The sequence below is a fragment of the Cibotium barometz genome, chromosome 58 (genome assembly GCF_041138505.1).
Source record: "Cibotium barometz isolate CiBa-2024 chromosome 58, ASM4113850v1, whole genome shotgun sequence".
In the NCBI taxonomy this organism is placed as follows: domain Eukaryota; kingdom Viridiplantae; phylum Streptophyta; class Polypodiopsida; order Cyatheales; family Cibotiaceae; genus Cibotium; species Cibotium barometz.
In genome coordinates this window covers 9,411,587-9,533,482 of record NC_141103.1, presented here as the reverse complement: position 1 = coordinate 9,533,482, position 121,896 = coordinate 9,411,587, and the positions used below count along the sequence as shown (strand labels likewise).

At 43.1% G+C, this 121,896-nt stretch overlaps 1 protein-coding gene across 1 annotated transcript; it reads left to right on the top strand.

Moving 5' to 3' along the window:
- Positions 1–7,341: 7,341 nt before the first annotated feature.
- Positions 7,342–90,231, top strand: LOC147605875 (calcineurin B-like protein 3). Its single transcript, XM_086792479.1, has 9 exons — positions 7,342–7,566; positions 9,657–9,811; positions 12,937–13,019; positions 33,861–33,920; positions 66,791–66,899; positions 78,885–78,937; positions 88,447–88,527; positions 88,819–88,931; positions 89,044–90,231. Exons 2-9 carry the CDS (start codon positions 9,688–9,690, stop codon positions 89,099–89,101), a joined length of 681 nt encoding a protein of 226 aa, XP_086648605.1. The 5' UTR covers positions 7,342–7,566; positions 9,657–9,687; the 3' UTR covers positions 89,102–90,231.
- The last annotated feature ends 31,665 nt before the right edge of the window (positions 90,232–121,896 follow it).

Genomic DNA, 121,896 nt, shown 5'->3' with positions numbered 1-121,896 from the left:
CCATTTTTTCATCCATGGCTTTCTCCCAACCTACTTTCCCAACAACTTCTTCAAGACATGTGGGTTCAACATCTTGCACAACTTTAGCCATATATGTATAATGATGAGCCACATAACCATCATAAGTCAACTTGTCAACAGGTTTTTTTAATCTCCCTGACTTGTGTTGTCCATGATTACTACCTGTGGCGTTTTTGCAGCTTCTCTTACCTTCCTTGCACCAGGTGTTCTAATAGTTGGAATACCAAGCTCATCATCAAGACTCTCCTCTAAGCCACTAGACTCTCCAATAACAAAGGAATGCCCTATAGAAATGTCAGGCATACCAAGAGGCTCACCAACCTTCTCTTTACCTTTACGTGATGTACCAACTGCATTTCTAGGACTAGTGTTTTTGTGCAACCTACCACTCCATGGTCTATCAAATAGACCCAACACAAGAAGACTCTCCAGGTCTAGTCAATGATTGTGATTGCTAACTTGCATTCTATGCAATCACACTTCCAGTTACATATCAGTCTCCCAACGTGATCTTTTTCAGCAGCATACCAGCTACTCATTTCATTAAACCCAACATCTTTGCTTACTCTCAACTCATGTGTAGTAGGGTTATAGCATCTATATCCCTTTTTCTCAAGGGAATATCCAATAAACACACATTTTTCTAATTTTGGATCTAGCTTCGTATGCAACTCATCTAGCACATGTACATAGGCAATGCATCCAAAACTTTCAAGTGAGGTAAATCAAGTTTCTTACCAGTGAATTTCTCTTCTAGCGTTACATCATGTATGGCTGCATAGTCGGAGTCCTATTCATGATATAAACTGTTGTAGAAACAGCTTCAACCCAATAGCTATGCGACATATTCTTCTATGTCATCAATGCTCGTGCTATCTGTGCAATGTGCTTGTTTTTCTGCTCAAGCAACACCATTTTGCATGCAAAGTGGATCTACATTAAACTGTCTCTGAATGCCATTCTTTCGTAAAAAATAAGAGAACTCATTAGAGAAGTACTCTCGACCTTAGGCCCTTCACATGCTTTCCTATGTACTTTTCAGCCATCACTCTAAAATTCTGAAAATGAGTGAAAATTTCACTCTTCTCCTTCATGAAATACACTCACACTTTCCTTGTGTGGCTTTCAATGAATGTTACATAATACTTACAGCCACCCATGGGTTTAGTTTTTGCAAGACCCCATACATCTGAATGCACAACATTGTGGAAATACATGCTTTGTCTACTTTCCAAATTGACATGCTTCACATACTTTCTGCATACCATAAAACCTTAAACTTAGGCAGCCCTGTCACAATTTCTTTAGTCTACATACACATCATTCTTTGCACATTTAGATGCACAATTCTCTTATGCCAAATGTATGTATCTACAAACAACTTGTGATCCCTGTGCAAGCATTGTAGCTTTCATTTCAGACATATTTACATCTAACTAGTGTAAACATTATGCCCACTCTACTGCCTTTTGCAACCAACCTACACTTATCTTTAAAGTCTTGAACATAATAACCATCAGGGTTAAAGTGCACCTACAAACCCTACAACGGCCATGGCCTCGACCTCTATCTCGTCCTTTACTTGCACTTGTGTAGAAGGCCTGTTGCTCCAAAATGCCTTTGTTTTGTGAAGACTGGTCTTCACCCAAACTCTTTTCTCCAATGATCAGCATTGACACCAAATCTGTAAAGTTGGGAATGTACTCCTGAGTTTGAATAGACGTCTTGAATGCCTTATATTGTGGCCCGAGACCACGTAGACATACTTCCATCTTATCATCATCATCATCCAACGAAAACACCAATAGATGTAAGGGATTCCACAATGCCCTTGATCTTCAAGGCATAATCATTCAGAGACATGTTTTTCTTATGTACAATATAAAGCTCATTCTTTAACTGAATCTTTCATACCTTGGTGTTAGTTTCATACAACTTCACCAAGGTGTCCCATGCCTCCTTGGGTGACTTGGCATCCTGTATATGTCTGATCATGGTGTCCTGTATACTAATAGAAAGCCAATACATGACTTTCCTTGCTCCGTGATTCCAATCCTTATATTCTTTTACATCTGCAACAATTGGATTAATCTCAAGTATCTCTAGTACCTCCTCATGTTCACCTTCAATGTAGTCCCAGTAGCCTTTTCCCATCAGAAAATTTGTTAATCTAAACCTCTAAGCATGGAAGTTATTCTTATCAAGCTTATCTGCAATAATTTGATTAATTCCATCATTTGACATCTTGTATATAACACAAATTCACAAAAAACAACCCTCTTGTTTGACTTACACAAACTGTTGTATTCTCTACTCATTGGTACTATACTACACCCAATTTATCACAACCAATGACCTACACCCAATAACACATGTAAGACCTCTTTGCAATACACACAATGTCTGCACAACCAAATTCCATTCCTGCAGTTCAAAGAATAGAGTTCTACAAAATATTGAAACTTATCTGCAGTGTATGCGAACACCTGCTAACTCATAAAAGAATAGAGTTCTACAAAATGTTGAAACTTATCTGCAGTGTATGCGAACACCTGCTAACTCATAAATGAAGGTCGAGATGCGCTTGAAACGTGATTTTGGCCACAATTGTTTTTTGTATAAAGAACATAACTTTTACCCTGGAGCTTCGCTCCTGTGAAGTCAACTCCTCAATTAGAGTTCATTACCAATGCCTCCCGACGAAGAGCTCACAAGACAAGTGTGTAGTAGCCAACACAAAGGGATAAGAGTAGGTGAAGCTCTTACCCTCGTACCGCTTCATGTGCTTCTCCACTCAACTCCTTAGCATGAACCCCACTCTGGTACCATGAAAAGATGCAGGGGGAAAGAGAGCTTGAGCTCTTGCAAGCACACACACACTCACACAAACCCTAGAAGAGAACACACAAGATGAGAGGCTAAAAATTTGTTCTTCTTCTCAGCAAAAGAGGTCTGCCCAAGAGATAAGGAAAATACAATAGAAGTACTAAAGTACTATGTACATGCGGTCCATAATGTGAACACGCTAAGTGAGTAAGTTGGCAAGATAAGTATACCTTAACTCAGTGGTGGACTAGTAGATGGTATAGTCCAGCTTCACTGGCGAAGATCCATCATGTCAGCAACCTACCACAAACACGCTAGTGATGTAAGTGGTGGAGACAGTCACCCGAGTATATCATAAGTGTCAGCTCGTGTTGAGCTTGACATCTCAACACTATAGGATATACCTTCTCTATCTAAGAGGATAGCTCAATCTGAGATAGTACAAATAGTAGCTCAACGAGAAGATGAAAAGGGGTTGAGAACCAAGAGAACCCAATCTGATACCAATTGTTGGAGTGAAGAGAAAGTTAGCAACGCACACACAGATGTAGCAAGCAAAGATAGAGAGAAGCACAACACTCAAAGTAGATTGACATAATAAGGTCACTAACACACTCTCATAAGAGTGTGTGTACATAATAAGGTCACTTATACACACTAATAAGAGTGTGTGTACACACACTCTCATAAGAGTGTGTGTACATAATAAGGTCACTTATACACACTAATAAGAGTGTGTGTACATACACTCGAGGGAAAAAACCTCTTAAAGAGGGAAAAATGCCCCAGCCTATGTCCACACATCACTACCATATAAATGGCTATACACACTCTTATGAGTGTGTGTAAGCAACCTTATCATGTCACTTCACTTGTACTTCACTCGTTCTCATCAATCTGTTTTGAGTGTTTTGCTTCTCTCTATCTCTTCTTTCTTACATCATTTGTGTGCGTGTGTGTTACTACATCTCCACTTTAGCATCTCTCTCTCTCTCTCTCTCTCTCTCTCTCTCTCTCTCTCTCTCTCATACTTAGCTCTAAATTCTTCTTCCAACTTTCATCAGTAGCATCTCCTTATTTCACAAGAGTATTCTTTAGTTAATCTCCATTGTACCCTTTATGCACTTTCAATACCATTTGCATTGTAACAAGGTTATTCACCATCCAGCTGAGCAACACATGAGTGGATGTTCCATTGAGTGAAAGTATTTTTTTAATGGCTTACATTTTAGTTCAAGATTCATTGATAAATTTAATGTGTTATTTACATTCCTTTAAAGAAGCCTAAGAATAGAATAAGGTATACTAAAGCCGTGTAGCTTCATGATAGGTGAGGTCCTTCAAAGATAATGTCCACATGTGAACATCATGATCAAATGTTACACCATATCAATTCAAACACTTAGTTAAGCTCATTTCAATGGAATCAAACACTTAGTTAAGCTCATTTCAATGGAATCAAACACATGATCAAGCATTCATACATGATATTTTAAAAAATATATATAATTACTTTCGCATATTCTAATGTATCTAGGAGAGTCTCAATCTACACCTATGTGTCTTATTCCTATAAGTAGAGTGTCTATTATGTTATAATGTAATTTATGGTTTTCTTTTCAAGACATTTTTAAGACCCAATAAAATGTTTTGTGTTATGATGGAATTGTGGCTTTCTTTTAACATTTTTAAGAGACTCATACCTTTAAGAGAATTTTCATAGAAGATAAGAAATGGATCCTAGAGACTAATGCTGCATACAATAGAACCCTTTTTTTTGGGGGGGGGGGATGTTTAAGTAGAATATAGAAACATACGGTTTCCTTCATTTATTTGGTCACATCCAAAACCCAAAAATCCCTTACAAACATGTGAGAAAAGATTACGAAAAGAGACATCACCTTTGATAGGGTGATTGCCTTATTCATGGATATCTTGTGAAATTCATAAGGAAAGAGACATTCACCTTTGATAGAGTGCTTGTCTTCTCCACCTACATCTTGTAAAAGTTATAAGAGAATTGATATTAGAAAATCACAAGAAAAGTTTCCTTTCTTAAGAGGATAAGTGCTTCTAGATTATTTGTAAACAATCATCACTGCCCTCTTTAAACTCACCTTACCCTTTTCACTTTAGTATAGAAGCTTACATGAAGGTGGTGGTTTTGCTCACATAAATATAAAATGGTATATCAACAAGTAAACAATCAAATTATAAAAAGGATTATCTTGTAAACTCATCGATAAAATTGATCTTAGCTTTTACACTTAAAATTTGTTTCAATTTAGAGGCAAACTTCTTTTTGTACCCAAAACTACATCGATGTTTTAATCCACTCCCATAATGGTGCAAGTACCCCAACTTAGAGGTAAACTTCTTTTCAAGCCCAAAACTACATCAATGCTTTAATCCTCTCCTATAATAGTGCAAGTACACCAAAATCCTATTTTATTATACTCGAGGTTAGATTAATTAGCCCATTAAAAATGTTATTTTGGTACCTTATCAACCTCTCACCTTAGTTTGAGTCATTTGACCTCTTGAAGCCTCCAGGTATTTGAGTTCTTGAAGCCGCCATTAGAGACCTTATATTACTTGAGTTTTTTAATTCCTTGAAGCCACTACTAGCTACTGCACATTACTGGTGGTAAGATACACGATGTCTTCAATAAATAAATAAAGAAAGCTCATGTGAGACATCGTGTGAAGGCATTCTCCCTCGCCACCAATGCCTAGCTTCTAGTGCAACAATGTAGCCTATATTTTAAGATGTTTCTAAAATAAACCTACAATTTAGAGACTTATGCATATTGACATTGGTCATTGGTGACAAAGGGATTGTCTTGCATTAAAAGAATACTTTTTGTGGAACAATGAGGATTGTCTTGCATTGAAGAATACTTTTTGCTACTTGTGTAATATGAGTGGGGCCAAGTGCAACCTTATGTCTTTAGGTGGGATGCTTTTGTATTGATGAATACTTTTTGCTACTTGTGTAATATGAGTGGGGCCAAGCGGAAACCTTATGTCTTTAGGCGGGATGCTTTTGTATTCAATTGCTACTTGAGAGAAAAAACAAACTCAAGAGAGAAATTTCAAGATCTACTCAAAACTCAAACAATGCAAACTCATTCATCTATGATAGACCCCATGAAGAGGACTCACAAGTATAATATGAGTTGCATTTTCAAGAATCTCTCATGAAAAGCTCCTTGTTGTTACAATGTTGTAAGTTATTTAAATGTCATAAGGACTAGCCTAATACTCGAGATTGATGTCAAAGTAAACAAAATAAATTTATAGCTTGTAAATAGGGAAACATCTTACTCAAAAATGTATTTCGGACAACTATGCATACAGGAGCTTATTCTTCAAAAATCAAGCTTCGTCTATACTTTACATGAGTAATTGTGCAAAGACACCAACATATTGTAAAAGATGTGTAGCTTACTTAGTGAACCAATATATTGTAAAAGATGTGTAGCTTACTAAGTGGACCAATATTTGTATAGCTTACTTAGTGTACCAATAGATGTAAAAGATGTGTAGTTACTTATTGCACCATTTGTTTAAGAGAAATCGCATAGACCACTCAAGTCAAAATCACACACATAAGTATGCTTGGGCTAAAAGATATAAACCAAACTACTTGATGGAAAGTCTTAATGCCACACCCTTTTAGCCAATATAAACTTATGCCAATGGTGAAGTGGAGGAAAGCAATTGAAAGTTGTATGTTTACTTTGAGTGACTAGAACACAACCTTATTGGAGTCTCCCTTGTCCCTTAGCTTGGTTGAGAAACATGGACGAGGCACACCCGTGACCTGGATTGATATGAAAGATTATAAATGGTTGAATGGGAAAAGAATGTTGGCATATACTATGAACTGCTTCATCGATGTGAGGCATTCACTCGAAAAAAAAACCATCGCTATTTCTAGTGAACTTGTCATTTTGAAGGGTGATCCAGCGCCTCAAAAATGATCCTTGCTCGGACCTCTCATGAGGGAGACTTTAGTTAAAAGGATAAGATTTTATTAAATTAATCTAAAGCAAGGGGTTTATTTAATATAAAGTATGTATTAGTGGAAGGCAGGCTTTACATACTTGAGGCGCAATAAATAGGGATGGATGCAACCAAAAGGGTGCACGAGGGAGCATTTAAGTGTTGGGCGGGTGAGGGGGAAGCCCACGTGAAAAAAGTGGGCAAAAAGAGAGGAGGCCATGGCAAGGCGGACGAGGTAGAAAGTATAATTTTGGGCGTAGCCCCCACACCAGAGTACGACGAGTACGACGGTAATGCAAACTTGCCAAGTGTATCTTGTTTAGCCCTCCCGCTCCAACTTTAGCAGTTGCGCCGCTAAAATAGCGGCTCCAGCTTATTTCGCTTGCTCTCCCTCCTCCATTTATCACGTTCCCCCCTCACGCATTTCTTCCCTCTCCTCCTCCCCCCTCCTCCCTCCGAAGATCGCCCCCCCCCCCTCCCCCCTTCCCTTCCCCTCCCCTCCCCTCTCCTCTGTGCTTCCCTTCAACCCTAATTTGAGTTTCCTGTGTTTTTTTAAACCTCCCATACGATCGCCATTTTCGCTCCTGCCGATCGCCGCCCCCTTCCTTCGCCGGAACCCCTTCCCGACCGTTCTCCTTCCGGCACCTCACTAGGTGATTTCCGTCCACCACCCGGCTGCGTACATTTCATGGACGCTGAGTGGGGATAACGGTGAGTCTTCTCCTTCACTCCCAGTAAAGCTGGGATTTACGCATTGATATGCAAAATCACCGCATGTTGTTATTTTGTTTTGGTGAATCCCCTTGTCGGACGTAGTAGAAAGCATACAATAATTACAGCCGTTTTGCCTAATTTATGCCGGACGATAGACATTGCGGCATATTGTGGCAAATTCCGGTGTCGGACGACGTGCCTAGCTGAGATCGTTTTGAGTATATTCAATCAATGGGTCGGATTCACATTGGACATCGGCCACAGAAAGGGATGTTATGAGCTTACATTTTCAGTAGAAGGACTGAAGTAGTGAAAACATAAAGGGCACGTCAGTTTTGATTCGAGGACCGAGCCTCAAAGATGACATGTGCATAGTGCTTGCACAATTTCCGAGACAGATCAGCAGGTTTTCGAGTCATTCTGCATGTAGTTGGGCGACGCAGAACGTCGACAATATTGAGAAGCATCCTGTGTAGACCTCTTTCAGCATAGTTGAGAAGGAGTTGATGTTTCCAATGATAACGGTCTCTTAAAATGACATAGAACCAGCAATGGTGGATGTTCTTCCAATCCCAACGACACACATAGATGCGTTTGTAATTCAAAACTGGCTCTGATTTTTTATTTCCGTGCTACTGTAATGAAAAACATTCAGTTTCTTTACTGTTACTGTCGCTCCAAAAAAATCACCTGCAAACTGTCAAAAAGTTAGAGATGAGCACCGAGCATTTTGTGAGCCCTAGTCTAGAGAAGAGTTGTTAGTCACCGTCAGGATTAGTTCCTAGGACAGTCAGTTGGTTCAGTGTCCCGTACACAGATGTAGCCTACTTGGATTGTAAATTGTACAGGTGTCCAGGCATCATATTTGGCCAAGAGCTGGGTTGGACACTAGGATGTGTGTATCTCAACCCACAGGATGTTTTACAGCCCATAGGCAAACACCAGGCAGCATGGGTGCCATTCCTGGTCGAGGCAGACTGATTTGGTCAGGTCAGGCACGGTGTACAGCAGCCGGATCAGGTTGGGAACAGGCTGTACAGGCCCAGAGGCTGGTCGGACAGCAGGTTGGGCTGGTTGTGCAGCCAACTGCAGGAGGCCATCCAATTAGCAGGTCATTGGGCTGGTTGAGCAGACCAACCCTGATGAGCAGGGGCATCAATTGTGCCTACAAATATGCATAGTGCCCTCCTCATTCCTCATTTCTCAAGTGTTTAAGACCAAGCATATTCAGCAGCATAGATCACCAGCAGAAGTCTCTGATTGGTAAGGAGCAAGCGTCCAGGATCTACACTCAAGGGATCGTCTTGATCCATCTTTGTACTTCGTTTACATATCCAGCAATACAAGCAAATACACCGCAAGGTGGGGGCCCTTAATTGGGACCCAATTGGGTGTGTACTCGTGTTACTCTCTCCTATCTCTCTTCGCATTAAAGTTAATGGCACCAAAGTTCCTAAACAGGCACGCCTTAATCAACACACTTCTGCATCACATGTAACAGTCACATTATTTGATCTCAATGATCTATGCCAACCCCAAACCTAGTGTGTCCAGATTATGTGACAAATACATTTAAATTTTGAGTTGAGTTTTGTTGGTGCACGTGACATGGATGGACTCCTATTGGAGCAGCTGGATCGAGGCAGAGGATGGATATTCAATACAAAGGCCTCAGATCTCAAAGATAGGCTACAAGCTTTGTCCAGGCAAAAGACAAGCAAGAGCTAATCTTTTACTGAAATCGTTTTCACGCATGCCAAATGCTATTGGGTTTTTTTGCGGCCATGTTATTGTGTGTGCAAGGTTGAGTCCAGATATGCAAAGCTTGGAGGTCATGCCTTTACAGGGCACTATAAGTTGTATGCCATTTATAATTGTATTATGGTGGGTTCTTAACTTGCCCAAGGTTTACTGATAAACAATGTTGTGACTAGTCTCACTGTAGTTGTGGATTGCTATCTTTCTGTGGCTAGTCTTACTGCTTATCTTTCTTTGACTAGTCTTATTGTAGTTGTGGATTGCTATCTTTCTTAGTTTATAAGAACATCAAATCTTCTATAAGAACTACGTGATGGAATGGCTTGCAGGGATGGAGTGTTCAAAAAATGAAGTGATAACATGTTGCAGTGCCTGGAGGGCTTCAAGTATTTCTTGGATTGTTTTTTGGGTTGCTTTGATTCCAATGAGACAAGGCATCTCTCTTTTTTAGAGCACCCAGAGACTATTGCAAGAGAGACTATTTGTAAGCAACTCTGCTTTACATGTCTTGAGGAAAATTGTTTTTAAATTATTTTTCCAGTGTAATATTGTAAAGCCTGAAATGAAACAATGATATGTTCTTTTCCTTTTTATTTGATTGTATTGAAAAAAAGATCATTGGTTTCTTTTTAATCCATCCATTTGTTAATATGTGTGTGTGTGTGTGTGTGTTTAAGAAGCTTTTTACAAAAAAAGAAAAGAAGGGTGTGTTTTTAAGAATGTATTTGTTAATGCGTGTATTAGATATAGGCTGTACTCTTTCTAAAAAATGCATGCTGTTCTAGTGGTGAAAGTTCGATTCCTAAAAAAACTGAGCACTATATCTTATTGTTTGATTGCAATGAAAGTGCATTCAACACCTTGAGAACCTGAGCAGGTTGCAACCTTCTTACTTTGACTTAGGGGACTTTTAGTGAGACGGCACTCTATTGTTTGCCCATGAATAGAGTTTGTTGAAGAAGGAGGGCATGCCATAAGGAAGTCTAATTTTTGTGATTGTGAGTTTGCTATAATGGATACTGAACTATTGGTTTTTAAGATGGGGATCAAGATTGTGGATCTTTTGGCTCCATATTGTCAAGGTGGAATGACTGGGTTATTTTGAAGGTTTTTTGTTGTGCTTCTGTGTTGTGTGTGTGTGGGGGGGGGGGGGGTGTCGTGTGGTTTGCAGCCAAGCAAACAGGCAAGGGCCGTACGACATCTAATTCTATGCAAAACAACATTTGGCAGTGCAATAGAAAACCTGATTCTGATGCAAACCATCAGTTTGGACATTGATGCTGAGAAAGCCCTGTGAGATGTTGTAAAGATGCCTTCAGAAGCTTCTCTGCTGCCTATTAATGCTTGGTGGGATCCTCATCCCATAGAATCTGTAGAAAGCGCCCTACTTTGTTTCTGCTGTGTACACTGTACAAGACAAAAAGAGTTTCGTCTGAGCCATGTGACTTTGTTGGGTTCAGGGTTCCCACTATACATGTGGTAGTTGACCTGTATGTGTGGATGGAAAAAGAACAGTGAAACACGGCCTCCCCTAATATTTTCTGGGAGTGGAGTTCTACGTCCACACTGTCATATTGGATCAATATTATGTCTTAGCAAGGTGTATAAACGTCTTAATTGAGTGCACAAACAATTGAAGGTTATAAAGCAACATATATTTTATCAATTTGTAAGCTTTTGCCGAACCTATAATAAGTGGTCCATTACGTTGTTTTTGGCAACTCATGGCCGTTCTTACCCCTCCAGATTACTGATGGTACTACTTTTGCAACAAGAACACAATACGTGGTTCTGCCTGCTTCAAGCGTCTGCCTCGTTTTTCAAGCACTACAATGTGCGTATGGCAAACTTCTATTGCTTCCTTCTTGCCAATTCTCGCAGCTTCATGCTTGCCTGTTGGTTCTTTGATTGTGTACCTGATGCAGCCTTGCAAGTTGTAACATCTTATATTACTGGATTTCCATGAGATGTGCATCTTTGTCATTCGTGGAGTCTATACGTGCATCTAGTTTTTTTCCATATTGTTTCCTGCTTTACTCCTATGGCTAGAGTATGATGCATTGCTAGGTGACATCTCAATCCTGTAATAGACAGTATACGCAGCAAGGGTGACCAATAGGGTATTTGCATAGAGGATGTATGAACAAAGGGTGCAAGATGTAGTAGCTTTGAGACGAAGTGAAGTTACCCGAGTTCAGGGCTAACAGAGCCTGTGGAGGCTAATGAGTTCAGGTCCAAGCCATGGAGACAGCCAAGAGAGAAACAGAGATAAGTAGATGGATCACATTATCATTTTCAGATGTCAAATTCAGCCTATGAGACCCAATCGTGCAAGTATATGTCTGTACAAAGAGTAAATGAAAGAAAAATATCAGCATCTGGCTGTGTAGATGTCTGGTCTATTGAGTGCTTCTTGGTGATGCAACACTTCCCGTGATAAAGGCAGCAATGGCAACGGTCTTTCTCTTTTGTGAAGAAAAGTATGGGTGTGGATACATCCTTTGAGGATGCGAGGAAGCTTATGCAAACAGTAGCAAAAGTTGGGCATTCAATGTATGCTGCTTTGAGTCTGGCAGCCTTGTGGAGCATACCCTACATGTCCTTTCATGCTTAGATCTACTATGAGAGCTGAGTCAAACGGAAGTGACTTTTCAAATTGCATGTTTTGTGCCAGTGGATGTGTCACCCTACAACCCCTTTTTGCAAAGACGGATAGTTTGTGAGTGGCGTTTGTGTGCAAAGTGTAGTGGAGGTAATTACATCAGTGTAGACTCTAGGAAGTCAACTGGGTTGAAAGATCAAAATACATTGAATTTTGCATGTTAGGTGGTTAACACGGAATTGATAAAGTTAGTATGTATAGACATACCATCTATTTTCCTTTAGGGGTATCCATAGCAAACTTTGAGAAAGAGAAGGATTATGAGGATACTAGAATATTGGTCTTTATCGTAAAGATGTAAATCTGTTAGCATCTCTACTTATATTACTGCGGTACTCCTAGATGTAAATCTGTTAGCATCTCTACTTATATTACTGCGGTACTTCTTTAATAACATTGTTTGCTTTCACTAGGAGGTATAGCACAGGTAGATTTCTCCACCACATTAATCTGTTTTGGACAAAAGTACACAAATAGTTATGTTTGTTTGTGCAAAGTAGAGAGCTTTTTCCACTAAATTAAACTACCCATCATAGAATTGCACAAACCAAGCCTCTAGACCTTTTTTCCAGTATGCCATCTCATGCTTGGCTGGAGTATCTCAATTGCTTAGAGGTACCTTTGAAACATCACCCTTGTACCATGCAATATCCATGCCTATAGATGCAACACTGATAGTTCATGGTATTGTTGGGGTTTTTTGATCTCAAAGTACTATCTGCATTAGGACGTCGCTATCAACTCTTGATGTCTTTGATCATTGACATGAAAACAGCTACATAGAATTTCTTTTGTTTTGTGGCAATCCATGGTTGTTTATATTGTAGCTTTTTTGAGAGCACCTTTTTATATTTCAATTATACTGCGAAGGCAAATGTTCATTATCAAGGATGTGAGATTCTTTTCATGATGTTAAGAACCCTTACTAGTTTTTTCATTACTTGCAGTCAGTGTGAGTGAAGTGGAAGCTCTGTATGAGCTCTTCAAAAGGATAAGCAGTGCTGGATCTGATGATGGTGTAATAAATCAGGTGCCTAGCTTTTCTGCCTTTTGTCTTTCTACATTTAATTTTACAGTTGATGCTTGCTTTTTCTGCTCTGTAACAGAATAGATTGATTCACCAAAGAATGAATATCCTTTGGTAACAAAATTTGATAACAAAACTTTCATGCATTTTGCTAAGGACTCTTGGTATATGTCATGATTTGTGACTTAATCCTCTCCCTGGAAAAATGGTCAAGTGGAATGACACTTGTAGATTCTAAAATCCTGAAGAGTATGGTGTGCTGACCAATAGAGATAGAGATGTTATTTTGATGCTTTATCCTTTGCTTTTCTCATTGTTTCGTCTGATAGCAGCCAACTGTTTGGTACTTTTCTTTGTTTGCATTGTCCTGCTATTATATGCAAACCAAAGCCCATGCTTGCATGGTTGAATAGAAGAAAGCGGAGTGAGGATGTTATCTGCCAGACTTCTTAGGATATGTTATGCACGTGTCAGCTAAACAACATCTTGGAGGGCATCGAAAAGAGTAATTGTCTATGATGTGGTTTGAACGTTTAACTTTCTCTCAAAGCCATGCTGGTTATACCATGTGGAACCATGCATCTATGCATGAGGAAAGTTCTCTAGCACAACCCAATATCCAAGAAAGTCTGCAACCTGCACCCAAAGGTACCACATGCCAATTGTAAGATCTCCTCTCGCCAGTAAGTCAGGGACTGAATTGAGACCTTGTTCCTAATCGGTTCAAATGTCAGTAGATCGCTGTCTGGGTCTTTTGCCTGGAAACTCTTCCCCACACTAGAACTTGCCTTGGTAGTTACCATGAGTCTGTTATTTTGATTTAGTGGAGCTTTCCTTGCAAAAATGAAAAAGCAATTAATCTGTGACCCTGGCAGGAAAAATTTCCAGCTAGCTTAGGTATTACCGAGGCTTAACTGCCAGCCTTCTCTCCTGTCTTGATCTCCTTTCTTCCACCGGAATCTGCCCTCACACGGAATTTGTTCCTATGGAGGTCATTAGTGGAGATCCCATGACATGGACATGAAAGCTTACAATAGAAAAGAAGTCCACAGACCCTCTTGAAGGAACTTGTTCGCAAAGAATCAGTATTCTCCCAAGTTATACTCAAATTCCTGGCCCAACAAGGCTTGACTGCTAGAGTAACCTTGCATTTTCAAAGCATTTCATGATCACTTAATAACAAGGTTACCTGATTGGTTCTCTCTGTATGGAAAACTTCCATACAAACCAATAGATCCAACATCCCGAAGATGTGATCACTTAGTAACAAGGTACCTGATTGGTTCTCTGTATGGAAAACTCCCACACACCAATCCATAACCATGGAGGTCACCGAATCTAGTGAAGGATTACCATCCAAAGTTAAATCATTTTGGAAAGTGAGTCCCCAGAACTGTCGGGCTTTTACTAACTCAAACCGACCTTTTTACAAGTGGTTCCTCACTAAGCGAAAAACCCAACTGTTGCATTACAAGGCAACTCTCTGGTTGAACCCATCTATCATGGTCAAACACGTTTTAAGTTATTTTCACCCACCAAATTGGGTGAATTCATGAGGCAAGCTTCTCTTACAAGCTCCCTCATGTCACTGAGTGAGCAGAATCTCGGCGTGAGGAGATTCCCCAAGACAAGACGGGTTCCAAAACTACAAACCCTCTTGTCGGGTAAATTATATCAACCAGTTCTCACTGTTGCTTCCTCAAGGATTCAACTAACCGATTGAAATTCTCCTAATCAAAGCTTGTTACCAAATTAGATCCGAGTCCATTCTTCTCTCTATTAAGGATCTCGTGTGAGATGGGCATGGAAGTCTAAACAACTTCCTAAAACCAGCGAGCTAACTAATTAGTCCAGCTAGAAATGCGCAAAGTGATCAGCGTTATGCCCATATTGTCATTTGTATAGACCAAGTATTCCCCACTTCCTAGGGAATGAAAATGCTTCCACTATTGAAAGCACACTTCCTCTAATTGGGAAGTTCAAATTCCTTGCCTGTTTATGGTCTATGGTTTGCAGCCCAGGAGAAGTAAGCAAAAATCCTCTTTGATTACTAGAATCAAGGGTTTAAACTTTAGATGACTCCGTGGAACCGAGGTCACCTTAGAGCATCTAGTGCTTTTGTGGGACCAAGTCCACACCTTGAGCACCCTCGGGGGGATCACTCACAAAAAAATGTGAATATCACGTGCGTTCAACAGAAGCATAATTTTAATTTATGAAACTTACAAAAATATATTTACGTAAGGGTATGATTTAAATTTTTTCTAAAAAAATTTACAGATTCATAAAGAAAAGGGGATATTATATAGATTAAAAAATTCACAAATAAGGGATTTAAAATATAGGCCTTGAATGCACGCGATAGGGATATTTTACATATAGTGACCCCCCCGAGTGAGCACCTATGACATTTGTGGGCACCTCATACTTACACATCACAAAGTTAATAGATCATTGTTGTCCCTAGAGTCATCTAAGGGCACAACTGAATGGTCTTAGACAATCGGACACAAACCTAGAAGTTCTCAAACTTCTCCTCTCTCTCATGGACAACTAAGGCTGCCTCTTTGTACACGAGATACAAGCTTTTAGGTTGGTTTGGCAGGTACACAAGTCTAAGGTGGAATGGCCAGTTTCCTCGTAAGACTTGATCTTGATGCAACTATTTCTCCAACTGGATGCCATGATCAATCCTCTTGGTCAACCTAGTGCCAGGCCAGTCCAACCCGCACAAATCTTGAAAGATACCACCATACCCTAGACCACATCTACTACGAGCTGTCGAGGTCTTTTGGAGCCTAAGCTTTCAGTCCTGGCCTCAATACCGCCGCCCGTAAGCTATCCAGATTAAAAGTCCCTTGCGACCTTAGCTCCATGGGGCTGTCATGATACTATGGTGAGAGGAGAAGGGTGAGGTCCTGTCCCGTCTCCTCATATGCTAGGGCTAGTGCTATCTTAGAAGCCCAGGCTATCGCCCCTCAGGTGATGGTGGGGGCAGATGCCTGGTCCATGGTGAAGCTGCAACCTGTTGTCCCTAGGGACAATCTCAAAGGCAATGACATTGTGATTCAGGGGGTGTTCACAACTAGAAGAGAGAACTGTTTGACCTCCAACTGCCAGCCAGGTGCCCACTGCCAAGCTCCTATGAGCTATTTGCCAAAGGAAAAGAGTATCTTCCGTGGTCAGAAGCTGTTTCACCCACAGTTTCCAAAAATCACGGAGAACGTAGAGATGCCTTAAGTCTACTAGTCTATTGCTGCCGCTAGCGTCCTGTCAACCTGGGGAGGGGGGGGGGGATCGGCTCAATCTGCCCTGTGGCCCTATAGAAAAAGTTCTGAGGGTGCCTCCATCTGCACCATGGACTGTCATCAAGATATCATGTCTAGTAAACACCCCTACCCACTCAGGGGAGGCGGATCTTCGACTGGTGCGAGCCACTCAGGAGGGATGGAGGAGTTGATGTTGAGGGTGAGCTTGTCTCTTCCTCGGATCCCATCTATGCTCCAATTGTGAGTCTGGGGGGGAGGGGGGGGGGTTGGGGGGGTGCTGCCTGAAGGTGAGCCACTCTCCAAGAGATTGCTGGTCCTTCGCAATTCACCCCAAAAGATGTGAGGACGGGAGCCTAGCATGTGGCCACTAGGAAGGGTAATCAATGGGTTCCAAACCAGTGGTTGACAAAGTCTCTCCTCATCTAGGATTGGGGGAGATTGGTGGAGAGCAGAACGGGTGTGGCTCCAGGCTCGGACGAGGCTGGCCGCAAATTGGTCCTCAAAGGCTGGGCTTAGGCCGCGGGTCCTCATCTTTGGGAAGATCCATCTTGGGCTCGGTGACCAGGGACCACCAAGAATTAGAGATGCGGGCCATGAGAAAGTCCTTCCAGGGTTCACCACCTGGGAGGAGCCTCTGATGATTAGCTTGCCCAGAAGGGCTCTGCTTTGCATAGAAGGATCAATAATGCCCAGGCTGCCTTTGTGGGTGAGGTTGAATGATGACTCTGCATGGTACCTTGGCCCGTGTGTGCATGCATGCATGCATGCCATCGTTGCCTGCCCAAAGGAAGTTGCGGATCAACCACTGTACGTGACCAATACCCATCCTGGAAAGAAGGCTCAGCAAGAGGTGACGTAACACATGGTTGCGAGAAGGACCTGGTTCACTATGACTACTTGTCCAATGAGTGAGAACCTAGTTGTGCTCCAATAAAGAAGCTTCTTCTGAGTGTTCAGAAAGAGGGGGGCAAGCTGCTGCTCTGAGGTGATGTCAATCCCGACACGGCAGCCAAGATTACACACTCGGGTACCCCTCGGAATCCCTTGGAAGGACTCTAGTGGTTGCCAAGCCGGGGTGATGTCAATCCTGACGTGGCAGCCAAGATAACGCACTGGGGTACCCCCTAGTATCCCTTGGAAGGATCCCTTAGAAGGACTCTCCTGGTTTTCAAGCCTTGGTAGGGGGTGAGCTAACCCAAAATCCGCACGACTTGTGCCAGTTGTTGATGTGTGTGCTTGAGGCTCAGCAAAAGAACTTAATTGCATCTGCAAACCTCGTGAGATTCTGCACATCTCCGAAGAGGTAGGCTGTTGTGTCATCTGCAAACTTTGAGTTGCGGGCACCCTTCTGAGGGGGGATCATGACGAGGCATCTGCGGATGAGGCTCTTGGGGTGGGTCCCCCTCCTCTCCAGGGGTTTGGGGCTCCAGTCTGTGCTCCCTCTCGCGCTCTTGTTGGCAGCAGAGCTATGCGCGTCAGTGCTCCCAGTTGTGTTGCTGCGACTGTTCCCAACAGAACTACTAACTAGGGCGCCTGTACACAGGGTCGTCCTCCATCGGCTGGGGGGTGGAGCCATCCACGGGCTCTCTCCTCTGCTGCTGTTGAGGTGGTGGAGGGGCTGGCTGGGGGGGGGGGGGTGGGGGCTGTCAGCACTGAGGATCAGGTGGAGCTCTTGTGGATGGGGGCTGTCGACGTCAAGGCTCAGTTCGCTCCGAGAGCTGCGGACGTCTGGGGGTGAGAAGTCTGGTCTGCCACATCCCTTTGGCGAGGGCACACGCGTGCGAGATGTCCCATCTGGTGGCAGATGTAACACCGACCAGGGAGGCCAGAGTACTCCAACCATTGAGTGAAATGGGACTGGTCCATGTAGGGAATGCTGATCTCGTGAAGGAGGGACTCTGGTGATGTCACGATGATAAGGAGTGTTGGAATACCTGCTGCACAGGTGACGACGGAGGCTGTTCTGGGGGGAGAGAAAATATAGAAAAAAACTTGACCTTTCCTGGCTGAGAAATCTCTGCCCTTGACTTACAGTCCTTCACCCCTTGGCGCTATCAAGCCCCTGGCTGTCCTGGCCCTTTGGTTGCTTGAGCTCTTGGTGAATTATGAGATAACACACTGATTTATGGGCCTTGGTATTTATACTACCAACTAACAGCAGTCGGCCAGCTATAATCCCTGTCAGCTGTCTTTAATTCTGCCCCACGACTGAAATATCAGCATTAAATTCTGAATAAAAGGTATAAACTGCTGTGCATCTCTGATTTGGCTGCCTGGGGCCCTAGGCGCTTGAGTACAAAGGGGCTGGGCACTGTCTTCAGGCTGTTTGGGGACTGGGCAGCCTGTATGGGCTGCCCCATACTTGCCCTTACAGCCATAAACAGGCTGTATAGTCTGTATGCTTCCCCTAACCTGCCCCTAGGGCTGTCCTACAGCCCCTCCATGGTCTATCCATGGTGCGTACAGCCAGGGCCTTCCTGGCCCTCATGGGGGTGGTTTACCCTATCCCCATGCCCACACAAGGACTCGGGGTAGCCCTATGGCCTGGCCCCTTTTCCTAAAAGCAAACCCTAACTATCTACACAATGATTTGGCATCCAGTACCATACCAGATACACAGAATCACTGACATCATTCCAGAGGGAGACTCACAGCGCGGACTGGCACTGTTTCATGTGGAGGATAGTGCACACTTGACCTTGGACTCCTGTGCAGGACAATGCACACGTGACCTTGGACAACTGGGATGGATCCCTGGCTGACTCGTCTGGGCTCACATGGGACCAATTTACCATCCCAGGTCCTGCTTCTTTTGTACAAATATGTCTACGTGGCATCCAAGTGCGGGATGCACGTGACATCGCCTTTTGCTTAACTTGACGGAAGCTGCATAGCCTTTAAATAATCCGTCAACAACGTCGGATAGTCTTCGAAAAACTCTTTGTCAAGCCATACCGCTTCATGGGTCCCTCGGTCGTGAAACTTCGTGAGGAACTGTCTTTGTCTTCGGCCTGAGCCATGCTTCAAACGGTGCAGAAGGATGTGTTCTGGAACCATAACTTCTGCTTCATCAACAATATCTGGTTCCGCCTCGTCTTTAACTTCTGAAGGGATCGGACCTGCATATGGCTTTAACCAACTGACGTGAAATACATCGTGCGTAGGCCAACTCGGAGGTAGCTTTAACTGCATAGACACCTCATTAATCTTCTTCTGGATGGGAAAAGGTCCAAAGCTCCTGAAAGACAACTTTGGGCATCGCTTGCCCACCTGTTTCAACCTTTGCTTCATAATCCGAAGATAAACCCAATCCCCTTCCGAAAACTTTATATCCCTTCTGTCTTTATTGGCCTGTCGAGTGTAGGCCTCTTGCGCTTTAGCCAATCTGTCTTTTACTGACTTATCAAACAATGCTCTCCAAAAATGACTGGTAAACTTGGCATCTGGGTCTGACACTATGGTTCCTAGGAATCCCGCCAATTGGGTACCAATGCCGAATGAACAACTGGGCAACATCCTCGGCGGTCACATTGGCCCTGCAAGGAATAAGCATAACAAATTTACTAAATCTATCAACAATAGTTAAGCACTGAGTATTACGCTTACTCGGACTGGGATGCAGATTCGTGACAAAGTCCATTGGAATATCTTGGAAAGGATCCTCAGGAATTGGCAAGGGCTGTAATAACCCTATCGTCTTTTCGCGAGGAGCTTTCACCTTTTGACAAATATCACAGCGTTGTACATATGTAAACACATCTCGCCTCATCTTTGGCCAATAATATTGCCGTTCTAATTTCTCCACAGTCGAGTTCATGCCCCTATGACCACCAGTAATGGCGTCATGGGCATCATGGAGAAGAGCTGTCCTGAACGACTTCATGACACACAGTCGGCCTTTGTAGAAAAGCCAACCATCGCGTACCAGAAAGTGGCATGGTCCTGTGGCATCCAATGCCTGTTCCCACTGTGTACTGAATTCCTCGGAATTCGTATACGTGTGCTTCATGTCATCTAGTCCTGTACGAACAAGGTCGAGTCTAGTGGTCTGAATCGAAGTCACTTGTCCCTTCCTGCTCAAAGTATCGGCCATTTGATTGGCCTTTCCTGGAAGGTACTCAATCATACCACTGAATTGCTGGAATATTTGGCTCCAGCGGTGTTGTCGGTCACTCCACTGTGCACTTGGCATTGTTTGAATCGAGGTAATGCCTGATGGTCAGTTCGAACCTCGAAGTCACGGCTATACAGAAAATGTTTGCAATGTTTCAAGGCCTGTATAACTGCTAGGAGTTCACGATCGTAGACTGAGTTATTTTTCTCTGCGGGCAGTAACTTACGAGACATGTAAGCTACTGGATGACCATTCTGTTGTAACACACCTCCAATTGCGATGTTACTCGCATCGGTGATCACCTGAAATGGCTCGTCCCACGAGGCAAGTGCTAAACAAGGCACTTCTGATAAAGCCACCTTGAGGTTCTTGAATGCCTCCAACGCTCGTGGAGTGATTCGAATCCATTGCCTTCTTGTCTTCACACCCTTTAGCAGATTGGTGAGATCCGCCGAGAGGTCAAAAAACTTGTCTATGTGGGTGGAGTATGCCTGGCATATACTCACAAAGGATCTGATGTCATAGGCTGTCTGAGGTATTTCCCAATTGACAATCTCGGCCACTTTAGCCGGATCAAGTCGAATGCCTTTGGCACTAATTATGTATCCCAAGTAATGCACCTGGAACGGATAAAATTCCGACTTCTTTTCATTGACGTAGAGCTCATTGCTTTCCAGCAACTTAAGGACTTTCTCCACATCAATGTCATGCTGCTTAACCGTAGCTGAAAATACTAGTATGTCGTCCAGAAATATGAACACACACTTTCCAATCAAATCCCGGAAAATACGTATCATCATGCGGTTGGGGTGTTCGTCAAGCCAAATGGCATTACCACAAATTCATAGTGGGCCCGTTCCGTACGGAAGGCTGTCTTGGGGATGTCTCCCTCCACAATCCTCACCTGGTGGTGGCCACTCTTTAAATCAAGTTTCGAGAACACCTTTGCTCCATTCAACCTCTCGAGAATATAATCTATTCGAGACATCGGGAATCTACTCTTGATAGTCAGCTTATTGAGTGCACGATAATCGACACAATCGAGAAGACCCTTCTTTCTTCTTGACAAATAAGATCGGTGCTGCAAATGGCGACACGTTGGGGTGGATGAAGCCAAATTGCAACAATTCTTGGAGTTGGCGGTCCAACTCCGATTCCATTGCCTTGGATGCCTTGGAAAGGCAATACAGAAACTTGCTCAGGGGTTCCGAGCCTGGGAGGAGGTCGATCTTGTGGTTCTCCGGTTTGGACGGGGGGAGCTAGGGAGGGAGACTGTCCTGAAGAAAAATCCTCTGGAACTTTTCATGGAGAGCCGAGTACTTCTTGGAAGCACTGGCCACCGTCTGGGCTGTCTGGATGTATATCATCACACAATGTGCGCCTTTCCTGACTGCTCGCTTACCCTGTAAGTGTCTTATGAGCGGAAAGTTCAGAATTCCTGGCCCACACTTAATGGTCACTGGGGCGTTTGACACATTCCGATTGATTTGGAACGTGTGCTTGTCCCACTTGATATTGGAAAGAAACTTGTGAAACCACTGAATATCCGAAATTATGTCTGCTCCTACAAGAGGGGCAACCATAAAATCACGCACAAATTCTATGCCATGAACAACTAATTTAGCACCTAGAGCTTCGTACTTGACGCTCGTTGTCATGCCTGTGCTAAAACCCTCAACTTGTTTGTCCACCGAAGTTAGGACGAAACGGGTACGCCTAGCGGCCTGTTCCGTGACCACATCCTTCATGTTGCCGCTGTCAAACAAGACAACGACTCTCTGGCCACCTATGTAGCCAAAGGACTTGAGCAATTCGTTGTGCTCATACTCCTGGTCATGGGCGCTCTCATGCTTATCTTCGAGCTCCTGGCTAATAATGTTGAGATATCGAGCTCGTCTACTGAGGCAGTGGACACTGATGACCCGCCCGGGGGATAGGCCCCACACTTACACCACTGGCATGGTTGGTGAGATCTTGGGTGATATGCGGCCAGTGGGATGACAGGCTGTGTGACAACCATTCTAGAGACTGGCATAGTTATAGCGCTAGCTCATTTTAGTTGGGTTCACACTATAGAGAACCCGTGTATGTATTGGTTGAGTACCTTTCATATTATGTGTACTCTTATCTTGTATATGGTGTGTTGAGTGTTGAGTGAAGAAGAAGAAGATTTTCAGCCTCTCACCTTGTGTGTTCTCTATTAGGGTTTTGTGTGTGTGTGTGCGTGTGCTTGCAAGAGCTCAAGCTCTCTTCTCCCCTGCATCTTTTCATGGTATCAGAGCCTGGTTCATGCTAAGGGCTGAGTTGCAAGCAAGAGAACCACAGGAAGCGGTACGAGGGTAAGAGCTTCAACTACTCTTCCCTATTTGTGTTGGTGACTACACCCTTGTCGGGAGCTCTACGGGAGGCACCGACAAACGATCTCTGATTGAGGAGCTTTCTTCGCGGGAGTAAAGCTATAGGGCAACTATCGGACAACATTTTCTAGGCCGAAAACACGTTTCGGGCCCGTCTGGATCTCCGTTTTTCAAAAAGCAGGCGATTTCGAGCACTGCGGGTAAGTCATCGATTCTCTGCAGAACTCTGTTTTAAGAACTGCAGGAAGACAGATTGACTGTGCAGACACTGTGGGTGCTGCAAAGAGGTCAATAGTTGCCATTGGGTGTATGTATGCACATTGAAGTTACTGGTTGTGACATTTGAGAGTACTACAGTACCGTTGCAGAAAATACAGCAGTTTGTGCAGAAAAACCAGAGTGCAATTTCTGGTAAAATTGTGTGTTTGGCAAGATGTCAAATGATGGGATAACCCAGATTGTGGCTGAGAAGCTTGATAAGAATAACTTCCATGCTTGGAGGTTCAGGTTGATGAATTTCCTGATGGGAAAGGGCTATTGGGACTACATAGAAGGTGAGCATGAAGAGGCACCGGAGATACCGGACATAAATCCGACTGCTGCTGCAGATGTGAAAGAGTTTAAAGACTGGAACCAAGGAGCCAGGAAAGTTATGTATTGGCTTTCCATTAGTATACAGGACACCATGATTGGGCACATTCAGGATGCCAAGTCCCCTAAGGAGGCGTGGGACACCTTGGTAAAGCTCTATGAAACAAATACCAAGGCACGTAAGATACAGTTGAAGAATGAACTTCATACTGTGGAGAAAAAGAGCATGTCTGTGAATGACTATGCGCTGAAGATAAAGGGTATTGTGGAATCCCTTGCATCTATTGGTGTGTCAGTAGATGATGATGACAAGGTGGAAGTCTGTCTACGTGGTCTCGGGCCACAATACAAGGCATTCAAGACGTCTATTCAGACTCGGGAAAACATTCCCAACTTTACAGATTTGGTGTCTATGCTGATTATAGAAGAGAAGAGCTTGGGTGAAGACCAACAGTCTTCACAAACCAAAAACAGTTCAGAGCAACAGGCATTCTACACAGGTTCAGGAAGAGGATGAGGTAGAGGAGGCCGTGGACGCGGTCAAGGAGGTGGCCGAACAGGTAATCAGAATTATGGCCAGCAGCAGCAACAACAACAGTCCCAGAATACACAACAACAACAACAACAACACACAGGTGGAAGAGGCAGATTCAGAGGCAGGGGGAGTCAAAGAGGCCGTGGAAATTGGCAAAGGCAGTATAATGATGCACGTGAATGCTATTACTGTGGTAAGCCTGGACATGTGCAGGCAGAATGTTATAAGAAGCAAGCTGACATGCAAAATGGGAAAGTGCAGCAAAACAACTATGCATCCTCAAGCAGAAATAAATGAGGACAATGAAAGGTTGTTTGTTATGCAGCATGTCGTGAATGCCATGTCTGAAAATGTTGAAGCAGCACAAAAAGATGATGTGTGGTATGTGGATTCAGGTGCTTCGACCCACATGACAAGTCATGGGGAGTGGTTCAAGGAGATGAAAAACCCGGAAAGACCAGGTTTTGTGGAAACAGGGGATGACACTGCTCATCCAATTGCCCATGTTGGAGATGTGCCATTGTCTATGCAGGATGGCAAAGTGAAGTACCTTGCAGATGTACTTCACGTTCCGAACATAACAAAGAATCTGGTTTCAGTTGGTCAGATGATTGAGCAGGGTTTGCAGGTTCGGTTTAACCCTGATGGTTGTTATGTCGAAGACTTCAAAGACAAGTGCAGGTTGGTTGCAAAAGGCAACAGAGTGGGTAGAATGTTTACGTTGAATGTAGACATGCCTGAAATGAGTGCTGCGATGTTTGCAAATGGTTCAGGAATTGTTGCATACATTGACATTTGGCATAAAAGGATTGGACATGTGAATGTGCAGAGATTGAAGTCTATGCAGACTAAGGGAATTGTGACAGGGCTGCCAAAATTTAAAGTGGAAGGTATGCAGAAAATATGTGAAGCATGCCAATTTGGGAAGCAAACAAAGCATGCGTTTCCACGTAAGAGATATGTGAGTAGAAATGCACTAGATGTTGTGCATTCAGATGTATGGGGTCCTACGAAGACCATATCTATGGGAGGCTGCAGGTACTATGTGACTTTTATTGATGACCACACAAGGAAAGTGTGGGTATATTTCATAAAGGAGAAGAGTGAGGTGTTCACTCACTTTCAGAATTTCAGAGTTTTGGTTGAAAAGCAAACAGGGAAATATGTAAAGTGCCTAAGATCAGATGGAGGGGGAGAGTACTTCTCCAATGAGTTCTCTGAATTTTTGAAGAAGAATGGTATTCGGAGACAGTTTACATGCAGATACACTCCGCAGCAAAATGGAGTTGCTGAGCGGAAAAACAGGCACATTGCTGAGATTGCGCGAGCATTGATGGAAGAGAAAAATATGCCGCATAGCTATTGGGCTGAGGTTGTTTCTACAGCAGTATACATCATGAACAGGACTCCAACTGCAGCCATACATGATGTAACTCCAGAGGAGAGGTTTACTGGCAGAAAACCAGATTTGTCTCATCTGAAAGTCTTTGGGTGCATTGCATATGTGCATGTGCCAGATGAGCTGAGAACTAAGCTGGATTCAAAAGCTGAAAAATGTGTGTTTATTGGATATTCCCTTGAGCAAAAGGGATACAGGTGTTATAACCGTGCTACACGTGAGTTGAGGGTAAGCAGGGATGTTGTTTTTGATGAGATGAGCAGCTGGTATGCTCTTGAAAAAGAAGCTGTTGGGGTTGATGTGAGTGGAAGTGTGGTTGCACAGAATGCAGGTCAGCAATCACAGTCTTTGAGTGGACCAGGATAGTCCTCATCTAGTGGGTCTGTTGATAGACCATGGAGTGGCAGGCTGTGTCATAATACCAGTCCTGCAAATGTGATTAGTATATCACGTAAAGGGAAAGAGAAAGTGGTTGAGTCCCTTGGTATGCCTGACATTTCTGTAGGGCATTCTCATGTTGATGGAGAGTCTAGTGGTTCAGATATGAGCCTTGATGAGGAGCTTGGGATCCCAGCTATGAGAACACCTGGTGTAAAGAAGGCTATGGAAGCCATGAATGAAAAGCTGCGAAGATCTGGGAGAGTGAAAAATCATGTGCAGAGATTTACCTATGATGGTTATGTGGCACATCACTATGCATATATGGCAAAGGTTGTGCAGGTTGTTGAGCCCACATGCATTGATGAGGTTGTTGGAAATGTGTGTTGGGAGAAAGCTATGGATGATGAGATGGATGCACTATATGGAAATGAGACTTGGGATTTAGTGCAATTGCCTGAAGGCAAGAAAGCCATTGGATGCAAGTGGGTGTACAAAGTAAAACATAACAGTGATGGAAGCATAAACAGGTACAAGGGTAGATTGGTAGCCAAAGGATATGCGCAGACATATGGCATTGATTATGAGGAAACTTTCAGCCCAGTTGCCAAGATGGCAACAGTGAGAGTTGTGATAGCAGTGGCTGCGTCAAAGCAATGGTCTTTACATCAGATGGATGTAAAGAATGCATTCTTGCATGGGGATTTGCAAGAAGAGGTGTATATGTTGCAGCCACCTGGTTATGAGGATGTGAGTCACCCCGAGCATGTTTGCAGGTTGAAGAAAGCCTTGTATGGCTTAAAGCAAGCACCAAGAGCATGGTCTGACAAGATTTCTGAATATCTTGTCACTATTGGCTTTCATGTAGCCAATGCAGATTTCTCGCTGTATGTGAGACATGGTGATAGAGGGGTTGTGCTTGTTGTCATCTATGTAGATGACTTGATCATTACGGGGGACCATGATGCAGAGATCTTTGATGTAAAGATCTTGCTTAGACAAAAGTTCGAGATGAAGGATCTGGGGGAGCTCAGATATTTCTTGGGCATTGAGGTGATTAGGTCACCACATGGTATTGGATTACTGTAGAGACAGTATGGCTTGGACATGTTGTCCAAGTATGGTATGACAGGCTGTAAGCCTATCTCAGTGTCATTGGATCAGAATGGCAAGTTGAGTGCAGATTCAGGAGAGATCTTGGAGGATCCTACTATGTATAGGCGCATAGTAGGAAGTTTGATCTACATGACGATCACCAGACCAGATTTGAGCTATGCTGTTGGGTTGGTGAGTCAGTTTATGCAGGTTCCACGGAAACCGCATTTGGATGCAGTGAGACGCATACTGAGGTATGTGAGGTCTACTTTACATTGTGGACTATTCTATGAGATTGGCACAGAGATATGTGTACATGGGTACACAGATGCTGATTGGGCTGGTAGTATCTCAGATAGGAGATCTACTAGTGGATTCATGTTTTCTTTGGGGAGTGCTGCTGTGACTTGGAGCAGTAAGAAGCAGCCTACGGTTGCTCTATCCAGTACAGAGGCCGAGTACAGAGGAGCTGCTATGGCAGCATGTGAGGTAGCTTGGTTGAGAAAGCTACTTGCAGATTTGGGTCTATCAGTCGATAGACAAGTTGTCATTTTCTGTGACAACATTAGCAGTATACAGTTGGCCAGGAATCCAGTCTTTCATGCTCGTACGAAGCATATAGAGGTCCACTACCACTTCGTCAGAGAGAAGGTCTTGGCAGGAGACCTTGACCTTGTTTATGTCAGCACAGAGGATCAGGTAGCTGACATCTTCACCAAAGCATTGGGTACAGAGAAGCTCCGCAGATTCAGGGCTTCGCTTGGTGTGCATGAGATGGAGTTCAGCTCGAGGGGGAGTGTTGAGATATCGAGCTCGTTTAGTGAGGCGGTGGACACTGATGACCCGCCTGGGGGATAGGCTCCACACTTACACCACTGGCATGGTTGGTGAGATCTTGGGTGATATGGGGCCAGTGGGATGACAGGCTGTGTGACAGCCATTCTAGAGACTGGCATAGTTATAGCGCCAGCTCATTTTAGTTGGGTTCACACTATAGAGAACCCGTGTATGTATTGGTTGAGTACCTTTCATATTATGTGTACTCTTATCTTGTATATGGTGTGTTGAGTGTTGAGTGAAGAAGAAGAAGATTTTCAGCCTCTCACCTTGTGTGTTCTCTATTAGGGTTTTGTGTGTGTGCGTGCTTGCAAGAGCTCAAGCTCTCTTCCCCCCTGTATGTATTGGTTGAGTACCTTTCATATTATGTGTACTCTTATCTTGTATATGGTGTGTTGAGTGTTGAGTGAAGAAGAAGAAGATTTTCAGCCTCTCACCTTGTGTGTTCTCTATTAGGGTTTTGTGTGTGTGTGTGTGTGTGCTTGCAAGAGCTCAAGCTCTCTTCCCCCCTGCATCTTTTCAAATAATTGCTCCAACTGAAGCACCAGGATTTGAAGAACTAGGGGCAACCACTGGGGTCTGTGTGGGAGCTGAGCTCACCATGGAAGCTGTGGAGGCAGCGGCGGCGGGCTCTGGAGGCTTCTTAGGACACTCTCGAGAAGTATGTCGTTTTGTATGACAAGAAACATCTACCCTCCTTCTTGTACTGAGAAAGCTCCTCAGCACTCAACTTGCCACCTGTCTTGCTTGCCTCCGCTTTCTGGTTTGGAGTAAGCTTAGACGCATTGTTCGAGTTCTTGGAGCCAGAGGCTCCTGGGCTCTGTCCTGGGGAAGACCCTGTCTGGTTCTGGCCTTTTCTCTCCGAGGCGGTAGCCTTGGGAGTAGCTTGCTGGGAAGTCTTGGGCTTGCCACCATTATGCTTCATTTCTGCACTCTTTGCAAGCCAGAGTGCGTCTTCAAAGGTGGCTGGCCTAAACATACGCACCTTCCACTGGATTTGCGTGTCAAGGCCATACAAAAACTGCCCTTTCTTGTCCGAATCAGATAAGCCTAATTGCAAACACAAAGTTGAAATTCTATTGGCAAACTGAAGGACTGGTTGTGCATTTTGACGCGCTCCCCTGAACTCGTTTTCGAGTCGCTCAATATAGTGGGCGGTAGAAACTGCTGCTTAAGGTCGCGGACAAACTCGTCCCACACATAAGCTGCCATACCTAATCTGGTGTGGGCATGAGCCCATTGAGTCCACCAAGGAATGGCCTCACCTTCCAAAAGTACCATTTGGCTAAGATCACTCTATCAGTATCTGTCTTTCTAACTGCGGCAAAGTAAGCTTCAAACTGATGCAACCATGAATAAAGAGTTGTGGGGTCGAGTTTACCATTATACTTACTGAAGTTCATTTTCTCGGGAAAATGATTCGAGGGCGCCGCCGGTGTCAATGTGGCGTCCAAAGCTGCTAGGTAATGCTCGTGTTCCACGCGTCGCATGGCTTCGTCTTCACGTTGGCGGATCTCCAATGCACGCATCTGCAACTCAAGCAAAGAGCTCGGTTGCGGTCGTGACCCTGGAAGAGGGTCCCTGTGTCAAGGATCTGGAATTTGGGATACTACGGAAGGAGAGGGAGGAGGAGATGGAAAACACGACGCTGGAGAACGGGTACGCTCTTCCAGAGCCAAAATCTGCGCCTTCTGCTCTTCCAACTTGAAGGTCTGGTCTGCGATTGCTCGCATCATCTGCTGGAACATATTTGTAACACTCAACCCTGGTGCCGTAGCTGGGCTGCCCGGTGCACTTTGGTCCCAAGGTTCTTGGTCTCTCTTGTCGTCGAAGCTCGCCATAGCAGGAAAATGCACGAACAATCTGACCGTCCACTATGTGTGTGGGAGACGTCCGGAGGCTGAAAACCAACCGTCCTTCGAGGGACAGGAGTCACTCCGAAAGGGGTAGTCCACCGGCATCTGAAAACCAACCACACGAGCGAGAAAAAATTTTGGTTTCTTTGCTGAATCTTTGCACTTGAAGTAGGCTCTGATACCACTGTAACATGCGGAAGCTTCGGGGGAGATCGGTAACTTCAATGCTCAGAAATCAGCACACTTTTCGGGACGGAATTAACGCACAAAACTGAATGAAGATGTGCAGAAAATAGAGAGAGAGAGAGGGAGAGAGGAGAGGACACAGTATTGGGTCCCGAATACCCTCTGTAGGGCCCCCACCACGAATGGTGTATTTGCTTTATTAGAATGATGTAAATCTGAAAGAAAATACAGAAAAAAACTTGACCTTTCTTGGCTGAGAAATCTCTGCCCTTGACCTGCAGTCCTTCACCCCTTTGTGCTATCAAGCCCCTGGCTGTCCTGGCCCTTTGGTTGCTTGAGCTCTTGGTGAATTATGAGATAACACACTGATTTATGGGCCTTGGTATTTATACTACCAACTAACAGCAGTCGGCCAGCTATAATCCCTGTCAGCTGTCTTTAATTCTGCCCCACGACTGAAATATCAGCATTAAATTCTGAATAAAAGGTATATACTACCAACTAACAGCAGTCGGCCAGCTATAATCCCTGTCAGCTGTCTTTAATTCTGCCCCACGACTGAAATATCAGCATTAAATTCTGAATAAAAGGTATAAACTGCTGTGCATCTCTGATTTGGCTGGCTGGCCCTAGGCGCTTGAGTACAAAGGGGCTGGGCACTGTCTTTAGGCTGTTTGGGGACTGGGCAGCCTGTATGGGCTGCCCCATACTTGCCCTTACAGCCATAAACAGGCTGTATAGCCTGTATGCTTCCCCTAACCTGCCCCTAGGGCTGTCCTACAGCCCCTCCATGGTCTATCCATGGCTGGTGCGTACAGCCAGGGCCTTCCTGGCCCTCATGGGGGTGGTTTACCCTATCCCCATGCCCACACAAGGACTCGGGGTAGCCCTATGGCCTGGCCCCTTTTCCTAAAAGCAAACCCTAACTATCTACACAATGATTTGGCATCCAGTACCATACCAGATACACAGAATCACTGACATCATTCCAGAGGGAGACTCATAGCGCGGACTGGCACTGTTTCATGTGGAGGATAGTGCACACCTGACCTTGGACTCCTGTGCAGGACAATGCACACCTGACCTCGGACGATTGGGATGGATCCTTGGTTGACTTGTCCCGGACTGGGCTCACATGGGACCAATTTACCATCCCAGTTCCTGCACCTTCTGTAGAGATATGTCTATGTGGCATCCAAGTGCGGGATGCACGTGACATGTGTGCCCCGGGGGGGGGGGGGGGGGGGGGCGCGTGCGTTATGTTGGTAGGGCAGGGGAAGAAGGCGCAAGGGAGGCCGAGGCTGGGCAGCAGGTGCAGAGGGCAAGAGGGGTGGGCAGCAGGCATAGGGCTCTCTCTCTCTCTCTCTCTCTCTCTCTCTCTCTCTCTCTCTCGCTATCCGGGAGTTCGTGTCCACATATTGACCCCCGAGAAGACTTCTTTTGTAAAGCTTTCTCATTTGACGATTCATATCGTGTACAAACCTTCCGCTCTACATTTTTTTTCCCAAACCTTTCATTGGTAAAAAATCCAGCACCTTCTATGCACAGCCTCAAGAAAGCCTTAGATTTGATATCAATGCTACATGCACTGGAGAAAGATTATATGTTTAAGACTTACAATTATTTTTTGTGATGTGTTAAATCGAACATTAAATAGAAGAGAGGAGAGAGATCGCACCGGACACCAAACACATGATTGGATCTCAATAAGCCATTGAAGGGTCTCCACCTTGCTATGTATTTACTTTTTACTATTTTTGAAATGAGTACAAAGCGTAGGATTTGACTAGCTTTGAATATGTGGAATGACTTCTACTGAACTGAGTGTGTGTAAGCCCAGCGAGGCATGCCATGACATACTCAACCATGTTTCCAAGAGAGAAAGATATATAGAGAGGGGGGGAGAGAGAAGGGATTTGGGAATTTTGCACAGTACACCACACTGAGTGGGGAATAGGCCCCGCCCCCTTTCAAGGAAAATTCAGGAACAGTCCACAGGCATGTTGGCCAATACATCCAATGAATACAAAATCAAACAAATATGTCGGTGTAGAAATCCAAGGAGTCGATGTGGAGGCACGAGATCTCTGATCCCGAGCACACCACGGGGATGATCCACAAGAATCTCTCACTGGGCTAGCACCAGATCCAAGCCCAAGCCCAAGTCCAAAGTCCAAGTCCAAGTCCAAGTGCAAGTGCAAGTGCAAGTGCAAGTGCAAGCCCAAGCCCAAGCCCAAGCCCAAGTCCAAGTCCAAGTCTAGATCCAAGTCCAAATCCAAATCCAAGTCCAAGTCCAAGTTACATCAACCTTCTTTCCACAACAGATCTCTCCGAATTAGCCTGTATTTTTGAAAAGCAACTTAGGACCAGAAAAGCAGTCCTACTTTTTGCAATAGAACTCTCTGAAATAGCTCGAACGGTTGAAAAGAAACCTTGAGCCATGAAAGCAATCTGCTTTTCGTGATAGAACTCTCTGAAATAACATGTGGATATGGAAAACACCCTTGGTCCACAAAAGCAACCTGCTTTCCACGACCACACTGTCCAAAACATCTCTGAATCCACTTGTCCAATAGCGGGCAAGCCCTATATAAGCTCTGGGACGGAAAGCACCATAAAAGCATGCGATAAACCTCGTTGCTTTTCTTATATACCTGCTGTCCAGCCCTGTTTTCCCTGTTTTCAGCACCTGGGCAGCCCATAGAATCAACGATGATTTCTGGAAACTTGTACAAACATGCGACCAGTCTATGTAGGCATGCATGCTGCCGTAGGTGGCTGTTTACAGCTCTTTCCAGTCCTGTGGGTCAGTGCTTCAGTCAAAAACGGCATGTAAGAAGGATGCTTTTCAGCCCAGGAGCCTTAGATATCAACGATCAGCACATGTGTGCTTTCCTTGCAAGCGATCAACCTTGAAAACCCATTAGGAGAAGGCGAAGGTTCTGGTTGAGGCAGGCAATGCGCATAGATGCAGGATGCACAGAAAGAGGGCTTAATGATGGTGATGATAACGATGAAGATGGTCTTCACACACTCCACGATCTCCTTCATGATGCTACAAGAGAGGTTCAAGTGTTTTTATACTTGAAGAGGGCTCTGCTTTTTGCTAAAAGCTTAACCAAGCTTTTGCTTTTGCCTTTTTCCCTTTGCTTTCCACTTTATAATAAAATATTACTCACTGTTGTCAAAGTGCTTTAACTTTGCTTTTCTAACTTCAGGGCCTTGCTTTTCGGCCTTGGAGCTGTTTTTTGAAAAAGCAGCTTTTAGCTTTTTGGTCCAGCTCTGCCTCCTCTTGCCAGCGGTTCCCTTGGCTCGCGGTCCAGTTTTACTTTTTGCCTTTTCCTTCTTTTCGACCAAGACTGTTGCTTTTTCTTGAGCAAACCTTACGGCCCCTATCCCCATGCCTTCTTCCACTTGTCTGGTGTCCGGGCAAGGCTTCTATCATGTGAAATAGAGCTAGGAGGGCCAAATTCCGGGTAGGTTTGGACATTTGTGGATAGGTTGAAGCGCTCGCATTAATCTACATTTTGCCTTAACAGCATTCACATACAGTCTCTTTTGTCCCTTTTTAGATCTCTACGAAATCCCTATCCGTAATGTGACTAGTGGCCTAAACCTTACTAGTCGTCTAGTGTGATTTAGGCTGATGCATGTGACACACAAAGCAAATACAAACAACTAAGATCAGGAGTTGACATGCTACTGGTCTACGACCTACTTTTGATATCAAAGAATTTAGTAGATACTCATGAGTGGGAATAACACAATTTTATGTACTCATGCACAACCCCTGAGTTATTTGTGTGTAATTATGTTCTACGACCTACTTTTGATATGAAACTCATGAGTGGGAATAACACAATTTTATGTACTCATGCACAACCCCTGAGTTATTTGTGTGTAATTATGTTTTCATTCCCTATGCTTGATAGAGTCAAGTGCATGTAGCCATAGTAGCATGCAATAGTGCTGGTAGCTGTATTTTTGAATGCAACCTACTGTCTCATACACCCTCATTGGCCCATCATACCATCCAGGTAGATAGAAGATAGCGGAACGTTCAAAATGACAAGGGAATGGCATTAACTTGATAAGCACTGGCTTCTCCAACCACCACTCTCACCCATAATCACAATGCCAGACAATGGTTTTGAAGGTTGAAACATGTTGTAGAAGCAATCTAATCATTGCATGCATTCTTACTCTTTTTTGTGGGCTCTTCTGTAGGAAAAATTCCAATTAGCTTTGTTCAAAACTGGGAAAAAAGAAAGCTGGTTTGCAGATCGGGTAAGCTTTTTCTTTCTTTTGCTAGGAACTAAACATCCTTTTGCAGGAGTTCTGGGGGATTATTACTTTGGTGGGCCTATTGAAAAAATAACTTTTTTAGGTGGCATCCTTGGCCATTTTCCCAGCCTGTTAGAACTTTTGCAAATCTGTCTGATATATTGATCCGGAAGATAATCTGTGACATACACAAATTCTGATGTACGGTGAGTTGTCCCTTTTCTAGTCTTGGCAAACCTTAGTTTTTATGTAGTTGTGGTGTACCTAAATTCGACTCATATCACCTCAAATGTTGTCACTTAGCTCTCAAATCTCGGGGTTACTATTTTTCAAACTCTCTTCATAAAATTTTGGCTTTTTTGAAACCTCATCTCTTTAGAGTTTCAGGACCTAGGATGGTGCTTTGACGCTACATTATGCATGGATAATATATCTATATAATGTATATGCAATTATAATTCAACATGATACCTTTGTGAGCTTGTTATGTATATTTTCTAGATAGGAGTGTCCAATCTGGCCTGGACAAGTTTTGGCAGCTCTAAGTCATTGCACTTCCAAAGGTTGAATGTGACTATCATGTGCGTCCTGCACTTGGATGCCATATTGAGATGTTGTACATAACCTTAGGCTAGCAATAAGCACTATATAAGTGAGTCTTGGGTGATTATTGATTCATTGTGGTCTGGATATGGACCAAAGGGCTTACTCCTGCCATGGACATGGTGGATCACGGGTAGTCTCGCCAAGGGCCCTTGTGGGCAGGCACTGGTGGTAGGGGACACCAGGGTTGCCTGGCATGGACTTGTGGTAGTGGAACCTTAGCCCCTGGCTCGGGGGAGGTTTGTGGACGCAAACCTACGGTTTGGTGGGAGCTTGCTTGCACCCCTTTTATTTGGTTTCTCTAATCTTGTTTGTGCCTATGTATTAGGTGATCCTTGGGAGGAGTCTCTCACAGTTAGTATTAGACCTAGAAGTGCAGCAGGAGGTGGTAGAAGGGGTTGAGAAAGATTATTTCGAGGAGCAGATGGCACAACTCCAGGTAGAATTCCGGGAAGAGATCCAGCTTTTGCAGGATCAGGTGGTTGTACTTTAGCGGGTTGTGATTGGTGGAGCAGCTCTTGCGGGACCGGCAGCAATTGCTCCTTCTTTCACACTCCAGGCTTTTTTTTGTGGTGGACTCTTGGCTCAACTGTCGGAATGTACACTTTGGAGTTCCACCCATTCTTGGAAGTGCGGAAGATTTAGATGGTTAGTTATCTCCAGTAGGGGAAAGCCCTGACACGGGGAGAGAACTCAAGAATAAGCCGAGTACTTGGGTGGATTTCGAGATCAGTTTCTCAAGGTGGAGGATGAGTTTGATATTGTGTCCAAGTTTACTGACTTGGATATGAAGAACATGTCTTTAGACACGTATTTACAGAGATTCAAAGAGTCGTAGTCCTGAGCGGCACACATGGATGCGACAACATTGTGTGGGTTTTTAATCCGAGGGATGGCATAAAAACACAAGCTTTAGGTAAAGAATAATCATAGCAAGTCAGTAGAGGATGCCATCCGGTATGCTAGGATTTATGAGGAGAGGATGTCCAGCCAGATAAGGAAGAACGTCTCTCAGAAACCTCAAACCACATAAACCTTTCTCTCCTTGTGAAACACAATTTGTTCAGGTTGAAGAACTTCCTCTAGCTCATAACCTTTGTTGGCTCTATGTGAGACAGGCTCTTCTGGCTATGGCCCCACATACTTGCGCAATAGACTCACATGAAAGGCATTGTGAATCCTCCAATGATCAGGCAATGCAAGCCGGAAAGCAAGCTCATTGATCTGCTTGATCACCTTAAAAGGTACGTAATATCTGGTAGAGAGCTTAGGGCATGCTTCCTCCTTTCTTGGCCTCTTATGGAGTCTTGCTTTCTCAAATTTCAGCAATACCCGATCATTCTCTTTGATGTCCACCTCTCGTCTATGCTTGTCGGTAGCCCTCTTATGCTTATCTCGTGAACGAGCAATAGTTGTCCGTACTTGTGCAAAGGCAACATCAAGATCTTTGACATACTCATTAGTTGCAAAGATCTCATCCTTAGTGCGTAGGATGGGTGGCAATATAACTTTGCCATAAACAATTTCAAATGGGGCCTTTCCCATGGAGGCATGCACTGTGCTGTTGTATGCAAACTCTACTAGTAGTAGGTACTTTTCCCAAGCTATTTTTTGATTTGAAACGTAGCATTTGAGAAGATGCAACACAGCTGAATTTGCAGCCTCACTTTGCCCATCCGTTTGGGGGTGAAAAGCCGACAAGAAGTTCAGCTTAGTGTCCATATTGTCAAACAAAGCTCTCCAAAAGAGGCTTGTAGTCTTGGGATCTCTATCCCCCACAATGGATTTAGGCATACCATGGTGTTTGAACACCTGTGCCACAAATATCTTGACCATATGCTCAGGTTTAATGGTCTTCCTGACCGGCAAGAAGTGTGCTTGCTTGCTAAAGCTGTCAACAATGGTCCAAATAGCATCATTGCCTTGCTGAGTACGAGGCAAATCCATGATAAAATCCATTGCAATACTTCCCATGGCTGTTAGGGAATAGGCAAAGGCTGAAGCAAACCAGGAGCCTTTGCCTCTCAAACGTGACTTTCTGGCAAGTGATACATGCATGTACATATGGCTCTATATCTTTGCGCAGTGCTGGCTAAAAGAAGTAACGCTCAATCATGCGCGTGTAGTAGGCATTGTACCTCTTTGTTCTGCATATAGAGGAGCATGGCACTCATCAATGACCTTTTGCCTCATGTTTGACACAACACACAGGCAATTATCCTAGGTGGCATGTGCATGTCCAACCTCTAAATCAGTCCATATATGCCCAAAGTAAGCATGTGTATGGGACAATTCACACATAGTAGACAAGTCCCCATGTGGGGCAATTGACACTGCAGCCACATATGGCTTTCTAGACAATGCATTTGCTACCACATTCTTCTTCCTGGAGTGTGCATAATCTGAAAATGAAACACAGACACGAAATGTTCTATCCTTGTATGCTTCTGCAAAAGCTTTGTTTGCGTTAAGAAGTACCTTAATCTTTGATGATCCTTCTTGACCATAAAATTAGCCCCAAGAAGGTAGTGTCTCCAAACAGTCAAGGCATAAATTACAGCCAACAACTCCTTCTCATAAATGCCCAAAGAAATCTCTGCATCATGCAAACGACGGCTTTCATAAGCTATGGCATGTCCTTGATTTAGGACAGCCCCAATGCAACTTCCGATGCATAGTGTGAACTCTTAAGGTTATAAAATCTTTGCAAATATAAATAAGGTTAGAAATGATACTTACCACCTATTCACATGCCACAAACTCAGTCAGAAGACAAGGCATTCGCACGGTTTATGGGTGGGTGTTCCGTGACCGTGAACTAGATACGTCATAGCAGGTAGTCACACGAAAACAAGTCACGTGAAATCAGTTTCAAGCCAGCAGAGATGTGTGGACTTGCATTATGCAATTGATATATCTCCCATTCATAGAACCTGTAAATACTAGGCATTCCTGAGTCTGGAACTGGCTTAGCGGGAAGTCTAAACTGGGATCCTTGACAGTGGGTTCCACGTCTTGGCCACACTAAGGGCTACATGAGGCTTGGCCTCCCGTAGGTGAGACGAGTCTTGGCCTCAATACGGGCAATGCAAGTCCCTGGCCTCTTGTACCTTAGCACGAAATAGGGGAAGACCACTTGGGCGGCCAAATGATGACAAGGATGCTAGGATTCGTAGCATGGAGTTTTTGGGTGTATCTGTATTTTCTAACCTTGATATGTTCTATCCTTCCGGGGGATAGTTACCCTACGGTAGACAGACTTTACACAAGACTTGACAAGAAAATTGGAAGAGTAGTTTGGATGGGGTTGTTAGGATTGGGAGGGTGAATCTTTCACCTATATTTGTGCTGATTGATATGATTCCTTGAGAGGGCTATGTCGGGCCGATGGGCATTTCATTTGGTATTGGGAGTAGGACCAAGCGGGGAGCTCCATTGATTTAGACTAGATTGGAGGGATCATTCCACTTGTTGTAGTCAATACCATATTTGGAACGAGTTGTTGTTTTGGGATGATAGAGTCTAAGTGCCGGATTGTGCTGGGAATAGGAGAGGAATTCTTTATGATTGTCGCGACTCGCGTGGCTTCGCTGTGTCGAGCTCTCCAGATGTGCCACATAGCAATACGGCTACAAATCTCCCATCTTTGGTTAGAATCTAGGTGGTGCGCGAACTAGCACTGCAGAAATACAAGGTGAGGGACCTTGAGGGGCAGTCCCCCACTCTCCTCCTCGTATGACATGATGACCGCGGCCTTAGAGGCCCAAGCAAGTGTGCCCCACATTACAATGCCAAACCTGCTGAGACTTCAGGCAATCCCAAAGACAATGACGCTGGGACACTTGGGATGGCCACACCTCGGACATAATACTGGCCCACCCTTGATTGCGAACCAAGTGCTAGGCTTTGCTACTGTTGGAGTGCCCTCAACCTTTGGCATCTGAATCCTACAGCCCAACCGTGCAATGTATGCGAAAATGGGGGTACCAGGCGTCTCCTCTTTGTCCCGGGTCCCACTGGAGACGCATGAGAGGCTGGCCATCCCAAATCCACAAAGGTGAGAATCTCTCTCTTGCCACCTTGGCCGGTGGAGGGTCGATGTGCCACTCACGTGCATGGAAACCAATCACTCTCACCCTCTGCAAGGTGCATCCCCTGAAATCCTCCAAGGGGGTCTCTGCTCTCTCCAGTCGTCGTGACGCTCCTATAGCAGGTCATCCGGAGATTCGACGAACTTGTGTTTTTCTCATCATCCTCAGCCTGATGGGTAGATGGAGAGAGCGGAATCAGGTTTTGTAGGTTATGCTTTGTGCATACGGCTCCACGTGACCATTTTATCGGGTACATCCCTATGGTCGAGTTTGCCTATGATACTACTGAGCATATAGTTCTGGCAATTGCTAGAATATGTTTGATAGGAGCTGGGTTCAAATCCAGATTCCATGATACTTTGATAGCTTGAAGGAGACACAGTTGTGGTGCTTGATAGTTAGTCTCTAAGCATTGGGGTCTCATCAAAGGCGGCTTCATTGTTGTTGGGGTAAAGGCATTATGCCCACCCTTATAGTGTGTACTAGCCCATAAGTTTCATAGTACATAGTACACTTAGTACTTTTAATGTACTAAGTGCACTATGTGTACTTGAGCAAATATACATGTGTGATAGGGGAGTCACACACTCATACTTGATGAGTTGACTTATCCCCACATATGTCTCTCTCTCTCTCTCTCTCTCTCTCTCTCTCTCTCTCTCTCTCCCTTCTTCTCTGTGTGTTTGTCTCTCACATGAAACCCTAATTCTCCCATTCAACTGGTATCAGAGCCACAGACTCTCGCAAAGAGGTCGAGACCTTCGTCAGTAATTTGCTTGCAGTCCTTAATCTTCAGCTTGCAGAGGTGGACACAATGGCGACTAACGAGGAAAAGAGCCTTGTCGCTAATGCTGGTGGTCTTTCGGTCCCCACGGAGAGCAAGCTTGGTGATGCGATCGAAGCGGGTGAAGATTGAGGGCAGATAGGAGATGATCTCGGCGTGAGCGAGAAGGGAGAGGCGTTGGCGCCCCTGGGCCTCCACCGAGTGCCAACGCTTGCAAACGAGCGAGCACTGGTTGCGGACAGTGGCCCCCCATCTTCCGTACAGCACACGCAGGCAGGCGGGTGTCCATACTCAGGCGGCCACGACACTTCACAGTCAGTCGCACCTTTTCTTTGGTTTCTCTTCGAACGGAGGCGACAAGTGGCGTGAGCGTTAGTATCAAGCGGAGGGCATACAGACGACGCTGTCAGAGGCACGTGTGTGAAGGTAGCGCCCAGGACGCGTGACTTGGCTTTCTTGGATCCGTCCATCCATTGACAGCACCACCTGCACGAATACAGGCACGCAGAGCAGAGGCATGGACGGAGGACAGCCTGCAGACAGCTTAGCTTCCTAATTCTCCTGCGACTTTCAAAGGCCAAGCAGTTTTTCAGACTGCAGCAGCATCAACACGACCCCCTCTTTTCTGCAAAAACAGAAATCGGCTGATTTCAGAAATTTGTACGAGGTATTTTGCTTCAATTTTTTGGGATTTTGCATGTCCAATCATCAATTGAGCAGGTACAATCATCAATTGAGCAGGTACAAATCCAAATTGCTCAGATTTTGAGCAAAATTGGCAACAATTAGGTGACATTAGTCACATTCCGCGTCAATTTGCAGGAAATTGGATGTCAAAATTTGGGGCTTTTGATGTAATTGTGCCATTGGGCATTCATACATGCTGTATGATGTGAGCAATCTCACATTGGGGCAAAATTGCAGGAAATTGGAGTGCAAATCAAAGGGCTTTTGTGCCAATTGGGTTGATTTGCATGCAAGCACTGGCATTCGATGCTTTGGGCAATGTGTTGATGCCTGTCAAGCACTCAATGTGCCTGTAAATCAAGGGGCTTCTATGTATTGGATGTATATGTGGCCAGGGGGAAGCATTGTGAAGACTCTGGATGCCTTCATGTGCGTTAATGTACCATGTATGATCAAAAATTGATCTTAAATCAAGGGGCTTTTCAAGATTTTATGCTTGTTGAGCTTGGCAAAGAAGCAGGGAATACTTTGATGCCTTGAACCCTCAGAAATCCACTTGCAGTCAAGGGGCTTTTGCTCAATTTCTGTCCAAGACTGTTGTATGCAGTGGTGGGGACTGTCAAAGTCTGATTTTGCCTCATTTGGACAGCCAGGAGAGCATTTATTGCTACTGTACTTGCTGGTACAGATTGGTACAACTTTGTACAAGTTTGGGCATGGCTGCACATTGATTTGAGTGAGGAAAAGGCTCATTTTCAGCTGCTATACTTGTCGGTACAGATTTGGTACATCATTGGTGAGCACTTAGTACTTTTGTACAGTACTTTGGAAGGGGAACAGAGCACATCTAAGGTGCTGTCCTAAATCTGCAGCAACCAGATTTTGGTGATTTTATCACATACAGTGGGAGTAGAGTTGCATTTGTGCTTCCGCAGTAGGAGATAAACTTTGGGAGAACAACCGTGAGCACTTTGTGTGCCTTTTGGTGCAGTGTTTGCACATCTTGCAGGGAGTCAGGCATTGACTGTGTCAAAGGTTGCATATTGCTATGGCAACCACAGGTGAGAGCTCTTCATTGCTTCACATCAAGAAGCTTGAAGGCTCACATAATTATGACATTTGGCAAACCCAGTGCTATAATGTGTTGCTCCAGAAGAAGCAGCACAAGCCCATCAAAGAAAGGGGTGTAATGCCTGCTTCTCTTACTGCTGAAGAATGGGAAGATATGGATGAGCTAGCAAGATCCACTATCATGTTGTCTGTGTCAGACACTTTACTTTTCAGCATACGTGAAGAGAAGACAGCTTGGGGAATGTGGCAAAGATTGTAGGACTTGTATGCCCAGCAAAGTGCCTCAAGCAAAGTGTATTGGTTGAAGAAACTCATAGGTCTTCAAATGAAGGAAGGGGCGTCTATGGCAGCCCATCTAAATGAGTTTAATGGTGTTGTCAGCCAGGTCATCAATCAAAAGTTGGCAATGGACGATGAGTTCAAAGCCACCTTTCTCTTATGCACTTTGCCAGAGAGTTGGGACACATTCAGGATAGCCACTAGCAATTCAAATGCTATGCTGTCATATGGAAATGTAGAGGGTGCTCTCCTTCAAGAGGAGATGAACAGGAAGAACAACTCTGTTGGAAAGTCCAATGCAATGAATGCACGTGGGAGATCCCAGCAAAGGGGTAAAAGCCAAGAACGGGGAAGGAGCAAGTCCCGCTCCAAAAAGGACTTGGAATGCCATTATTGTGGCAAGAAGGGACACTTCAAAAAGCAATGCTACAAATGGAAGAATGATCAAAAGGAAAAGGGCAAAGGCAAAGACAAAGACAAAGATGCAGCCAAAGATGCAAAGCCAAAGGGCAAAAGTGGAGTCAAGATTGAAGAAGTCAATGTGTCATATGCAGGTGACAGTGAGGATGAAGTCCTATTCATGTCTTCACTTGATGCCCATTCACTTCTTGCAGGAGATGGTCATGGTATGCACTCATGGATCATTGATTTAGGTGCCTCCTTTCATGTCACATGTTGCAGAGACTTGTTTGTCAGGTATACTGCTGGCAATGAAGGAGTAGTTAATTTGGGTGACAACCATGCATGCAAGATTCTTGGCAGAGGTGATGTGAGGCTCGTATTTTCAGATGGCTCACAGCTTATGCTCCATGATGTGAGGCATGTGCCTGAGATCAAGAAGAACCTGCTTTCTACTGGACAGCTTGATGATGCTGATTTTGTTACCACATTTGGTTGTGGAAAGTGGAAGATTAGTAAGGGCTCACTGGTTGTTGCCAGAGGCTCTAAGGTGGACACTCTTTACTTCATGCTCCATGTTGGTGTTTGTCACCATGCTAATGTAAATGCAACCGAGCTGCTGGAAATCTCTATGTGGCATAGCCGGTTGGGACACATGAGTGTCAAAGGAATGGAGCAATTGTCTCGTTTTGGTTACTTGCCTTCTCTAAAGTTTTCAAGTTTTCAGTTTTGTGAGCATTGTATATATGGCAGGCAACTCCAGTGCCCCCACAAGAAAGCTCTTGGACAGAAAGATGCTCAGTTAGAGCTTGTGCATACAGATGTATGTGAGATGCCTCAGCTTTCTTTGGGAGGGGCAAAATATTTTGTGTCTTTTATTGATGATGCCACACGCAAGGTGTGGGTTTATCCTCTTCGTTTGAAGAGTGATACATTCTCAGTGTTTGAGAAGTTTGTTGCTCATGTTGAGAATCAAACTGGCAAAACACTGAAGGCTTTGCGTTCCGACAATGGTGGAGAGTATATGTCCAAACAGTTTCAAGACTTTTGTGATGCTAAAGGCATCAAGAGGGAGCTCTCTACTCCTTATGATCCTCCACAAAACGGGACAGCAGAGAGGATGAACAGGACCATTCAGGAGAAGGTCCATTCTATGTTGTCACATGCTGCGTTACCTCATGGTTTTTGGGCTGAAGCTGTTATGACAGCCGTTCATCTTATAAACAGGTCACCACGAGGCTTGGTGGGAAAGTGCCAGAGGAAGTATGGACAGGGAAGCCTCCGTCCTACAAGCACTTGAGAGTGTTTGGTTGCGTTGCGTACGTGCATATACGCAGGGAAATGCGCACCAAACTTGATCCTAAGTCTCACAAATGCATATTCCTAGGATATGGTGACAGAGGTGAAATGGGGTACAGACTTTGGGATCCAGTGAATAGAAAGATTATACGCAGCAATGATGTCATTTTTGATGAAACATGCATGTATAAGGAGCCTGCAAGGCAACAGGAGCCTGGCAGAGTCATCTTTGATGATGATGGACATCATGGACAACAACCAAGGGCTGTAAATCAGCCATTACAGCATCAAAACCAGCCCTTAAATGGTGCTGAAAATGGTCCAAATGGACAGCCAGAGATGGCAGAAGATATCCCTATGGATATCCCACAGTTAGAGGAGATACCGGGCATGTTTTTTCAACCTTATGGCATGGAACAGGAGCTACCAATAGGTGATATGCAGGCTGGACAGCAACCTGCAAATGATGGTCATTGGGTACGGAGGTCCACAAGACCCTCCAGAGCCCCTGACAGGTTTGTTCCAGGGGTTGACTACTTGATGCTAACTGACAGTGGGGAGCCCTCATGTTATAAGGAGGCTTTATAGAGGGCAGACAAGGCTCTTTGGGAGCGTGCTATGAAGTCAGAGATGGATTCTCTGCACAAAAATGGAACATGGAAGTTGGTGCATTTGCCTACAGGCAAGAAGGTTTTGCCATGCAAGTGGGTTTACAGGCTCAAAGTTGCACCAGATGCAAAGCCAAGATACAAAGCCAGGTTAGTGGCTAAGGGCTTCAAGTAGGAATATGGTGTGGACTTTGATGAGATCTTCTCTCCAGTGGTCAAAATGACCACACTTAGAGCTGTATTAGCTTTGGTTGCTCATGATGATCTGGATTTGATTCAGATGGATGTAAAGACTGCTTTTCTTCACGGTGATCTCCATGAGGAGATATATATGCAACAGCCAGAGGGTTATGCAGTGAATGGAAAGGAGAAGCTTGTACGCAAGCTGAAAAAGAGTCTTTATGGGCTCAAACAGGCACCAAGGGAATGGTATCATAAATTTGATACATTCATGAAATCCCAGGATTTCAGGAGCAGTGACATAGATCACTGCTTATACACCAAGAAAGCTTTGGATGGCAGTCTATTGATCCTCATCTTGTATGTTGATGATATGTTGATTGCGGGGAAATCTCGTAAAGAGATGGATGCCTTGAAGAAGAGGCTGCATCAGACCTTTGATATGACGGATTTGGGTGATGCAAATCACATTTTGGGTATGCGGATACTTCGGGACAGAAATCAGCATGTGTTGTATTTGTCTCAGAAGGAATACATTGGCAAAGTTTTGCAGAGGTTCAATATGGACGGGGGGAAGAAGACTAGTACTCCTTTGCCTCCATATGTGAAACTCAGTGCTATGGACAGCCCACAGTCGGATAGTGACAGGGCTGATATGGCCAAGATTCCGTATGCTTCAGCTTGTGGCAGTCTCATGTATGCCATGGTTGCTACTAGGCCGGACATTGCATTTGCAGTGGGAGTGGTTTCTAGATACATGGCCAAACCTGGCAAGAAGCATTGGGAAGCAGTGAAAGGTGTCATGAGATACCTGAAGGGCACACCGGATATGTGCATATGCTTTGGCAAACAGGATGCATTAGTACATGGTTACACGGATTCGGATTATGCCGGTCATCCAGATAACCGGAAGTCTACTACCGGTTATGTGTTTACATTCATAGGAGGTGCTGTGTCATGGATATCCAGGATGCAGAAGTGCACTGCCTTATCTACTACAGAGGCCGAGTATATTGCAGCAGAGGCTTGCAAGGAGGCATTATGCTATCTCATTTAGTGGTTGATTTGGGTTATACAGGGGATATTCCATTGTTGCATTGTGACAGTTAGAGTGCCATCTAGTTGGCAAAGAACCCTGTCTTTCATGCAAAGACGAAGCATGTGGATGTGAAGTATCACTTCATCAGAGAGGTGATAGAGAACAAGCAAATTCAGCTTGTTAAGATTCATACGGATGACAACCCGGCTGATCTGTTGACAAAGAGTTTGCCTCCAGAGCGGTTTGCTCATTGCAGACACTTGATGGGCATTGAATGAGGCCAGTTTCAGCCTTGATATGGCCTTGTATATTATCATGTACATGCTGTTTTTTCTTTTCCTTTACTTAAGTTCACTTCGCCTTTAAGTGGGAGGTTGTTGGGGTAAAGGCATTATGCCCACCCTTATAGTGTGTACTAGTCCATAAGTTTTATAGTACATAGTACACTTAGTACTTTTAATGTACTAAGTGCACTATGTGTACTTGAGCAAATATACATGTGTGATAGGGGAGTCACACACTCATACTTGATGAGTTGACTTATCCCCACATATGTCTCTCTCTCTCTCTCCCTTCTTCTCTGTGTATGTGTCTCCCACATGAAACCCTAACTCTACAGCGGAGCTTCCATAGCTCATTCAATTGTTGCCTTCAATGAGATTATGACCACGAGCTCCATGCTGGAGAGGTTGTCAGAAGGACTTATTCATTTGATTCCCAAGAAGGGTGGTGGTAGATTGGATATTTGGTAGTGGAGACCCATCACGCTCCTAGGGATCGCCTACAAAATCTTAGCCAAAGCCAATAGTTGGAGACTACAACCTTTCCTCCCCGATTTGATTCATGCCACACATACAGGTCTCGTCCAGGATTAGAGCATTGTGGACAAGATCTTCACCTTTTGGGAGGCGACTACTTCGGCTAGGCTGAGGTAGCAGGATCTTATAGTTCTCCTTCTGGATTTTGAGAAAGCCTATGATAAGGTGGACTGGGGCTTTTTGGAGGGGACGCTGTGCCGCATGGGATTTTCTGAGGAGTGGGTTCGAGGTGTTTTTGGGCCATAGCCAGGTGCTCATTGAGGGGGCTAGAGGTGACAAATTTTTGCTTTCTCGCTTGGTCTGGTAGGACTGTCCATTGGCGCCTTATCTCTTCTTGTTTGTTGCCGATGAGCAATTTTCTCTCCGCTCAAGAGATAGGGCTTCAGGGGTTGTGTCTTCCCATCTGTGCACAAGAGGAGCTGCTTGACTCAAGTTTGCCGATGACACACAACAGCATACTTATCCGGAGATGAGGGGAATCCCTAGAGATTCGCTGATGCGATAGAGGTCTTTTGCCGTGCATCCGGTGCACAAATCAATTGGCACAAGTCGTGTGGATTGTGGGTTGGCACATCGCATGCCCCAACTTGTAGACCAGTGGAGGCTTTAAGTGGATCCCGAGTGGCACTCCAGTTCATTATCTTGGATGCCAGGCTGGTATAAATATTTCCTCGGAGCAACAGTTAGCCCCTCTTATTATGAGCATTCGGAAGAAGCTGTTGTATTGGAGTTGAGCCAGGCTTTCCTTAGTTGGCCGGGTTGTAGTGGTGAACTAGGTTCTTCTCGCCACCACTATGTGGTACATCACCGCTTGTTGGGCCTTTTCCCGGGGTTGCATTGGTCAAGTTCAGTGACAACTATCTTTGGGCTGGTAGTGATGGGTGGCCTGCCAAGGCCAAGGTGCTCTGGAGAGTGATCACTCAGTCTGGACTTGGAGAGGGGGGGGGGTGGGCATCATCGACCCCTGTATTCAGAGCCATGCCCTTTTGGGAAAGTTGATAGTTCGTGGACTTCTTCTGGGTGGTGAGCGTTGGAAGGACTTCCTCCTAGTTAGGATCTCCGCCCGCACCGTAGTGTTGGGAGGTCCCTGGCCTCAGACAAGGCGATGGATTTTCACAGAGATGCGGGTGTGTGGCTTTGGCCTCACATTTGAGGATAGATTTGTAGCCAGCCTCTTGTTGGCTTGGGATCACCTCAAGCTGGCCCTTCGGCTGTCCACTCTAGTTGCATCTTAGGAGCGTCTCCATCAGCCTTTGATTTGGAACTCCCTGGTCCGTTTGCTCCGTGGTCATGTTGGGGTCTCGCCGGCATGTCTCATGGGGATCTTTGAGAATGGGTCTTGCTTGGCCACTCGGAGATTGGCTTATTTTCAAATAGCTGCCCTCAGAGGCCGAGGAGAGGAGCCTCACTGGGAACACACACACACACACACAATGGTTGGGAGTGTTCACATACCTTTGGCCGTCCATGGTGTTGATGAGAGCTCCGCCTTACTCACCTTCTCTATCGGACCACATGATAGACTTGAGAGAGTGGAGCCCCCCTTTGAAGGATTTTAGTGGATGCACCTTGCAGAGGGTGAGGGTGATTGGTCTCCATGAGTAGACCCTCCACCGGCCAAGGTGGCCAGAGAAAGATTCTAGTGGTTATGGATTTGGGAGGGTTGCCCTCTCGCGCGACTCCAGTGGGATGCGGGGGAGTGGATATGGCATGATCCCTAAGACAGTGGTAAGGCTCTTGACACCCCTTTCTATGCTTACATTGCACGACTGGGCTGCAAGACTCAAGATGCCTGCGACGATCGAGGGTACTCCCGTAGCAAGGCACTGGCAGTCTCAGGGCCTTCCTCCTTAGTTTCTCTCAGATTTCTGGAAGAGGCTGTGGGATAGTTTTCGGCTGCGAAAGATTACTCTCTTTCTGTGCAGCTGGCACATCAGAGCCTAGCGGTTGGTACTTGGCTGGCCATTGGAGATAGGCCAGGTGTCTGTTTGAGGTGTGGCCATCTCTAAGAGTCCCAGCGTCATTGCCTTTGGGATTGCTCGAAGGCTTAGCAAGTTTGGCAATGGATTCTCCACATTCTGACCATGGACCGGGTCCTCTCCCACATAGTTACTTGGGGCACAGTTGCTTGGGCCATTGAGGGGGCGAGGCCGCCATGGCATATCAGGAGGATGGTGGGGCACTTGCCTTGCAGGCCTTTCATATCTGTATTTCTGCAATACCAATTCCATCTCCTTCCATTGATCATTTTACTTCTGGTTTCAGAGATGGGACATTCACAATAGTATTACTGTGTTGTACATTTGGAGAGCTCGTTGTAGTGAGGCCATCGAGGGCACCCTAACCCCACCAGCAGAGTCCATCTGGAGCATCTGGCTTGATATCATTGATACCCTCCGTGGACAATGGGGGAAGCTTCAGGGTGGCTCCGACCATATGCGGAAGCACCGCGAGGCCTCCCTGAAGACATCTTCCTTATCAACTATTCGTATCTGGTGATAACGAGTACAGAGGTCAATGTTCGAAGGGTAGGTATCACTTTGCAACCTATCTATCAAATCATCTGTCCTATGAAAGGGATAACTATTCTTTATCGTAACATTATTCAATGAATCCATCCCATCGTGGATATTCTGACCACTGTCATGCATTCTCCTCCTCGTCCAATTGGCTCAGCCTGTAAGGTACAATACTCACAGGCTGAAACCTTGGAATTAAATCCTATCTACCGAACTATTGGGCAGAAGACCACAAGACAATCGACAAATAAAACATCGGTGAAATCTGCCTTGATACTTCCTAAATCTTGTGCCTTCCAAACATTTAATTTAACTTCGTTTAAATTACAATCAACATAAGATGAGAGGGGATCAAGAACATAGTGAAACACTTCATACTGAGAAGTTTTGCTGAGTTTACAAGCATAGAGGTTGGGGGCACAAAATCACCCTAAGAAAAAATTGGAGCATCGTCCATCAAAAAGGACAAAGTACGACGCTTCTAGCATACATAGGTTTCATGGCTGTAAAACCATTTCTTCCTGGAATAACATCATCCCTATCGAGATTTATATTAAAAAATATCTTTGTATAATCCTAGATAAATATCGGTAACCTAGACACTCGCGGGCCTTAGATCTGTCCATGTCCCGCCGCTAGATTCACAAAGTACACATCCGGATTAGATTGTTGGGATAAAAAATTGCCATGTTCAAGTTACATTCCATGCAAGCACTATGATCTAAAAATGTAGTATTTACGGAAGTAATGTTAGGGTTACCTAAGACCTTTCACCTCAGTCACATGAGCTACCTTGAGCTTGTTCCTTGCCCACAGACAACTCAACATCTGAAAGTGAGTGAAACTCTGGCCCTCCAGATTTTTGAATGTTTTGGAGGTTCTGTTGGTTCGTCTAGGCCTTCTTTGAATTGGCTTCACCTAAAGTCTGAGTCTAGGTCTGGTTTAGTGAAACTTTCCCAATCTTGAACTTGCGCTTCTATTGGGAAGCCCTCTCGGACGTACTTGTGGTGTGAGGTCTTTGAGAGACATTCTTCTAATTCTAGCGTACCCAATGTCTCTCTGTATATTCTAGTAAACTGAATGGCATGCTCTAGTGTTTTTCTATGATTCTTTCTGACCTTGAGCTTATGATCTTGAGATATCCCACATTTGTGTCGTTCGAGACTACAACTCCGCTTGTGTGTGCTTTTCAACGTGCAATCCCTGCTATAGCCTGGAACACAAATGCACTGTTCTACTTGCAGTCCATGCATGGCCAATACCATGGTGACTACACACACCTACCTGAGTTGGTTCTAGGGTTTGGTTGTGCGTAGGGTTTCTACATGTAAAAATGTCCATGACCCATACCATGAGACTACGCACACCTACGTGAGTCAATTCTATGGTTTGGATGTGCTTAGGGTTTCTACATGCAAAAACGACCATGGACACCACATCTATCTACATACACCCTCTCTTACGCACCCATCTCTCTCTCGCCTAACTTCCGGACCACATGTTTCGATCTTGCGTGATAGAAAATTGAAAAAGCACCATACCTTCTCGGTCGAGATCAAAACCCTAGCCAATACCACAAGAAAAATACATGGGATTCTCGACATACTTGCAACCATGCGTGAGACATGCAAACCTTGCTTCTTTGCCTTTGTGTTTAGGATCGCTCTGATACCATGTGTAAGATTCTCCTAGGAAAGTGATATTTGCTACCATAAATAACCATCCCGTTAGAAATAGCTAGTTCACGTGGATTTATTAATAACGAACCTTAGCCACCCGTATGTGCCTTCTTTTCCTAATCTCACGCCTCCCTAACCTTGCTAGATTAGGCACTAATATCAAGGATCAGTACTGGATGCGTAACAAGGATCCTTTGTGATAGAGCTTGATCTATTTTGCGGGCTAGACGTCCCCGACCCAGAGCATCACGACCCCCCATTGTCAGATGTGGATCTAGGGGGTTCTTTGATGCCATTTTTGTAGGGGGCTATGGCTTTGAAGGCTCGGAGGTGAATAGCTCCATGGCTATGGCATCAAACAAATAGAAGAAGAGAGAGAGCTAGAGAGAGAAAAAGACCAAATCTCAAGAGATTGCATACGACTGAAAGAGACTCTTGCTTGATTGATTTTCATGAAGTACAAGTACCTTTTTATAAGTAGAAAGGATGCTTGTGTGACATCATTGCATCTGTCATAGTACACACAAATATCTAGATATTATTTGTGACTCCTCTAAGAGGTAGTTCACACACACACATGTAGGCATATGCTCACTTATGGTAGTGCTATGTGTGAACAGGGCTTAACCAAGGGCACTTTTTCCCATGTGGTTTTTCCCCTTGGATATCAAGTGTGAAAGGACACTCTACATATAATATTTTGTACTTCTATATTATATGGATATGGCACACATGCAAGGGTTGACTTGCATTTTGTGGATACCACACTTTTGGCTCTCACGAGGATGCAGCTTGAGCATAGGAGAACTTGCATGCCACGAGTCTTACACGCGAGGAGAGAAGGCAAGAAGGCCTTCTATCGAGATGGTCGGGTCATCATTGATGGCCGGCCCATGGATTAGCGGTTTGGGGCCTATGGGACACAGACCAGGCCACTGACAGAGATACACATGGCAGTATGGAACTGTAATGGTTCACTATGGGTGCAGCCTGGACGACTGGAGCATGTTATGGTGGGGAGAGACATCATACTTCTGACAGAGACACATCAGAGCCCAGAGAGAGGGCTACCTCGAGTAGAGGGATTCCAGTGGGAGTCAGCATACAGGAGGACCACACGCCAGGGTACCTTGAGAGGGTCGGGGGGAGTAGCAGTCCTATTCAGACGGGAGCTACAGGGGAGACTGAGAGTGGTAGCACAGGATCCAGAGGCCAGATACATGTGGATCAGCTTACAGCTCTCACAGGACAGGGTTATATACATAGCTCTATGTTACTTTTCTCCATCAGGATCCTCCTATGTCATTACAGAGGACATGCCACAGGAGGAGGAGACAGGAGCCTCGCCATACACTTGTCTGTCAGAGGAGATTATGCATTATTCTACACTAGGGGAAGTATTTCTTACGGGCGACTTCAATGCCCACACACAGAGCAGACAGTGTGAGGTGTATGACTATGATGACATGGAGATCCTCCACCCTGTGGATCGAGAGGAGATAGGGGCTAGTCGGGCATCAGAGGACACTGGACCAGACAGAGGACATTATGGGGACCACTTACTAGAGTTGGGAGCCAGGCATCGTCTCGTTATTTATAACGGGATGCTACAGTGGCCGGGATCAGGAGGGCTGACATGCTTCCCACATGGGGATTATACACGAACTGGAGGCACGGTGGTAGACTACATTATGGGGTCTTTGGAGGCATCACAGCTTGTCACCTCATTCTCCATTCCACCTCGTCCTATTGGGGCAGATCATACATACTTGGCATTTTCACTAGCCGGATCACCAGCATCACCAGCCCCCCACATACCGATGCCACACACTACCATCTACTTCACACATGACATGGCAGACATATACACTGGCAGAGTAGAGGATGGGCTCCTACTCATGGATCCCCTGGCACCTATGGATACCATTACAGCCCAGCTGGCATCACTCTTACACACGGCTGCATTACAGAGCTTCCCACATCGTGTACACTCAGGAGAGCCTGCGAGACCTGGGACTATGCCCCAGAACAGATGGTATGATGACGAGTGCAGAGCCCTATACTCACGGCTCTGCACACAGAGAGCCTTGGGAGCCATCACAGAGCAGGAGTCGAGGAGAGAGATGAGGAGACTTACTCGCCGCAAAAGGCGGGCCTTCGCAGAGATACAGGAGCTAGAGATCTTTCATTTCTTCATGAGTAGAGATAGCCCTGTCTCATGGCGGCACTTCATAGAGCCCCGTACCCCGACACCTATTGCAGACCCACAAACATGGCACACATATGCAGAGGGTCTATACCATGCCCCACAACAGCCACCTATACCTCAGCCACAGGGAGCCTCGACCTACCACAGCTAGCTTCTTTACCCACTCGATGGTACAGGAAGCTATCCGCCGCCTACAGCATGGACGGGCCGCCGACCATACGGGCCTGCAGGGTGAGCATCTCATATATGCAGTAGATTCTTTAGCTCCTTTTCTTGCACACCTGTTTAACAGGGCACTAGCAGAGGGTTTGCCTGCGGAGTGGACGATGCACACCATTGTGCCGATTCACAAAACAGGGGATATGCTCGATCCGAGCAACTACAGGACGGTTATGGTTGGCCACGTGCTGGCAAAACTCTATGGTGCAGTGCTGGAGCAAGAGCTTAGCTTATATGCTGAGCGAGCAGGTTTACGCTCATCAGGGCAGGCAGGCTTCAGGAGAGCTTTCTCTACCACTGACCATGTATTCACTTTGAGATGTATGATTGATCAGGCCAGAGTGAGGAAGAGAAAGCTCTATTGCTGCTTTGTGGATTCCCGCAAGGCATTTGACACAGTACCACGAGAGAGGCTCTTTCAGCGCCTGCAGTCTCTTGGCATACCGGCAGATATGACATGGGGCATCTATGCATTATATGAGCAGGTTTTTGGGCGAGTCAGATGTCCAGGAGGTATGTCCGAGACTATTGCTAGCACCATTGGTGTGAAGCAAGGATGCCCACTTTCCCCCACGCTATTTGGGTTATACATTGATGAGGTGGCTGACTTCATTACACGAGGAGGCGGAGATGGAGTCGATTTAGCAGGTACCTCAGTACATATTATGCTCTATGCTGATGATATTGTATTAGTGTCTGAGTCTCCAGGTGGTCTACAGCAGCATCTACATGCACTCGATGATTTTTGCACACAGAGGGATCTTACTGTGAACCTTGGGAAAACCAAGGTTATGGTCTTTCATACATCGAGACAGGGCAGGAGTCAGCTAACATTCACTCTCGCAGGATGATTTCTGCACACAGAGGGGTCTTACTGTGAACCTTGGGAAAACCAAGGTTATGGTCTTTCATACATCGAGACAGGGCAGGAGTCAGCTGACATTCACTCTCGCAGGATGCCAGGTGGAGGTGGTGACATCATACGTGTACCTAGGGGTTACCTTCTCTGCAGCAGCCACACGCTTCACCATGGGTTCAGCAGCCAGAGCTAGATTGACACGGGGATATGCAGCACTGGCTATGCTAGAGAGACAGTGCCACCAAGCGCATTTTCAGGAGCCCAGGACGAAGGGGTGGCTATTTGACACATTAGTCACACCGGCATTGATGTATGGAGCAGCAGTATGGGCGCCAGGCCTTGCTACCCATTGGTGGACACAGATAGAGAGACCACAGGCCCTCATGATGGCACGCATTATACGCAACAAACCGTCAGTACCTCATGACATTATCCGAGCAGAGTTTGCTGCGCCTCCTATGATGGTAGAGGCCATATTTCAGACTATATGCCTGCTAGATAGATTCAGAGAGATGCCACAGGACAGATTGTCATACAGAGCTTTTGAGGCATCTAGACAGTTGGCTGAGGCAGGAGACAGAGGATCATGGTATGCACAGGTCACACATTGGTTCTCACAGCATGGCCTAGACATGGATCATCTACCACCATTCCAGTATGACAGGGATGCACCACATATCCGTCTCTCTCATAGTGAGAGGAACAGAGTATTGAGACAGGATCTATGGCAGCTCTTTACACGAGAGACATGGATATCGCCTACACAGCCTCTTCCACCGAAGATGCTATACTACAGAGATCACTTCATAAGTATCACTGATGATGGATCTATAGAGAGGCCTAGATACATGGAGGGCTTTTTACCACACGGCTCCCGAGTGGCTATTGGTCAGCTCAGAGTTTCATCACACCGATTGGAGATTGAGACTGGTAGAGCAGCACGGATCCCCCGAGAGGAGAGGGTATGCAGATTGTGCAGAGAGGAGGTGGAGAGTGAGGAGCATTATGTATGTAGATGCAGAGCATATACAGCCATCAGAGAGAGATATCTCAGAGAGCCACATTCCCTACGCCAGATCTTTGAGGCAGCAGACCAGCGCATACTGGGGAGATACATTCTATACATACAGCGCCACAGAGAGACATTATTACAGGCTCAGACAGCTCCAGAGGGGGGGCGACAGACACAGATTACTACATTTTTCCAGAGATCCATCCCCCTCCCAGCCCCTACACGGCAGGGAATTACTCTCCAGAGAGCAGAGACACTTAGAGCCCGCAGGAGACAGAGGACACCTGGCTTTCGGACACCACGTCTATACCAGAGAGAGATGACAGAGATCAGAGCTTAGTTTCACAGAGAGGGTGCGGAGCGACTGGCTCGCTTCAGAGCACACCCAGGCATGTTCTTCAGGGAGCTGTGGACACCCCCTTCACTGATGTATACCATTTTATACCCCTAGTATGGTACAGGATGGAGCTAGCTAGGTTGCATATCATGATTGTATACTCCATGCATATAGCTTTGCATTCTCCTAGTAGTAGAGCTCCATCCCCTGCACACCCAGATTCAGCTTTTTTGTTCAGTACTTTTTCATTTTGTTGGGATGATAGAGGATACCCCATCAGGTACTCCGATTTGTCTCATAGGCCGAGTTCGGTCTTTTGGAAGACGTTAATAAAATCTTTCTTTCTTTCTCTTTCTTTCTCTCTCTCTCTCTCTCTCTCTCTCTCTCATTTCTGTGTGTGAGCTTCTCCATCCTGCACCTAACCCTAATGTGTAGGTTTGTGTGTGTGAGTGTGTGAGTCCAACACCAACAATTGGTATCAGAGCTGGGAGCTGGCCCTGGAATCTGCTCCTTGAAGAGCTGCAGAAAACCTGCAGAATTCCGTCAATTTCCGTCGCCGGCGCTTCCGTTTCCGTCCGACAGTTTTGGCGCTTCCGCCGCTCAGCCCGTGGACGGCACGTCCCTCTCCAGCCGGCGGCGATAGTGCGCCCAGAACCGCCGCCGCCCAGCAACGCCTGCCTTCCAGCCCATACCTTCACTGCTCCGTTTTCCGGCCGTCGTTGTTCCGTCCGGGCTGCCCAGACGCGCCGCCGTCACAGATCCGTTCTGGCCGCCCCACCGTTGTTGCTCTGTTCGGGCAGTGCCTCCCGTCCAACGACCTCCGTCACTGCTCCATTCTGGCCCGCTGGTAGCCGCTCCGTCTGCTCCGAGCTCCGCACGTGCCCAGCCGTTGGCTCCAGACCGTTCCGGGTCCCCAGCCTGTGCGCCGCCTTCGCCTATCCGCCGCATACAAGGACCCCGTCTGCTGCTCCTCGTCGACTGTGCAGCTACGGCAACTTCCTCCTGTGCGCTCGCGCTCCAGCTCCCCGTCGACTCTGCGCCAACTCTGGCGGCTACCTCTCGCTCCACCTGTGCCTGGCTGTTGCTGCTCGAACACCCTCTGCACGACCAGTACCTCCCGTGGCTAGCAACGCCCGACCAGTACCTCTCGTGGGCCAGCAATGCCCCCAGCTGACCGTACTACAGGTAGAAATATGCAAATTTTGGCAAAAGTTTGCTCACGTAAATTTCTGTAGTGCAGGTCAGATACAATTTTGCAGACACTACAGTGCATGTGGCGAAAATATGCAGATTTTGTAGACACTACAGTGCATGTGGTAAAGGGTTCAGGCGATTTGGGGGATTTCTCAATTTCAGGACAAATTGAAAAAATTGGGCATGTTGCTTTGCTTGCAATTTGGGGGTTTTCAAAATTAAGGTCAAAATAAGCAAATTGAACCTCTTTCATTTGCAGAAATTTGGGGCTTTTGTGAAAATTGGCCAATTAGATGCACATTGAAGCGATTGGAGTGCATAAAAATTGGGGATTTTCAGATTGGAGCATGTAATTGGGCATTACAGCTGTGATTTGTCGCGTATGTATACACATTGTGTGTAATTGGACAATTTGGTGCAGGTTTACACTTGCTCTGGTTTGCAGGCATACATTTGCACAGGACATTTGCTTGCCTGGTAGTGCACATTGGTGCTTGGTTTGCTTGCAGGTACATTTTGTTGACATGGCATAGAATGCTACAAATGTATTTGGTGTGCTCACCCAGGAGGACAAGTTGGATGGATCTAACTACTCCCTGTGGAGTTTCATGATCTGTAATTTGCTGGTATCCAAAGGGCTTTGGGGCATCGTGTGTGGTGATGACACACGCCCACTTACCATACAGCCAGCCACGCCTCAAAGGGGAGGTGCTCAAAGAGCTCCTGATGTAGAACCTGCTCCCACACAAGAGCAGAAGAGATGGGACTCTAGAGATGAACATGCCATGTCATTGATAGCCCTTTCAGTGAAAAGGACTATTATTTTGCACATTCGTTCTTGCAAGACATGGAAGCTTGCATGGGACACATTGGAAGCAATGTATCAAGTACGCAACGAGGCAAGAGTTGCCTACTTGAAGAGGCAATTGGATCTTCTTTCTATGGATGAGGGTAACTCCATGGCAGATCATCTCACCAAAGTGAAAGATTTGCAGGAACAATTGCTCAACATTGATGAGGTTATCCCAGACAGACAGATGGTCACCAACACTCTTCATTCTTTACCACCTTCCTACTTGGGCTTTCACACCTCTCTCAACCTCTTAATGAGGGAGGTGGTGATCCCGTCACTTTTGAAGAGCTGGTGGGTTTACTCTTGCAGGAAGAACAAACAAGAGCAAACTTATCGAGCAACCGTGGTGGAGACAAGGCATTTACAGCCAAGGATAAGGGTAAAGCAAAGAGCTTTAAGCATGGGGGACAACAGTCTAGCAAGGCTGGTCATGGACAGCCCTCTTCTGGTGGTGAAAAGTCTGACAAAGGGGATGCAAACAAGCCCAAAAAGAAGGGCAAATGTCACTACTGCCATAAGCCTGGACACTACATCAGTGAATGTAGGAAGCGGATTGCAAAAGAGAAAAGGAAAGAAGCATGCAATGTAGTAGTAGACTCTTTTGATGACAAAGCACAACAATCAGCTAATGTAATCCAAGAAGAGTACACTTTTTTGGTCACATGCACTAGTGACACACCAAATACAATGATATGTCTTGCATTGCATTTGACAGACAAAATGCATCATGGTATTTTGATAGTGGTGCTTCGAGCCACATCACTTCATGCAAAGATGTATTTCAGCACTTGGTTTATGCTTCAAATGGCCGCATTGTATCATGTGCAGATCATATCACATATCCAGTTAAGGAAATTGGCAATGTTCCACTTATTGCAACCAATGGTGCCAATATTTGTAGGAAAAATGTATTGTATGTTCCAGGGATAAAGAAAAATCTGCTCTCCGTCTCAGCCATATACGACCAAGGTTTAAAGGTTGAATTTGAAGATGGGAAGTGTTTGGTAAAAGACCCATCAAAGGGTTATGAAATAGTCACTTCAGGAACACGATACAAAGGCTTGTATAAGCTGGACAGCTATGACAAGCGTACTTATGATGCAAATACAGTGGCTGCCCACACTCCTGCTATGCATGATGCAGAGTTATGGCATGCTCGTTTTGGGCATGTAAATTTTCGGAGTTTGATGCTTTTGTAGAAGCATCATATGGTTGATAATATGCCGCCTCTTGAGTCTCCACCAAGACATGTATGTGGGGTGTATTTTGGGAAAGATGCTTCCCAAAAGATGGAGCTGTTAGAGTTGAAAGTAAATTACAGCTCATACATAGTGATGTATGTGGTCCAATGCGGACACCATCCATAGGGGGGCATCTTTACTTCGTCACATTCATTGATTACTACTCCAGGTTTGCTTGGGCTTACCCCTTGAAAGCGAAAGCAGATGTGTTTACATGCTTTCGACACTTTGTAGCAATGGCTGAAAATATGTGTGGATGTAAAGTCCAAACACTCCGCTTAGATAGAGGTGGAGAATACATGTCAAATGCATTCATGGATTATGTGCTTCAAAAGGGCATCAAACACCAATGTACTGTGCCTTATACACCGCAACAGAATGGTGTAGCTGAAAGGAAAAATAGATCGCTCATGGAGATGGCAAGATGCATGGTGAAAGCACAAAAGTTGCCTCACAAATTTTGGATGGAAGCTATAATGTGTGCAACTCATGTGTTGAACAGGTGTCCAACAAAAGCTTTGAAAACCATAACACCATTTGAGGCTTGGTATAGGCGAAAGCCAACAGTGGATTATATGCGTACATTTGGGTGTTTGGCATATGCACATGTGCCAGAACAACTCCGAACAAAGCTAGATGACAAAGCAATTAAATGCATTTTTGTGGGCTACAGCAATGAGAGCAAAGGTTATCGTCTTTATAATCCAACTACACGAAGGATTTTTGTAAGTAGAGATGTGGTATTTGCTGAAAATTCAGAACAGCCCATGTACAGCCTGTATAAAAGCAATGATACAGGCATACAGGACATGTTTGATGGACTTTTACCCATTGCAATTAGGGGGGATTCAGATCAGCCAGCCCCTACACAAGAAAATCCTCATGTAGAACATGTGGAACAACCAGCCATTCAGCCCCCTTCTATGGAAGAAGTGGAAGATCTTGTAAGGGAAGAGCAAACAGCCATAGACATAGCCAAGTCAGTGCCAAGATGGTTGCTGAAAACTTTGCAAGAAAGCAAACTTGCAGCTCCACTCACAGGTAGAACAAGGGCTAGTTCTAGCAATGACTTGAATATACATCGTGGGGAGTCTGCATTAGCAATGGGTGGTCTCTTTGATTTAGAAGAGCCTTCTTATGAAGAAGCACATGAGAGTGAGCATTGGTTGCAAGCTATGCAAGCTGAAATTTCTTCTATCATGAAGAACAATACATGGGATCTTGTGGAATTACCTAAAGGCAAGCATGTCATTGGAACAAAGTGGGTGTACAAAGTCAAAAGAAAGTCTGATGGTACTATTGACAGGTACAAAGCAAGACTTGTGGCTAAAGGCTACTCCTAGAAAAAGGGAATAGATTATGAAGAAACTTGTGCTCCTACTTCGAGAATGACCACAATAAGATCAGTGATTGCATTGGCTGCACATAAAGGATGGATAGTGCATCAATTGGACATCAAAACTACATTCTTAAATGGGGATTTACAGGAGGAAGTATATGTAAATCAGCCCATTGTTTTTGTAGTTCATGGTGAGGAACATAAAGTATGCAGGTTACACAAAGCATTGTATGGGTTAAATCAAGCTCCAAGAGCTTGGTATGATAAGATACATGCTCATCTAAATCAGCCAAGGTTATGTAAATCAAGCTCCAAGAGCTTGGTATGATAAGATACATGCAGGTTACACAAAGCATTGTATGGGTTAAATCAAGCTCCAAGAGCTTGGTATGATAAGATACATGCAGGTTACACAAAGCATTGTATGGGTTAAATCAAGCTCCAAGAGCTTGGTATGATAAGATACATGCTCATCTAACCAGCCAAGGTTATGTAAATAGTCCAGCTGAAAGCACATTGTATGTGAAGATAACCGATGCCGATATTCTCATAGTCATCTTGTATGTAGATGACATGCTCATTACAGGTACTAGCAAAGCACAAATTTCAGATTTGAAAGCTGATTTGAAAGCTAAATTTGATATGTCAGATCTGGGGCCTTTATACTACTATCTCGGCATATAGTTTATGCATACAGATGATGGCATTGTTATGCAGCAAACTAAGTACATAAAAAGTTTGCTAAAAAGGTTTCACATGGATGAATGTAAGCCCATTTCTACTCCGGTAGAACCAGGTGTACGGCTTACTATGCATGATATTGGAGAGCCTTTTGAAGCTGGCATTTTCAGCCAGGCAGTGAGATGCCTCATTCACTTGTGTAACACGAGGCCAGACATATCTTTTGGGGTGTCTTTGTTGAGCAAATTCATGCACAGCCCAGGCACAAAGCATTGGCTAGCAGTCAAACGCATTTTTCGTTATCTGAAGGGTACCCTAGATCTTGGTTTGTTCTATCCCAGGGGGGCCAACTTGCAGCTTTATGCATACAGTGATTCAGATTGGGCTGGTGATTATGATACCAGGCAATCCACCAGTGGGAATTGTTTTTTTCTTGGCAGTTCATGCATATCTTGGTTGAGTAAAAAGCAACCCACTGTTGCCACATCTACTTGTGAGGCTGAGTACAGGGCAGTCTTCACAGCTACAGTAGATTGTGTATGGTTGAGGAGACTATTGGCTGATCTTCGTGAGTGTCAGCAGACACCCACCACCATTCTCACTGATAGCCAGAGTGCTATGGCCGTGGCACGAAATCCAGTATTTCATGCGTGCACGTACCAAGCACATTGAGATTCATTATCACTATGTCAGAGAGAGGCTACATGCAGGGGAGATTAGTTTATCTTACTGCCCTACACAGGATAATGTTGCAAATCTATTCACAAAGGCTTTACCTCGAGAAAAGTTTGAAGCTTTCCGCAAAGCTTTGGGCTTACTCTTATACAGAGAGTGATCTGCTACCTTGTACAGGTTCACACTTCCACTACAGGGGGGATTTGTAGGCATATGCTCACTTATGGTAGTGCTATGTGTGAACAGGGCTTAACCAAGGGCGCTTTTTCCCATGTGGTTTTCCCCTTGGATATCAAGTGTGAAAGGACACTCTACATATAATATTTTGTACTTCTATATTATATGGATGTGGCACACATGCAAGGGTTGACTTGTATTTTGTGGACCAGAGGTGTTTGGGATTGTTCTTGCTTGAGCTGCGGAGACATAGAGATAGCCTGCTTAGGCGCACAGAGAGCCAGACTCAGAGGCACATTACAGACTTCTTTAGTCCGGCCATCACTGCGCCAGATGGACCACAGCAGCAGCAGGACATGGATACCGCTCACACTAGGGGTACACTGATTGATCGTGCGATTGAGCTTGGGTGGTCCAGACGCCCACGACCACGGAGGAGGGCATCCCAGCATAGACGGATGTTGCAGCGGCAGATTCGGATTATTCTTGCGAGGCATGCGAGACACCCAGTCAGGGTGCTGACCACACAGGATATTGAGGAGATCCGCCAGTGTCCGATGCGGCACATATTATGAGATGGAGGTACCTCCATAGTGTACCTTCCAGTTCCAGTTTCATTTTTTTAGGTGCCAGTAGTATCATCTTTATTTTTTCATTTTCTGGGTTTTTTTATCCAGACATTGTATCAGATCCACCATGATGTAACTTTTGGTCTCATAGGTCATTATGGCCTTTTGAAGACGTTAATATAACATTTCATTTCATTTCATTTCATTTCTCTCTCTCTCTCTCTCTCTCTCTCTCATTTCTGTGTGTGAGCTTCTCCATCCTGCACCTAACCCTAATGTGCAGGTTTGTGTGTGTGAGTGTGTGAGTCCAACACCAACAACACACAAATACATAAGCCTTCTAGAGGCTGTTCAAACATAGGTAAGACCTTGATTCCCAACAACCCCCCCCCCCCCCCCCCCCCTCAAGGCATTACCTCATACTATGTCAAGGATAAATCTAGGTTATGGTTTCTCATGCTAGTTTTCTGGTCAAGGATAAATCACACATGGTCACCGTGAAACGCGTTTCAGGTAGCCTAAAATGTGAAACCTCTGAAACGCATGAAACGTTCCAATGTTTCAGTGAAATGCCCATTGAAACCTTCAAAGTGAAATGTCTAAATTGAGATTTGAAGTTTAAATATTAATAGTAGTGATGCCTTTTATACTTGTGTTATCACTCATGGTAATGTATTATGTGAGTAATTTTGAGATTTTTATACTGACAAATAGTCGACCTAGCATCTATCTCTCTTGACTTTATATATATATATATATATAGGTGTTTCGGTCCGGCGTTTCAGTTGGTGTGTGTCATAGAGTGGAATGTTTCGGGTTGAAACTACGTGTTCTGAGCGAAAGGTTTCGGACTTGAAACGTTTCGTGGCGACGCTGCATCACATGACTCCTAGTTTCACATGCCAGTAATGGGGTCCTGTGGGAGTAGTATATACAAGATCAGGTCATTGATACAACTGAAAGAAAGAACATACAACACAATACAACACACTTTTTTTTTTGGTGGACTTAAAAAAGCCCATTCATAAGCCAACAAAGTTGGCCTCTTGTGTGCAAGGCTCTATCTCCTCGGTGATGTTGGCAGCTTCCTTTTTGTGGTAGTAGTACTTCTCATTGTGGTTGTTTTTCCCACAATGTTTACACTACTTCTTTGAGTAACAATCTTTTTCTGTATGGTTGTTTCTACCATAGAGGGAACACTTTGCCATCTTTGAAGTTCTTCTTTGTAAAGGAGCTATATCCTTGTATTGACTTGTTCTTGAACTTTTTTTGTTCTTCTTTGAAGGAGTTGATGACTCCTTCCAAGGTGAGGTTTGGGAGATTCTTCAGTGTTGTGATGAGGTTTCCGTAGGAATCTTCAGGCATTGATTTGATCAAGACTGCTACAGCCACATCCTCTTCCACCTTGGCTTTCAGGGCAGCAAGCTGGTTCATCAGGGATTTCATCCGGTTCACATGAGCATCAAAGTTCTCATGTGACTGCATCATCACACCATAGAACTCTATTTACAGGCAGACTTTAGAGTTCTTACCGTGTGCTTCAAAGAGTTTATCCAGCATTTCATAAGCTTCTTTAGAAGTTGGGAGATCAATGACATGATGTATGAAGTTGTCGGGTAGGCCTAGGGCTGAGATGCCAAAGGCTTTCTGATCTCGGAGCTTCCAAGCTCTCTGGGCTTTGCCTTCAGCTTCAGGCATCTTATCTTTCCCCTCAATGAAAGGCCAAAGGCCTTCAATGTTCACGCATCAAGCTGAATTTCAGCTTGGTCTGCCAGGTATGAAAGTTGTCTTCGTCAAACTTTTCAATGAACAAATGTGAACCCATCATGATGCAGATAGGGGGTCTTAGCTCTTATAGATGATGAGCCAGTGTCTACCCTTACAGAGATGGTGCTAAATGCCCAAATTCCCAACAATGATTTTCAGCTTATGAAACCCTAAAAAAATTAGGGTTTTCTGAAATTAAGGATTTGATTTTTGGGGTTTTTGAAAATGATGCTATAGGAGGCTTAGAACATCACTTTAATGCTTCATATATGCTTTCAATTTTGAATAATGATGTAACACTTGAGGTTAATGCTTCAATTAGTGAGATTTTTCAAAAAATGGTAAAATTCCCAAATCTGTACCTTCCTGAGGGCTTTTTGGAATTGATGCTACAGGGAGCTGTTGCACTCTCTAATGCTTGATCTATGCCCTCAATTTTGAACAATATTGAAAATTTAGGGTTTAATGCTATGATTAAGGAGGTCTGTAGAAAAATTTAGGGTTTAATGCTATGATTAAGGAGGTCTGTAGAAAAATTGAAAAGGCCGCAAATCTTACTTGATGCTTGCAGAGGTGTTTCTCCCTTGTTGCTTTGATACTTGCAGAGGTTCCCTTCCTTCTTCTTGGAATGTGGGTATGGCTTCTTTGACTGTCGAGCTAGGCAACTCTTTGACTGTCGATATGTGGAAGCCTTTTTAGTAAGGCTTATAAAAGCCTTATAAGGCTTACTAAGCCTTTAGCCTTAGCGTATACCAACATGATAGAGGCTAGTTTGCAGCAATAGAGCTTGCTCAAATGAAGAGAGAGGGTTCCAATTTATAGACTTGGGGATCTCATGAGCTATAATGACAAGTGGAGAGCTGAGGTGACAAGTTTGAGGGGACTTGCCTCACTTTGATTTGATGTCGTGTCACATGTCCCAATTTAAGAGATGGTTCCCACCCATAAACTTCATCTCTAAAAATATCTCAACTCGTAGACATAATGTCAAAGGTGCTTCAACAAGTCCCCCCATGTGCTTAGCTTAGGGACGTAATGACGTGAATGGAATTTCCATTGGGGATTGCCCAAAAATAGTAACCCTTCTAGATTTTAGGAGTGTGATTCTTTGTATTCCACCTTATTAGAAATGTATGTGGGCACCATGTAGAACCATGTTTCAATACTAGATCTCTTCCAAATCCTCAGGAGCTCGCCATACATACTCTCCACTTGAACTCCAATGTCCATTTCTATGTCTAAGAAACCATCTCGAGTGCCTAGACCAAGCATTAGGTGCTAGATCTTTTGTATAGGATAATCCCCCATCGCCAAAGCTTATACTTTCCAAATATTTAGACGTCCTCGAGTCCATCAGACCCCTTTCATATTGGGAAATGTCTAGGCTAGTGACATCCTCCCCAGCTTCTTAAAAGTTGTTTGCAACTTAATCTTCAAGTCATATATCCAAGATATGATCATGTCTCATCAAGTGGGCGAGAGGAGATGGTCTCAAAAATCCAAATATCATAACCATGTCCCAAATATATGGGTGAGATAAAATAGTCCCATAAATATCATAATCATGTTCCAAATAAATGGGTGAGACAAAACAGTCCCATAAGTCCAGATATCATAATCATGTTCCAAATAAATGGGCGGGACAAAATAGTCTCACAAGTCCATATATCATAACGATGGCTCAAATAAATGGGCGAGACTAATGAGTCTCCATAATACAAATTTCCAATCGTGTCTTTGTCCATACTCCAAGTCGAATGCACCAACTCCAAGGAGTAGTTACTCGTTCCTCAATTCCCAGTGTCATGTCAAACGCATGCTACATGCGAAGACTAGGTTGAGAAATAGAAGACCGATTGATGACCGTTCACGCAGATGCATAGTTGCATTCCGTACCCGTACTCATCCAATGTGTACCTTCGGTACTTTCCGTACCTCTCCATACGTACCGTACCTCGTACGGATAAGGTCTTCGTACCAAATATGAGGTTCAATGTACAACACTTATTTGGCCTGCTTTTTAATTATTTTAGTAAGTGGTTAATAGATTAGTTTTCATTTCAGTATTACTATTGTCTTTCATGCTATTTTTGTATGGATGCTAGATATTTCTTATTTTACATACATACATATATAGTAAAAAACGTGAACGTACTTAAAGTACTTATCGTGATGTGTACTTTACGTACTTGTACCATACCGCACCGTACCTAAAGTACTCAACCACTATGCGCAGATGTATAACGTCCACTAGATTTGAGCGCAGGCATCAAGTCCCCAGCATAACCAGGTGTTAGTCCACATGACCCTTGGTTTAGACATAAGTCTCTTGCCAACCAACCGGCATGTCCACTCTACCTCTTGCACTCCGTGTTGGTTCTCTGACCACACCCCTTGAAGGAGAGGTGGGCTCAAGTGTGTAACATAATGATAAGAATCACTATAGGCAAAGATATCATGGTGCTCCGTAAACATTTTGCTACACATAGTTTATAGGCATTTTGGCCGCCAACATAAATCCATAGAAAAATTCTCGATCCATGAGTTGTCATGTGCTCCATGAATCCAATACATCCCAATGAAGGGAGCCATAAATCCATATGATAATCATTTATACCATAGATATGAGGCTTTTCAACCATTGACAATGTTTTCCTAAAACAACTCAAGGCAAACAATTCACCCTTCTCCATGTATACACATACAAGGGTAAGCACTTATCCAAAATGCATATTGCTAAACACAAAACAAACAACAATGGAAAATCTGTCCATAAACCCATATGGCTGAATCATAAGCCCATCAAGCTGTCTATAAACCCATATGGTTGAGATACAATACCCCAAAGCAATAACAAGTGCCCAATGGCTCAAATACATGCCCGATTCCTGTAGCAAGTGCCCAATGGATGTCCATATATAACAAATTAAAAAGACAAAGGCCCAATGGCTGAAAATCATAACATAATGATCAAATACCCTTGCCTTCACGATTTCTTTGCGATGGACAATAGCAAGTAAAAAAGGTTCCTTCAAGCTTTTGCATGTAACATTGACTCTCAGTGTGGCATTGATTAGGCTGACATGTCAGATCTGAGGAAGTAGGTCTGGCGGGTACCTCAAGCACCTTCCCTTTTGCTTCCCAGCCTTCTGCAATGGTGGTGCACTAGTACCATGGGGATAGGCAGTAGCTTCCACATCTGTCCTTTCCTGTTTTAGGCTCTAAGAGGAGCTCTTTATGTGGTCAAGTCGATCGTGAGTAGTTGGCTCTGATGTGAGAGTAAAATTGTTTTTGTGGCATGGCCCTTTCTTGGGTTTATTTGCTTGTGATTCATGTGTGCGTTTTGTGCTAAGAGATTGGCCCCTGACATGCATGATATTTGTACATGAAATGTCTTATTATTCTGTTTTATAAGCTTTCCACTCACTAGTTTGTTATTCTTCAGGTTTTTTAAAATAGATGTGCTTGCTTGAAGCCATTTTGGCATCTTCCTCTGCTGATTTTTTATTTCGTGGAGCTGTTTTTGGGGTGCAGCAATATAATTTGATGTATGATGATTTTAGCACATTAGTTAAGTGGATTGATTTTACTTGGTTTATGCACAGGGGCCAAGCTTGGCAAACAGCTTCAGTTTGCAGACTTAAGTCTATTTGGGTCAAATCTTATGTGGACTGTTTGCTGACAGGTGTTTGACTTGTTCGACAGTAAAAAGAATGGTGCTCTCGAGTTTGAAGGTTTTGTGAAGTCACTGTCAGTTTTTCATCCAGGCGCTTCTCTTGAGGATAAGATAGATTGTAAGCTACTTACTTCTTTGTCATGCTGGTTGATCACAGCCTGTGGACTTTTTGAATTCCCCATATACTTTGGTATAGAAAAGTTTCTCTCTCTTTTCGATGCAATCATTGAGTTTACATGCTTGCAATCAAATAGGTTTTCCCACTAATTGTCATTTGTAATTTTGTTTCTTCTCTGCTTTTGCAATTGATCTATTATCAACTAGAAATTTAGCTTGGTAATGAACACAGGTCTCTTAATATCCATAAATAGTTGGTACATGCAATTCATGGCACTTTTACAAACAACAAATTAAAGTACAATGCATGGTAGAATGTTGTTCACAATTTTGTCATATGTGTATGGTGTAACGCGAATACTATGCTACATTGCATCTCAGCTTGAAGATGGGTCAGTCCCTCCACTCCTTGCATGTGTTTTAGGGAGTCTTTTATGTGTACAAACCTTTGTAATGCTTTGTGTGAGCTTGGCAAGGATTTTTTTGTGACTCAAGGCTTTGCATCAAGCAAAGATCATCTCACAAGGATGTATACCTATAAGAGAGGTTTTGTTTTTGCGAAAACAGACAAATTTGATCTGTTTTATTACTCTCCACAGGGAGGTGATGTAGTTTTCTCAGAAGTGAGGCTCCTAGGGTAGTGAATGGTTGGGTTTTGGGCTGAAAATGCCTACCTTAATTGCACTTTCTTATAAGGTGAATTTGGGCATGTTCCTGGATTCATCTAGGTATATCTTTATGTTGTATTAGCGGACATGCATATTTCACATTGTGAAGTTTTCGTCCAAGTTGCGGCCAGTTGATATTGTGTTAATTCTTTCTATCTTTAGTGGTGCATATGCCTTATCAACTACCTTTTGTTGTAATAATTCATTCTATTTGTTATGATCGCTTAGTGCTAGGCTTCATTATGGCTGAGTCGGCCTTGCATCTCCAAAGCTCTAACAGAAACTCAGTACACAGACCTTTGTATGAATGTATGCTCTTATGTGTGTGTGTGTGTGTGTATGTGCGCGTGCGTGGGAGGTGTGTGTGGGAGCAAATATTGATAACAAGTTCTACACCTGCTATTGGGCACTGATGACGTTAGTGGGGATGTCATAGTATCTAGTCCAGACTCCATACTATGCATGATGGAGTTGATGATTTATTGTCTTTTGGATGACTACCATGAGGTTATAAATTGCACTTTCTTATAAGGTGAATTTGGGCATGTTCCTGGATTCATCTCGGTATATATACCTTTATTGAAAGTTTATGTGAAGTGACTTAATATTGAGTAGTAGGAAAAAGAAAGAAAGAAAGTTATATTCACGTCTTCAAAAGACCCAAAGGGTCTATGAGAGCAAACGGTAGTACAATATCTCCATGAGAAATAGTGAGTCAAGGATTTGTGTCAATCAAAGATCTTCTCACAAGGATGTATACCTATAAGAGGTTTTTTATTTGCGAAAACATACAAATTCAACCTATTTATTACTCTCCACAGGTAGGTGATGCATAGTCACGAGAAACGAGAAATGAGAATGGAAACGATCGAGGAATGGAAACAGGGAAACAAGTTTTTAGTGCTAGAAAAGGCCGTTTCCTATGACAATATCACTTTGGAAACGAGAAACAGCCATGGAAACAGATGGGGGAAACACGTTTCTAGGGACTAAAACGGCCGTCGCTGTGACTATGGGGTGATGTAAGTTTTCTCAGAATTGAGGCTCCTAGGGTTGTGAATGGTTGGGTTTTGGGCTGAAAATGTCTACCTTTATTGAAAGTTTATGTGGAGTGAGTTAATGTTGAGCAATAGAAAAAAGAAAGAAAGAAAGTTATATTAACGTCTTCAAAGACCCAAAGGGTCTATGAGACCAAAGAGTAGTACAAAATCTCCATGAGAAATACTGAGTCATGGAAGAAATTGGAAATAAAAGTGGCCACCTATGCTAAAAACACGTACAGCAACAATGTGGCTAAATATACTCCACAATTGCTCAATAGGAGAGGAACTAGGTCCTTGGCTCAAAATACAAATGGCAAGACGCTGAAGCTTAGGAGTCCTTGCTCCATAATTCTCCCACCATAAGGTAGCACCCACATTGCATATGTCTCTCTAGGCATTTGTTGAACCAAATCTTCCTTGCCTGCTTCTACAAATTGATAATTGATCTTTGATAGACCTCCTTTGGGAAGGATCTGGCACCAATTTTCCTAATACTTTATCCAAGCCGTCTACGACCTCGTCATCACTCACTTGGCCGCACCCCTAGAACTTTGGATCTAGCACAAAACCAGCTGCATGCAAGGGTGAATGATAGTTATTCCATCGAGTTTGGGAAAGTGCTCTCAACTCCTCTTGCCTTCCCTCATTAGGCTTCACCTCTCTAATGTGCTCTATCATCTTGTCCATGCCCTCATAAGCCTTGCCAATGCAAGGTTGCTTGCTGTCCGCAATCCTTAACATGTGAATGATGGGCTTCACAACAACATCAAGATGGACCACATCAGCCCAAAATGCATCATGATTCACATTATTATAGCATGCTCTACCTGTTACTGAACGAGAGGCGGGCCAATTAATCCATTGATCACTCACCACAAGCTGTTTCAAAACATTTTCCACCTTTTGGAGCCTCTCCATCATAATGAAATGTTTTGGGGAGACCTCTTTTTGAACTTTAAGAGAATATCCTTTTGGGGAGACCTCTTTCTGAACTTTGAGAGGATACAGTGGTGACGAGTGAAAAAGTGATAATCTCTCTCCCTTTCTCAGTGACAGTGCCACCCATCGCAAATCCCCAATGTCCTTTAGCAAATTATTCAGCCCATGTGCAATATAAGGAGTGAATGTGATATAGGGATACCTCAACTCCAACTTTGCCCCTGCCACTCTATTTGATGCTTCACCATCTCCTATGATTCGATTCACATCTTTTGGAGTCAACAGCCTCTGCCTACTCCTCCACAAACACATTGGAGCTCTTCTGTGTTTTAGATGCATCATGTGAGGATAAGAACTGCGCACCACCTTGTGAATAAGCCACAATATCATGGATGGTGCGAGAGTGATAATCACTCCAGCCATCAGAGAAAAGACACACCCCATTTCTCTCCCACCCAACACAAATATTCTTTGATGCTGCATCAATGGCCTCTTTCTCCTTTTTCAACCAAGTGGTCCTCAAAGTCTTTGATGATGGAGGAGTATATGTGGGTCCAAATCCAACAAGTGCGCGGACCATCTCTTGGAAATATGGTGATCTTGCCACATTGAATGCAATGTTATCATGAATCAATGGCCTCTTTCTCCTTTTTCAACCAAGTGGTCCTCAAAGTCTTTGATGATGGAGGAGCATATGTGGGTCCAAATCCAACAAGTGCGCGGACCATCTCTTGGAAATATGGTGATCTTGCCACATTGAATGCAATGTTATCATGAAAGAAAAACCTAGCCACCCACTGGAGCATCCACAGCTTCTCTCTTCCGAGGATCCCATGAACTAGGAATAGTTCTCTGGCCATCTCATGATGATAGTGTTGTGGGAAGAGAAAAAGTCCCAAGAGGTTTACTTGGAGTAGAGCTGGTACCCCTAGCCTGTGCATAAGTACCACTAGATGCACTAGAAGCAAAAAAAGAGGAATTTACAGCCAGAGACCTTGCAGGTGGAGCTCGAAACACTTGTGCATCGAGCCTTTTCTGTAACTCCTCCTCCTCCTTTGTTGGAATTGATTGGTGAAAAGCCACATCATGGCCAGGATCATGCATCAAATGGCATCACACATGATTGCCACCTCCTGTCTTTGCTTGCTTGGTAGTTCCCTCTATGGCCTCGCTACAGCGAGCATGCCATATGTGCCATGCTGCTATACTGCTGATGATCTCCCACCTTTGACAAGGGCCTATGGGCCTCATCCCAACTGGGGATGTCATGATATTGTGGTGAGAGAGGAGAAGGGCGAGGTCCTGTCGCGCCCCCTCGCATGCTAAGGCTGGTGCTGTCTCGGAAACCCAAGCTACCGCCCCCCAGGTGATGGTGTGGGTTGGTGCTTGGTCCATGGTGAAAATGGGGAGGATCTGCAACCAAACGTGCTATGCCTTGGGACAATCCCAGAGGCAATGTCGTCGTCATTTTAGAGTGTGTCCACATCTAGAATAGAGAGCCAGTCGACAGTCAAGTGCCCACTACTCTTGTCTACCATCTTCCAAAGGAAAAGAGTAATCTTTCGTGGCCCACAACTCCTTCCAAGAATCACGAAGGAAGCGTGTCCTGGGTCTGCCATGTCACTGGCGTACTATCAACCTCTTGCATTCCTAATCACTCTCACCCTCCGTAAAGTGCAACTGTTGAGGTTCTCTATCGAGGGGGGGGGGTCGGCTCAATTTGCCTTGTGGCCCTATAGAGAAAGTCATGAGTGTACCTCCATTTGCACCATGAACTGTCGACGGAATATCATGTTTGGTAAAAACCCATATCCACTCTGGGGGGAGGTGGGTCCCTTTGCGAGCCACTTGGGAGGGATGGAGAAGTCGATGTCGAGGGTGAGTTTGTCTCTGCCTTTGATCCCAACTAGGCTCCTCGCTTGAGCCTCTGGTGGGAGTTGCTTGAAGGTGAGCCACTCTGCAAGAGACTGGGTTGGTCCCTCACTCGATGCGCCCCATGAGACTTGAGGACGGGAGCCTAGCAAATGGCCACTAGGAAGCGTAATTAAGGGGTTCGAAACCAATGGCTGTCAAAGTCTCTCCTCATCTATGGATGGGGGGGACTGGTGAAGAGAAGAACGTATGTGGTCCCAGGCTTGGAAGAAGCTGGTCGCGAATCGGTGCTCAAAGGATGGGCTAAGGTTGTAGGTCCTCATCTTTGTGAAGATCCATCGTGGGCTCGGGGACCAGGGACCACCAAGAACTGGAGTGTGGACGGAGATGCGGGCCATGAGAAAGTTCTTCCAGGGTCGCCAAGCTTGGGGAAGGGGATGAGCTACTAGAATCCACATGACTATGCTAGTATATCTATGCTCCTGATGCGGCAATGATCTCAACTGCATCCACAAACCTTTGGAGTTTCTCCACATCTCCGGAGAGGTAGGCCGCTATGTCATCTGTGAACTCTCAATCAAAGAGCTCCTCTTAATATCTAATAGGAAGCCTGAGGCCCTGTAGTCCGGTCTCCTATGGGAAGCTAAAAAACTGCCGAGTGCCTCCACCACCAAGAGGAAGAGGAAGGGTGCAAGGGGACATCCTTGGTGTACTGAACGAGAAAGTGGAAACCTGGCACCCCGAGTGCGATAAGGACTTGACTGTAAGAGGTGTGTTGGAGTATGCACAGGCGGAAGCATAGACAAAAGAAAGAGAGAGAGAGAGAGAGAGAGAGAGAGAGAGAGAGACAAGAACAGACAAAGAGCGATTAAGATCACCTTATTGATTAGCAAGAGGCTTACAATGGCAGTAGCTAGCAAATGGGGTTACAATGTGCTTGAGGGTTGGATACAAGAGTGATGAGAGGAGGCGTTTATAAAGGAGGCCATGAAGCTGGCTGACTGCACCATGAAGTTGGCCGACGTGGCTACGAATCATGGAAAAATACATGCCGGTTCCCACACACTGAGATACACAAAATTCTGACACCCCCATTGCAGCTTATAGTGTGCAAAAGTCTGAAGAAAATAAACTGATGAAGGTGCAACCATGGACACTCCAGTATTGCGTAGTATTGGATACACCTCGGAAAGAGCACCTGCCAACCTGGTTCCTCAAAACAAAATGCCACCTTGAACAGCAAAGAAATCTGCTTGGTTCTGAAGTCCCACACCAATGTGCAGTGAACTCCAAGTATACAGAATGATGAGCTGTTTGACAAACCATGCCCATAATCCCTCGACAGTGGAATGTGAACACATCGCATCCCAGAAAGCTTGAACAATGAACTTGGAACACATCCAGTCCATAATCTCTGCTACAACAAGCAATGAACCTGAAACACATCTAGTTCATAGCTCCCAAAGTTGACCTTGTCCTGCCAGATTTTTCATGCTTGGAACTCTGACTTATGATGGTTCCCATGCACCAAAAAATGAAGCTGCTAACAACCCCCTCTCCTACCCACAAGCCTCCTCTGGCTGGAAGTACATGGGGGAAACTATCTCTATAATTAGAGAAGAACACCATCCTGGTGTGTTAGCACATTCATCCCCAGTTTCTGCTCATATTTGGAGTTCCTTTTGGTCCCTTTTCATGGCCCTTGGTTGTGGGCTGGCCACCCTATTTTTTCCATATTTTTCTGGCATTTTTCCTAGGTCGGGTACTTCATGTCCAGTCGGCCAGCCCTCTTTACCTATACATAGGTGGGCTTGCCTCTCTTTTTTCATAGTCTAGTCTTCCTTTTGTGTCCCTCACTTATGAGACCTTTTGTCTCTTGCTTGGGACTGTTTCATTGCAGTATATTCAGCATAGTTGCTTCCTATTTTTCTCTCTTGCACTCTCTCTGCACACTCTAGTGCTTGAGTGCTTCCACTCTGTGCACTCTTTCATGGTATCATTGCTCCCGGTTCAGCGTTGCTCTGCTGCCCCAGTCAGCGCTTCTCTGCTGCCCCAGCTTCTCCTCAGTTTTCAGCACCTTCATCTCTGCGTTTTCTTCTCAGATCTGCTGCTGGTCGGCTGGCTTCTTCCGGCACTTCTCCAATGCAGATTCAGGTCATCCATTACAGGTTTTGACCACTGAGACCCCCTGTACACCTGGTGGCAGCTCTGTTTCAGGGCAGCAGCATCTGTTGTGCTGCATTTTCTCTCCTACAGGCGTTCTTTGCAGAAGTTGGTGTTCTGATTTGAGGATTGATGGCATCTGGTACCTGTGGGGTGGGGACACTTCTTCCGAGTTTGTGCATTTTTCTTTTGAGATTGAGCCACGCTGATTTGAAGTGGCAATGGAGGAAGAAAACACAGCTGCAGAAGAGAAACGCAGCCACCTACTGCTTCCAGAAATGCAGGAGAGGGGAGGGGGTCAAAATGCAGATGATAGCAGCCAGGACCTAGACATTTGGTACCATGTTGGAGTATGCACAAGCGGAAGCATGGACAAAAGAAAAAGAGAGAGAGAGACAAGAAGAGACAAAGAGCGATTGTAGACAAGATCACCTTATTGATTAGCAAGAGGCTTACAATGTCTATCCCTCCTCACGGGTGCCCCATTATCTCCACAGGTGGTGGACGCACGAGTGGGGCTGGTGAGAGGTGGTCCCCCCCGCTCTCTGGACCTTCTTATTGACTCCCTTCAGAGCAGAGGAGCTGGCGGAGGCATTGGCAGCTCTCCCTAGGGGCAAATGCCCGGCGGACGGGCTTCCAGTTTCCTTCTTTCTTCGCCAGTGGGATCTCATGGAAGGCGGTCTTCGAGCAGCCTTCAATGAGATGATGACTACAGGTGACATGCCAGAGAGGCTTTCAAAGGGTTTTGATTCACTTGATTCCTAAGGAGGGTGGTGACAGATTGGAGATTTGGCAGTGGAGACCCATCACCCTCCTTGGGATTGTCTACAAGATTTTGGCCAAGGCTATCAGCCGGAGACTTCAGCCTTTTCTCCCTGACTTATCCATGACACTCATACAGGTTTTGTTTTAGGATTGCAGCATTATGGACAACATCTTCACTTTCTGAGAGGTGATAGCTTTGGCGAGGATGCGACAGCAGGACCTCATTGTGCTCCTCCTAGGCTTTGAGAAAGCTTATGATAAGAGAGCTGACTGGAACTTTCAGGAGGGCACGATGTACAGGATGGGGTTCCTAGTGGAGTGGATCCGTGGTGTTTCACGCCTCTACTTAGGCTCTCATTTATGGAGCCCGAGGTGATAGTTCTCCCTTTCTCGCTCGGTCCGGCAGGGCTGTTCATTGGCACCTGACCTATGAGCAATTTGCTGTGAGCTCAAGAGACGGGGCTCCAGGGATTGCGTCTCCCCATCCCTATCTGGAGCTGTTGGACTCAGAGTTTGCAGATGACACAGCAGCATACCTATTTGGAGATGTGGGGAATCTCCAGAGATTTGCAGAGGCGATTGAGATCTTTTGTCGCGCATGAGGAGTGCAGATCAACTGGAACAAGTAGTGTGGTTTTTGGGTAGGCTCTACACCCACCTTGACTTGGAGTCAAGTTGAGGCTTTCCAGTGGATCCCAAGGGGCACTCGAGTCCGCTATCTGGGATGCTAGGTGGGCATCGATATCTCCCTGGAGCAGCAGCTCGCCCCTCTTCTTCTGAGCATTCGGAAGAAACTTCTGTACTAGAGCTCTACGAGGCTCTCCTTAGCTGGTTGAGTGGTGGCGGCGAACCAGGTCCTTCTTGCCACCATGTGGTACATTACTTCTTGTTGGGCCTTCTCTCAAGCATGCATTGGTCAGGTACAACGGTTGATCTTGAACTTCTTGTGGGCCGCCAGTGATGGGAGGCTGCCTAGGCCAAGGTGGCGTGGAGAGTGATCATTGAGCCACGACGCAGAGGGGGCTAGGCATCGTTGACCCTACCATTCAGAGCCACACTTTGCTGGGCAGGTTGATTGTTAGAGGACTTCTTCCAGGTGGTGAGCCTTTGAAGGACTTCCTCTTGGCCTGGATTTCAGGCCGTACTCCGAGCCTGGGGCGCCCCTGGCCACAGAGCACGAGATGGATTTTCACAGAGATGCGGGCCCGTGGCTTTAGCCCAACTTTTGAGGATAGTTTTCTAGCCAGCCTACTTCGAGCTTTGGATCACCCCAGGCTGGCCCTTCAACAGTTAGCCCCGGTAGCCTTGGAGGAGCGTCTTCGGCAGTCCTTGATCTAGAACCCCCTCCAGCGGCGACATGTTGGGGGCCCAACCTCATGTATCATGGGGAGCGTTGAGCATAGGACCTGCTAGGTCCCTTGGAGATTGGCTCTCAAACAGCTTCCCCCGGAGGTTTAGGGGAGAGGCTTGGTTGGGATCCAGGGTAGAGACCGACTCAGCCTCGTCATGAACTTTGCTATTTCCCAGCAATGGTTGACCCCTATCCTAGAACGGACCCTCCTCGCCCCCTGGGCTGTGGTTGGGCGTGTTTACTAGGCATGATATTCTCTTGGTAGTCTATGGCGCAGATGAGAGAGCTCTGTTGTGCTCACTTTTTCTGTTGGAACCCATGGCAGATTAGAGAGATCAGAGCCCCCTCTGGATGATTTTAGTGGCAGCACCTTACAGATGGTGAGGGTAATTGGATTTTAGGCACACGAGTGACACATGGACCCCCCGCTTGCCAAGGTGGCCAGGGAGAGACTTTGGCGGATGGATTTGGGATAGCCTACCCCTCACGTGCGTCCAGTGGGACCTGGGGGAGTGGACTTGGCGTGATCTTGCTGACTGGGAGGAGACATTGGGTACTCCATTCTTCGCATACGCCGAGCGGCTAGGCCACAGGATTCGGATGCCTGAGGTTGAGGGCACCCCGGTAGCAATAGTACACTAGCAGTCATAGGGCCTCTCACAGGGGTTTCTCTTAGATTTTTGGAAGAGGCTCTGGGACAGTTTTCGGCCTCGAAAGATCACCCTCTTCCTTTGGTTGGCTGGCACACAAGAGTTTGGTGGTTGGCATGTGGTTGGCCATTGGTGGTCGACCATCAGCTTGTTCGAAGTGCAGCCACCCTCGGGAGTATCAATGACACTGTCTTTGGGATTGCCCAAAGGCTCACCAGGTTTGGCAGTGGATTCTCCACTTTTGCACGATGGATAGGACCTCGACCCGTATCATTTAATGGGGCACTGTCGCTTAGGCCACATAGGCTGAGGTTGTCATGGCATATGAGGAGGAATGTAGGGGGCTAGCTAGCCCTTCAGGTCTCTCACCTTCGCATTTCGGCAGTACCAATCCTAGCCCGATCTACTGATCATTGGACTCCGGGCTGGTGCCAGAGATGGGAGATTTGCAGCAGCATTGCAACCTAGCACATCTGGAGAGCTTGATGCAGTGAAGCCATCGAGGGCACCCACACTCCACCTGCAGAGTCCGTTAGAGCATTTGGCTCGACATCATTCATACCCTCTACGGTCGCGTGGGGGAAGCTGCAGGGTGGCTCTAACCGCATGGGGAAACGACGGGAAGCTTTCTTAAGGCTCTGGCAGTCTGGCCCTTTTCTCACAGATAGAGGTGGTGATCCCACTTGGCATTGTAGACCACCTGAATGGTTATTCCCTCCCCCTCCCCCTCCCCCTGTATGAGATAGCCTTCTCCTCATAGAGCGGCCAGCCAGAGGAGAAGTGCATCTTTCTCCACCTTTTGATTCTTTGACCCCCACGTTCATGGAGGCGAGTTTGTATCTAGCTCTTCATGGTTGTATTTAGCCCTTCGAGGCTGGTTTTTTGTTAAGTAATAGAAGGATCTTTTGCTGGGAAAAAAAAAAGAGGCTTACAATGGCAATAGCCAGCAAATGAGGTTACAATGTGCTTGAGGATTGGATACGAAAGTGATGATAGGAGGTCTTTATAAAGGAGGCCATGAAGCTGGCAAACTGGCCCACGACTCATAAAAACATGGAAAAATACATGTGCTTCATTAAAAGGGCTGGTTCCCACACACTGAGATGTACAAAATTCTAACAAGGTGGACTAGAGGGCAGAGATGACCCAGGTGGCAGGGAAACCCATCCTACACACAGTCCCCTAGAGAAATCCCCAATCCACCGTGTCATAGACTTTCTCAAATTCCAGAAGGAGAACCGCTAAATCCTGCTGACGTGAATAGGCCATGGCAGTCGCCTTCCAGAGGCTTGGGGAGGACTAGGTGGGCCTCCTCAACATTTATGCCCGTAACTCCATGGCAGGTTGAGCGGACTTTTGGAGCATGATTCGACAGGGCCTCCACCAGGCTGATTTTTGGTGCATGGGGGGGAATTTTAATATGCTAGAGACCACGGAGGATAGACTAGGTGATAGCTAGGATACCGTTTAGGGTGCAGAGCTTGCCGCTTTGGGAGGAGCTTGTCTTCACCATCAGGGTATAGCCCGGGGACTGTGAGATTCTCCAGACCTGCCAGGAGGAGTGCAGGCCCCAACCTTTCCCGTTTCAATCGTTTCTATGTTGATGAGCACACTAGAGAGGTGGTCCACTAGCTCTCCAGAGTTTCTTGATGACACCCTTCTCTCTCGAGGAGATTGCAGAGGTGTTGGAGGCACTCCCTAGGGGGGTAAGTGCCGAGGTGAGGATGGGCTTCCGGTTCCCTTGTTTCTTCATCATTGGGAGCTCATGGAGGGCACCTTCCGTGCGGCCTTCAATGAGATCATGATTTCCAAATCCATGCCAAAGAGACTGGCAGAGGGCTTGACTCACTTGATCCGACAAAGAGGGAGGCGATAGGTCGGAGATTTGCCAGTGGACCTATCACCCTCTTGGGGACAGCCTACAAAATCCTAGCCAAAACCATCATCCGTCGACTGCAACCTCACCTCCCAGATCTAATTCATGGCACACAGACAAGTTTTATCAAAGATAGAAGCATCTCCGATAACATCACTATCCAAGGCAGATGGAACAACACATATGGCAGAGTGGGGCGTTACCTGTATGGCAAAGTGGGGCAGTGTGCATGGAGTGGGCAGGAACATCGTGCCTGAGGCATGTGGAATGAGAAGACACAGGTTGAGGTCCTTTGGGGGCTACAGCTTGAGTTGTGGGCAAGCTCAAATATTTTTCTTCACTGAGATTGGTTATGCAGGGCATTGTTTGATAAATCTGAGTGCTTACGTTAAAATAAAAATAAAAAATATAATGTTACAGAATATATAGATTATCTCTAAGCTTTTGCTATAAGTAAAGTGTGCACACACATGCATGGTGAGCTGGCTTACACATTCGTCATAGTTTGCTTTCTAGAACTAAGGCTGGAAATATGATTATCTGTACCAGAGTTTGGCTTGATTGTTAGCTTTCTTTTGTCATTTTGTAAGTGTATCTTCGCTTCTACTATTTGCAGAAATGTTTTGAATTTTCTAACCAGCACAACCTGCTTGATGCAGTCTCATTTCGACTCTATGATTTGAAACAACAAGGATTCATTGGGAGAGAAGAGGTAAGTCCTCAAAAAACACACACCATCTCCATCTTTAAATGCTTGAAGCAACATATGTGGTGAACAAAATGGATAACCATTGTCCGTGTTCAGAACACCTGCCAGTGATCCAGGTGTACGTAGATAGTTGGACAGTGTAACACGCGGAAGCTCTGAGAGTCTTCTTTCATCCTTAAACACCATCTAGAACATGCTGATGCAAAAACGCAGACATAAGGGGGAGTAGAGAGAGAGAGAGAGCTGGAAATTCAGTATATTCATATGGTACAAAAAGGTACCCATAGGCTGCCTTCATAAAAAGGTGGAATACACCAAAATACTCCTAGTCTAGACCCACACCCAAAGGGGGAGTGAATGATCTATCCTTGAGCACTATTGCCTATTTATAGGCCTCTTGAACAATGGAAGAACTGGCCGACTGGTAGTTTTCTCCATAAAACGCATCCACTACGTGTACCATGCAGCCGACAGGTCCTTCAAAGTCTTCCAAGTCTTGTTCCAAGTCCAACCTTGGCCACTACTGCACCTCATGCTTCCTAATTCTGGTTCTAGTCATCTTTTTCTTGGGTGCCCCTTTTGGACTAGCTCCAGAGAATGTCCATGGCAATTCTTGCACATGACAGACAGGTTGAGATATGATGGATATAAAACCCATCATTACGCATATATTGTCAAAGCTATACAAGAGGTAGAAGGGCCCACATGTTGTGAGGAGGCACTTGGACATGAGCATTGGGATGGTAATTAATACTGTTATTTCCTTGCCATCCAATAAATTATGCATGCGGCCCTCTCTTTCCCTATTATTGGTGTTGTTGGTCCAACCCAACCTCTGGCTCTTCCTCTTCCCAACATCAATCATCAACGCACCCATCTCTTTTTAGGATTTTTCTTCTGTCTAGAACAAGACCATGATATGGCTTGAGCCTAGAAGTAAGGGTTCTTTTTTTTTCCTCAAGAATGCGCCAAGTTATCGTCGCTCAAAAAGAGCTTGTATAACTCTTGTTCTTGTCTGGTGAGAAATGCACGCTTCTTTTGAGACGAGTGAGTCTATGGAAGATGTGGTGCATTTCATTTGCTAAAATTGGTCCATGTTCCCTCTTGCATAAGAGGTGAAGCTTGGTTGTTTTGCACTATTCATCATACCACCCATGTTGGCGTTGGGAGCCCATTGGCAAACTTGCAAATTATAGGGACAACTAGCGTGGGAAGAGTCATGGATGATGGAGGAGAGGGGCGATGTAATGGTGGAGATAGGGAGGGATAAGTTGAGGGCTGAAATGTGGCGGGAGAGGTGGTCCTCATAGATGTGGTCAAGAAAGAGAGGATGGGCTTGGTAAAGAGGCACTAGTTGGGTAGTAGGAGCTTCCTTCATTAATGTGGGCGGAGCTTCCCTACAAGCACGTGCATAGGAACTTTCTCACAACCTCCCCACGTTCCATCTTGCCCCATTATCTTGCATGTAGCCTAGTTGAGTGCCAGCTCCTTATTGTAAGCACTGTCGAGGCTATTGCATGCAGCTCTTGACCTATGGACTGCCCTATACTTTATGTCGTCCATTCCCTACACCCCCCCCCCTTGGCCCCTTTCCTTTTAGCCTTTTTCGCTTTGTTTCCTCTTCTCCGCGCCTTTGTCTCCTTCCCTTTTTCTTTCCCCTTTTTCCCTCTTCCAAGATTTCTCCTATTCGCTTGTGTAAGGACCCTTCCCATTCACTTTCTTTTAAGATGAATCCATACTCTTCGTGCTTTCAGAATTCTATGAACTTTTATCTTTGGTACTTATCACTATGCTTACTTATGTTTTTTCTCTCTTAATGATTCTACTATTAAGTGTATAGTTTTTTTAATGAAGCTCTTTAATACCTAAATATCTGGTACTTTTGGGTATGCTTACTCCATTTTCTAAAATTTTAGCTTTTGGTAGTTACCTCTATGCTTACTCAATCCACTTTTTTCTTTTGGGAAAAAAAATCCTTCCACATCGCGCGCGCGCGCGCGCGGAAAGAGGGGGGGGAGGGGAAGCCACAGAGCACGCTTGTAATGCCAAGAAATCTTGCCATCCCTACTAGAGAGAAAGGACTTGGGCACCATGTGCACGGGAATGCCTCTTTCCGCCTACGCATGTGATCCCATCCACCCTGAAGGAAGGATATGAATGATATCTGCCCATATGGAGCCAATTGACTCGATTTTTTTTTTTTTGGGAATGTTTGACTACAATGGGCCCACCATATGCGCAAGCAACAATGCTGTTGATGATCTCCCATCTTTGACACCTAGAGATGAGGTCTTTGAAGATAGGTATGGAGTAGGAACTAACTCTATCCTACAGTAGGATAGTTGTAGAGCCTTCCCTGTTGTAGGAGAGGACGAAGCCCGTCTTTGTCACCAAGGTTACTGTCCCCAGGTGATAATGCTTGGGGTAGTGTGACATGAAAAATTGATATCTTTCATTTTCAAATTTTGTACATATTTTGATGGTTTCTCAATGGTAAATCCAAGAAGATTGCGGCGCCTAGAATGGAATAACGGCGTGGTAATGCGGCGGCTTGGCGGCTACCCTGATAACAATATTCTATCTTCAAATATAATGGTTTTACTTGATTTAGGATGCACACATTGTAAATGCCACAAGTATGCTTGATAAATACTTTGGTATGGTAGATAGGCTAGTGATGTGGAAAATAAAAGTGGGTCTTCATGCTCACATGGATTTTAATTGTATTATTAATATAGTATTTACCATAAGGCTACAAGTTGGGGAGTGTGGAAGGCATGTGGAAGAGTGTGTGTAGGTGCATAATTGGGAAAGATTCTTCTAGAATGCCTACATGGAAGAGGAGAATTCTGCCATGTGTAAGTGGGATCTCCATCTACATGCCACTTAGACTTGGCTATTATCTCATCACACTTTCAAAGTCCAAAAGTCTTCAATTTAATAATCAATAGAAGACTTAGCCTAAGAGGACAATTGATGGTGACATCTACCCTTATGTCACTGAAGCGTTGAAGATTTTTATGTTGTAATTTGTAACAATGGAAGAGAGGGTGATTCTTCACCTATAAAAGGAGCCCTCCTCTCCCTTTCAAATCAATGAATGAAGTCTCCTCAATTGAGCATTTTGTGTCATTGCCATTCTCTTATCTTCAAACCCTTATTCAAACACTCTCTTTACATGTGAATGTCTCATTTAGCATTAGTCCCTCATGCTTAACCCAATTTTGGACCTCTTTGATGATTCATGATAAGTGGGATAAGAAGTTATTCTCTTGGTGGGCCTATGACTTCTCAAGATAGCTCTTGCCTTATTGCCACCCTCCTTTGGGGGTACCAATGGTTTTAGCGGTAATGAGCATGTGGAAAGACTTTGGGAACCATAGGTAAATCTTTACGATTGTCCGCTGAGCAATGTTAACCCTTACCCTCTAGCTTGAATCATGAAGGAGATGAAAGGCAAGAGGCTATGTGAAAATTGAGGTTTCATGCAAAGAGAGGGAAGTGCAGTTTTTATGGTCTAATACCCAAATTTCAACCGGTAATTACTCATCACTCGGGTATTGCTTTCTAAAATTGATCATATGGCTAGGAAGCTCTTTATATGCTCTTTCCACTCATGTAACTAATTTCTTAATCCTTTACTTCATTGATGATCAGAATTTCTCCCAAAGTTGCTAACTTTTAGGCAAATTTTGAGAGTTTTATAGTCTTGTAGTAAAATGCTCATAACTTTTCGCTCGGTTGCCCGTTTTTGAAAGTTTTTATATAGGCGCGAAGCTCTCTTCAAGCTCTACGCACCTATGTAATCCTCTTTTGTACAGTCTATATGGATTTAAAACTGCAATTCTCTGTGTATCTCTGTTTTTATAGACTTTTGGCCATTATTTTTTCTTAATAATGATTAATTGCTCTTAATCTGTTATCAAAAAGAAAATCCCATGTATCTTATCCTCTTGTAATCGATTGCTATATTCTTTTACTTTAAGACGTTCCGTCCAAATTGCCCAATTCGAATGGATGAACCTTACCAACATTCCCGGTATGTTTCCGTTCACATAATCCGGAGTTGGAAGATTTTCTGCCAACAAAGAATTGCCCTCTTGTTTGGAGTTGCAAGAGTGGCAGAAAATCTTGCTTCTCCTTAGCCTTTCATCTTTTCTTCCATGAATTATGATCTCACCTTTGATGTGTTTATCTTTATCTTAACCTAAGGAGAGAAAGGGAGGTGAGGAAGCTGTGAGGTTTCATACAACTGTGTTTTGATTCTAAGAAGTGACCGAAGTCAAAACCCCAACTTTGTGTCTTATTTTAAAGAAAGGGAGGTGAGGAGGTTGTGAGGTTTCATACAATTGTGTTTTGATTCTAAGAAGTGACCGAAGTCAAAACCCCAACTTTGTGTCACATCTTTAAAGATGTGACACAAAGTTGGGGTTTTGACTTCGGTCACTTCTTAGAATCAAAACACAGTTGTATGAATCCTCACAGCCTCAAAACACAGTTGTATGAAACCTCCTAGCCTCCTCACCTCCCTTTCTCTCCCTAGCTTAAGATAAAGATAAACACATCAAAGGTGAGATTATAATTCATGGAAGGAAAGATGAAAGGCTTAGGAGAAGCAAGAATTTCTGCCAGTCTTGCAGCTCCAAACAAGAGGGCAATTCTTTGTTGGAAGAAAATCTTCCGACTCGGATTATGTGAACGGAAACATATCGGGAATGTTAGTAAGGTTCATCCGTTCGAATTGGGCAATTTGGACGGAACATCTTAAAGTAAAAGAATATAGCAATCACTTACAAGAGGATAAGATACATGGGATTTGTTTTTCAATAAGAGATTAAGAGGAATTAATCATTATTAAGAAGAAATAATGGCCAAAAGTCTATAAAAACAGAGATACACAGAGAATTGCAGTTTTAAATCCATATAGACTGTACAAAAGAGGATTACATAGGTGCGTAGAGCTTGAAGAAAGCTTTGCGCCTATATAAAAACTTTCAAAAACGGGCAACCGAGCGAAAAGTTATGAGCATTTTACTACAAGACTATAAAACTCTCAAAATTTACCTAAAAAGTTAGCAACTTTGGGAGATATTCTGATCATCAATGAAGTAAAGGATTAAGAAATTAGTTACATGAGTGGAAAGAGCATATAAAGAGCTTCCTAGCCATATGATCAATTTTAGAAAGCAATACCCGAGTGATAAGTAATTACCGGTTGAAATTTGGGTATTAGACCAAAAAAACTGCACTTCCCTCTCTTTGCATGAAACCTCAATTTTCACATAGCCTCTTGCCTTTCATCTCCTTCATGATTCAAGCTAGAGGGTAAGGGTTAACATTGCTCAACGGACAATCGTAAAGATTTACCTATGGTCCCCAAAGTCTTTCCACATGCTCATTACCGCTAAAACCATTGGTACCCCCAAAGGAGGGCGGCAATAAGGCAAGAGCTATCTTGAGAAGTCATAGGCCCACCAAGAGAATAACTTCTTATCCCACTTATCATGAATCGTCAAAGAGGTCCAAAATTGGGTTAAGCATGAGGGACTAATGCTAAATGAGACATTCACATGTAAAGAGAGTGTTTAAATAAGGGTTTGAAGATAAGAGAATGGCAATGACACAAAATGCTCAATTGAGGAGACTTCATTCATTGATTTGAAAGGGAGAGGAGGGCTCCTTTTATAGGTGGAGAATCACCCTCTCTTCCATTGTTACAAATTACAACATAAAAATCTTCAACGCTTCAGTGACATAAGGGTAGATGTCACCATCAATTGTCCTCTTAGGCTAAGTCTTCTATTGATTATTAAATTGAAGACTTTTGGACTTTGAAAGTGTGATGAGATAATAGCCAAGTCTAAGTGGCATGTAGGTGGAGATCCCACTTATACATGGCGGAATTCTCCTCTTCCATGTAGGCATTCTAGAAGAATCTTTCCCAATTATGCACCTACACACTCTTCCACATGCCTTCCACACTCCCCAACTTGTAGCCTTATGGTGAATATTATATTAATAATACAATTAAAATCCATGTGAGCATGAAGGCCTATCTTTATTTTCCACATCACTAGCCCATCTACCATACCAAAGTATTTATCAAGCATACTTGTGGCATTTACAATGTGTGCATCCTAAATCAAGTAAAACCATCATATTTGAAGATAGAATGCTGTTATCAGGGTAGCCGCCAAGTCGTCGCATCACCACGCCGTTATTCCAACCCATGATAATGCTTGGAGAGTTTAAGAAAAATTGCATGCCTCGAGAGAAGTAACTTGCTTATGAGTTCTTTATTCATTTAAGTTTAAGATCCTGGTCCATCACATACCACAGAGTGAATAACTCTCTGTGAACAATAATAACCCAAGTCATACTTATATAGTGATTACTATTGCTATAAATAAGTGTGCGGTCATAAATAGCGAGTATACTTGGTATTATTAACCATGAGCCTTAACTGTCTGTATCAGCTTACTTCCTGTAATCTTAGGGATTTCCTAACTCTATTGTATTAGATCACTAATCCTAAAGATTAATACTAGGTACATAACATAATTTTCCTCCTGAGACGTTTCCACTCTTGGAAACAAAATCTGTGTAAGAAAGTAAACTTGTAAACTAGTAACTAGCTCCTCCCAAGTCGAAGACATTCCTAGTCTTGGAAATAAACAAGGGAAACTCAAACTACATCTGACAATTGACTCCATTATCTAGTTCACCATTCATGCGCTTTTTACTCATAACTCTGCCATAGAATTTGACTAAATCTGAAGCCACTGTCCCTACAACTATCTCAGTGGAACTAAAAATAGACCAACTCTAACCAAAGTCGTGAGGAACACAACAATCCCTCTATCCAACTCCCAAGGAATCGGATAAACTGACATCACAGAGACAATTGTCGTAGCCAATCAAATTATCTATCCTATCAGGATTGGGTAATTCCTCATACCAAGGGGATATAAAAATACCTTCCCACTTTGAGAATAACATAACTATTAGATATCTGAACACTCTCATCATAAATGACCTCTGAAAGTGTTCCCATCAAGATTGTGTCCAAGCTAGAACCCCCATGATATAACTCTCCTTCTGTACCATATTATTTGCCAAATGCACAACTATGAAATTGGTTGTATACCAGGTCATTTCTTTCTAGGATTACACCTAGAACTACATCTTCAAGTCCTAATTCTCAAGGGAAACTTGAGTCTGATACCCATACCAAACATAACCTGCTCAGTATTATCATACGAAGATCTTGACGAATCAAATGATCTCTCGGTGCTGAACATGTGCAAAGTTCCAACAGAACTGATGTATCCCTTCTGCTGCCTAATAGACTGAAAACAATCATCATGAGTAGGAACCTATCGTAGTTGAACTCTGACTGCTTGAAGTATCCAGAAACTTCAAGTCCCAACTCAGCCTATTGTGTCAAGATAATCAAGATGCAAGCAAAATCTATCAACATTAACACTCTCTATTGGAACTGGGTCAAACTAATATAATCCCACCAATCAATACCTTGCTACACAGCTCTAGATAACAGCCATAAAAGCTGAAGGCATGGAAAAGTGGCTAATGAACTGGACATCTGCCATACATTAGAGACTAGTGCACTCACCCCGTGAACTAGGCATGCAACAATCTTGAGTTCTGGATAAATATCCAATCAGAAGCTAAAACATCTGCCTTGGCAGACCCGCACATGTGATACATCCTAGCCTCCTATACCACTAGAACATTCTTACAATCCATCACTCCTCAGCTTGCAAGTCTTTCGAAAGATTTTTGAAGGTTATTGGCAATCTCTTTCGATAGACAAACCGAATCTTCTCAGGAGAATAAATCTATCCTTGAACTTTGTTGATCTCAATATTTGCGAAATCTCATATGAATGGAAAAAATATGTGCGCGTGCCAAGATCCTCAAAGCTTTACCTAGTATCTGGCAAAGCATAACTGCTTCAATCAAACACATCTGCGAAGCAAAGAAGCTTCACACCTAGCAAAGCATAACGGCTTTGTGCAAAACATAGACCCCATCAAGTTGCAAATACTACGCAACTATATAACACTCTCCGATTATCTGCAATCCTCAATCTTGTTCTTCCTTCTTGTAATTGATTTCTCAAATCAACTCCCGCTTCTCCTCTGTCTAGAAATCCACCAAGATGTCTCCAGAAACCGTGCATGTAGTGGATCTTAGCGTTCCATACCACCAAGATACACTCCATACAAGACCCCCTTTAGACATAAGATTAAGTCAAGAGTGATCAATTTCTTCCCAATCCTGCCTTGACAACTAGACTTCCACTTGAAGGACAGTGACTTTCAGGTTAGCACACCACATCAATCTGCCCTATATGATATACCCTCTTACTTCCTCCCATGATTTTGGGGTTACCATAAATACATTCGTCTATGGCTATCTTGCCCCAAATAGAGATCATGAGGCTGTCGTAAGTGTAGAACACTCATCCACAACAATCTTGCCTCCACTAAAATTGTGTCTGTAGTAACTCACTGGCCCAAATCATACCTACATAAGGCTGGCCAGATCTTGATTATATTACATGTAAACCCTATGAACCTGAGTTAGAACCACCCAAATACCTACTTTTATAGTTGTCAAGCCTTATCTTTTGACCAAAAATGAATAAGGGCTGTTAACCTTGGTTGTAGGATTTCCAGTAGCATATCGCTGTGGCCAACTCCAAGACCACTTACAAGTCGCGCTTCTTGGTGCATGACTGAGTCAATGCATCACGGATACTCAATTTCTAACCATGTTTACATCAAATCGAGTTGACATGGCGCTTTGCAAGACCGACATCTTCTTAATCTGGGAGCACCATATGGCATGTGGAAGGTCCACAGTAACCATACTTTCTGGTCTCGTGTGTTCAGTACCTTGGGCAACCTATGGGGAGAGAGGGAGGAGGGGGGTTTGCATGTTGGCAAGCGGCTGTCTCTTTGGACAGGTAGTCCTTGGGTGGGCACAGTGCCTATTCCAAGGTGAGGATAGGTGCATTGTCTTCTCCAACATCTACGTCCTTAAAATCAGCATCACTGATCCAGGTATGACATGGAATTCCACATGCTGAGTGGCTTAGGCAATGGGGGTGGAGCTTGCCTTTCTCAACAAGGAAGATGGTCCTGGACTACCATTCCATTTATCGAACCAGCATCCAGTCGTCATGGGGGGTTCATGAGGCACCTGCCACTTTGCTGGTGCTAATGATGTCCCACCCCCACCACTCCTAATGACCTATCAAGGTGAGTCTGCAGAGATGTTGTAAACCTGAACCTTAAGAGGCTTAATTTTCACTTGTGGAACGCTTTTGAAATTGTTCCTCCTTGCCAGTCATAGAGATTACCTTATATAAGAGGAAAGTGGAGGCCTTGATTTGTAAGAAATGTATCATATTCTTGTTTTGTTTAGACCTTTCCCATGGTGGAGTTTTAGAAATTCTCTAACCACTCAGTCAGTTGGATATGCAGGTCAAATACATGGTTTTGACGACACTTGCCGAATCTGGAATGAACCTTTCTGACGATGTCGTCGAGATTATTCTGGACAAGGTATGCTGCATCCTCATTGCAAGTTTGAGTACACTTCAATTGGGTGGTTTACCTGTGCTGATGGTATTATTATGTTGTGTGTGATATTGGTTGGTTATCCCCTAGAATTCTTGCAGTATGTAACGGAAGCAATGAGAAGCGATCACACCAGCTGTGTTTCTAAGCCCAGTTTAAATTTCTGTTCAGAGCGTCTTTGGTTTAAATCTGCTTTTTTTAAAGTTTCGTCGTGGGCACACAACCTTGTTAATGAGCTGAACTAGGCAGCTGAACTAAAAGGTATTTTTCATACAGACCTTTGAGGAGGCTGACCTCAAGCAGGATGGGAAGATCGATTTAGAAGAGTGGCGTAGTCTGGTTCTCCAGCATCCTTCACTCCTCAGGAATATGACACTTCATTACTTGAAGTAGGATATTTTTTTTGATGAATCATTTTGAATCACATGTTCAAAGCACAATTTTGTTTTTTAAACTCTGTTGCTGACAGCTTCTAACAGTCAGTTCTTGTACATGGAGCAGGGATATCACGACGTCTTTTCCTAGCTTTATTTTTCATTCTCAAGTTGAGGACACCTGATTTTTGCCTAATAACATGGCAGTGTGAAGGGGGCTAAAGTAGTATACAAAACAAGAAGGGCACATCTCATTATATGTGGTTCTTTTCTGATATTCTTCATTGGTTGGCAATTGAAACAGCTGCAAAAGGATGGGTTGTAGTCTTTTCTGAACTGATGGGAGGATTTACAGGAAGTGGAGGCATGTGATTATTTACGATTCTTTGGGTTTCCTCACGCTTTAGCTCTTGGAACAGCTGCAAATCGATATTGGTGTTTCGTTGTAGTGTTCTCCAAATGGCAAATAATAAACTATTTATCAGTGGCACCACCAACATTAAAGAAAGGTGATATCAGCTCATCTCAGACATGGCCATGCTTTACATTGGGAAAATCCAAAGTTTTTCTTTTCTTTTGGGCTCAAAGAAACCCACCCCGTGTATGGCCTGGCATCGATTCCCGGGCGAAATTTTCTTGAAGCCTAGCAACACTAGGGAGCTAAGTTGATGCGCTCGTTGCAGCCAAAGGCGTTCTTGAAGGGAAAAAAAAAAAGGCAGCTGGTACCAATTCAGCTTTTGAGAGGCCTTTTGTATTTGTTGTATAGTTAGCACTAGCCATTATAAAGCTTGTGCTTCTCTTTGCAAGTAGAATTTTGATCCAATTCCAGGTCATGGAGTTTTCTCAAAGACAACTAACAAGGTTTTTGGCGGACTAGTCCTTTGCTATCAGGCTGAAAGGCCACATTGGCTTACAACTGTATTCAATGCCCACCAGATTATGTAGAGGGGTGGCTATCATAGCAAAATGCCTTATGAAACGCCTATAGTATTCTATCAAGGCTTTCCATGTGGTGTATGAAAGCATTAGGGATTCTCACAAAATTGGACAAGTTGGTCATTACAAAGTGAGTGTGGATCCTCTTCAAACTAAGTCAACTTAATCTCTTGGCCTATGCAGTTGGTCTGATTGAAGATTTAACTGTTTGCTCTAGGGCTAGGAAAAAAAAAATTTTTTCTCAGCCAGTCCACACACAAGGAATCTTGGCCATGTTGGTTTTTCTTTCAAAAAACTACATGTCAATCAGTTGTATAACTGAGATCACAAAAATCGTAGCCCTTAATTTAATGGTGGACCAAAACTTCAATTCCATTTTTTTCAATCTAAGCCTTGAAAGTAATACTAAAGTTTTCTCCTTCCATCTTAAAGCCTTGAAAGTAATATTAAAGTTTGCTCCTTCCATCTTAAAGTTGCACTACATCACCTTAAAGATCATTTAATCCCACCTTTAAGAAGGTTTTTTTTTTAAAAAATTGGCGTAAAGGCGCGCGCACACGCGCGCGCGCGCGTGTGTGTGTAGCAGAACTATGAAGTGTATTTCCACTATTTTTAGATGATGTTTAATGAGAGCCTCTCGTTTTGAGAATTCTCCAATATAAGATAAAATAGTGGTTTCACAAAAAAAATATGTGCGCGTGCGTAGGAAATCCAAGTACAAAGTCACCTTTAATCTTTGGACAACAAATGGTGCATTTTTACTCTTGGTCTCCCAACAAAGATTATTAGAATTTTATCAAGCATAGATGCCATGAATTGGTAGAAGTGGTGGATCTCCTAGTGTATACATGCTATGCTTGTCTTTTTTCGTTGAATCATTGGGTAAGGTTTAGGGTAGAAGTGGTGGACCTAGACAAACAAACCCCTCGACAAGGTAGCAACAAATGTCGAAATGTGACGCATGAAACTTTCTTTAAGAAAGTTTTGTAGGTTCAAGCTGCAGAATGCTCTTTACATGGTGACATAGGTAGTTCGGCTCCCATGCAAGTTGAGGTGTAGCCTCTCTTTTCACTCATATTGTGAACATGTTACTAATCAAGTGCTTTACTTACATTATACAAGGTCTTTGTGATGCAAATAAATGGAGGCTTTTTTGGTCATATGTAAGTACTATGCACCCCCATGTGATTTGTTTGATAGAACATAATTAACACAATTTTGTTGAAAGACAAGGTGTCTTCTTTGAGCTTTATATTTTCTACACGGAAACCCAAACTTTTCTGGCACTCTTATGCTGGTTAAGCATGAGTTGCAGTTTCTATTGGCTCACAATATTCCAAATGGTCATTGGCTTATGGTGCAATGTATGATTGCAGGAGTGTTGTATGAATTTGGAAGTGTTTATTGCAAAGTTTTGCACTGAGAGCTACAATGTGGCGCTCATTATAGGGGATTTCAATAATTTGGTTGACTTTCATGATAACACCTCTCTCATTGTTGTTACATGATGTGTTTTGAAAAGCAAGATTGGGCTCAGACAATGACTTCTTTAGATGCATGTGATTTGTGAAAGACAACTCATGTCACATCAAAAGGATTATATTTTTCATCATATACATGTAAAATGTGGAATGATCACACATTGAGTTGCTAGTTATTCGTCGGTAAGGCTTGGCATGGTTGACAATGACTGTCCATTATTTGATAGAAGTCTACTTATAATTAAGAACAGTTGTCACATGCTGATTTCGTTGATTTGGTACATACAACATTTTTAAGAGGATATAGATATTACTTGGTTCAATTTTGTATAGTGAATGCAAGTTGTGATACAAGACTATGGCAAATGGTATATAGAGGAGAATAGAAGATAAGTAGAATAACAAAATTGTAGTGGAAGGATACATTGCAGTTAGATTAAAAAGCTTAAAGAGCTGAATAATAATGAACAACAGCTGTTAACACAAGCCAAAAAATGTATTTGCCATAATGATAATTGTAAGTTTAATGAATGGCAAATGAGGTCGAGACATAAAGCCACTACTTGATAAGGCCGCTAGTCAAAATCTTTTTTCAAAGGCTTATATACTTTTAGACAAAAACAATGCATCACAAGGGTCAAAAGAACATATGGTACTTGGACACGCACTAAGTTTAGCTTGTAGTTGCCATGAATATTTTTTTGCATGTTTGTTGCCTCTACCTCTTTTGAGCGATGCTCTTGATGCGTGATAACTTTTGTTACAACACGTTATGCTTGTCATCACATAGCAAGAAGCTAACAACCTTCACAGATGGAGAATTGGATGATGCTATAAAAGGTCGAGGGAAATGGAAGTCTCTAGGTTGGGATGGCCTTATTGTGAAGTTCTTTCAAATGTTTTGTGTTCTTAAAATTGTCGTCTTACTCATGGTAAATCACTGTTGGAATGTTGCCATGATCATGGAAAGAAGGTTTGGTGAAATTGTCCAAAAAACACGAGTGAAACTATATCAGATTGGTGTCCCATCTCCTTAATGCTTCTCAGATACAAATTGGTCACCAAGATGCTTGTTAATAGAATAAAGGGTGTTTTACATGCAGGTTTACATCCAGTGCAATATGGATTTGTTCCTAGAAGGCAAATCACTGACAATATAGCAAATGCATACATAGGCACTGAATATGCCAAAGCCAATTTTGAGAGTCGTTTCGGAAATAATGCAACCTTTTTAGCTAGTCCCAATGCTTGAAGAGGCAAGGAGACTCAGAGATTGGCATTTTGATAGGCACGTTCCAAGATATACTCGTGTGCCTTTTTACCAATTGTCTGCGGCGCGGCGGCCAAGGCTTAAAGTTGCTCTTAGTGTCCCTATGGATTGAGGACCATGCAAATCGCCTCTGGCATATGTTGAAATCTCTTGCTTGTTGGAAAGCCACATTGAAAAGAATTTGAAAGAGTGGATTGCCCCTCAAGTAAAGACTGTTTCTATGGAGATGTGTGGTTGGGGTATTCCTAGTGGGAACTCTTTTGGCACGGAAGAGTATTGTGATTGCTTCTTATAGCCGATGATCCCATCCTCACCTTCTTTGGTATTGCTTGAACACTTGTTTGGACACCTCTGGGCTCGTTTTCCTAGGTGAATGTTTTAGCTTTTTGGTTGTCTTTCTTCTCCACTATCAACTTATATAGACTTCCTTGATTGGATAGATTCTAGGCATTGTGGGCCATCTATCATGCTCAGAATCAGCTGCTCTTCTCTGGAGATTCGTTTCAGCTCTTTGCTTACTTCCGGAGAGCCCTTTTACAATCCCTCCGAGATTCTCATGAACTTGGAGACCTTTCCTTTCAGCAACTAGAAGTGTTTTCCCACCTGTTTCTGAACTAAGTACTAGGCTGCCCCACTGTGGATAACTATGAATGTACATTGATCCTTCTAATGAGAAAGTAGTTTCACTAAAAAGGTGTGTGTGCGTGTGCATCTACGGAAAGTCTTTGAAAGAGAGGTGGTTTAAGTTTGAACCAAGCTCTTCGGAGACTAGTTGGATTTGATGAAGCTTAATGGAGGGGAAACTTGATGCCTAAGCCCCCCTAGTATAAGAGTGGGGTGTGTACGTGCGCGCACGTGTGAGTGGTGTGTGTGTATGCGCGTGCACGCGCATGCGTGTGTACACACGCGCATGCGGGTGTGTGGGGTGTGTGAGTGGTGTGTGTGAGAGAGAGAGAGAGAGAGAGAGAGAGAGAGTGTGTGTGTGTATCTGCAGTTGTGTGTGTTTTCTAGGACAAATTGGGCATGTTCCATCTCTACCTGACGTTCGTCTATTCTTGCCATCCGTCTGTACTTACTGTAATTGACGTCCACCTGTACCTCATGTTGTCGTATAGTCCTGTGTGTACTCAGCATGAACAGAATCAGCTGTACCTACTACTGTCGTCCCGCCTGCACACCTGATGTTCACGTCTATACCTTCTCTCTCTTATTTCTGTTGTTGACTATACCTGCTCGACTCTCATCTCTTGCTCGCTCCTACTCGTCTCATCACTCAGCTGTTCCTTTCTGTCTGCTAGCTATATTCTATTTGGCCTTTCTTCGTTTATAGCCAAGCCTATACCTTTGTTTAGGTTTGTGTGTGTGTTTTAACATACATAGATGGATATACCAGATTTCACTCTGATCCCAAGGAAATAGAAGCAAAAAAAGATGAACTTGTAGAGAATATGGAAATTCAATTTCTCTATTAGGTGTTGCATAAAGATTATGAATTGGCACAGACCAAGTAGATCAAGGCAAAACCATCTCCGAAAGTGATAGTGCATAGAGAAACCATTATGCCTAAAGTGAGGAAGTTTTCATAGTACGCTACAACATTGTTTTTCTCGGGACATATGTCCTCAGTGAGGGATATTTGCTAGTGGGTCAACAATCTCTTGGTTGAAGAATGTGTGGATGTAGTTTACTATGCAACGAGAGGATTCTTGAAAATCCTGCTCAGCTTAGTGTAGGCAAAGCAAAAGTTATTTGAGATTGCACCTCTCTTTTACACCACAAAAATGGTGCATGTGCTACCATGGGTGCCTACTGCTGACTATCAAGGACTGCTAAAACATCAATGCTTGGTATGGGTTGAGGTAGTGGATTTCCCCACTAATCTACAGGATGTAGTGCCACAGATAGCTCAAACATTGGGAAAAGTAATGTGTGCAACCAGAAACATGGGCAATAGAAACAAATTCTGTGTGTTGTGGGGGATACGGATGTGCCAACACCTGAAAGCATTGAAATTGAGATTGCTGATGTTTTGGGGGGAAAGCCATATAAATTAAACTCTAGTCTCCTTTTGCTGGGTTGTGTCTTAAATGTCACAAGTTTGGGCATTTTACATCGGAATGCCCGACACTGAAATCGCAACCCCCTCAAGACTCAATTCTGCCCCTACTGATGCAGGAATAACCAAAACTTCAAGAACAAATGCCAATGGTAAATGCGGTAAATGCAAATGCGAAACAAATTCTGACACAAAATAAAGGGAAAGCAGTGCAGGAAGCACATAATAAAAGCAATGTGAAAAACATACAAATCAACCAAAAAAAGGTTGTTGATGGTTGGACAACACCAAATGCTCAAAAAATAATGGCCTTGAAAAATAAACCATTGCGAGGCAAAGGCATAAAACATCTATGGCCTTCACCTTGGGTGAATCAGCCACATGTACATCCATGAATTGGTTGAATGCAGTGAAGGGAGGGATGGAATACTTGCAACAAATGTATGTAGAGCTATAGAGAGATTTGGTATTAGCAAATGATTATATGCAAGTTGCATGATGAGCACGACACCATTTAAATATGTAACATATAATGTACATGGTTTTTCTGATCCAAATAAATGGAGGTTGCTCTGGGATTATGTTGCTTCGGCAAATCTGGATGTAGTTTTCTTGCAGGAACATAATCAACATGCTTTTGTTGGAAAAATAGGCTATTTTTAGAGGTTTTATATTTTATGCAGGAATTGCTGATTACTCAGGCACATGCATAATGATACGAGAAACTTTTAGGCAAGTGATCGCCTAAAATGATCCTCTTGGTAGATACATTGTGCTGTAATGTATGCTAAATGAGAAAATGCATAAATTTATGAGTGTATATGCGTTGACAACATCAGCAAAAGGTAGAACTCTGGAGAAGACTGGCTTAGTTGACAAATGCATTTGTGTTAGGGAACTTGAATAACTCTCCATCATTGCAAGATAACACATTTGGGAATTCACACAGTTGTGTTAGGGGACTTGAATAACTCTTCATCAATGTAAGATAACACATCTAGGAATTCACACATGATTGCAGTAGGAAAAGTGTCATGGCAGACATTTAGAGATATTGTAGAAATGGATATGTGGAATGTGAATTGTCCGGACAAAAGAGGATTCACATTTTAGCATAATACTAGATCAGAGTATCACGCGAGACATGACAGATGCTTATGTTAAATGTGCACAATGGGGATCTGAGCCTTACGAATGTATGGGTGGGTTATGCGCATCACAATTATTGGATCATTATCCATTATGGGTGGGGATGCATTTTGAAATAGCTATGGACAATGCAAGGTTGCCATGTAATGATTGTGCATAGTCAATAGCTCCTACCTATCACCACAGGATGTGTATTGAGAAAAGGGGTATAATATCATTGCATTACTTAGAGAGATGTTTGCTATGACCTAGACTTAGGATGGAGAAACTTTGCAAGAAGGATGCAATCTATCATTATAGAATATGGTAGATGGTATATGGGGTAGCAAAACGAGAGAACATAAATTGATGCAAAGTGGATGTGTAGGCATTGCATGAGGTTGCACAAACAAGGGAATTGAATTAAAAGGAGGAAGAAAAGCTGTTGAATGCATGACATATGATAGATTGTAATAATCAAAAGAAATTGAAAAAAAGGCAACAAATACAAGCGAGGCAAAATCCTTTACTAGATAAAGGCTACTCGTTAATTTTTTTTTTCAAAAGCTTACATGCTAAGAGACAAAAGTTAACGATAAATGAACTCAAAAGGGAATGCATGGCACATTTCTAATCTGTCTTTGCTACACTAGAAACATTATCACACGAGAAGAGTTGAAAGCGAAAGCTAGGATACTTATAAATGTGACACCAATTCTTAATCAACAAGAAGTTGCTCAGATGGAATTCCCTTTGATGAACATGGATTTGCAAAATGCTCTTACTAAACTAGGTAAGTGGAAGTCATCGAGATGGGATGGATTGGCTATGGATTTTTTCAACATTTTTGAGAGGAATTAGAAGACATTCTATTGGCAATGATAAATGTTGCATGGTTACAAGGAGTGATGCTTGCTTCCGGGCAAGATGGCCTTGTGAAATTGGCTACAAAAAAGGATGTATACCTGAATTTGGCTGATTAGAGACCTATCACTTTAATGCCAGTGCTATACGAATTGGTGACAAAGATGAACTTCTTGAATATGCAAAATTGGTCGTCATGGTATATATCATTGGAAAGATCTCAAAGAGTATATTCCCAATCTACAATCTCTGATAAATTTTGATTCGATTTGCAAAAAAATTAACAATTGGCCCATTTTTAAAGAAAAAACTGACGTGGTATTTCTTAGAGGGTCCCTTTCTAAGTCCAAAATTTACCTCATGCTTCCAAACTGCAAGAATATGCATTTTTCTTTTTTGCATGGGGTGAGATATTAGGCTATATCCATGGACAATATGGCTAGGTTGTAATTATGAGATGTTTGCACAACCTCGGATCGATAAGTATATATACTTTTGTTGATCATTGCATCAGTCATTGCATGATTGTTTTGAGTTGCAACAAATTAATCAACAAAACTATGAATTGTTTTTCCACTATTTTTATATGTACTTTAATGAGAGCCTCTCATTTCGAGGGTTCTTGAGTATAAATAGATTTGATATTGGTTTCACAAAAAAAGTGTGTGGTGTGTGAGTAGCACAACTTAGATTGTCTGGAGAGACGGAAAACCCTCTCTCTTGTAGTAAGAGGAGTACGATCCACACTAAGCTCACTCCAATGGGATTTGCATCCCTTTCGGAGCTAGGGATTCGACCCGTACCGGTGCACAAAAGCTTATCCACGAATGGAGAGAATGCTTATGGTTACCATCACATGACACTAGACTAAGCACACACACAAGCTCAACTTGTCCTCATTCCTACACACCCATTCATTCATGAATACAAGCAAGAGGAATACAATCACTATGCACTCAAGCAAAGAGAAAGACCTCACTCCACTCCTATCTTCCTACAAGCATGCACACATTCAAGCATCAAGCTTCCATGAAAGCTTCAAATCAATCCATGTACTCAAAAATGAAATACTAAAAGCATGCATAAGAGTAAAATGATTAGAGAAGAGGATGAGAAAGACTCATGACATTGCTAATGATTCAATGAAGAGATTAACCTCATACAATGATGTAGATGGGGTGAGAGAAGAGTCTTCACCTCTATGGAGAAGAGGGAGAGTAGGTCTCTCAAAGGAGCTCTTGCATGAACTAAGCCCAAAAGTGTCTAAAGCTCTCAAATGAGCCACCTTTTATACAAAAATTCTAGGACTCCCATAAGTCCCCATGTGGGATTATTATCAAACCCTCTCCCACATTCATCTACAAAGTGGAACTCTTTTCAAGAGCCCTAAGTATTGTTTTTGTTGCATCTTGGTATTGGTATTGATCCTCATTTGCAAGCAACACTCCCCCCTTCCTATTTTGCGCACGTCCTCGAGCGCGGTAGTAGCAAGAGCTGCAACAAAAAAAACAATTGATGCAAGTCAAGTCCTTTATTGATAAAAAGAAAAGAAAAGCAAAATCAGCAATAATAATTACACACGTGAGCATACAAGTGCAAGGCTGTTTAAAGTTTTAATGAATACTAAAAGAGGTGAGTAAAAACTAGTCAAAGTGAGACTTAGGTAGTAGATAATGCTATGCAAAGGCAAGTGTCGTTGTACACCTCCGGTTATGACCGCAGTCTCAATGTCCTATCAGTATGTAAGTTACTCCTAAGTGGCAACCCTACTCCTAAGTATGAGCAAAGGTGATTGGAGCTCTCTCTTGTTGTTTTTTTTTTTTTTTTTTATATGTGTGTAGAAGGTGATAAAGATTAAGGTTCTATCCCCATGAGACCCAAGCAATGGCCCAGAGACCTCCGCCAAGAGAATCTAAAGACCGCTAAGTATCTCAAGGGCGACAGACCCTTTTTCTTTCTTTTATGACCTAAGGAGTACCCCTTGAAGATGAGGGCATCGGTCTTGAGGGCCCATAGTGTACCCCCGAGTCCTACCAACATCTATCAAGGCGATAGATTCCTCAATGGTCTTCTTCTGAAGCTTCTAGACATCAGTGGTCACCCCATGGAAATCAAGGCATCGGCCCCAAGGTGCTGAGACATCCCCAGGTCCTACCAAGCACTTCGCATGGCGGTAGACACTTCATGTCGTAATTCACCTTGTATATAGATATATATCTTTTTAGGGTATATTTTCATAAATTTTTTTTATTACTCCTAGCACCTAGCTCATATCTAAGAGATAACTACCACTAGGGATAACTAATATACCTTGAAGACATAAGTACTTGGCATACTCCCTTGGTATATATCCTACACTGTCTTTGGATAGAAATATCTCTTACTAAGTTTTCTAAGACTCTAGAATGTACTCACCACATTTTAACTACTAATCAAAACTCAAAGCAGCCAATATTGTGTACATGCAAACCATATATTCGAAAGATAAGAGCACATAAAGAAATAAAGATTAAGATTTGCATACACCTGTTGTAGTGCCCTGTTGATGTTGTTCGTTTGCCTTGATTAATTGCTGATTTTGTGCAGATTGCTCCTCCTTGATCTTTGTAGGCATAGCATATCTCCCCCCTTCCTAGTTTGTGTGCACGATAGGTGGACTGTAGGGGCGTATCTGATGCTCTTCTTAAGCTGAGATCTCTGCACAAAGTTTTATTAACAAAAAGAAAAAACAAAAGAAGAAAATTTGTTAGTGGTGCCAATCACCAACTATAGCCGAGGGGAAAAACCCAATGGGAGAAAAGTGCCCTGGCTTGTCGTTCTTATTGTGGAATCGTTTGAACTTACCCTTGCGCTGGTGGTGGAGATTATCTCAAAAAGAACATAATCCTTTAAAGGCGTAAGGCACCACACTATTGAAACATTGATCTACCAAAGAGCTTCATTTGTAGTGTTAATGCCTTATCTTTGGTTTTAGGTATGTCCTTCTTGGGTGGGAACTTTATCAATTGTCGAGGAATTTGAGCAAGATAAGAGGTTTTAGGCTTGGAAATGCTAGAATCTATGCTCAAATGAGACTCCTTTGGACTTGACTTATGTACACCAGTTGATGGTTGAATCATGTAACAAGGAGAAATCGGGTCAACCGGTGTTTCAATACATGTATTAGGAATATCAACACAAGTGGATTTGTAGGTGCTATGACAGCCACCTTTCCTTTCTTGAAGAGTTTGTGTTGATTTCTTTTGTACCCATTGATATGGAAAATTAAGGGTGGCTTTTGGAATCTTTTGGATACACTCTTTTACCCTTTGCTCAGCATGGCATTTTGGAAGCCAAATTGCTGTTGCACCCTCATAATAGCCTTGTGCTTTCAGAACCCGTTTTGGGACCCATCGAGTAACAATCCGCCGAGGTTTAGGCTTGGAAATGATGTGCTTCTTAAGAGGCTTAGCAACTGGAAGAGATGGTACAAGTTTGTACGCATCTTTGGGTAGCCACATTGATGAATCCTTCTTGCCTGGCCTTCTTTGAGCAGCAACTAGATTAGTTGGAACATGCCAGCCATGGCCCTCACTTGAGTACTCATCAATTATCCACATCATTTGTGTTGGAGCTAGTGTCTTTTTCTTATCAGCATCATTGGCAGACTCGAGTGTCAAGTCCTCTACTGAGACTTCCTCGACATGCATAGCTGTTGTGGATGTATCCCTATAGTACAAATCATCTAGAAGGGCACGTGTTTGTACCATTCGTAGAGGAATAATATCATATCCATCAGAGTCACAGAATTGAATTGGCTTTGGTAAAGCACATGTCGATAATGTTGCAAGGACATGACTCCATTCTAATGGATCAATTAAATGCTCAGGGAAGGGTTGTGGAATGTATGCCTCGTCAGATACACTTCGATTACCCTTAAGTCTCTCAGTGTTGAAATCCCTACAGGAGGCTCCACACATCCATAGATCTTCTCGCCCATCTAACAATGTAATTTTTGAGCCCTCAGATGAAGCAGAATCAAACTCATTTATTGGAGACCTTGTTACATCACGATACGAGTGATTCCTTAGGTTGACCCTTGTGATGACAGAATCATGTCTGAGGTACAAGTAGTTGTATCCCCAATCTTGAATCATTTGAAATTGTCGCATGAATGGTCTACCCAATATCACTTCATAGTTTGGATGCTTTCCAAAATCCACCACTGCAAAGGTATGCTCATATTCAATCCCACATGTGGTGACCAATATGTTCTCAAGCAGCCCAAGGGGATGTTCTAAGCTTCCATCTGCTAGCTGCAAGCGCATCCTGGTACTCCTAATACCTGGTTTGCCCCATTTCTCCCAAATGGACCTTGTCACAATGCCTACTCCTGCACCACTATCAAGTATTGCAGTTGAAGATACTTTTCGCACTTCCAATGGGAGGGTAGCATTTCCCTGATCGTCTTCACAAAATTTTCCAACTTTGTTGATAGGAACTGGCATTACATGCTTTGTCTCATGGTGTATAGTACACTCATGGGGACCCTTTTGTAGCAATACCTGCTCTGACAAACATGTGGCAATATCATTCCACAACTCAGGTTTAAGCTTTATCAACTCAAGCAAAGGTAAGTTACAAGCCACTGGTGCAGACAAAATAGCTTGCACCGTACTCATATCTTTCTCCTTAGTCAACCTTTTATGCATGGAGGGTATCCTCAAGGTTTGAGAACAGTTCTCATATTCTCCCAGATAGGATGGTAAGGTTTTCATTGTATGCTTACTTCTAGGAGAAACAATTGTTTGACCTTCCTCCTGGATGCTTGGGCGACCAAAATTGTTTTCCGTGTCTCTAGTAAAATCCACCTCAGAGAATGGAGGCGAATTAACAGAAGACATGTGTTCATTTATTTTCTCATTTACTGCGGCCCACATGTCTTTTGCCATGTCCTCATTAGCATCAATAATTTCATCATTGCATGGGAAGACAAGGCTAGGTGATGGTAGACTTTCTTCTTTCAATGGAGTGTCAAATGGTGTCGATCTTTCGCTTTGAGCTTGTGAAATGAACTCACTTTTCATTTCCCTACTTGATGACACTTCCGGTATAGTTTCTAATGTTGGCTTAAGAGAGGTTGGGCCCCGAGGAATAGGTTGTGGTGGTCCCTCAAGTATCGACTGAGCTTCCCTAATGAGTTGCTGATGTACAGCTAGATTGATCTTCTCCTCACGAGGGTTTGGGTATTCTTGAAGCTTCTTGGGTAGCTCTGATAAGGCTGCAATGCGACTTCTATGAGCATCAATGATGGCCTCTAGAGTCTCATTCACTTTATCCACAAAAACAGAACCCCCAGAACTAACCTCAGTCGTACTAGCCTCATCTTGTTTAACACTAGGCTCAGGTTGAGGTTGATGTTCCTCACGCACTTCTTGGGATGTAAAAGTTTTATCCCGTATGTTTTGTTTAGAGTTCTCCTGAGAACTAGAAGTGGATGCACTTTTAGTTTGCTTGTTTCGGTTCTTCTTTCTCCTAGTGGTCTTTTTTCTACTGGACTGTAGGGTCTTGTCCACTAGATTTGTCTTTGCGTCCCTAGTTCGAGGTGTCTCATCAGTTTGTATTTCAGCGTTTCGTGTCTGTGATCGAGTCATGACTCTAAGTGGCACGACATCCTCATTCTCAGATGAAGGTGGTGATGGAATTGTGCCTACAAGGTTAAGTGAAACCTTTGGTTGGGAGGTGCCTTCCTCATGTGGTTTCAACAGACAATCCTTCGGGAAGTGTTCGACACAACACCCCAGACAATATCTTTCTATTGGTGGAAACTGTTGCACTGTTGTATTTGTCCTAGATGCTTGCCTTGAGCGATGTGGACAATCACGAGCCCAATGAGGTTCTCCACACTCATAACAGGGGCCCATTGGTTTGGCCTCTACTTTCCTTGGCTGCCATTGACCTGAGGGGCCTGGAGTCCTAGGTTGGTAGCCGCCTAGCAACATTAAAGAGTTTTGTTCCCCTGGTTGAATCTCCACCAGTGCTTGGTTTGGGTATGCGGGACTTTCAAAGATATTTTCTTTGGATGAATATGATACATATTCTTCCTCCACATATCCTGGGTTTACCAAGTCTCTACACACATTTGGATTGTCATAGTCCACAATCCTTACAGGGGCAGTCCCTGGAGCAGGAGGTTGAGCACCAAGAACAGGTCGTGCTTGTTCTTGTGTCATCGGTGGCTTACGTTCAAAATTTGTATATTGTTGATACATTTGTGGAGCCACTCCACCCCTCGGTTGCTCACGTTCCTGTCTCATTCTCGCAATGCGAGTACAATCCTGGGTGGTATGAGTAAAGTTCCAAGCACAGGCTTGGCACCACTTCTTTGTGGGTTGGTTTGTGACTAGAGGAGAAAAGGTATTACAGTCCTCTGTTTTATGGTCACCGCCACATGCTCCACAAAGATGAGGACCTGTAGGAAGTACACTCCTCATTCTCTGCTGCTGTTGTTGTGGCTGCATGGGTGGACGATAGGTTTGTCCTAATCTCCTTAGCACTAGGTTGGCTATTTGGTCTGGATTTACCAGCGCGCTAGACCCTGAACTTTGGTCTTCACCCCATTGATTTCTAGGTTTCACCTCAGGGCCAGAACCATCTTGGAACTTGAAGTTATCGGTGAAATCCATAGCATCATGGCAACACTCATTGAAATTTGTATGCTTCTTTGCATAGAGATGTGCAAGCAGTGTCGAATTTTTGAGGCCTTTCAAGAAGAGAGAAATTAATCGACTTTGAGCGGGCTTCTCATCTTCTGGGCAACGATTAATGTACTGCTTCATTCTATTTACACAGTCTCTAACACTCTCATTCTCACCTTGCTTGAAAGAGTAGATGTGTGCTACCGTGTCATGTTGAATTCCCATCAAGGAAAAAGCAGCAATGAATCTCTCTTCCAAAACTCGTAAAGAAGTTTTGTCAGAAGCCTCTAATGCCTGAAACCAAGCAAGGGCTTTTCCTTCAAGAGTGAGTCCAAACCCTTCTATTTGAGTATGCTTGTCAGCAACTTGCTCAGCTCGAACTGCTTGCCTAAAAGCTGCTACATGGTCGTATGGATCTCCCGACCCTTCATATTTCTTTACCAATTTCTGAAGAGTTGATGGCCTTACTTGTCGTGAATACTCATCGTAGGGCCTACGGCCTCTTACTCTTAGTGGGAACTGTTCCTCTCTTTGGAAAGATGGTCCACATGTTTCCAAAATTGGTGTGGGTACCCTATTACCAGCCTCACCAAACCCCTCTAAAGATCTTGTCACCCTCATTTCAGGAGGTGCACTTATAGGAGGCCGAGTTGGCTCCCCTCTCATCCGATTGTCATAGTGGGAAAGATGTTGTTGTGGTGGTGTGACCTGTGGTCGCACATTTGGTGTAGGACGATATCGTGGTGCTAGAGTTGGGCTACTAGCAGTGATCCACTTAGATGTTGAAGGTCCCTCTCTAGTGAACTCTCGTAGGGGAGGAGCAACAGTTTCTCCAAGAAAGGCTGTCTCTCCTGGTTTGGCTGTATGTGTCGAGAACACTTCCATAAATAATGGTTGTCCTTTCCACGTGAGTTCCCTAATCTCTTTCCAATCTAACGTTCGATATTCATTGGCCCATTTATCAACTATTCTGTTCATGTGTCCTGCACACTTCTCAACTACCACTACATAAGCTAGAGGAAGATCCAGCTCTGGCGATTTAGTTGTGGCATAATATCCCTCTAACGAATCTTTATAGATCTCTTGAAATGGGTCATCCTGTAAGATCTTAGTCACAGGAATTTGTCGTACAAACTCCCATTGGCTTTCAGCCCCCTGATCCATTTTACACTTGCCTTTCCTATCCTTGTCCAAATTTAGATCTACAAGAAGTAAATCATCTCTGGTGGATGGTTTTGAGGATTGGGCATTGGAAGGTCCAGGCATATCCGGCTCGATGAGCCAGTCATCTCTAGACTCCCTCGCTCTGGAAAGTTGTGATATGTCTAAAAACTCTGTTTTAGAGAGCTCCCCTAATTTGTCTACCTTTTCTGGATGGTAGGTGACTTCATAGCAAACACCATCTCCACCCATGTACATGTTACCCTGGTCATTGACTAGAGGTGCTCTATCAAGTTCTGAGAATATGTCGGCTATCTTAACAAGATACCGTTGTTGTGGGTCCCTAAAGATCTCAGCTCCTTGAGCATTTGTGTAGACATATTGGAGTCGCACATTGAATGTTAACCCCATGGTGTCAGCCTCAAATGGATTAAAGGATCTTGAGGGTGTTCTATTTTGGGCTACGGGATGACTAGTTGATGGCCCTAGATTGTCCATGGACAATGAACTAGTTGTTCTAGAGGAAAGGGTATCGGATTGGGATTCAGAAAGGGTTTCAGCAATATCTGCCAAGTTTCCTATCGATTGGGTCCCACTTTCCTGAGTAGGCACTCTAGAAGGTGCCCTAGACTCTACAAGACGTCCCGACCGCAAGTGCATAAGGTCAAAATTTTGTTTTGGTTTTTGGGTTTTTATGTGTTTTTGTTTTTGTTTTGGTTTTTTTTGATAAAAATATATATATATGTATATATATATATATATTTTTCTCTACCTAACCACTAAAGGCAACTCAAAAAGAATATGTATGGTGTAACTATCTATCCTAATTTTTTTTTAAATTTATTTAATGATCTTATGATTTTATGATTTTTATTTTTTTATTTTAATTTACACAGAAATTATGAATCACACTAAAAAATACCAACTATGCACAAAGTTACAAAAATTTAAAAAAAATGCAGGTTACACTAATTATGCAAAAAAAATAAAAAATAATAAAAAAAATGAAGAACTGCAAAATATGCAAAAAAATAATAGACTCCTTAAAAAATCAAGAATTTTCTTTTGTTTGTTTTTTCCTCCTTTTGTTGGTTTTTATTGTTTGTTGGTTTGTTTGTATTTTTTTTTTAAAAAATAAAATGAATGAATTTCGTGTCAAAAATAAAAAATTATAAAAATACTAATTATGCATGCAGTTACAAAAATTCTAAAAAATGCAGGCTACCTTAAATTATGCAAGTTTTGTACCAAAAATTTAAATAATGAACAGTGGATTCAAAAAAATTGTTTTTTTCTTCTTTTTCTTTTTCTTTTTTCTATTTTTTTTCCTTTTATTTTGTTTTGTTCTTTATTTTTATTTTAATTTTGTTTTTGTTTTTAATAACAAAAAGTTAAAACAATGCAAATCTAAACTAATTATGCTAAAAATTACAGAAATGAAAAAAAAATAAATAAAAATATGCACACAATATGGATTCTTAAAAATAAATAAAAAGAATTTTTTTTATTTTATTTTAAATTTTTTTTATTTTTTTTAAATCTCTTTTTTTAATTTCTTCTCTCTATTTTTTTAAATATTTAATTGTTTTCTTTTTTCCCTTTTTTTTTCTCTTTTCTTTTCTTTTTTAATCTCTTTTCTTTTTTTGTCCTTTTTTTAATGCCTTTTTCTTTTTTTCTTTTTTTCTGGTATTTAATGCCTTTTTCTCTTTTTTTTTTTTAATTTAAAATTACAAAAAACTTAAAAAATTAATAAAAATGCCAAAAAAAAAATAAAAAATAAAAAATTTTCACCAACCTTATCCTTTCGCTCGCCGTTCGCCGGATTTGCCGCCGGCTCCACGTGCCTCCTTCAACGCCCTTCACGTGCCTGGCTGCAGCAGTCGCCAGCTCCTTCACAGCCACCGCCCTGCTGCAGTTGTGTGTTTTTTCTTCGTCTCCTTGCCAGTCGCCGTCGTTTGCTTGCAAAGACCTTTTGCTGCCTCGCCTTCGTCTGCTACTCCACGCAGACCTTCACGCGTACAGTCTCCACGCCTTCCACCTTCACGCGGCCCACACGGCGAGTCTCTCCTCACAGCTCGCTGCAATCGGCCACTCTCTGGCCTTCGTTGGTCAGCAGCTCTTCACGCCTTCACCCGGCCAGTCAGCGACCAGTAGCCTCCTTCTTCGCTCTCAGCAGCAGGCCTTGGCTCCCTCACAGCCACCGCCTTCACAACTTCTTTTGCTGCTGTCGCCCAGGCTCTTTCTTCTTCGTCGGCCTCTGCTGCTGACCACTGCCCACCCCTTTGCTACTTCGCATACGCCGATCAGCCCACTTGCTCGCTAAGATTGCAGTGCTTTGGCTGCTTCTCGTACACGTAACAGCCCTCCTCACTTCATGTTAGTCGTCTGCCAACAGAAGGTCAGCCTGGCGAGCGCTACAACATTTTACTGTGGCCAGCTGTTGATGCTGTAGCGGACAGAGAGAAAGAACTGCCTTTGCAATTGCCTCCAATCGTCTTCTTGCTGCGCCGTCAACGTCTTCACGCTGCCGCTGTCGACGTTCTCTTTCAGTCTTCAACTCCTGCGCTGGCTTATGCCAACACAGCCGGCCAGCCTTCGCTCGTTGGCCTTGCCTCCCGCCAACGTAAAATCAAATCGATTAAAACAGTTATATATATATATATAATTGTTTTTTTTTTTTTTATAACCAGTCTGCAGCGCTCGCATCCCTTCGCTCGGCCACCTACAGCCTTGTGATTATATATATATATATGTATATATATATATATATATTATTGCCTTAACTCTCAGCCGGACGACTCAACTGCTCCTCCACGCGGCCCGTTTCCAGCCACATGTAATAGATATATATATATATATCTATATATATATATCTATTTTTTTTTTTTTTTTGCTACGCTTGAGGGAAACACCTCCCCACACAATAACAACACAAAACAAAAGGAAGGTCGCCTCCAACACTTCCTATCTCTCTTCTTTCTTGCTTGGGAGTCAATGGGGCTTGCATAAGCTATGGGAGAGCTTAGCAACGCACCTCTTTTCTTTTTATTTATTTATACTAATTACATGTCAACGAAAAGCATGAAAGAATGAAATGACAAAAAACAATGAAGGTAAGCATAATGAACGGTACTTGAAAAAACATAAAAGCAATGAAACATAAAAGAACAATGCGGGAGAAACCTCAACCGCTCAATGGTTAACCTTATCCACTCACACCGGGATCACACACCCAAACTTAACCTAATCACTCAATGGTTTTGCAACCAAAAGAGGAAATAGTGGTGGTTTCCACACACTCTCAACCGGATTTGAGTCTTCTCCCCGGCAGCGGCGCCAATGGAGAGACGGAAAACCCTCTCTCTTGTAGTAAGAGGAGTACGATCCACACTAAGCTCACTCCAATGGGATTTGCATCCCTTTCGGAGCTAGGGATTCGACCCGTACCGGTGCACAAAAGCTTATCCACGAATGGAGAGAATGCTTATGGTTACCATCACATGACACTAGACTAAGCACACACACAAGCTCAACTTGTCCTCATTCCTACACACCCATTCATTCATGAATACAAGCAAGAGGAATACAATCACTATGCACTCAAGCAAAGAGAAAGACCTCACTCCACTCCTATCTTCCTACAAGCATGCACACATTCAAGCATCAAGCTTCCATGAAAGCTTCAAATCAATCCATGTACTCAAAAATGAAATACTAAAAGCATGCATAAGAGTAAAATGATTAGAGAAGAGGATGAGAAAGACTCATGACATTGCTAATGATTCAATGAAGAGATTAACCTCATACAATGATGTAGATGGGGTGAGAGAAGAGTCTTCACCTCTATGGAGAAGAGGGAGAGTAGGTCTCTCAAAGGAGCTCTTGCATGAACTAAGCCCAAAAGTGTCTAAAGCTCTCAAATGAGCCACCTTTTATACAAAAATTCTAGGACTCCCATAAGTCCCCATGTGGGATTATTATCAAACCCTCTCCCACATTCATCTACAAAGTGGAACTCTTTTCAAGAGCCCTAAGTATTGTTTTTGTTGCATCTTGGTATTGGTATTGATCCTCATTTGCAAGCAACATTGTCCTTCACTTCCCCTCTTTCTTTAGTCTGTAGGCTACAACATTCATATGTGTGTGTATATGTAGCTGCGTGTTTTTTCACTATTTTTATATGTACTTTTGTTATGTGCATATACTAGGAGGTTAACCCACCCTAGGCATGTGAACATGGGAGCATGGGAACATGCTCTAGTGGGGCAAGGGTTAGGTCTAACCTTGGGTTGAGGTTAGGGTCAGTCAAGAGTCACTTGAGGGCCCTCCTATATAATAGGGGCATGGTGTATTCTCAAGGGATGTTCTCTTGTGTAGAGCATTGTGTCTATTCTCTTGCCATTTCAAGGAGTGAATTCATATATCTCTTGGTGGTATGGAACACTAAGGTAAGATATGTGATACTTCGTTGTGTGCACCCTTGGGCTCGGGGGTGGTTGGGTGGATGAGTATATCTGTGGTTCATGCATGTTTATGCATGGTTATTAGGCTAGAGAGATCTTTAGGGTTTTAGTAGTGGTATCACAGTGGTCTCTAGTTAATTTTTGATGTTTTTCTCCTCTTAGTTTTCTCTTATTATTCCAAATTGTTTAGCATTTTAAAGTAAAATTTAAACATTTACTATGTAAAAAAAAGTAAAATTTTTGGTTTGTTTTGGTGGTCTATGCGTTTGGAACATCAATATAGTGGTTGGAACGTAGTTCTTCTCAACTTGGATGCGTATCGACGTTGTGGGAAAATTTCGTGAGTGGAAATGCTATTTTTCTTTATTTTTATGGTTTAAATAAGCATTTACGGATTTTTTAAAACCAAAATACCGCACATGATATGTGAATATTTTGCTAAAAAAGGATTCCCATACATCTCAAATAAATTTAGGAAATTTTTCCTAATTTTTAGGACATTGTTTAAGCATTTTATGGTAAAAAAACATTTTTAATACATTTTTTGCGGGTTTCACACAGGCATGCTATCAAATCTCTGTTGATTTTCTATTGAAATGCAATAGGAGACAGCATGTCGGTACATTGGGTTCTCTCCCGTGTGCGTGGCATTTTTTTCATCTCTCAAATCCGAAAATTCCTTCATATTCTTATCCCTTGTATGAACACCTCTTAGGTGGGGATGAATAATATTAAACTTGATTAAGCTTTAATCATGATTATCAAATATAATTATGATTAAACTCTTTAATCACTTTCACAGAATAGAGAATGGCAAAGAAATTTGAAGGAAGAGAGAGTGGAAATGAGGATGAGTGGGGGAGCTTTGCTCCTCTCCCATCTCCCTCTTGTTCTCGCGCGCTACCCCGCGGCGGGCAGGGGGGTTTCTGTAAGTCGCTAGTGCTGCATAGACTCCCCCCACGTTATTCTTCAATTAAAAAAAAAATCTTTAGGAAAGCTTTAATAGCTTTTAATTAAAGCTAATTAAAATTAGTTTAAATCTTCAAAAAAGAGAAAAAAAACTTATTTCATGTTTTTTTAAAAAATAAAAAATTCATGATGAGCTCTTTTGACCTTTAGGGTCTAATATTTTTTTTGGGCCTTTCAAGTTTCGGTTTTGTCTTTTCATTTTCCAATAACCCTTGACTTTCCGTATTTCGGGATGACCTTTCAGGTTTCAAATTTTTTTGACCGTTCGTATTCTAATGCGTTCGGGGTGCATTAAAATTTTTTAAAATTTTTTAAAATTCATGAAAAATTAGACAAAGATTATTTTAAATTTTTATAATATTCGAGTTTGGTGACCAGCATGTGGTGTGTTCGTTCGGATGCCCGACCGTTCAAATTTCTTTTAAAAAAATCTTTTTTAACCTAAAAAATTAGTTAATTCATTAAAATTATAAATTTTAATTGGATTTGAGAATTGTCAGGTGGAATTGAAAAACTTCCTATTCAATGGGATTCTTGGGAAAATTTTTTAAATTACCAAAAATTAGAAAAATTTTAGAAATTGCTATTTTTAAAATGTCAATTGTATTTTGGCAAATTTTATTGCTAAACATTTCTGGAAAAATTTAGATTTGGAGTGCCATAAGATAGAATTTGGTGGATTTCAAAATTGGTAAATTTTGAGCCCCTAGAAAAATAGAAAAAATTAAGGATAAATCATGATAATTCTTTTTTCTCAAAAATTTAATATTTTCGAGGATTATCTAGTGTTGAAGTGCAATTTTTTACGCGCTGACATTAGTTAGATGCGGATTATTCGCATATAATTAATGCGAGTATGCCTCGTATTTATAGTTGTTTCCGTTTGCTTAATTTTAGATGGTGTTTTCATGATTTAATACCATTGTTTAGCCACCAAAATGCTAATTAAAGCATTTTTTATTATGTGCAGTCAGTTCTAGCGAATTGATTTGCTAGATCATTTTGATCAAAAGAGGGCAAATAAAGTTGAATTCGAGTGAATCATGATTTTTGAAGAATTTCATTACAATGGCTCATATTGACTTCTCAGTCTCAATGACAATGTTGATGAGATGAGTGATCATCTCCCAACTTGGGTTGGGAGGATCTAAAATTTCAAGTTGAAGAAGAGGAGGCTGTTGGAAAGAGCGAATTTTTAGAAGTGACAGAGCGTCTTGAGGCAACTATTTGCCAGATGTCATGACGAGATGGAGTCACTAAAGATGCAGATTTTGACTTTGTAATAAAAAGCTCTTTTGGCGGCACCTCTTGCTCCTACCAAAGCGGTTGCTCCGTCGTTTGCACCAAAAGTGTATGACGGTGAGAAAAAGAAGAAAACTCATGAATGTGTAGATGCCTGGCTCAATAGGTGGACTACACATTTTGCCTTTCATCCATTCACAGATGCGCAAAAGTTGATGGCGCAGTGTTTATTAAAAGGAAAGATATTAACTTTGTGGAAGGATCTTAGAGATGATTCCATTCCTACCACTTGGAAAAGTTTTGAGGAAGCTTTAAAAAAAGACTTTGTCCAACCAGAGGATGAATTTGAATTAATTTCCAAGCTTGTTAAAAATAGCATGGTAAATCAGTCTTTTGACAATTTTGTGCAGAAATTTAGACAATTGGCTGCCAAAGCCAAATCTGATGATCATACCTTGTGTGGGATTTTCATGAATGGTCTAGCTCGTGATTATCAGTACAAGGTAAAGAAATGCAAGGTCAAAACGGTTGAGGATGCTATTCAGGCAGTTCAAGTTTTTCATAAGACTGTGGTCGGCGCTAACACTTCAAAACCATCGTCTAATGAAAATAAATCCACATTCACTTTTTCAAATAGTGGACAAAAAAGAAAGTTGGTTTTCACACCAAAACCAAAAAATTCTGACAATACCAGTAAGAAGTAGAAATTTGTGAGCAAGGATAATATCACATGTTTCAAATCAAGGATAATATCACATGTTTCAAATGCAAGGAAAATATCACATGTTTCAAATGCAAGGATAATATCACATGTTTCAAATGCAAGGAAAAGGGACACACAAAGAAATTATGTCCTTTGACTGGAGCTACAGCACCTTCGGCACTTGGACAAAAGGTGACACCAAAGAACTTCATACCAAAGAAATTTGTAGATATTATAAAACTTCAAGGTAAATTTTCTAAAGTCAATACTACGCATCTTGAAGGAAGCCAACATTCAAATTGTACTTTCAATAAAGACGTTTTTGGTCCAAACGAATTATTTCATGTTTATGGATCAATAAATGGATATCGGGCTCATATTTTGTTTAATCCTAGTAGTACTCACAATTTTATTGACAACATTGTGGTATAGAGGATGAAGCAGGAAACCACACAGAATGATCACATGTATAAGGTTAGGATGGTTGGAGAACAAGTCCAATTCTTGAACTAGAAGGTGTCAAAACTACCATTAGACATCCAATTATACTCAGATAGACTTGATTTTCATGTCATGAGCTTGGGTCATGTAGACATAATTCTAGGGATGGAATGGTTTCATAAAAAAAATATGGATTTTTCTGTTGATTAGGTCATTAAGATCTGTCTTAGGTTTCATGGTATTTCTTCAAAAATCTTTCAAGGATTATTCGAAGTTGACAGTGCCTTTTACCAACCTTCTTAAGGGTAAAAATAAGAAGTCTAATTCTCCGATTGAGTGGAATGAGAAGCTACATGAAACTTTTGATACTTTGAAATATAAAGTTCGAGATACTCCTGTGTTAGCCTTACCAGATTCTAGTAGGCCTTACATTATAGAGACTGATGCTAATGATTTTGTGGTAGATGTAGCTTTGTTCTAGGATGGGAAGCCTATGGCCTTTGAGAGTAAGAAACTCAATGATGCACAGACTAGATACCCTATTCACAAGAGAGAAAGAGTTGTATACAATTATTTATGATTTAAAGGCATGGAGACAGTATCTCTACGGGTCTCAATTCTTTGCATTTCATTTGTGATCAACCGGACTTGAAAGGTAGAAAGGCCAGATGGGCTGAATTGATGCAGGGCTTTGATTTCAGATTAAATATGGAAAAGGTAGCTTGAATAGCATTGCTGATGCATTGAGCCAAATTGGTGAAGCTAATGAACTTAGCTTCACGGAAATTACTTCTAACTTGTACAATTCACTCAAGGGAAAATATAGTACATATATTTTCTTTGGAAAATATGTTAAGCAATCGTTTAGACTGTATGATCCATCTTCTGATATTGTGAGTGATTGGGACTCTAAGTTCACGGCTCATTTTTGGTAGGAAGTTTTCAAGAAATTGGAAACTACTTTGAGTATGAGTTCCTTTGATCACCCGTAGTCTGATGGGCAAACACAGCGTGTGAATTAGATTGATGAGGATATGCTTCATGCATATGTCTATGGAAAACCATCGAGTTGGGAAAAATATCTTCCAATGATGGAATTTGCCTATAATAGTTCTAAGCATTCGGCTAACTGGTTATAGTCCGTTCATGCTTATGTGTGGGTATCAACCCATGGCACCTGTTGATGTCGGTCTTAAGGACATTGAGCTTGATGCATCGAGGGATTTCTTGCGAGATATGCAAGAAGTGCTAACCCAAGCTCAGGATTCTATCAGGAGTGCTCTCAGGATAGAGCACGGTTTTATGCTGATAGGAGACACTCACCTCGGTCTTTTGAGCGCCAGGAGTGTTAGTTTATTTGAAAGTTCCTAAAGAATCTCAAACTTTGTCAACAGGAAAGTGCTCAAAATTATCTCCTAGGTATTGTAGTCCATTCCAAGTTATAAGTCCGATTGGTATGGTTGCGTATGAATTAAAACTATCTCCACATGTCAGAGTTCATCCAATATTTCATGTTAGTAGATTGAAATAGAAGCTGGGAGGTGAGGATAACACAGTTACTCCTCAAGAACTCGTTGAAGTCAAAGATTTGTCTTATGTTCCACATGAACCTGAAAAGGTACTTGAATTCAGGGAAAGAAAACTTTGTAGCCACCTAATCTCTGAGGTTAAAATTAAGTGGAAAGACAAGGAAATTGAGGATTCGACTTGGGAGTCAATTGAGAACATTCAGCCCAGTTTTCCTTCTTTTCATTGCAAGAGTGCAATGTTTTGAGAGAGGGGAAGTATGTTATGTGCACATTATATGTGCTAGGAGGCTAACCCACCCTAGGCATGTGAACATGGGAGCATGGGAACATGCTCTAGTGGGGCAAGGGTTAGGTCTAACCTTGGGTTGAGGTTAGGGTCAGGCAACCAAGGGTCACACATGGAAATGGAGAGTCAAGAGTCATTTAAGGGCCCTCCTATATAATAGGGGCATGGGGCATTCTCAAGGGATGTTCTCTTGTGTAGAGCATTGTGTCTACTCTCTTGCCATTTCAAGCTAGAGCCAAGTGCTGCTGGAGTGAAGTCATATCTCTTGGTGGTATGGGCCACTAAGATAAGATATGTGATACTCCATTATATTTATGTGTGCACCCTTGGGCTCGGGGGTGGTTGGGTGGATGAGTATATGCCTGGTTCATGCATGGTTATTAGCTAGAGAGATCTTTAGGGTTTTAACAACTTTAATGAGAGCCTCTCGCTTTGAGGGTTCTTGAGTATAAATAGATTTGATGGTGGTTTCACAAAAAAAGTGTATGGTGTGTGAGTAGCGCAACTTAGATTGTCCTTCACTTCCCCTCTTCCTATGTAGTCTATAGGCTACAACATTCATATGTGTGTATATATGCAATTGCGTGCATGTGTGTGTTTCAGGACCATTATCTCTACCTGCTGGGGCATCGTTTTCTTCTTGCTGGCACCTTTTCTGGATTCTTCTTCTACAATTGTTCTCTTTTTGCCTACTTATCGCCAGTTCTTGTTCATAGTTGCCTGCTCTGCCTCTAGGCTTGTGTGTGTAAGAGAGAGAGAGAGAGAGAGAGAGAGAGAGAGAGAGAGAGAGAGAGAGAGAGAGAGAGAGAGAGAGAGAGTTTTAAGATGCATGCAACATTCTGCAAGCTCTGCTTTCTCTAGCCATCTCTTTCCTTTCACCCGCTCTTTTTCTTTCTTTCTCTCTGACCTTTCTGTCTTTTAGGGTTTTGCTTCCAAGGTTACTTAGTGAGCAGTGCTACTCAAGTCTATAGTTATGGATGCAATTGGTTTTTCTCTCCACACCATGAGATTGCAGGAACAAGTAATCCACTATGAAAGAAGACATGAGAAACCTATTAATGGCACGGATTCCAAGAAGTCAAGGCATGAGGATGCTGTTGCATAGTTTCTTTATGATGTATTGCATTAGGATTTTCAGGGTGCAAAGTGGGAGAAGCCCAAACCCACACTAAAGTGCACTATCCCAAAGAATGTGGATTCTTCCTCCCAAAGTAATGAATCTCTCCGAATAAGCAAAGGCAATGAAGATGTAGGCACACATGCAGTAAGTAGCAATGATTGATGTAGAAAATTTAAAGGGAAAATAAGAAAAACATGTAAAAATCATGAGCGGTCACTTTTAAGGCCAAGTCATAAGTGTCATAAGTGAAAGGTAGTCTCGGTGCCACATGGTAGATCTTTATTGGACATTGAAATTTGTACCATGATCTTATCATCTAATCACATGATGGGATCACGATGTGATCAGATTCGATCAAGAGACGGGATCTCGTTAGCTATATCATGTCTTGTTATCATCGATCACGGTCAGGTTTTTTTGGACCTATCATGAGGTGTTACTATGCAGTCATGGGGCATGATTGCTTTAATGTTTTGGGGCTGACTTGATCCTAGGTTAACTTGGACATGTGGTGGTTGACAACAAATAGTGATTGGCCTCAAGATGGTGTGTATAAAGGAAGTTTTTACCAAAGTCTCCCCATCTCAATTTACTGCTTCTCAATAATATCAGTTTGAGATTAGAAAGAAATTAATATGTGAGTTCTCTTGAGGGTTAATATGTTACTTCTCTCGACGGGTGTTTGCGTCGATTTGCCTTTGCTTGCTTCTTGAGAATTAGAGTTGGCCTTGTGCCCTTGGCCGACACTCAACAAACGAGAAGAATCCTCCCGTGCCCTTGGCCACCCTCCTGCAAAGTGAGCAGGGGGTCCCTATGCCGGAGTCCGGGAGTTTGGGTAGTCTCACTCCCTAGATTGAGTTGACAAGCTTACAGAGTTCCATATCTGATATTGAGTTGTATGGGCAGCCCGGTTCTATGCATTGCTTGGACCTCGGTATAGCACCAAACTCTCCTTGGGGTGTGCAAGCTTGGTCTTGCATATCAGAGTGGTGCATCTTTCGTGAGATCCCACACTCCTCATCATTGTGATGGGGGAGAAGAAGAAGAAAATGAAGTGTGAAATTTGCTTAGAGAGGGATCATAGAACATCCGAGTGCGCATTGTTGCATATGCCATGTATGAAAGGGCATAAATGCAAATATTATTGCATGCTAGATTTAGCAAAGGAGTTATATGGGATTATTAAATCTTTGCACAAAGCATCATCATCTAAAAATTTGGAAAAAGCTAGAGATAAATTGTCAGAGTTTTCCGACACATTGGATGATGCTTATGATTATCGTGAGAGAGGTAGGCATAAGTCTTGTTCGAGTTTGAGGAGGATAGAAACATTGCAATCAGTAGCAGTAGAGGAGCTAGAGGAGACCTATGAGAGTGATTCAATGTTAGATAGTGATGATGAGAGTGATGTTGACCTTGATAGCCAGGATAGTGGGATGGATATGGTGAGAATTGAGGGTGCATGGGAGGATCAAGAAGGCCAACAAAGCCAGGAGGAGTTCTCGGATGTATCTAGTTTTGCATCAGATGGATCCCAGGGTTTGGTAGATGATCAAGATAGTCAGGATGATAGATATGCCAATGTGCATAGTTTCGACTCACATGTCTGTGATGATGTCATATTGCCTCATGATTTCAAGAGCATTGAGGATGCCATGATGATATGGAGTATGCTGTCCATGATGATGGTGTGATTTTTTATTTTCCGGAGGAGGACAATTCTATGGCTGATAATAGCTATGTTTCTTCTCATGTTTATGATGATATTTTTACACATGATGCGATGATGCATAGTCATATGGTGGATGATGATCTCATCTAGATTCTTGATGATCCAGAGGAGCTAGTTTTGGCTGGTATTGATATTGATGTAGATATGATGAGTATCTTTCACTCTATTTATGGTGATCCAGTTCTTCATATGCGGGTGTGGAGACTCACGTTGAGTCTACTACACATGACCCAGATTTGGAGGTTCCATTGATTGAGGCTATTATTCATGATGGTGATGATCACGTTGATGTGGTCTTATGTGATGGTTCTACAGGATCTCTAGTTATTCATCTTCATGGTGTTTCCATGCATGATGGGATCCATGTTGATGGATTTTTCCATGTGATGGAGGGCTTATCCCATTATTTTATGAGGCATGATGGGGCTGATTTGCCTATCCATGATATGGTTTCTTATGCTATGCATGATGGGATTTATTTATCTTTCCATGCTCATATTGATGGATGTTTAGGAATATGCTTATGGATTATACGTCGCAATGGGATAGCATGGATTTTCTTTTGGTATGGGCATATAGATATCATACATTTATGGTCCTATGTATTCATTTTCTTTGATGAGGATATTCTCATGCTTAGAGCATATATGTTTCTTGAAGGCCCTCCTTGTGCATAGTAGTGCATTGGGAGGATGGAGAGAATTTCTCTTATTCTTAGTGATGATGTCACTTTGACTAGTGACACACATGTTATTTATGAGGATATTTATGTGGATCATAGTCATGATGATCATGATGATCATTCTTTTGATGAGGATATTTATGTGGATCATAGTCATGATGATCATTCTTTTGATGATGATATCTATTATGATACACAGTGTCCGAGTTAGAGTATGATGATGCTCTAGATGATGTTCTAGTGGTGGAGGAGCATACTCTTGTTGCTCTTGTACCTTTGGTGGATCATTCAAATTTGATGATATTCTCTATGGAATATGATCTGACCATCCATGAGTTGCTGATGCAGTTGTTGAGATCCTATTTGGTATGGTTTTATAGTGATGATCTTTCACCATGTGCTTCATCGACTTATTCTTTTGGTGATATGCCTTTCATTCCAGGCTACTGGAGGATCGACATTGTTATATGTACCAGTTTTGCTGGAGGTTCTTCATCGATATATCTTTATGGTGATAGGCTATTTTGGTCTATGATGTACATGTTGGAGCTTCATGAAGATTATTATGTGGCAATTTTACATGATCAGCTCCATGCTCTTGGAGTGTGGACATCATTATTGATTCATGGTTTCATATATTCATATTGTATGATATAACATGGTATTACGTTTTTCTCTTTTTGTGTGTGTGTATAATATGTGTGTGTTTGTGTGTGTGCGCATGCATATGTGCATGTGTGTTTTTTAAAAAAATAAGGGGAGGAGCACTTAAAATTCTTAATTATGTGTATGTGTGTGTGTACATGCGTGCGTGCATGCATGTGCATGTGTGTGTGTTTAATTACATAGGGAATGGAGTAAGTATTTGTGAAGTAGCTAGGGTAAGAGGGAGGAATGCAAAACTCAATGGGAAGAACTAATGATTCTTACCTAGAAAGGTAAGAAAGGAACATATAGTTTCCCCAATATTCAAAGGATTTTTACCAAGTGTTGGAATGAGGTTTTAGGGGGCTGTCTGTGTACAATTAGGTTATGTCCCAAGGGACCAATATTGCTAAGAAAGTTAAGAAGCTCACCAATATGACTTGCTTCCTCCTTAACTTGCAATGGGGTATTGATTGTGTCAAAATTCCTATGGGAGAAGGTATTGCTTGAGGTTATATATCCATTGATAAGGAAGGGATTTTGTTACTCTTCCATTACTTGAATTTCCAAGGACCCATTGGGGAACACTTCTACTACTTTGAATGGTCCTATCCATCTTTGTTGAAGCCTCCCTAAGAACTTACCATATCTAGAATCATAAGCAAGGAGAAGCTCCTTTTCTTTAAACACCTTTGGCTTGAGGAATCTGTCATGATAAGCTTTTTATCTTAGTTGTGTGGCCTCTATACACATTGCAAAGGGACATCCTAATCTCATCCAAACATTTCAAATGAAGTAGTGGTGGTGGAGCTAGAGGTACCATCCCTCAAAGTTATTATCCCAACAATAGCTTCTTCTTTTCCCTCTTTGAGAATCCTAGGGGGAAAATTGTTGGGTGGCAAGCAAGTTCGCAATATCGACATACCATGGGATAGTTTCTACCAAGAAGAGGGTGACATCTAGGAAGTCAAAATCCATGCTCTCCACTTCTTCATCTTGGGGAATCTGAGATAATTCATGAGCTTTTCTTGGCTTTGTGACCTCTTTAAAGTCAAAATCTTGAAATAAGAGTATCCATCTAATTCCATGGCCCTTGACATTTGGTTTATTGAGAAGAAAGTTTAAGGCCTCATGATCCACAAGGAACTTGAAGTGGGTGTGAGAAGGTAATGGGGTGGAACTTCTCCAAAGTAAATACCAATGGCTAGGCACTCCAGCGCTTAGTAATGGTGTAATTTCTTTCACAATCAAAATAGATAGGTTGATCTACCTTGGAAATTGCCAACTGACAAAGGACTACTCCTAGTCCTTCAATGGATGCATCTGTATATGTACATGGAATTCCTTAGTCCTTCAATGGATGCACCTGCATATGTACATGGAATTCCTTAGTCTAATCTAGGTGGGTACAAGGATAGGTACCTACGCTATTCCTTCTTTAAGTTCCAAGAAAGCTTCCTTGCATTCAGATGTCCACCAATATTGGGCTTCTTTTGGCCTTATTTGCAAATTGTTCTATAAATCTTGTATAATAGCCCATTTTGCCCAAGAAACCTCTAAGTTTCTTTAAGGAGGTTGGATCGATGAGGGTTGCAATCTTCCCACCTTATCTCTGGGTTGGTTACTATGCCTTGATTAGAGGCCACATAACCTAAAAGGATTCATGAGGATGCTCCAAAACACACTTCTCTAGGTTAAGAGCAATCTCATAATCCCTACACTTGTCAAAGCATTCTTGTAAGTATTCATGACGATGCTACAAAGACACACTTGTTTGGGTTGAGAGCAATCCCATAATCCCTAAACTTGACAAAACATTCTTGCAAGCATTTGAAATTATTTTTTTCTTACCAAAGATGCAAAAATCATCTAAGTATACTTCAATGAAATGATGGAGAAAGGTGTGTGGAAGGCAAACATCATGACTCTTTGGAAGGTTCAACTTGGGGGTAGGTTCTTCCTGGATAGGTCCCTTTGGTGGAATTATTATATCTTCTTCGCTTATTGTAAGGGAGGAGGAATCACATTCGGTGGAAATCTCTTCCACGAATGGAACATAAGAAGCTTTGGAATTCATCCACTCCTTAATGTCATGCTCAGATGTTACTTCAAATGTTTCATTGTTTCCTACAAGGGAAAGGTTCTCCCCTATGAAGGTGGAGTTGATTTAAATCTCAAAATCTACACTAGACCATGTCTCCCTTGTGAGTAGACTCTGGGTGGGTAGCATGCACTTCTCTCTTTGAGCTTCATTGGAGGTGTCACTTGGGGTGAAATCTTGGTCTCACCATCTTCCAAGGCTATGTGTGCATGGTGTGTGTAAATGTGGGTGCATATGCAGAGTGTGTGCACGTGCAAATGGATGAAAATGTGTGTATTTTTTATGTGTTTTTTGATGTTTCTTGTTATATTTTTTTGGGCTTATTATAAATTTATTTTCCTCTATATCCTCTATAGAATTTAAAGATCACTATTTCTACTCCTTTTAAAATGGTGAGAGTGCCTTTATACTAGTGTGTCCTTTCTCTTACTTGGAATAGCCACTATCTTCCCAAAAGGAGAGGATAGAAAGTACCATATGAAATTGGATGAACAACAAAATATGCGAGCCAAAATCCTTTCTTGCCATTGAGGTTTTCACATTACGTAGGATACCTACGGGTCTTACTTTGCTTTGGTAAGCCATTGGAATAAGTCAATTGGTTGGTTGCAATCCTTCCAAACATAAATCTTTCTTTCTCTCATCTGTGACTATGTTTATTATGTCGTTATATCTCATATGTCCTTATGTTTATTGGTGACCCTCCATTCTAGTGTTGACTTCATGATGATCTCATGTGAGGGAAAGTGTGATTTTGAATATGTGGTAACATATGTGCTACGTCATGTGGTTATATTAATGGTAATTATGATGTGAATATTGCATTATGTTAATGTGAAAATTTGAGGCTCCAATATTGTACTAAATGTTTTAATGCATATATGTTTATTTCCAATTTCATTTATTTTTTCTTGTGCTATCAGTTACAATATCTAATTCTTTAATGATTTGGAGACTCACAATCGGTATCAAAGGATTTGGGATTGGAGGTGTTCAAAATAGAATTTGAGAGTTAGATTGTGGATTGTCTAAGATGGAAGGTATGGACATAAATACAATTTGAGAGTTAGATTGAGGATTCCTATCTTGAACCGAATGGAAGAACAATCCAACATTATAAAGAAACAAGACCATATTAGATAAAATGGAAAAAATCTTGCATTTTGGGAATTTTGAAATTGGTATGTTTCACATAAATTGGGAATTTCCCACTTATTGTGAGAATTTGTACGTGTGTAAAGAATGGCCGTTGGGCCATTCCATACGTGCAAGGAGATAGATAGATCATGTAGGAAGGTGGTGCTTATAAACACCATAATAAGGAAGCCGCATATGTCTTGTACATAAATACCCACAGACTTCATGATTGTGGATCAAACTAATAAATAAAACTCTACCTTCAATGGCAACCATTAAATGAAAGAATCTTTAAATTTAAATACCAAGTCTTGAACAAGTACGATTGTAGATTATGATGGTGGAAAAACAATCTCG

Bases quoted from the DNA above. Each gene is read 5' to 3' on its own strand.
- LOC147605875 (XM_086792479.1), top strand. From the start codon at position 9,688: ATGTTGCAGTGCCTGGAGGGCTTCAAGTATTTCTTGGATTGTTTTTTG. The intron at 9,812-12,936 runs GTAAGCAACTCT...CATTACTTGCAG, and splicing joins TATTGCAAGAGAGACTATTT to TCAGTGTGAGTGAAGTGGAA. The intron at 13,020-33,860 runs GTGCCTAGCTTT...GCTCTTCTGTAG, and splicing joins ATGATGGTGTAATAAATCAG to GAAAAATTCCAATTAGCTTT.